The sequence below is a fragment of the Onychostruthus taczanowskii genome, unplaced genomic scaffold (genome assembly GCF_017590055.1).
Source record: "Onychostruthus taczanowskii isolate IOZ18803 unplaced genomic scaffold, ASM1759005v1 scaffold74, whole genome shotgun sequence".
In the NCBI taxonomy this organism is placed as follows: Eukaryota; Metazoa; Chordata; class Aves; order Passeriformes; family Passeridae; genus Onychostruthus; species Onychostruthus taczanowskii.
The window spans coordinates 3,523,044-3,662,167 of NW_024505229.1; the positions used below are offsets into that span (position 1 = coordinate 3,523,044).

The 139,124-nt window shown below is 52.6% G+C and overlaps 4 protein-coding genes across 13 annotated transcripts in view; 2 read left to right on the forward strand and 2 right to left on the reverse strand.

Annotated features, from left to right (window-relative positions):
• The first annotated feature begins 1,669 nt into the window (after positions 1–1,669).
• On the forward strand, positions 1,670–11,767 carry LAD1 (ladinin 1). The gene is made up of 10 exons (XM_041422728.1): positions 1,670–1,978; positions 5,031–5,171; positions 6,442–6,928; positions 7,326–7,460; positions 8,175–8,224; positions 8,985–9,057; positions 9,474–9,605; positions 9,959–10,048; positions 11,132–11,209; positions 11,528–11,767. The coding sequence occupies exons 1-10, from the start codon at positions 1,941–1,943 to the stop codon at positions 11,534–11,536; spliced, it is 1,233 nt and encodes a 410-aa protein (XP_041278662.1). The 5' UTR covers positions 1,670–1,940; the 3' UTR covers positions 11,537–11,767.
• Positions 11,768–13,018: 1,251 nt separating this feature from the next.
• Positions 13,019–24,425, forward strand: TNNT2 (troponin T2, cardiac type). 4 transcript variants are annotated; one of them, XM_041422710.1, is made up of 18 exons: positions 13,021–13,148; positions 15,399–15,446; positions 16,334–16,344; positions 16,461–16,478; positions 17,073–17,102; positions 17,805–17,861; positions 18,411–18,443; positions 18,924–18,959; positions 19,224–19,245; positions 20,173–20,233; positions 20,343–20,459; positions 21,055–21,132; positions 21,236–21,346; positions 21,735–21,844; positions 22,372–22,462; positions 22,918–22,958; positions 23,629–23,634; positions 24,216–24,425. In XM_041422710.1, the coding sequence occupies exons 2-18, from the start codon at positions 15,409–15,411 to the stop codon at positions 24,262–24,264; spliced, it is 909 nt and encodes a 302-aa protein (XP_041278644.1). In that variant the 5' UTR covers positions 13,021–13,148; positions 15,399–15,408; the 3' UTR covers positions 24,265–24,425. The 4 variants fall into 4 exon arrangements, with proteins under 4 accessions (XP_041278645.1, XP_041278644.1, XP_041278646.1 ...); XM_041422711.1 differs by lacking the exon at positions 23,629–23,634 and having other exon boundaries at positions 13,019–13,148; XM_041422712.1 differs by lacking the exon at positions 17,073–17,102 and having other exon boundaries at positions 13,022–13,148.
• Positions 24,426–47,456: 23,031 nt separating this feature from the next.
• Positions 47,457–92,036, reverse strand: PKP1 (plakophilin 1). The gene is made up of 14 exons (XM_041422708.1): positions 91,835–92,036; positions 84,139–84,239; positions 72,952–73,373; positions 64,655–64,799; positions 62,500–62,707; positions 61,636–61,813; positions 59,295–59,409; positions 58,009–58,164; positions 57,729–57,905; positions 55,577–55,730; positions 54,953–55,139; positions 49,884–49,968; positions 48,496–48,595; positions 47,457–47,495 (listed from the first exon to the last, which is right to left on the reverse strand). The coding sequence occupies exons 1-13, from the start codon at positions 92,034–92,036 to the stop codon at positions 48,524–48,526; spliced, it is 2,202 nt and encodes a 733-aa protein (XP_041278642.1). The 3' UTR covers positions 47,457–47,495; positions 48,496–48,523.
• Positions 92,037–110,018: 17,982 nt separating this feature from the next.
• IGFN1 (immunoglobulin like and fibronectin type III domain containing 1) overlaps positions 110,019–139,124 on the reverse strand; it is a 38,717-nt gene continuing 9,611 nt past the window's right edge. For 2 of the 7 annotated variants that reach the window (XM_041422739.1, XM_041422740.1), the window contains exons 3-25: positions 137,870–137,938; positions 137,306–137,428; positions 134,995–135,134; positions 134,347–134,446; positions 133,485–133,532; positions 132,896–132,941; positions 132,009–132,183; positions 131,344–131,457; positions 129,981–130,152; positions 129,091–129,363; positions 122,805–127,373; positions 121,458–121,582; positions 120,878–121,019; positions 120,112–120,408; positions 119,196–119,495; positions 118,146–118,319; positions 117,600–117,728; positions 116,864–117,166; positions 115,334–115,422; positions 114,065–114,260; positions 112,590–112,889; positions 111,810–112,136; positions 110,019–111,102 (exon numbers count right to left, since the gene is read on the reverse strand). In XM_041422739.1, the coding sequence (XP_041278673.1) occupies positions 111,089–111,102; positions 111,810–112,136; positions 112,590–112,889; positions 114,065–114,260; positions 115,334–115,422; positions 116,864–117,166; positions 117,600–117,728; positions 118,146–118,319; positions 119,196–119,495; positions 120,112–120,408; positions 120,878–121,019; positions 121,458–121,582; positions 122,805–127,373; positions 129,091–129,363; positions 129,981–130,152; positions 131,344–131,457; positions 132,009–132,183; positions 132,896–132,941; positions 133,485–133,532; positions 134,347–134,446; positions 134,995–135,134; positions 137,306–137,428; positions 137,870–137,888 (8,175 nt within the window). In that variant the 5' untranslated portion in view covers positions 137,889–137,938 and the 3' untranslated portion in view covers positions 110,019–111,088. The remainder of the gene's footprint in view (positions 111,103–111,809; positions 112,137–112,589; positions 112,890–114,064; positions 114,261–115,333; positions 115,423–116,863; positions 117,167–117,599; positions 117,729–118,145; positions 118,320–119,195; positions 119,496–120,111; positions 120,409–120,877; positions 121,020–121,457; positions 121,583–122,804; positions 127,374–129,090; positions 129,364–129,980; positions 130,153–131,343; positions 131,458–132,008; positions 132,184–132,895; positions 132,942–133,484; positions 133,533–134,346; positions 134,447–134,994; positions 135,135–137,305; positions 137,429–137,869; positions 137,939–139,124) is intronic. The other 5 variants (XM_041422744.1, XM_041422745.1, XM_041422742.1 and 2 more) reach the window with 5 other exon arrangements.

The window sequence follows — 139,124 nt, forward strand, 5'->3', positions numbered from 1 at the left end:
AAAGATCTCCAGACATGAGAGGTCAATGCTCTGTGCTGCTGTACAGCCCAGCAGGTCCCATCCAAGAGAAAGGAAGAGATTCCCAGCACTGGGGAATAGGCCTTGAAAACTTCTTGCTGAAGGATATTTTCTCCTCTGACCATTTTCCTGGGTTTGTGGGAAATGGGTCAAACCCACGGAAGAGAAACCCTCGGAGGTATCTTAAATAAAGAGGAAACTCTTGTTCAGCTCCAAAGGTTTCTGAGCTGCAAATAAAGCCCCAGGAAGGGGCAAGTGTCAGCGAGGGGGCGAGTGTCAGCCAGGCTCATCCTCTGACTAATCCCCAGGCACTAAATGCCCATCTAGAATTTCTTCAACTTAATAACCAGAGGAATTGCAGACTGGGAGGTTTTATATTCCTTTGCTCTGTAGATCCTAGCTGGGGGTGTTCTTTCACTGCCACGTTCAGTCTAATCCTTTGGAAAACCCCGCTAAGTCCTGTGCTCCAGTGCTATCCTTTGGCAACACGTTTTGCGAGCGCCGTGCTTGCTGTGCATTAATCACAGAGTTTTTATTGCTCTAGAGAAGCTGCTGATGCTGGACTGCTATATATAGTCTGTCAGCAATTAGCAGAACACTTGCAAGGTTATTTAAGTAATTTTTTTTCCCTTATGCCACAACTAACTGAATTCTCTGTATATATGAAAACACTTGAAAGACGAGTGATTACTGCAAGAAGAAAGAAGAGCAGAGAGCGAGGCCTGCTTGGAGTGGGCGGCTTGTTTGACAGGGCTATCTCCTAGAAATGGGATTTTAATCAGGAACCTTTGATTAAAATCATTGCTCAGGTCATGGCACACCCCTGTGGGCTGGAGGCATGCAGGGCCAGCCCAGCCTCACAACCAGTTCCTCGGGCTCATGCAGGAATGGATCTCACTGGGAGCAGAGGTTGTACTCAAGGGGTCCTAGATGATATTTCCTGCAGGGAATAGTGCCTGGCAGTCAAAGCAGTGGGGTCGTGGCCATGCTGTGGGAAATTCTGGGCTGGGACCCGGCTCTGCTGTGCCTGGGCCCCTCATCCTCCCCTAAGACAACCCCCATTCCCCCACTAAGGCAGTGACCCCGTGGCTTCACACCTGCCCTTGGCAGGAAGGGCTGCCCTGTGTGAGGGTGGGGGTCTCGGGGCACAGCCAGAGGGGGAATGGGTTTGATGGGCTGGGTCCGAGTGAGCAATGAACCTGGGCACACAGGTCCTGTCTGGCACAGGGCTCCAGAACAGAAAAATTGGATCCCCCCATGCCCCAGGCCCCTCCCAGGCTCTGTGAGTGCTCACTGCTGCAGCAAATCTCAAGAATGAGAAGACCTTGACAGCTCCATTTGAGACATCTAGAAAGGGTTGGAAAGAGCAGGGGACCCTCCCAAACTCTTTGGAAAGGGCTGGACTGCGCCCAGCCGGAGGTGTTTTAATGACTGTTTTGGATCCCCGGGAGTCAACCTCCTCCCACTCGGCCCGGGGTAATTCACCTCCTCCGCCGGGCTGCAGGAGTTGTTGACTGGTGGATTGCGGCTGGTAGAACAGGTTCTCTGCAGGGAGTTGTCTCCGAAACCCTGGAGACGTGGATGGCCCGAGCCGCGGGTCCCGGCTCGGAGCCTGGCAGCCAGGAGGGCTCTGGTTTTGCGTGGCACTGCTGGGCAGGGCGGCTCTCGCCCCGCGCCGCTGGCACACAAATCACAGCCCTGCCTGTGTCAGGTAGATAAGGAACCATGTGATGCAGCTGGTTGGAGCGGGAGGCAGGCAGGGTAAAGGTGCACAGGGAAATAACCTTGCAAGGAGTTCCTCCCTCCGTCCCTTCTCGGGGAGCAGAGTCTCCGGGCAGCGCTGATCCCCGCGGCTCCCACGGCACCTTGGCCTGGATGCCTGCTCAGGTTCTGGGGGCTCTCTGAACTCCCGGGTAGCAGAAATGTCCTTTAGCAGAAGGAACTGGTCCGATCTCTCCAGGTAAGTGCTGTGGATTAATGCTTAACCCTTTTCACCGCCGGCAGGGAGGGGTGAGGGTGGGCTGCTGGTGGCCGAAGGGGCTTGGGGAGGATGGGAGGAGGGGGCAGCTGCCCTGGGAGTATTTGTTGTTTGCAGAGGTGAATGCCAGCGCCACGGAGAGCTCAGCACTGCTGGAGTTTCTTGTGGCTGGGCAAGATCAGAGGCGTTTTTGTTTCTGCTGCCTGGGGAAGCTGAGCCAGGTGCAGGAGAATTACCTGGATAAGCATTCTCGCCCCATGCTGGATACATTTTGGGTCTGTTTTATCTTTCTTTGGGGAACAGACTATCTGGGCTGTGCCTCCAGACTTGCTCTGAGCTGGCTGGGGGCGTTTCCCCTCCCCCCATGCCCATGCAGCCCCTGGGTGCGTGTCCTGCTCTGCCTGCGGAGACTGCAGCCCCTCCTGTGCTGAGCAAGCCCTGATTCAGCGGCGCTGACTGAGCAATCCCTGAGCAATCCCCGCAGCTCCCTCGGCCTTCCCAAAGAGTGCTCCCGACTAGGGGAGGCTCCTGGGCACCCTGGGGTGGGTCAGGCGCTCGCACAAGGCTGGAGTGAGGTGGGATCAGACCCCAGGGCAGCCCCACCAGCCTGGGCTGTGCAGGAGTGGGGATGGAAACTCAAACACAGTCCCACAAATCAGGAATCCTGGCCCAAGTGGGTGTTATGGCTCTGAGACTTAATTGGAAAGCTCAGTACTAGGTGTAAGAAAGGGAAGTTCATAGAATCCCAGACTGGTTTGGGTGGGAAGGACCTTAAAGCTCATCCAGTTCCACCCCCTGCCATGGCAGGGCCACCTTCCAGCATCCCAGGCTGCTCCAAGCCCCATCCAGCCTGGCCCTGGACACTTCCAAGGCTGGGACAGTCACAGCTTCTCTGGGCACCCTGGACCATGGCATCCCCACTCTCACTGTGAAAAACTTATTTTAGTTGAGACCCCACTGCTTGGAGGCCACCAGCTCTCAGCTGCCTCTGGCATGGGTGGGACAGATCCAGAGGCCACTCCAGCCCCATCCAGATCCATCTCCCCTGAGCCACGGACCTGCCCCAACACCAGCCCAGCTGGGTCCTGCCCTTCGCAACCCCAGAAGGCATTTCCTGGGCTCTCCGGAGATGAGGCAGCACTGAAACAGCAGAAATGTCGGAAATCTCTGCACTAATCATTGACAGGGCAGGAGAGGACAAGGCAGGGATGCTTGCCAAAGTTTTTTATTCATCTCTTTCAGTTAAAAAAGATAAGACAGCAAAAAATAAATCCCTCTGCAAAAAGAGGTGGGAAAGTTTGGCAGAGCAAATCCATAGCCTGATGGGTGGATCACTTAATTACAAATAACGAGGAGCTGCCTGTGGATAGTGCCAGATTTTGTGCTGCCTCAGAAGGAGCCACGGTAATTCAAGGCAGGAAAATCCCATTTTCACTTTGAAGGAGACTGTGTAAAATCAAAGAAGTACCCGGTCGTCGTGAGGATTTAGCCCGGCATCAGTGCTCTATGCTGTCACTGCTTGAGGGACAGGAATGCAGAGGCCCCGGGATCTGTGTCCCCCCACCGGGAGCCTGCCGCTGGGATGTGCGTGCGGGGATCGCTGTCCAAACACGGCCGGGCTGTCCCAGCTGGGGACATGCTCCCTGGGCACATCCCAGCCTTGGCCAGTCCCGTCTGTCCCGGTGCCGAGCGTGGCATCGGAGCCCGCCCGGAGCTCCCCGGCCTGGCTCCGATTGCTGTTGGGGCTGTTCGGTTTGGAGCGGAGGGAAGGGGAGGGCAGCACAGCCCGGCCCTGGCCTGTCCCCAGCCCGGCCCTGGCCTGTCCCCAGCCCGGCCCTGGCCTGTCCCCAGCCCAGCCCGGCCCTGGCCTGTCCTCTCGGCCGGCTCCTCGCCCCGTCGCGCTCCGCTGGCCCCGCCGCGCTCCCGCCCGCCCGAGCAGGAAGAACAGAAGCCGCAAGCACTCGCGGGGGGTAAAGCGGTTTAATTTATGACCGGCTGTGATTACTCAGTAACTCGGAACCAGCCGCGAGTCCTCGCTCGCCGTAATGCGGCCCTGCCCCTCTGACTTTCGCTAAAAGTCAAATTCATGGCAAAGCCGGAGCCCGGCCGGAGCTGTGATGAGGTCCCGGCACGGGCCCTGAGCAGGGTGGCTCTGTGGGGGTGCCCTGCAGTGCTTGTCGCTCACTGAGGGCTCGTGTTGGGGGAGGAGAACCAGGCTCTGAAAAGCTCCATCAGCCAATAAAAATGTTTTCCAACACATTTCATGCACCAGCACAGAGGGTGGGCAGTTTTGGCACACAGAGAGGATGGCAGAGCTGGTGTTTTCTGGACAGCTTTTTATGCCGAGTGGCATTTTATTAAAACAAAACAAAAACCCAAACCAAAACAAAGAAACCCAGCCCACGTTTGGCTAGTGCAAAATAAAATGCTGAAAGATGATTCCAAACCTCATCTTTTTAGCTCAGTCTATGATTATAAACAATTCCCAGTTCAGGCACATGCAGGGGTGAAGAGGAGCCCTGTCAGCCCCATCCCCAGGCACAGCCTCTCCCTGCAGCCTCTGATACTTTTGCATCTGCGGCTTTTTGCTCTATAAAAATTAAATTGCCATCACCACATCTTGGTTTTGGCCTAAAATCTTGTGCCATAGTGGTTACCCTTCCAGTTTGTGTGGTTGAGGTCTGTGTGGTAGCTCAAGGGTCCTGGTCTGGCTGAGTTAAAGGTTCAATATCCTTCCCCTGCAAGGTTTGCTTAATATAGGAACTCCTTGGAAATGAGTGCTCCCTCCAGCAGGAGAAAATAGGAGTTGGGAAGTCAAGTGCTTGCTTTGGGAAGGGCCTGCATCAGCTGGGTGGAGTGAGAGCGCTTTGGGGTGCTTGGCTCATGCTGGCCTCGCTCTCCTCCAGCAAGGTGACTTCTGCCGGCCCTTGGCCTTGCCCAGGCTGTAGCAGTTCCTTTCTTGTCTGGCACCAGGGCTTCAGGATACCCATGCAGGACACAGCCTCCCCATGTCCTTGTGTTTCCTCCCAAACAGCCTGGCCAGGCAGAGGACCCTAGAGGATGAGGAAGAGCAGCAAAGAGAGCGCCGTCGAAGGCACCGGAGCCTGCTGTCATCCACATCCACGGATGAGGAACCTGCCAGCCCTGCCAAGGACACCAGCCCAGCTTCCAGCAGGTCTGTGGGGTCCTGCTGAATTGGCCTTGCTCCGACACCGGGCCCTGGCAGCTGCAGCTGTGGATGGCTCTTGGCTGAGGGAGGGCTGAGCTGTGGGCAGAGCTGTGCTCCAACCAGCAGCCCTCGGGAGGAGGGATGGGCTCCGAGGGGCAGCACAAGGGGGAACGCCTCGGGTGGGCTCCCCGTGGCACAGGAGCAGGAGTGGGGGAGGGCTGGTGCCAGGGCTGAGCTCAGGGTGGTGCTGCAGGTGGGATCTGCAGTAGGTAAGGGGTGCCCAGCTCTGCAGGGCAGGAGAGCAGAGCAGGCAGAGCCTGGCTGGTTGTGCTGCCCCTCTGAACCTCACAGTGACGCTGTGGCACCTTTGCTGAAGTGGGGATCTGACCCAAGGGCTTTCCAGTGGTGTTTCCAAAGTCCCTGGCTGCAGGGAGCTGGGGTTTGGAGGTACTCTGGGACCAGGCTGCCCTTACACAACCTGACCCGCTCTCTATATTGGTCCCGGACCTGTTCAGTATTTAGGTGGTTTGTGTCTGCAGTGAGGCTCCCAGGAGTGTTCCTGTTTCAGACAGGATGAAGTTAGGATGCTTGGGCTGGATATGGGGTGGATGGGGGCTAAAATGAACCAGGTGGGAAGGACAAGTTACTCTTCTCTGGTGCTGACACAGGCTGGCCATGTGGTGATTGCAATTCAGGAGGAGGGCAAATGTTATCCCATCTCCTCCCCAGTGCTGGGACTGTGCAGACACAGCCTGCCAGGTGTCCTTCTGCCCCTTCCCAGGCCTTGTGCCTGTTTGTCTGGGGGAAAGAGGGGAAACAGCTTTTCACAGGTGGTGTTGGGACTGTGGGTGGACCTGTCAGAGCAGATTGACTTCCAACCAACACTTCCCACTTAAAGTTGGTGGGATTTTTCCTAGTCCAGTGAAGAGTCACAGCCATACTTCTTATCCAGCAGCAGACCAGCACACTGCCCTGAGCCTGGATCTCCTTGGCACAGGACTTGGTGGGTGCTGGTGTCCTGGGATGAGGCTGCAGAAATGCTTCATCTCTATGACAGAAAGGAAAAAAAAATTTTAATCCAAACTTTTTCTCAGACAGCCGAGCTGGGGTGATGGGAATGAGAGTGGCTGCAAGCCCTGGTCTACAGGGAGGACTCCAGGATGTTTGTGGGATTTTTATATCCCTCTCCAGAGCCTTTTGCCTCACTTGCAGCATGAAATCCACCCCTCTAGCCCCAGGTGCTGAGGTTGTCATCCCATGTTGTCCCTGTCCCTAGACCTTCATCCCTGGTGAAGCCGCAGTCTCCGGAGGACGGGGAGGAGCGAAAGCTCTCAGAGGTGCTGAAGACACAAGAAGGGAGAAGGATGAGGTGCCTCCCACCCGTGTCTGAAAAGCTGAGGCAGGAGAAGGAGCAGAAGGAGCCAGGGGTGGGAGAAAGCTGCCCAGAGACAGAGCCACAGCCCCGCGGGAGGCAGGAGAGCAGCCGGGCTGCAGAGCGTGCTCAGGAGGCAGCCAAGGGCAGAGGGGACCCACCAGGAGACAAGAACCTGGAGCCAGCCTCTGAGAGGAAGGTGGTGGTGAGGGCACGGCTCCAGGACAAAGACCAAGGAGTGCAGACTCCTCGGGAGGAGCAGAGGAAGGAGGCAAAGGAGCCACCAGAGGTGGGGAGCTGCCGGCTCCGGGAGGTGAAGATCCTCACCAGGGTGGGAGGCCGCAGCACAGAAGAGAAAACCTCAACGGTGACCTCATCTCCAGAGCAGCAGGTAAGCAGGAATGGATGGGGCACCACGCCTCGGGGGGAGAGGTCCTGGGTGCTGGGAGAACCAGAGAAAAACACAGCCCAAAAGTAGCAGGAGGGAAATGGGACCTGAAGAATTTTGAGGAAGGTTTTTCAGAGAGCTGCAAAGCACAAGGTGGTGGACAGGGTCCCACCACCTCCTTCCCCTCCCTGGTCTGTGCTGTCCTGATCACCTTCTCCAGCAAGTCCTGCTGATTGCCATCATGGTGACAGTGAAGGGCTGCTTGGGGACTCTGTATGTCCAGTGGAGACAGGAAAGGTTTGGAGGATTTTGATCTCAAACTCCGGCCTCCAACCCAGTTCCCGCTCCTGCACCTCAGTCCTCTCTGCAGGGATGCATCTGAGGTCTCCTTTTTCCTCAGCAGCCATCCAGGAACCCCTCAAAGCAGGTAATCCAGCTATCCCCTCCCCAGGATGAACCTGCAGAAAAGCCAGACCCTTCTCCAACTCATGTCACCTCCATTCGACGAGCCAGCCCAAGAACCGTCTCCTTTCGGGTAAGAGCTAAAGCAGGTGGGAAAAGGATTCTGTTGAGGCAGTGGAGGATGGGGAAAGGAAGGATTGCTTTGGCCTCTGGATTATGTGGGCAGAACTTTTTCCCAGAAGTGTGCTCAAAACTTACCCTTGGTCTGGGCACTGCAGTCCTGCTTCCCTCTTCCCCGCATTTTCCTTCTCCATGTCTGACTGAAGGTGTGTGAGGATGAACATGTCCAGTTCATCCACCTTGTGCTGGCCAGAAAACTTACGGGAAGTGATGAGAAAACAGGGAACTCATTGTCCTCAGGATTTCCAGAGCCACAGGAATTCCCATCCACCTTCCAGCCTTTCCAGTCTTATGTGAAAGCACAGGATAAAAATAACATCCATCCTCCCTCTCATTCCATGTTACAGTCTGAGAATATATTTCATTTCAAAAGAGATCTCTGGAATAAAGTGATTGAAGAGGCTGGGGAAGCCAAGAACTGTCGAGATGATCCCTGCTGTGAGTCAGGGCTGACTGGCTACACTTGATTGACTTCCACAAGGCTTTACTGGGAATAAAACTGTTATCACCATAGCATGTCTATAGTCTGGGGAGCTTTGATATGAGATAAGCTCTGGTGTGGGTGCAAATGGAGCTTTCCTGGGGGAGATCAGTGAGATAGTGTCTCCCATGCTTATCTTGGGTAACCAAAGTTCACTGCAGAATCTCCTCCCCTTATCTCTTCCAGATCATCTCCAAGAAGCAGAAAGAAGAGAGCCAAAGCCCTCTCACGAGGAGGTCAGCACCTCTCATGTTGCTTTGGTCCTCCTGGGCAGGAATGGCCATCCTTTGTTGTCCAAGGGAGGAGGAGGTGCTGGGGCCTGGCAGGCCTGGCACACATCTGCTGGACATTGGTCCCCAGCGTTGTGGAGTGGGCGGGCAGCAATGCTCGGCAGGGGACAGGACAATGTCCAACGTGCAGCTGGCATCTGAATGAGATCCTGGAACCACAGAACGGTTTGGGTTCCAAGGGACCCTGCAGATCTCATTCCAACCCCTGCCATGGGCAGGAACATCCTCCACTGTCCCAGGTTGCTCCAATATCTTCCAGCAAGCCCCCTCTTCTCCGGGGTCATGTAGCTCCATGTTGGTGCTTGTCTGCACAGGTCCCATCCATGGGGACATCAAAACAGCTCCATGAGCAGCCTGACCTGGCTTTGGTGACGAGATCAGGGGATCCTCCACCCCTCCATGGGCACGTGTATGCTGTAGGCAGAGCCACACTGACATTGGGGGTGATGCAGTCCAGAGCTGGCAGAGCTGAACCCAGGGCAGGCTGAGGATCTCTGAGATATTTTGGTGTTCAGTGTGGCCCTGGAAAGGCAGTGATACCCAGAGAGCTCAGTCACCAGCAGGGAATGGTCTGCTACCTTGCAGATAGGTGCAGGAGTGCCTGGGTGGGACGGGGCCTTCTCCTGCCACGTGCAGCTCCCCAGGACCATGGGCTGAGTCCAGGACATCCTGGGGGGGCTGGTTTCAACTCTTCCTTCTTCCCCAGTGCGAGTCTGAGGATCCCAGGCAGCAACAGCACCATTGGAGAGAAGCTGGAAAAGTACAACTCGGCTGTGCAGGTACCAAGGGCCCTCAGCAGAGCCAGGCGGGGGTGGGAGAAATGTGCGGGGAGACAGAGAGGGGTGGCCTGGAGCCAACTGGGGAGGAGAGGGCCTGAGCTGCACCAAGTACCAGAGGTGATGGGGGTGAAGGAGATGGTCCCAGGCAGGAAAAGGGATTGGCCTCAAGATTTTAGGAGCAGGGAACATTGGAGGGGGTCTGGGGATGCTGCATGGCCCTGCATGTAGGAGATGTCCTGTGGAGAGGGTCTGGGGATGCTGTGATCCATTGGGGGAAGCAGTGCACAAGGCTGTGAGCTGGTGCTGGGCAGGAGGGGACCAGACCCCAAGGGGCTCAGGGTATGAGCCAGAAGCTGGACTTTTCTTTTCACTCCGGGATGCAGCACAGCCCTGCTGACGCCTGCTCTCTCCCGCAGCGCTCGGAGGGGGTGAAATCCTCCGTGCCTGCCCAGAAGAATCGCCTGCTCTCCTCGGAGGGGGTGGCGAGCAAGCGCAACTTCTTCGAGAGAAGCGCTCCCAGCAAGGCGGAGCCGGCGGCTCTCAGGAAGGTGAGGCAGGAGCGGCTCTGAGCGGGGCCTCCGAGCGGCTCTGTGCTGGGCAGGCACCGCCTTTGGGGAAAATCTTCCCCTCTTTGGATACCAGGCTCAGCCTGGCAGGCTGCTGCAGGGATCGCCGGGAGCTGGGTGCCAGGGCTGCGTTTGGGCACAGGAGCTGCCCCGGCACTGTGTGGGTTCCTGCCGAGCGCTGGAATTTGAGGAGCTGGGATGGAGCCAGTGTGTGGGCTGGGCTCTGCCTGCTGCAGCTCGGCTCAGTCTCCCCGTGCCCTGGGGACTGGGCCGGGTTACATTCGTGCAGAGGGAGAGCCACTGCTGTAACCCTGGTGTCCCTGTCTGTGCCACAGGACAACCTGAAGATCCCAGGGTCGGTGACATCTCGCATTAATCTGTGGATCAGCCGAGCTCAGGAGCCTGCCAAGGAGGAAAATGGCAAGGTACCAGTTTCTGTCACCCTCAAGTGAGAGCTCTGAGACCAGGCACTCTCACAGGACATGGTGCTGTACCTTGGGGCAGGGTTGAAGGGTGGATGAACTCTTGGCTGAACCTGTTAAAGGGTTTGGGAGCAGTTTAGCCAGGTTTGGAGATGTCAGAGCTGCAGGGCCACCATGATGAGATATCAGGGCTCTGCTTGTGGCTGTGTCCTCACTATGAGTCCAAAATTCCCAAGACAGCTGATTCCAGCCCTTGGTGGATTGAAGAGGGAGCAGAAGCTGGCTGGATGCATGTCCCAGGACACACAGGGGTACCTGACCTTGCCACCCCAGCATGATCCCATCTCTGCCATCCCATCTCCTCTGTCTGGATGAGCAGCTCTGCCTGGAGGCCAGTGGGAGAGGAGCTGTGTGCTCAGCCCTTCAGCTCTGAGGGGCTTGGAGAGGTCCTGGTGCATGAGGGGTCCGGGGTCATCTGCACCCCCACATGAAACCAACCCCCAAAAATAGGGGGTCTTGTGGCTGTGGGTACAAAGTGCCCAGCCAGGGGGACTCAGAAGTCATCACTTGGCCACCGTGGCTACTCCCTGGACATGTGCAGGAGAGGGACAAGAGAGCCTTTGGCCCCAGGGTTGTCTGGTGTTCTTGGAAAGGAGGGGCTCAGCAGGTCCTGGGCAGGTCTCACTGCTCACAGCAGGGAGGGATTTGGCAGCCAGCTGGCCCAGGAGGTGCAGCTCCAGCCCAGCCCTGCAGCCAGGGAAGGTGAATCCAGGCTGGGCTGGGAGATCAGCACTGCCCAGATGTGTCTGTGCCAGGCAGCTGTGCCAGCAAAGGGTTTGCTCCTGGAGTGACTCCTGGGGAAAGCCTGCAGCTCCTTGGTCAGTTCTCCTTTAATAGCACCTGCTCCACTTCTGTGGATGGAGCTGCACTTGGCTTTGAGGGTCTCCCCGGTGCAGGATCCCAAAGCTGGCTGGTTTTACCTGGACAATGTGTGCTTCAAGGTTTGGATACAGTCAGACCAAGGCAACGCTGCACACAATGCATGGGGAAACTTTCTCCTGTCACTTTTGATTCTCCTGTTTGCAGGAAATCCGGAGAATCAACAGCCTGGCAAAGCGAGATGTCTGGATAAAGCAGCCTGGAGACACCTCTGAAGACACCAAGGTAATTATGGAGCTGCTCTGGAACCTGGTGTATCATCTGAGGCAGAGGCAGAGCCAGGATGTAAGGGGAGAGGTGACATGGGGTTAATCAGGACCCTGTGACTTTGGGAAGTCAGCAGGAGGGGACAACTGGAGGGATGTGTAAGGGAGAGAAGGACTCTGGTCTGGGAGGAGAAGGGAAATGTCCTGTCATGGGATTTAGGGGATGCCTGCCTGCCCCATCCCCTGCTGGGGACAGCCACTGTCCTGGTTAAAGCAGCTGCATCTGGGGGGTTGCAGCCTCAGGCACAGCCTCAGTGGTTCCCACTTTCTTTTCCAGTTGCAGTAATACCAGCTGTGGTATCAGACCATCTGGGAAAAAACTGGTTTGCTCCAAAGATCAAAGCTCAGCCCTACCCAACCGTCCAGCAGCCACTGCCACGAGTCCCCTGTGCCATGTGTGGGTGCAGCCCAGGTCATGGGGTCCTCTGCTTGTGGGATGGGAAGGAAGAAGCCTGGAAGAGTCTCCCTGTGCCCCCAGTCCCCAGTCACTGCCTGTCTGTGGGTGTCCAGGCCTACAGACTCCCCACAGATGCTGAAGGCAAACTCCTGCCTTGTTTGCCACTGTTCTGTTCCTGATCTCTACCTGTGCCCTGGAACTGCCCTGGCAAAGGGGATCCCTCACACTGCTCCCTGGCAGCTGGAAGATGTCAGTGGGGCAAGAACCTGCCTGGCTGAGGGAGTTCCAGCTGCACATCCATGGACCATGTCCGTCCCTGCTGCCTGGGGCACGTGGGGCAGGCAGCTGTCACCCCCTGCCAGGCTGTCACTGCCAGAGGGGGCCAACCAGAGGCTGATGTTCATGAAGCTACACGAGTGCTCGGAGATGTCTCAGGGAAGAAGGGGGGGCTTGGCCCTGGTGTTTTCCTCACGCAGCTGAACCAGAGACTTGTCCTTGTCCCTGCCACCCCCTGCCTCTGCAAGCAGTGACCCTTCGTCCAGTGATCCAGGGGAGGGTGAGCTGGCCCTGGCCACAGCCCTGTTTGGGAGATTTCATGGAGCTGAGTGCCCTGTCCTGAGCCCCTTTCCCTCTTGCCTTTCCTCCTGGGCCCTTTGCTGTGCAGCCCCTGATCCTGCATTCCCATGGCTGCTGAGCCTACCCAGCAGGGATGGGGGATGCTCTCTCGACGCCTTTAGGGTGCTGTGGGCAAAGGGCTCAAATTCTCTTATTGGGGCCATTCTTTGGGTTTGGGTTGTGCCTTCAACAACCACTGTGGTGACAAATTCAGTGTGGGAATCTGCTGCTGCCCCTGGAGCTGATTCTGCTTGTCGGGCTTGGGAAAGGACTTGGGTTTCTCTGTGCTTTTTTTTTTTTTTTTTGTTTTCTAATAAAAGTTGCTCTTTCTAAGACACTCCTGGTCACCTGCTGCTGGTCTGGGACTGGAAACTGTTCCCTTCCCTTCCCCCGACAAGGGGAAAATAGGGAAAAGCCCGAATCAGGTGTGTCCTGGGGGGTTAAAAACAGGCTCTTCCCTTCTCATTGCAGCATCCCGAGGCCGGAGCAGCGGCTGCGGGAGCCGGGCAGGGTCTGCTCCTGCGATGGTGACAGCGCTGCCTTATCAGCGTCCCGGCCCCGGTGACAGCTGGGCTGGCTTGTGTCAGCCCCTCGGGCACTCACGTATCTCGGTCCGGAGGGTTTAAAATAGCAAATCTCTGAGGCCACACAATAGCTTGGGCTTATATGGGCTCCTGGGGGGGAAGGGGGAGCGGCGGAGGGGGCCAGGGCCGCGGCTGCCGAAATAGCAGCTCACAAGTGTTGCATTCCTCGCTGGGCGCCGGGCACATTCCTGCGGCGCTGCCCGCCCCGGGGTGGGCGCTGGAGCCCCCTTAAAGCCTCCTGCCCCAAAGAGCCTTTCCCAGACCCGGCGGCTCCCCGCGCTCCCGGCATCTCCGGCGCTCAGGTACGGCTGGGGCGGCGCCCGCCCCTCCCGGGGGGATGCGCCGGCTCCAGGCCCGGGCGGGGATCGGCTCCGGGCTCGGGGTGTCCCCGGCCGCTCTCTCGGGTGTTTTATGCCATGGAGGCATTCCCATGCATAAAGCATCTGGAGCCTCTCCAGCGGCTTGTATTTGCCGTTTCTCTTTCGGACCACCCTGATGGGTGCCCAGGTGGCTCAGATGGGTTTTGGCTGCCCTGGTCCCGGGGAAATCTCCTGGATCCCCGTTCCCTGTGTCTGCAGGGACAGCAGGGATGCGATGCCCACGGGCAGCCTGGCCCTGGCTCTCTGGCAGCCCAGGGGGTGGGTTAGGGATGGGATGCTCCTGTGCCTGGTCTGACCCTGCCGGGCAGGACTGGAGCAGGGACATGGCCCATTCCTGGAGCCAACGGTGGGAAAGGAGAACTCCATGTCTGGGCAGCCTGGAGGAAAGCAGAGACTCAGAACTGTGGAGGATTAACTGAGCCCCAGGGCTGTGAGCAGCCAGCCCTGAGCTAAAGGATAGGAGATTTTGAGGAGTGTGAGAAATATCTGGATTGTTTAATACACAGCAAATTCTGGGAGATTTTTTGTAGTCAGTGCAATGTTTCCTCTTTATCTCTGTAATGTCTGCTGGGTTCTCCTAATTCTACCGAATCAAGATTTCCAAGCTTTAATGAAAAGGTTTGTGTGTTTCTGTGCAGAGGATGCATAAATATTTCCTTGAGCCACTTTCTCTTTTGTGTACCCTCTTAACAGTGCTGGACTTGTTGCTGTTCCCTCAGCTCTGTAGGATCTAACAGTGTCCGAGGGAGGAGGGCAGTGAGAATGTAGGAAGAGGCTTTCACACTGTGGGGATCTTCTCCCGTGCCATGAAATTATTGTGTGGAGCCTTGGGTGCTCAGATTTGACCAAACTTGGGGCATCAGGACCATGCTGAGCATGGGAGAAAAGTGGGAATTGGTGTTGGTGGGGAAGCAGGAATCCCAGGGATGGTGCTGGAGGGGGTGCTTAGAGCCAAGCCCCGGACCCGTCACAGGAAGGGGAGCAGTGGTGGCAGGAGCAGGAGATGACCCCAAGGCAGAGGGGGCTGAATCCTGCCTTTATTTGTCTCCAAAAAGCACCTTGTGAGGAACAGTGAGATTAGAGACCCTCTGGAGCCGTGGTTATGCCAAGATTCCCCTCCTGGAATGCCCCTTTCCCATGCCTGAGCATTCCAACCCTGGAGCCAGCATCCTGAATAAGCACTCCTGAGGCCTGGCCTCCCCATCGCGGGTAATAAATGCCTGACAGATGTAGCCAGGAGCAGTTGTTCCCAGACTCCGGGTAGCAGGAGAAGGGAAGCCTTGCTGCTCTGGGAACAGGTGGTTCAGCACATGGAAGTTATTTCTGAGCTGCCTTGCATCGTCCTGTGGCATCTCAGCCCTGCTGAGGGCTGGCATGAGCAGGGGACAGGGCTGGGCTGGGGCTCTGGGCTGGGGCTCTGGGCTGCTCCAGGATGCCCAGGGATGGGGTTGGTGGGTGCAGATCTCACAGTGCAGTGCTAGGTGAAGGTCAGATGAGGTGAGATGATGAGCAAAGTCCTCCTGAGCACAGCTGGGAGACAGATGTGCTGGGAAGATGAAAGGCTGTTTCTGCAGAAGTTTTAGCCCTAAAATGAGGGCTAAGTTACTAAACCAGGCTGTAAATTATTCCTTTTAGCTACCAGGGGAAACATGCACCTGCTGAGCCCAGGCTGCCCCTTTCCCAGCAGTTCTGCACTTGGAGGGCTGGGCTGGGAGGGTTTGCTGAGGGCTTGTGCTGCGCCTGGTGCAGGGCTGTAAATCTGAGAGAAGGGTTCATCCCTGGGCTAAGAATAGTCAGGAAGCAAATCAAGCTGAACACTGCAGTGGGCTGGTTTTCCTGTCCCCTGAGCAAACACAGCCCCTGAGAGGGCTGGGCCAGGGGGCTGAGTGCCCTGGACATGGCTCCTGACAGAGTTATCAGTGTCACAGGAGGTTGTGTCCAATCTGCCTCCTGTTTGGCGCAAGCTGTGATTCTGGGACAGGAGGGGGGCAGGCACCTTATCTCTGCTCAGATAACGCTGTCACAGCCCGGCTGGGGACAGCTGGAAGCTCCAAGTGCTTTGGAGAGAGGCAGCATCTCTGTGCCCCTGTCCTGGTGCTGAGGGACAGGCTGTGCTAGCCCTTATCTCACTTCTAACCCTCACTTTTTCCAATCTACCTCAAACTCTGCCAGAGAACCAGGGATGTCAGACACAGAGGAGGTCACCGAGGAGTATGAGCAGTAAGTGGGATGGTTTTAACCCCCTTTCTTTCTCCCTATTCCCATTTTCCCACTGCAGCATTGCTTGGAGGTGCTCTCGTTGTTAGCCCAGCACCCAGCACAGACCCCCAGCCTGTGCCCCTCTGGCAGTGCCTGACCCCAGCAGTGGCAGTTTGTGTTGGGAGCTGTATCCACACCCGTGGGCAGGACAAGGATGATTCCTGTATTAAAAATGCTGCCATCTAAATCTGTGAGACAGAGATGGGAAATCCTGAGGTCAGTGGGGAAATGGGAAAACCAATCTGCTGCTGCTGGGGTCCTGCTGCCACATCCAGAGCATCACTCTCCAAGGCTTAGATTTGAGAGCACCTTCTGCTGATGGAGGCTGCTGGGCCAGGAGGCTCATCCTGGCAAGATGGGGTTGGGTTATAGGGGTGAGCTCCAACACAGCTCCCACTCCTCATCCACCAGCAGAGAAACAGGACCTGAATCCTCTGGTGTTTCAGTGCCACACAGACTCGTGTGTGTCACCAATCTGTCCCCCTGGGACGGGCTGTGCATGTCCCCCATGGCCAGGGAAGGACTTGGAGGCAAAGGTGGGATGTGAGATTCCCATTTCTGGGTTTACAGGCCAAGGTCACTCATCTTCTCATGCTGCAAAATGGTGATGTGCCTTGACCACTGTCAAAGTGCCAGTCCAGACCTTCAGCCCCTGCTGTCCACTGCCTGCAGGGTGACCTGGGCCTTGTCCCTGTCCCCACTGCCACCTGCCAGCCACCCAGCAGCCATGGCCTGTGCTATGAGGCAGGGGAGCCAGCCTTGAGGAATCCCAAACTCACCTCAGCCTCACTGATGGCCCCGTTCCAGCAGCTCAACGTGACTCTGTAAATTCCTGTTGTGCTTTGCAGGGAGCAGGAAGGTAAGAGGACATGGAGCACCTGCAGCTGCCCTGAGGCCAAAAACTGATCAGAGAAACTCCAATAACCTGAGGCTTCTTTTCCTTCTCTCTGTCCGTGCCCTGTGTGCTCTCTGAAGAGGAGTGCGTGGAGGAAGGTAGGAGCTGCACCTACAAGGACCAAGAGCCAAACACGAGGGATTCGGTGTTTGCTGGGGGGTTAGGGGGCAGCTCCTGGGCTGCAATGGGCAAATCATGTGCAGGAAAGGCCAATGTGACCATGTTTGAGATGTCTGCACCTGAAACATCAGTAGGATCAAAACCACTCTGAATTTTCTCAGGATCTCTTTTGTCAGTGATCCTTTGACTCAAGCCAGGGCTGGCAATGCTGGACATGGCTGTTGACTGAGGGGTGATCCCAATATCCCAACGGGAGCTGGAGCCTCTGCTGGACGTGTGACAGTCTTGCCAAACTCTTACTTTCGCCTGCCTCAGCCTGATGGAGACACAACCCTGGCACGGGATCTGGGCTGGGCTGGGCTGGGCTGGGCTGGGCTGAGCTGGGCTGAGCTGGGCTGGGCTGGGCTGAGCCTCTGGCTGCTCTAGGGCACTGCCAGGCAAAACATCCTGAGTGTAAAAGCAAAGAGAGGTGCAGGGGGAAGCCCCTGCTCCAGTCCTCATCTCACGCACACCCAAACTCCGTGGCACCCAACTAATCCCTGTGCTTATTCCTTCCCTCCTCCCTGGCTCAGAAGAGGAAGAATGGATAGAGGAAGACGACGGTAGTTATTGCACCTTTCATTATTTCCTCTCTCTGCTCTTGGGAAAAGTCCTGGGTTGATGTGTTCTGCCTCTCCCTGGTTGGGGAATGGTTTTCTTTCATTCTTCCACTTCTCTCTCTTCTTCCTGCACTCCTCCCATGCCCTGCTGTGCCGTGTGCCCATCTTCTGTCTGTGCCTCGTCTCTTATATCTGCCAGCCGTGGTTTGCTGTCTTTGCTGTCTTCTTTTTCTTCTCTTCTGCCTGGCTGTGGCACCGCGGGTGTTCCCAGGGCCTGCGGGCACAGCATCGCTCAGGCTGCGCCGGAGGAATCCTGCGGGGACGCTGCTCCCTCCAGCGGAAAAAGGCTCCAGCAGTGTCACAGCTGCGTCTCAGCCGCTCCTGGAGCTCCCTGCTAGGGCAGAGCAATAGAGATCCCTCCTTCCTTCCTGGGCTGTGAGGGAACGGCAGCAGGAGAGGGGATGAGGGACAAGCCAGGAGGTGGCGAGAAATCCTTCCATTTCATTAATTTGAGGGGGTTTTGCCCTGGCGAGCACAGGCAGCCCTGGGGTAAGGTTAGAGAGGAGCCCTGTGCTCCCGAGCCGCTGTGGCTGCCCGGGTCCCTCCGGGCTCTGTGCCGAGCTGTCCCAAAGCAGGGAGGGATGTGAGGAGCTGCAGGGATCCAGGCAGCTCTGCTGCTGTGCTCACTCTGCCCTCCCCGCACAGGTCAGGAGGAGCAGGTAGAGGAGGCGGAGGAGGAGACCACAGAAGCCAAGGCAGAAGGTGAGTGGGGCCGTGCCAGGGAGCTCCGTGGCTTGGCTGGGCCATGCTCTGCTCCAGGGGTGCCAGCTGGGGGCTGGGATGTCCCAGGGGACTGTGATAGGGGGACATCAGCACAGGGGCAGCTGTCCCCCAGATCTGGTGTCCAGTAAGGGGGTGTCAAACTGAGATGCCCTTCCCTGCTCTGTCTGGGCCCTACAAACATGAAATGGTTATGAAATACATGAAATACAAATGGTGTTTGCTGCTGGTGGCTGTGTCCAGCCCTTTGAAATAATGCCAAAAATGGGCCAAGCCTGGTTCACCAAGGGGTCCATTGCCTTAGAGGGGGTTTCCAGAGCTGGGATTGAGCTCTGATGTGTCTGATCATCAGGAGAGCACTGGGTTTCATGGTGGCTTTGCGACATGGTGTGTGACCCTGTGCTGTCCCTTCTGCTGGGGCAGGCTCAGATCCTGGCTGAGATGCCAAGTCAGGGTGCTGGGACCCCTCTGTGCTGGGGTGTGACTGCCCTCACCCAGGGGTGCTCACGTTCTCCCATTGCTTTTAAACAGAACAAGAAGATGAAACGAAAGCAGCAGGAGAAGGTAAAGCGGGGGCAGAGGAGAGATGGGTTTGGCCATTCCAGTCCTGATCCCAGTCCCTGGAGACACTGGGCCCTTGTAATGGGGTTTTGGTGCTGAATTTATTTACTGCCAAAGGGACAATCTGTGGTAAATGGGGCAGAGCTGCTCTGGCCACATCCCCTAGCAGGACAAGGGCAGCAGGAGGGATGGATTTGTGCTGCCTCTGGCAGAAATTCACACAAAATACAGAAGGAGAGGGATGCACTGCTGCTTTTCCAGCCTGAGCTTCTGCAAAACTTGTCTAGATTCCCCCTGGGGAGCACCTGGGGCTCTCCTGGCCACCCTGTGAGTGAGGGATGTCCCTCAGGGGCCTGCTCTTCCCCCATTCATCCTGCAGGGATGGAGCCGGGGTTTGCAGTGGGGACAAGCATTGGACAGCCACCCCACCGTGTCCCTGGGCAGGACTGGCCACGGGCACACAAAGCATCATGTCTTCCACAGGTGGAGAGGGAGACCGGGAGCAGGAGCCTGGGGAAGGTGAAGTATCACCCTCGTTCCTCCTGCCTGCCTGGGGGTGCCAGGGCCTGCTCAGCTCAGCCAGCAGCACCGGCTGTGCCCCGGGCACAACGTGTCCTGTGGCACGGGGCTGGCACCTCGCTGCTGGGAGGTGGTCCCTGGGGAGCCCTTGCTCTGCTGGGGAGAGGGAGGGCTCGGCTTAGGGTGGGGCTTGGGTCAAGGTGTGACAGGAAAGCCCTCGGTGATACTGACCTTGTCTTTCTGTGCTGCTCCTGGGACCTGCAGGTGAATCGAAGCCAAAACCCAAGTAAGTGTGGCAGGGTTTTCCCTGGGGCAAGGTCTGAGCCGTGCCAGGGCAGAGGCTCTGTGTGACAGAAGCCTGGTCCATAAAGGACAGGGCACAGGGAGCCTCCAGAGCAGGGTGGGACTGGGACATGGAGAGAAAAAGAGAGATAAACAGATAGCAAAACGCACACCGTGAAGGGCACCCTGAGAATGAGGTCTTTAGGCAGTTCTGAAGCATTTTGTATGTTCCTTGGGAGAAGCTCAGCTGCCCTGTGACCCTGCAGGTGGCAAAACTCTGTGTGTGTGTGTGTGTCTGTGTGTGTGTCTGTGTCTGTGTTTGTGTCTGTGTCTGTGTGTGAGGGAGAGAGAGAGAGAGCATCCCAGTCTGGGACACAGAGTCCAGGCTATGGCTGGCATGAGGCACACATTTCCAAGAGTGCCAGGGACTGAGCCTGAGGGAGCAGGACTGTGAATCATTGCCAGAAACCTGGGGGGTCCTCCTGGGCCCCATGGATTCTGCAGTGTGGGAGGCAGATCTGCCCTCAGCCATCATCATCCCTTCGTCCCTTTGTGCCCCTGCTGAGCATCTCCTGCCCTCCCTCAAGCCCCGCAGGATGGAGGATCCAGCTGCCTGTGCCAGGTCACACCGCAGCACACAGTGCATTTTGGGGGGAGTAGTGGGTGGCTGCCAGCTCAGGGGGCCTGGCAGAGGGCCCTGGCCACGCTATCTGCAGCTTGCAGGGTTATTCCAGCCATGCAGGGAATACCACAGGTCTTCCTCTGTGGCTGCCCATCTGGCACCTCCAGCAGGATGCATTGCACTCCCTCTCCTCCAGCTGTGCCCACTCTGCACCCCTGGGGGGCTCAGGGGGCATGGGAGGGGTGAAGGGCATGTGCTGTCCCAGACCTGCTGCAGCTGCATCCTGCTCCGGCTCCCCCTCCCCTGCAGGGTCTTCATGCCCAACCTGGTGCCTCCCAAGATCCCAGATGGCGAGAGACTGGATTTTGATGTAAGTTATGGCCCAGTTCCCAGCCCTGATGGGGGTGGGGGTGCTGCCCTCCCACTGCTCCCCCTCAGTGCGGCAGCTGCTGGAGGCCCGGCTGTCGTGTCTGCTGCAGGACATTCACCGCAAGCGCATGGAGAAGGACCTGAACGAGCTGCAGGCCCTCATTGAAGCCCACTTTGAGAGCAGGAAGAAGGAGGAAGAGGAGCTCCTGTCCCTCAAGGACAGGATTGTACGTGTTCAGCCTTCCCCTCTCTGGCTATTGCCACCCGGTTCCTGTGGGCACTCAGCCACTGTCTCCTCCCCACAATCCTGGGACACCCCTAACCCTGCAGGACAGAGCCTGAGGGTTGAGTCACATTTCTATGAGCCCCAGTGCCTGCACACCATAAAATTGCCTGAGCTGCAAGGGACCCACAGGGGTCATTCAGTCCAGCCCCTGGCCCTGCACAGACAACCATCCCACCCCACCCCTGCAAGTGCTGTCCAAACTCTCCTGGAGCTCTGGCAGCCTCGGGGCCGTGCCCATTCCCTGGGGAGCCTGGGCAGTGCCCAGCACCCTCTGGGAGAAGAACCTTTCCTGAAATCCAGCCTTAATCTTCCCTGGCCCAGCTCCAGCCCTTCCCTTCCTGTCCCTGCTCACTGGGCTGCCCCTGGTGTGGCTGCAGTGGTGCTGCAGTGCCTGATGTGGATGCACCTCTCCCCGGGGTCACTGTCCCCAGGCTCCCTTGGGGCTCTCAGGGCTCTCGGGGTCAGGGCTCTGTCCCTGGGAACAGAGAGGATTAAGATTCCCTGCGGTGTCCAAGCCAAGTCCCCTCCCTGTGCAGGAGCAGCGGCGAGCGGAGCGGGCGGAGCAGCAGCGGATCCGCAGCGAGCGGGAGAAGGAGCGCCAGGCCCGCATGGCCGTGAGTGTCCTCTGGAAATGCGGCTTGGGATGGGCTCGGGGAGCCTGGGGACACGAGCTGTGTGCCCATCCACCCACTGCTGACCGGCTTCTGACCCTGGCAGGAGGAGAGAGCTCGCAAGGAGGAAGAGGAGGCGCGGAAGAGGGCGGAGGAGGAGGCGCGGAAGAAGAAGGCGTTCTCCAACATGCTGCACTTTGGGGGATACATGCAGAAGGTGGGACCCTGCCCAAGGGGGCTGTGATGGAGCCACTGCGGCCCCTGGGGAGGGCTCGGCCATGGGCTGGCCTCATCCACGTGACACTGGGGGTTACAGGCAGGACAGGGCAGGGAACTGCTCCTGGGTCAGGGTTACCGGGCCAAAGTGGGCTCAGAGCTGCCCCGAGCTCAGCTCTGCTCTGCAGATGTGCAGCTCCAGCCTTGCCTCAGGGACAGGGATGGGGAGAAGGACAAGGTGTCTTGTCCACTGTTACCAAAATGTCCTTGAGGACTTCATGTGCTTCTGGAGTCCCAAAAGCTGAGGGTGTTGGGTGCAGAATTGGGGATGGGAGAGAGCAAAGGCTGGGCAGACTTCCTTCTCTCCAGTGGATTGTTGGTTTCCTTAGTCAGAGAAAAAGGGTGGGAAGAAGCAAACAGAGCGGGAAAAGAAGAAGAAGATCCTCAGTGAGCGACGGAAGCCCCTGAACATCGACCACCTCAGTGAGGACAAGCTGAGGTGAGCACAGGCTGCAGGAGGGATGGCCAGGGCACGAGCCCCGGTCTGGGTCCCAGCTCCTGGACAGGATCCCGGGCTGGAGACAGCTCCCTGGGGCTTCCAGCTGAGGGGAAGGGCACAGCTGGGAGTGGGCTGTGACACCCCATGGGGGACATGGGCTCCAAGGCTGTGCAGGGCCACCATGGCCGGGCTGCGGCTGATGGCAGCAGCCATGAGAGGGAGCCAGGATCACACGGGTGGGACAGGTGTGTCCTGATGTCCTGAGGAGCCAGAGTCACACCGGTGGGACAGGTGTGTCCTGGGAAGCCAGGGTCACACGGGGGGGACAGGTGTCCCCATATGTACTGACCTCCCCTGCGGCTCTTGTCCTGAACTCACTGTCTGGATAATACATCCCTGTCTGGGAGCCTACTGAGCCCCATCCCTGGGAGCAGATGAGGGATTGGCACCAGTGCCCCATCCCTGCACTGAGCTCCTTGGGAGCCACGACCCTTCCCTGCACTGTCCACAGCTGGCTCTTCCTGCAGGGACAAGGCTAAGGAGCTGTGGCAGAACATCCATGACCTGGAGGCTGAGAAATTTGATCTGCAGGAGAAGTTCAAGCGGCAGAAATACGAGGTGAGCCCCAGGGCCTCTGTGATTTGTCCACCCTCTGTGTTCCTGACTGCTCCTTCTGCTCCCCAGCCAGGAGACGAACTGGGGTGTGCAAGTGATCTCCCATCTCCGGAACATTTAGCTGGCACCACCACAGGGCAAATACATCACAGGCCAGGCAGGATGGAGCCCTGAGCAACCTGGGACAGAGGAAGGTTTCCCTGCCCATGGCAGGAGGTGGAATGAGATGGGCTTGAAGGTCCCTTCCAACCCCAACTATCTTGGGATTCTGGGATTCTAAACCCCACAGAAAAACTGCTGGGGAAAAGAGAGCAGTGATGCATCTTCAGCCAGCCTCTGTCCCCAGCCTGAGTCTTCTTGTCAGACCTCACCACCCATCTGCAGCTTTTCTTTTCAGACCTCACCACTCCCCTGCAGCTTTTACTGCCAGACCTCACCACCACCATTTTTTCTTGCAGATCAATGTCCTCCGAAACCGCATTAGTGACCACCAGAAAGTGTAAGTGGCTGCACATCCCTCCTCCATCTCCTGTCCTTCCAGCTCCCTGCTCCCAGTTCCCTCCCTATGGATCTCTCTTGCTAAACCACCTCCTCCCCTTCCCTCTCCCGCCTCTGGTCTTGGTGGTGCCCGGCATTCCTGGACCTGCAGGTCTGTCCCAGGGATCTCAGTCCCTGCCCTTCTGCTCCTGACAGACCTGCATGGCCCCACTGTCACCAGCTGCCCCCTCCCCTGAGATCTTGGCAGGGGATGGAGCCCAGGGAGAACCCACCTCTGCATGGGAGGCTTTGTGTCCTGTGGGGTCCTTCCAGTCTCCAGCCACCCCATCCCTGCAGGGGCTCTGCCCAGCGTCTCAGGAAGCTGCTGGAGATCCCAGCTTGTCTAGCAGGGGAAGTCCCATGGGCTGTGGGATTTGTGCAGGCCCAAAAGGCCAAGGGATCCTGTATCCGTGCCCATGGTCTCTGCACGTGGCTGGGGAACCCTTCATAGGAGGGTGGAAGAGGCTGTTTAACCCCTACCCCCAGGAGCACCCCGGTGCTCTCACATCCCCATCCCACTTCCCCCTCATGTGGGAGGTGCTCAGCCCACCCTGTGTGTCAGGGGCAGCAGCTCCCATCTGCTTACACCACGTCTCTCTTTTCTCCTGCCCCACCATGGCATGATCCTGCAGCAAAGGGTGAGTACAGGCATTTCTGAGGGCTGTGTGTGTCCCTGCACAGGTGCTGTGTGTCCCTGCACAGGAGCTCTGTGTGTGTCCCCCTGCACAGGTGCTGTGTGTGTCCCACTCCACGTGTGTTGCAGGGACACCAGGACCCTAGGGCAGAAGCAGGGCTCAGGGATGAGGCAATCCCAAGGATCAGTAGCCAGAAATGCCTTTCACTGCCCACCCAAACCTCCTCCTCTGTGCTCCCCTGTGCTGGTTAAGGCGAGCGATGGGCTGGGTCCTGCAGCTGCTTTTATCCCTCTGCAGCTGCAGATGCAACTTGTCAGTTCTTCCTGGAGCGATTCTTGGGGGGGAGAAACACGGGAAGGAAATGGTGGGTCCTTAGAATCGCCTGGCAACTGCCTGAGCTTGTTCCCAGGGAGTCCCAAGACTCTTTGACTCAGGTCCCAAGGTTTACCTGGGCCAGTGGAGACCGTCGGCCCCAGGGCAGTTTCCAACGGGAAAAGGCTGCAGGATCACTGACAGCACCCACCTCATCCTCCCTGTGTGGTCACTGATGCCTTTTTGCCTGTGCTGTTCCTCTTCCCTTGCAGATCCAAGGGTGCCCGTGGGAAGACCATGGTGGGCAGCCGATGGAAGTAGAGGCTCAGGGAGAGAGGAGGCCGAGCCTCAGGAGCTGCAGTGGCTGAACAGAGCCCTGGCTGCAGGAATGGGGGTTCTGGGGGGCAGAGGCCTCATGAGTGTCCCATCTCCACCCCCCAGTGTTGTTTTGTCTGTAAATAAAGAGGTGGTGAGGGGGTGCAGATGTGGTCTCCATCCTGGGGCTCTGATCCCAGAGGACACAGGCTCAGCACAGCTTGAGGAGTTGTCCACCTCCTCCCCAGGCTGTGAGAGGTCACAGCAACCACCCAGGACCCCCCAAGTAACTGTCCCTGTGCCTCCCAGCATCATCTCAGCTACAGTCCTTGGCAGGCTTGGTGACACACCTCTGTCACACCTGCTTTTCCTGCTGCCCTTTGGGGCAGTCCTGATCATGGCCACTTCTGTTCTGCTTTTGCTGTACCAGAGCCCCACTGGCTCCTCTCTGGTCACACCTGGCCCTGTGGGACACCATGGACAGGGGCACTGCTTCCAAGCCTCTTGGCCCATGGAACAGTTACTAACTCATCTTCCAGGCTGTTTCCATTCCTATTTCCAGCTCTTGCTAAAGGCTCTGATCAGCTGTGTTTGCCTCCTCTGCATGTTCCTGACAGCATGCAGTGAAGCCTTGAGATAAAGCTGTGTGGGGAGGCAGCTTCTCTGTGCTTCAGGGGGCAGATCTCTTCAGTCTGGCTGGGAATCTGCAGCACGTCACTTGTGTGCTGTCCCTGGGGACACGCCACCTGCAGACCCCCCAGTGTTCCTGGTGGACCTGGATCTGGTTTTGGATCTGGATCTAGGTCTGGATCTGGACCTGGACTGGCAGCCAGCCCAAGGCACCAGAGGTCCTGGAGGTGAATCTTGTCTCTTGGTGAGATATTTTGTGTCCCCCTTGCTGGGGCTGCCTGTCCTCCCCATCCCTTGCCTGGTGATGTTTCATCCCTTGCCCGCTGTCCTGCAGGTTTCTCCTGTGTGTTCCTGTTGCATGAGGATTTATTTTCCCTACTTCAACACACACCACCAGGTTTTGGGAAATAAGGTTCTGGGAAGCTCAGAATCAGTGAGGCAGAAGTGGAGGACAATCAGCTCCCCACCACCTCCCTCCTCAAAACCGAGGTGTGAAGGGCAAAGGGGAGCTGGGTAGGGTGGCAATGCTGGGACGTGAAACATCCAGAGGGTGCCTGAGTGATGGTCCTGCAAGAGACCTTTATTTCCAGCCTGCCTGATGCACGGCAACAGGAGACAGGAGCACCCGGGGCAGTCAGCTGTGTCTGCCTTGGAAAATACATCCCCTTCTGCAGGCTCGGAAATCCATTCTGCCGGCTTCTCCCGCGCCCGCTGCCGCAGCGCACCCCGCAGCCGCTCTGCCCGTCCCTGGGCTGGCAGCGCCCAGGGCGGGGGTACCCGGGCACTCCCTGCTTCCCACAGCGCTGCCTGTCCCGGCAGCTCCCGGCCCCGCTCCAGCCCGGATCCCTGCGCCGGGCCCGGACCCGCCCGGCTCCTCCCCCGTGCGGCACCGCCGGGGCCCCGCGGCTGAGTCAGCGCCCGGCCCGGCCCATCCCATCCCATCCCATCCCATCCCATCCCATCCCATCCCATCCCATCCCATCCCATCCCATCCCATCCCATCCCAGCCCGGCCATCCCGCTCCCAGTGCGCTGCTGCCGTGCTCGGGAAGGCAGAGGGGGAGCAGGCTGCTGCAATCCCCTGGACACGGCGGAGCAGCCTGAGGTGTTCGCTGGGGGCTCCCGGGGTGCTGGAAACGTCCCAGGCGTTGCACTGGCAGTGGGGCGGCTGCCGGGGTCGGGACGTTGTGCCGAGGTTGGCTGGAGCATGGCACGGGTTCTGTGCTGGTGCTGGGGAGCAGCACTGCCAGTGCCCCTCTGCAGGGGCTGCAGCTCCTCCCGAGGGCCATCTCCGATCTCTGCTCTGTGAGCGGCCACCGGAGCCGAGGGAAGGGTCAGGCTGGATATCAGGAGAGGTTCTTCCCTCAGAGGGTGCAGGGCACTGCTCAGGCTCCCCAGGGAATGGGCACGGCCCCGAGGCTGTCAGAGCTCCAGCAGTGTTTGGGCAGCACTGCCAGGGATGCCCAGGGTGGGATTGTTGGGGTGTCTGTGCAGAGCAGGGGTTGGACTGGATGGTCCCTGTGGGTCCCTTCCTGCTCAGGACATTCCAAGACTCTGTGGTGTGCTGCTGTCCCCACCTGCCCATGGAGCACGTAGTGCAAGTGGTGGGTCTGGGGTAGCACAACAGAGCAGGGCTGAGCCCAGAGTGAGGGACCCAGGAGCAGCCTGGGGAGGGTCGTGCAGAGCGGTCACAGCCTCCAAGTGCTTTATTGTGGCCATCTGAGTAACCTGGTCTGTGGAAGGTGTCCCGCCCACGGCAGGGGTAGATCGGGAGGAGCTCTAAGATCCCTTCCAGCCCAATGCATTCAGCGATTCCGTGTTTGCAGCGCTCTGCTGTCCTCCAGCTCTGCTGTGTGCTCTCACTGTCCCCGTGGGCAGCAGCACCTCTGGCTGCCAGATCAAGGCACTGTCTCTGCTGTGAGGCTTAGGGAGCTCTGCCCGTCCCCAGCAGGGCACCTTCCCGGGAGCTGTGAGCTGAAATATTCCCTGACAGGCTGCAAAGGAGCAGCATCTCTGCCACAGCACATGGACCTAGGGTCACACAATTCCCTGCCTTTGAAGGGACCCACAAGGATCATCGAGTCCAGCTCCAGCGCCATGCTGTGGTCTTTTGAGGAGCCCCTTGTGCAGCAGCTCTCTGGAGCACAGCTCATGGGAGCCATGTCAGCCTGGGCACTGGGGCCAGGCTGTGTCCCAAGAAGTCTGTGCAGTGCAGGCTCCATGCTGTGGTCTTTTGAGGAGTCCCTTGTGCAGCAGCTCTCTCTGGAGCACAGCTCATGGGAGCCATGTCAGCCTGGGCACTGGGGCCAGGCTGTGTCCCAAGAAGTCTGTGCAGTGCAGGCAGCCAGGAGCCCTGGGCTGCTCAGACTCTGCAGGAGCTGCAGCGTGTGTGTGCTGTGTGCTGTGTGCAGGGCTTGCCTGGCACAGGAGCGCTGTGCCCTCCCCGGGGTGGTGCCAATGTCCTGGCAGGAGCTCAAAGCTCCAGAGGCTGCTCCCAGCCCAGGGTCCAAATCCTTCTCCCACAGTGTCCAGCACAGGTGTCCCAGCACTGCTGAGAAGCCCAGCCTGCAGCAGACTTGTGCCAGGGCTCACAAACCTGCAGTTCATGGTCTGCCCATGCATTCCCATGCCAGGACACTCCCTGGGGTGCCATGGGGTGGCCTGGACGTGAGGGAGGATGCATTTGGTACTGAGAAGGTGCTGATAAATGCTGGGGCGATGTTTGGAGCTGTCCTTGTGCTAAAGCAGTGCTGGGAGTGAGGCAGCCTCATGCTCTTCTCTGCCTGCTCTAGACCCAGAGCAAAGCCACAGTGAAATATTGCAGAGTCTGGTGCTGCCACTGCAACCCACACAGGGAGTGCCTTTGGCCAGCTGCCGTTATCCAGGCATGCTCTGGAGATATGCTCAGATCTCTGGGGGATGTTGGGATTGCTGTCCTGGGGCCATCTGGCCAATGCATGTCCCAAGGAACCAGAGTCAGGCAGGTGCCCTCAGCATTATGGGCCAGGATGGGGCTGCAGTGGCTCACAGACCCTGCGGGACAATGGAGCAGAAGCTGTTGAAGCTGGAATTATGCCAGTGCCCCAGGGTCTCACCAGATGGGATGTGGGGCCTCTCACTGGGGCATTCAGTTGGGGCACAGATCCCCTCACCCCCAGCTCAGAGATGGCAGATTGTGGAATGGTGAAGGGTGGGAGGGGCCAAGGGAGCTTTGCTAGGATGGAGATGTGCCAGGGGAGATTAAGGCTGGATGTCAGGAAAGGTCCTTCCCCCAGAGGGTGCTGGGCACTGCCCAGGCTCCCCAGGGAAGGGGCACAGCCCTGAGGCTGTCAGAGCTCCAGGAGTGTTTGGACAGCACTGCCAGGGATGCCCAGGGTGGGATTGTTGGGGTGTCTGTGCAGGGCAGGGGTTGGACTGGATGATCCCTGTGGGTCCCTTGCAGCTCAGGACATTCCATGATTCTGTGATTCTGTGATCCAGCCCCCGCTTCCTGCTCAAGCAGGGAGATGTTGAGGAACTGTTTCCCCCTCAGGCCCATCCTGGGTGGGTGGGCTGCTCTGCCTCTCCTGCCTGTCTCCCTGAGGAGGCCATCAGCCCCATTCCTGGTGCAGAATGGGGAACCTGGGTCCTGTGGGGCTGGAGAGGGGGAGAGCACTGCAGGATAACACACCCTGACTCCTGTGCCCGTGGTGGACTGGGGCCAGCACAGCCCCCACTGCCCAGGTCGGGGGTTTTGGTGCCATCCAGGATGTGCAGGGCAGCACAGGGCAGGTGGCACTGGATGCCATCACTGTGGGCAGCCAGCAATGCCCGTGCTTTGGTGTGTCCTGTGGAACTCACAGCTTCCAGCACCCCTGAATTCATGTACAGGGTGACTGTCTTGCCACTGTTCCCACATAAGCAATGGGTGCCCAGCATCCAGCTCAAATCAAGGCCAAATGACAAGGAAAAACTGCAGAAAATTGAGAAGTACAACCTTGGAGGTCAGGTCCAACAAGCACCTCTAGATTAAAAGACAGGAGAAAGGACATAAATGCTGAACTTTGCAACACCTTCCAGATGTGGAGCCCTCACCCTCAGAGTCTCCAGTCCTGGTATTGCTGTGCCATGGCCTCCTGACACAGCCCCTGCAGGGCAACTCCATTTGTTCCTGCAAACATCTGAGGTTTGCAAGTTTCTCATGATTGTTTTTAAATGCCTTATAAAACTTGCAGTTTCATTGAGTGTTAGCCCTGTAAATCACTGCCCGTAGCAGCTCATTCACAGGTCTCAATTAATAGCCTTTAATTGGGTAAAGTCACCCTTGGTTTCTGCTGATTCCACAGATGTGTTAAGTCACCAACGAAGTCTTTAATGCACCCCAAGCCAGGTTTGGGTTTGGCACTGACACAATGCCCCGTGTCCACAGCCCAGCCCCGCTGACGCAGCAGGCAGTGATGCTCTGGGATGGAAGGAAGAGGCTTTGGCTGCTGTCTAGAAGCAGCATTTTATTGGCACTTGGTGGAAGGAAAATGAGCTTCCTGGTGATGTGTGAATCACTGCCTTTGCATGTGCTCTCATGCCCTGGTTTCAGTGCAGGGCCTGGGTGTAAACTCTGCTGCTGGGTGCAGGGCAGGAGCCCTGGCAGGAGCACTGAGGGGTTGAGCCCTGCCTGCAGCTGGGACCTGCCCTGTGCCCGGCACTGGATCCCTGCGCTCCCTGACAGCTGAAGGTGGTGCTGCCCTGTGGGCTGACCTGGTGCTGAGCCCCAGGTGATCCCTGCAGTGGTGGCTCTGGCAGGGACAGGCAAGGGATGGCACATTTGGAGCGCTGCAGGGAACCTGCTCAGCCCAGCCCCCGACCCACCCCCACCCAAAGGCACATGAAAATGGGACTCACCCGTGGATCTGGGACTCACCCCGACTGAGCCACTCTCACGGCTCTGCAGGAGCAGTGAGCGTGAGGCAGAGCCTTTAGCAGTGTCCCCCAGGTGCCACCTCTGCCAAACCCCTCAGTGACAGGTCTCAGAACCCACCTCTGCAGTTCTGAGGCCAAGGATCTTCAGGACATTCCTGCTGCTCTCTGCTGACACCTCCTGCTCTGGGCTGCCCTGCACAGACACACACAGACACAAACACACAGAGACACACATACAGACAGACACACACACAGAGACACAGACACAAACACACAGACAAACAGAGACACAGAGACACAGAGACACAAACACACAGAAACACACACACAGAGAAACACACACACACAGAGACACACACACAGACACACACACAGACACACACAGACGCACACAGACGCACACACAGACACACACACACACACAGACACACACACACAGACACATGCACACAGACACGCACAGACATACACACACACGCACACATGTGCAGTCCCAGGTGTGCACACACACACACAGGGGAACCTCCACACTCCCAGCAAAAGTCCCTGTTGAACCCCTCCAGAGAGAGGTGGAACAGCAGCACTGGGTAGAGGGGGTACCAGGGGTTAAGGGGGTGCAGAGGGCACAGGGATACAGGGGGCACAGGGGGCACAGGGATTCAGGGGGCACAGCGGGGCACAGGGGGTGCAGGGGGCACAGGAGGTGCAGGAGATACAGGGGGCTGTCCCCATGACATTCTTGAGGCACTCCTGGTGCATGGGCTGTCCCAGAGCCAGGGGACGAGGCTTTGGGTGTCACCCCCTCACAGACACCCGCTCAGAGCCTCTGGGGCTGGCTGGCAGCAGGGAGCAGCCCAGGGGCACTGCTGCACGGGCACGGCAGAGGGGCAGGTGGGCAGTGCTGGGGGGCATGGGTGCGATGCTCAGTTTTAGTTTGGATTTCTCTGGGGAAGCTCTCAGCTCCCAGGTCTGCTGGTGGCCAAAGACCCCTCCGTGAGCACATTTAGTGAAGGATGGGATTTCAGTAGCCAAGAGCAAGGTCCTGCACTTGGGGCTCTCACTGCAGGAGCTGTGTGCCCAGCTCCACAGCTGGGGTCTGTGGGAAGCTGGAGGAGATGGAAATGCCAAGTGTGAACTCACAGGCTTTCCCTTCAGGCCTGAAATGACCCAAGCCTGGGAAAATCCTCATTACACAGCAATTCGCTTTGGACGTCCTGCTGTGAGAAATGAATATGTGAGCAGCCGCTCTGGTGCAGGTGATTGAAGTGCCTGACCCCTGTCCTGAGCTGCCACCACACCTGCCTCACCCCTACCTGCTCTCTGGGGCTGCTGCAGCCTCAGCACCTGCACAGAGCAGAGGGGTTTTATCCCAGTTTGCTTCCCTCCAAGCTGAGCCTTAAACCACAAAGAGGAGGGAAGAGCAGCAGAGGAAAGGAAAGCATCCCTTATCTGACAGCTCAGAGGGTGCAGCACTTGCTGATGGGATGGAAAATGCAAGTTCATGTCTTTGTCTGATACAAACATGGCTTTGAGCTCTGGTTTTTAACCCAGCTGAGGTGGGGTTAAAAACTGCAGCACTCAGTCCTGTCTTTGTGAGGTGCTGGTTTACCATAGAATCCCAGAGTGATTTGGGTTGGAGGAGAACTCAAATCCCATCCTGTCCCGCCCCCTGCCATGGGCAGGGACACCTTCCACTGTCCCAGGCTGCTCCAAGCCCTGTCCAGCCTGGCCTTGGACACTTCCAGGGATGGGGCAGCCACAGCTGCTCTGGGCACCCTGTGCCAGGGCCTTAGACCCTCCCAGGGAAGGATTTCCATCATCCAATCGAGATCTCTTCTGGTTTGAAGCTGTTTCTCCCATCCTGTCACTGTCTGTCTGGGTAAGAAACTGCTCTTTGTGAGCCCCCTGTAGGTACCAAAAGGCCACCCTGAGGTGTCCCCAGTGGGTGGATGGAAAGGGCTCCATCCCGGGCTCTGCTGGCTGCTCCTGGTTTGGGAAGGGCTGGGAGCCACTCACACCTTTTATCTGCCTGTCAACAAACACGGCTGTGCCTCGGCAGAGCAATAGATCCGGCTCTGATATCATGACAAAGAGGGAACACTTTGATCCAGGGAAACGCTTTGATCTCTCCAGTGAGACAGATGCTGCTGATTAGCTGTAAAAATAGAGCAATTATGGGCACTCTTCACGTGGTGTGGCAGCAGCTATGCCACAGGGGCTGTCCCTGTCCCAGCTGAGCCTGCCACACCTCAGGGAAAAGTGACAGGACACGGAATTCAACAGAATATCGAGTTCAACTGAATATGAAATTTAACTGAATATTAAAATAAACTAAGTCCCGTCATTCTCAAATTCTCAAATTTTTGGACCAGCATATCCTGGAAAAGGCATGTTTGGCTTTGAGAGGTTTTCCACCTCAGGGTTTTTGTTTTGTTTCAGACCCGTTGATGTAATTACATCCTGGCAAAGACTCAGAAGCGTTTCTGGGCTGGAGAAGGACAGGTCTGGTCCCTCAGGCTGAGTATCTCCAGGATGTCCCTCCTCACTGCCCAGAGCACATCCCCAAGGTGCCACCAGGTGGGTGGGTGGCTGCACCAGGCTGGAGCAGGCTCGGTGTGGAGGAGCTCTGAGCACTCCTGGGCCCAGGTGTCCCCACTGGAACCGAGCCCTGGATACCATCAGTCCCCTGCAGGGCTCAGCCTGACACCTCTCCAGCCACTCCGAGTGGACCAGGCACAGAGGTTCAGGTTTATTCCAGCCCCCAGCTCTCTCAGTGGATCTACTCACGACCTGATTTCAGTTCCAGGTCTCTCCTAGCAGTGGGTAAAGATAAACATCTCCAGAGGGTGATTCAGTGCTGTGTGACTGGCAGGGCAGAGCCAGCACAGGGTCCTGGCTGGCAGGAGCACACTGGGGTAGGATGGGAACCAGCTCCTGAGTATTTGCAGGATGGGGCAATCGGTCCTGGATGTTCCTGAGCCCTGTGATTAACTACAGCTTCCAAACAGCATAATTGAGAAGAGCAACAAAGGATTCTGGAGATTGTTGGCATTTCTTGAGCCCCAGTAGCAACCTGAAGGCCCCTGGGACAAAACCCCACAAACAGCTTGGAAGGAAGGAAGAGCTTCTCTTTTGGGAAGAAGGAAAACCAATGCAAATGCCCCCAAGGCTTCTGCCCACGAACCAGGCAAGGAACCAGGGTGGCTCCAGGTAGGTGGGTACAGCATAAAACCCATCCCTGGATGGTTCCTGAAGAACCAGGTCATGGTTCCTGAAGAACTCCTCTGCAGGTTCCAGACCCCATTATCTGAGAGAGGTATTTTAGAAATCTGCCTCAGTGCTCCATGGAAAAGCACTGAGCCTCTAAGTGCTCCCTCAGGGTGTGAGGGTTACAGAAATGTTCCTCTGAGGCACCTGACTCCTCCAGGGGAAGCTGCAGCTCTGGCTGGGGCTTTCCAGTCCTCAGAGAGCAGAGAGGGACAGCAAGAGCATGGTGGTAGCATCCTCAGCATCGTGTTGTTAGAAACAGGACCACACTCCCGGTACTAAAGTGATTTCAGCATTTATTATAATAAAAAGAAAGCCCTAAGCAGGGGAGCCTGCGGGCCGGGCAGGAGCAATCCCGTCGAGGATGCTGCGGTGCCGGTGCTGGGGCTGCTTCAACAGCAATGTCCCCGATGTTCCAGGTGGAGCACCACGGGTGTAGGGGGTCCGAATACTCCTTTTTATCCTGCTTTTTGTCCCTCTGGATTGGGTTCTGTTTGGATCTTTCATTTGCATGAAGGGTTAAGGCGCTTGATTGGCCCATGACAGTTCTGTCCAGGCTGGCTCGTTTCGCCGGGGGTGGTGCCCTTAGGTGTAGTATGGTGCGTTGAGTACTGTATTTCTTACAACTACCCCTTTAAACCCCTTTTACCATAACCAAACTAACAGTACATGCTTAACAACTATCAACTATTTTACAGTAGTTTCTAACCTATTTTTGACACTGCAGCTGGCTGGGATGAGTGCCCATCCAGCACCCCTGGGACCGGGGGTTGTGAGATGGGGCCTGGCATCCCTGAAAGGTGTCCTGGAACTGGGCACCTCCCCTGGAAAGGCCCCTGCCCTTGAGCAAGCCCCACAGTTGTGTTTCCTCCCCAGCAATCCCCCACAATCTGTGGGTGGAATTTGCTGTGGATCTGGGGAAACTGGGTTTAATTTGGACTGATGTTTCAAGGTTCTGCCTCAGAGACGGAGCAGGGATGTTTGCTGGTGGAAATACACACAGCTAGGCAGGAATCTCCAAGACAAAATCCTTGGCCTGAAATCCCTAAATTCTTCTGTAGGGCTGAGGCTCTGACTTCATTTATCCATGTACAAAAACAATGTTCTCACCTTTATTTTGCCCAGGTAAATGTGACCCACATTCCCCCAAAGCCAAGGACCTGCAAGAGAAGTCACATTCTTGTGGCACTTAAGAATTTGCCCAAAGCAAGGAATAAAAGCTGGGACTTAACAGAGCTCCTGCAGCTGGAGGAGTATGGAGCTTGCAGCACCCAGAGTTATGTTAAGAAAAGCTAATTCTGCACTAACAGACAGTGGAATGGAGTTCACTTTTGTGATTAAAATTAATCCACAAACATCAGAAATTTATGTCCAAAAAGGAGACAGAGGAGTCCTTTTACTTTATTTGAATAAAGGGAGAGGCCATGGGGCATTCCCCTGGGGTCTCTCACATTTTTGGAGGATGCAGCCACCTTTTTATCCCAATTTCCCCACTGCATTTGCCTTCTCTCTTTCTCCATTGGCTGAGGTACTTGAGAGGTACAGACTTCCCGATAAGCCTGGTACCAAAGATTTCCCTTTTAATTTTTAATTCTTATGGAATTCAGGGTTTTTCCCCCATTGTTTCTTTCATCTTTCAATATCCAATTTAATTTGTCAGCCAACCTACAGTTTGTTTGTAAAGGCAAATATCTTTTTCCACTCATCAATCAGTGGAATCCTTCCCATTGTTTCTTTTATCTCTCAGTGCTAGTTTTATCTCCCAGCAGACCCACAGCTGTTTTGTAAAGACAAATCTGTCATTCCTCTCGTTTGGAATCGGGAGTCCTGGGAAGAGCTGTTTGCAGGCAGAGCCTCGCTGTGTGCAGCCCCCTCCCGAGCCCAGCGGAGCACAGGCTGTGTGTGAGCTCAGCACTTTCACCCCGCGCCTGCAGATTAAAAGGAGAAGCCACACGGTTGGGTTTGGGGCTTTCCTGCCAAGGTGTTGCTCTTTTGAAGTTGCTTCTCCCGGGTCTGTCCCTGGAATGTGGATTGGGGCGACCAGTTGGGCCAGTAAAGCCCTTCCTCCAAAATGAGTTTTTACTGAAAACTGCGAGGAGCTGTCGTAAGCACATTGACTCACTTGGTTTCTCAGCTCTTAGTTATGAGCTTGTGTTCTGGACAATTAATTATTTGTTCTTGTGGAGGCTTTGAAGATGCAAAGCAGGCCGGGAGGGTGAAGTGTTATTAGCTCATCTGCAATCCTTTTCATGTGACAGAGCAATGGAGTCCAGGCTCAGCCTGAGATGCTGAACAGCACTAAAATCTGAATTGTCCTCACACCCAGCTCTGTGATTTCTCTCTGTCTTATTCAAGGCTCAGTGACTCTTCAGTCTAAAGCTCTTTAACACCAGCCAGGCAGAACTGGAGGACTCAGCATCCCAGCCCAGACAATGAGCAACAGTAGCTCTAGGATTAACCTTACCGTGACAGAACACCTGGAAATTTGGAATTTGGGCCATTCATTTAAATATTTTTTCTACTTATTTCCATTCAGACACAAAAGGGGAGATTAAAGACAGTTTGGGTTTTTTACAATTTCTACTCTGATGTGGGTGTGATCAGGGTCAATTTCAGCACCTGAGAACCTGAGATTTTTATAGAGAGAAGTAAAACGAAGCAGCTCAGAAAGCCATGAAGGAGCAGCTGGGGATGACTGAGGAGTTCTGATTAGCTCTGTCCACAGGAAGCAGCTCCTGTGTGTCTGGCTCCAAGAGCAGAACAGTTTTATTGACAGTTTTGTTTGTGTTTCTGCCAAGGAGAACTGGCCAGGCTGCTGCCCTGGGCAGCAGCAGCTCCAAAAACTCTGTCATAGCTGGGCACTGGTGCTGCTCCTGGCAATTTGGGAACCCACCAGAGGCACTTCAAAAGCTGGACTGTGCAGGGATTTGGGCTGCTCCAAGGAATTGTGTATCAGAATTGGTGCTTCACCTCTGCTGGCCCAATTGCAGTGGTCTCACATGCAAAATGAGCCTCTTGTTTAATTCTAGACCGTCCCTGAGCAGAAATGTCCATCTGTTTCTCAGGGAGAGATGGCACGTGGGCTGTCCTGGTCACCCTGCAGAGCTCCAGCCCGAGGCTGCAGCTGGGCCTGGGTGTGCTCCAGGAGCACCACAAGCCCAGTCTGTGGGAAAACCCTGCTGAGTGTGAGCCTCAGCCTTGGGCACGTGCAAGGGCCTGAACAGAAATGTGAATTAAATAGGCAGCTGCTCCCAGGGCTCACTCCTCACTTCAGGTTTCACTGATACCACTCCCTAAGCGCTCCTGAGACCTTCCCAGAGTCTGCTGTGAGTTTTGTTTCTTGGTGTTGCTGGACAGAAATTATTAATTGCTCTTATCTCTTGATACTAGGATGAATTAATGGTATTCCTTGTTTCCTTTTCACTGCCTTTTGTGGCTACTGGCATCAGTTCCCAATTTCCTGCTCCCAGTTCAGGGCTGGCCCAAGAGAGGCAGGGCTGGACAATCAGGTGAAGCTTCCTTTGCTACCCAGCCTCTCTTTGCATTGCTGTGTCTGACCAGAGATAGGGAAAGCAGCCACAAATTGCCAAGGAGATGCAGGTAGAAGGGTTTCCACAGCGGCTGAGCACAGTCAACATGAGTCAGAGCACTCAGGATTTACAGAGAAATCTCTTAATCCTGGCCATAAAGATGCATTACCCTGAAGCACAAGGGTGGTGCTGAGTGTGCCAAGCTTTTCTCTGAAGACTTCTGCTTGCAAATAAAAGAAAGCAAATGTTCTGGGTAGGGTAATGACTGCAGGAGGAGGGAATTTCAGAGGAATGGGGATGGCAAGACCGGAGCTGGCAGCACTGCAGTGGTGGGAGCCCCTGAGGCGCAGCAGGAGCTGCAGGAGCGCTGCAGAGCTGCTGTGGTTTCACCTCCTTTGTTGGGCTGGCAGCAGTTTCAGCTCCTGTCAGAGACACAAGGAATGTGTTGTTTGCCATCCCAGCCTGCCAGAGCTGGTCTGGCTTCCTGGAAAGAAGATTGTTCCTTTGCAGGGAGCACAGGCTGCATGTGCCTGGGCTCTCCCAGAAGATAAAGGGTGAGGTTCGAGCCCCCCTGTGCCTGAGCACTGCTTGTCTTAATCTGCATTTCCTCATCCAGCAGTGGAAATAGAAAACCGTTCATTTGCCCCTCCATCCACCTCTGCCTGGCCATGAGGTGAACCACATGCTGGACAGTTTATTTCTCTCCACTGGCTGTGGAGGGAACCCAGAGCAACCATATCAGACTTCAATGTCTAATTTTAAGCTGTCCAAATGAGGGTGAATTGATCCTTGGAGATTCCTCCTAACAAGGAAGGAGCAATAAAGGCCAGGAAGGTGGGGAAACCTTCCTAGATGTGGTTGTTGAGCTCAGTTTATGGACAGGTGTTGGTGGCACCTTAAAAAAAACAAACAAGGAAGTTGCCAATACTGCAACTCCATCCACAGAGGTGGGAGGGCAGGTGCTGTGGGCACCCTCTGCTCCCACAACTGGCACGGCTTTCCTGCCCTGCACCAGCACTGCTGGCACTGCTGGCACACTTGTCCTGAATAAATTATGCTTGGAGATATCCCTAAGCCCAAAAATACAGAATCAAAGAATCATAGAAGAATTTGGGTCAGAAAGGACCTCAAGGATCATTGGTTCCAACACCCTGCCATGGGCAGGGACACCTTCCATGAGTTCAGTTTGCTCCACCCTGGTGTTTGAGGGTATCACAGAGCATCTGAGGTTTTGTGAGGAGTTTTCTGCCAGGATTTCCAGGAAGGAGGAGGCAGAGAGAGCTCCCTGGGATGCTTGAGCTGCCTCTCCTGCAGGGATTTGTGGAGGCAGCTCAGGACCAAAGCAGGTCCCCCATGTTAATGGCCTGGGACCTTCCCAAACCCAGCAGAATAGACACCCCAGGGCCCAAACAGGCACCTGGAGAGAAACCCATTCCTGGCTGGGCCTTGAAAATTGAAGGAAAGAGGCTGTCATGGTGCCAGCCCCTCTGCTTCCTGTGGTCCCACAGAACGGTGACAGGGAGGTGGCAACAGCCTGGGCTTGGGAACCTCATGTTCCTGGTGCTACTGGGAAGGAGGAGCAGCCCAGTGGCACATCCATAAACAAGTACAGAAACAGCCACAGTGCTCTCACATGGGGATTGTCCCTGCAGCATCTACCAAAACAAAGCTGGACACACCAATGGTTTTGGCCTGGTTCCTCCTCAGGGCTTGGCCTTGGATTGTGCCCCACTGGTGCTCCTGTGGTGAGAGCCCAGCTCTTCACTGGAAGATGTGGAGGGGCTGCCCTTGGACATCTTCTGGGCAGGCTGCATTCCCCTTTGGATAGTTCATTGTAGGTGCCTGTGGCTCTGCTGCTGCCAGATCATGGTCACCACACAATCCCTGGCACAGCCATGGGGCTGCAGGACACTGCACGTGTCCCCTGCCACAATCTGCTCCTGTTCCCCAGCTCAGGTGGAGGAGAAAAGGGTCCCTCCCTCTGCTAAACCCCAGGAGATGTGTGGGACAAACCCCAGCCCTGGATTGCACAGTCCCAGAAATGTGCTGGCACTTCCCCCTGCAGGAATGGTCCATGGCAGGAGGGTGGTGGCAGGGGACACTCATCAGGAAGATATTCCCACATACCATGCTCTTGGCTCTGTCAGCACTTGGCTCTGCTTGACCTGTCCCAGGGCAAAGCTGAGCAGTCCTGCCCATAAGTAAAAGAGTCTGCTCATCCCATCCCCTCCCATCCCATCCCATCCCATCCCATCCCATCCCATCCCATCCCATCCCATCCCCTTCCTGGAGACCTGAAAGTCACCATCAGCCTATCACTGCCTCAGTCACTGGAGGAAAAGTTCATCCATCCATCCATCCATCCATCCATCCATCCATCATCCATCCATCCCTCCCTCCCTCAGCACACTCCTCTGTCCCTGCTGTGGCCACATTTCCTGGCAGTGGTGTGGGATCGGGCTCCCGTGGGTCTGACCCTTTCGTGCTCTGCCTTTTTTGGAGCCTCCCCGGGCTCTGGCTCCCGCTGTTCCCCGCAGGCCGGGGCAGTGACTCAGCCCCAGCTGGGCTCGCAGTGGCTCTGCCTGGGGCGGTGCTGCCGCTGCTCTCGGGAGCCTGGGGCAGGCTCCAAGGGCAGAAGGGTGCTGGGTGTGGGATCTGCTCCATGTACCAGGCAGCCACCACTGCAAATTCCATAAACACTCCCTGAGACATCTCCTCCTGCTCCCTCTCTCCTGGCACCTCTTCTGCTTTGGCACGTCCTGCGGGAGATCATTTGTGTGACTTCTGGCTTACCCTTGGGAAAAAAAGAAAAATATTTGGGATAGGCACAGCCAGTTTCTCATTGCACAGCCAAGAATGACAGAAGCCACTTAAGAGATGTGCTGCTGCCTGGGAAATCCAGGGTGCCACTGAAATCCTGCCAATGACCCTGCTCCAATGATCCTTTCCAGTGTCTTTCTCCCTCCTGCTTGTATCTCCTCCCCTGGAGGGAAACAGGAATCAATTTTCTGCTCAAAGTCTCCCAGATAATCTCCAATTTTTCCCTTTACATTTTTTGAGCATTTCTTTCAGCCCTAGGAAAATCAGTGGGACTGATTTTCCTGTTCTGCTGGGAGAGATCCTCATTAATTGAAGCAGGAGTTACCTGTACTGAGAGAGAAGGAGGCTTCCTGGAGAAAGATTAAAAAACATTGGGAAGAAAACACTGAGATGCACAAAGCAAATCTCTGCTGCCCTTCACTGGACAGCAAAGGCTGCAGCATCTACCACACCGAAACTTGGCCTGGGGACCCAAAAGCAGTAACAGGGACTGCCTGAGCTCAGTTCTCTCAGTAAGATCCTTACCTTGTAAGGCTCTTTGTGGTGACAAGTGCCAGGGAAAGGCAGGAGGAACTCTCCTTCTCTGGAAAAGTATTTGGGTTTTGCAGTACCAGGAACATCCAATAGATTTATGACCTTTGAAAATTTCCACCTGCTTTTTTTCCCATGGCATTCCCTTGAGAAGCCAGACCCACCTTGGACATGAGGGGATTCTTCCCTGCTGCCCAGCCTGGGGGTTTTGGCTGCTTTGCTCCTCCTCTGCAGAAATGCAGCCAGTGCAGGGCCCTGCAGGCTCTGCACCCACACAGTGCTGAGCTCTGGGGCTGCTGCAGGAACTGTACTCAGCTCTGGCCACCTCCTGCCTTTGGGATACCTGAGGTCTCATCCAGGACGTGAAATATTGGCCAAAGTGTTGATCAAGATCAGACTTGCTTCCTAAAAATGCCTGTCAGCAGTTCCACCTTCCCAATGGCATTCGCTGGTATCCTGCAAGGATTCCTGCAGTGCTCTTTTTGTGCTGAAACACTTTCTTTGTCTCCATCGGCTGGGATGATGAGGCTGGGGGCACCAGGGATCTCATTTCTGCACCAGGGATCTCATCTCATTTCTGCCACCACATCCAGGAGGGGATAAGAGGGAGATAATTACATCAAAACCTCTCGCCAAAGCCTTTTCTGCACGAGAGGATCAAGCTGCAGAGCGTTGGGATGGGAGTTTGAGAAGCATTCCTGGGGCTTGGGAGTACATGCCACATCCTGACAAACTGCTCTCAGTTTTCTTTATCTGGAAAATATTGCTCTGGATGTCACTGCTGCCCCCACCCTGATGGAGACTCAGGCTCAGTTTTCCGCATCCCAGCAGTGCAGAGGAGAGATTTCCTGGTGGTGGATGAAAGGGACGTGGCCCTGTGCTTGGGGTCCTTCTTTGGGGTCCCTCAAAAGGATCTCCTGAGACAAAGACAAGCTTAGGAAGCACCAAAAAGGGGCCCAAGAACAATCTGGAATTTGTAACAACTTCTGTGCAAGATCCAGTCTGCAAGGCTGGGTAACTGTGGGAGAGGCACAACTGGGGTTGCACAGAGGAGCCCAAAGTCCTGCCTGTCCCAGGGCAGGCAGGCAGGGACTGAGTCTCCAGCCAGCCCCAGCTCCCAGAGGAGTTGCCCTGGGGCTGGGTGTTCTGGGTGCCAGAGCCAAACTCTGGTGCACAGGCACCCGTGTGGGGCAGGGCCTCCTGCCAGGGGCGCCCCATGGGGCTGTGGCACTGCCCCGGGTCTGGCCATGGGGCACAGCACAGCTGAGCTCGGGGTGGTCCCACCCAGCAGCTGGGAAACCCAGACAGAGGGGCTTTGCTGAGCCAGTGTGTCCCTGCAGGGGCTCTGTGTGTCCCTGCAGGGGCTGCTGCTGCTGTGGGGTCCTCAGGGCTGTTCACGTTTCTGCCCTGGGCTCGGTGCTTCCTGCAGATGCTCTGCACAGTTCAGGGTGGAATCTGGGCCGTGGAATTCTCTTGCACGAGAAGTGGTGTGGCCTGGGAAAGTCAGGAAGTTCTGGTGCCTGGGACTCATGGGATAGAATGCCATGGACCTGAAAATGAAGAGTGGGGTCTGCCCTGAAGCATCACAGGCAGAGAAAAAGGATTCAGACTTTGTGCTGTGGGAAGGGAAGGGGCTGTGCCAGGGGCTGCCTGGCTGGTGGGATTTAGGCTTTGCTGGTGGAGCCCTGTGGATTATTGGGGATCCTGGGGCTGTTGGACCTATATGGTTTCCAAGGATTTAGTGTCTGCTCTCTTTGGGACAATGAGTGTTCTGTGGGTACTCTGCTCCCGGTAGCATCCATCTTCTCCCCTGAATCCTGCTGCGAGTCCTGTTACATGTGAGCTAAATCAGTGCATCACCTCTGAAGGGACAGCACAGCACAGCTGAATCCCACCTTGCAACCTCCCTGTGCTCTTTGTGCGTGTCCACAGACTTCCCTATCCAAAAATGGGCTTTTGTCATGTGTCCACACACAGGATGCAGACCCCAAAAAGACCCAGTGGTTTCTTGGGATTCATTTCACCTGCTGCACATGGACAGAGATCCAAGCACGTGGTTGTATGTTGGCTCCACTGGTGAGCAAGAATTCATTTCCCAACTGGAGGTGTGTTTTGAGCTACATTGTCCTGTCCTGCCCTTCTCCAGTGTCCATGGAGCTACTCAGGAATGGTCAGTAGGACTCACCTGTATTCCTTTAGACACTCCAGATTGGGTAGAAGGCAAATCCCAGCCTGTCATTGATCTGACCTTTCTTAGATGTGACTTCAGGTGGGATTCATGCCTGAAGAAGCTGCAGACTGGACATCCCCAGCTGGTGATGTTTGTGATGTCCAATTTAATCCTCCAAGGACTGCTGGATGTGCTGCTCCCTAATGGGCTTTTATAAAACAATTATTTATGTACCACATTCAAAGGCAGTTACAAACACTGCTGCTGTGCCAGGGCCCAGGAGCAGTCTGAGTGATCACAGCTGAAACGCAATTAGGCTTTGAAGGGCTGTTGGGTCCACCCAAAGCTGGTTTAGACATTTGAGTTTGCGTGCTTTGCCTTTGTACTTAATCCTTTTGTGCTCACCCACCCTTCAGCAGCCTGAGCCGAGCAGCAGAGGATGCTCCTGGAAAGAAGCTCTGAGCCACGTGCAGGGAGTGGCACCTGTCCCTTGTCCCTTGCATGGGCTCACAGAGTGTGCCCAGCCTGTCTGATGGGCTGCAAACCCTCTGTTCATGAGATCCTGGCAGTGGTAGAGGATTATTCCTTAGCCTTGCCTTGAGTAAATACCAAACACAGCTCAGAGCTGAGCTCATTCCCTTTTGCCAGGTGTCTACTTCGAAAAGTCTCCTGAAGGACATCAAGAAGTGCTGCTTCCTTATCCCCTGTGTGAGGCTGCTCCAGTGCTTGCACACCCCAGTGCTCCCCAGCCCTGGGAGTACCAAGTCCTTTGTTCATCTTGCACTTCAGCTCTCCCCGAGTGCACTGGGCTCTTGTTCCTGCTGGGCCTGATGGAAAGACCAAATCCTTTGATGCTGTCACTAGCAATTCCATGGAGCAGGCTGGGAGTCCCCAAAGGGTGCAGATGCAGCTTCAGTTTGGTCCTGATTAGCAGGAAAAGTCTGGATTCAACAAAACCCATTTCATATCCACCAGCACAGGCTCATCCTCCAAAACAGGAACTTAGAGGGAGATGCTTTTAAAGGGAAAAGGAAAGGGAGAGTTAAAGTTTCCAGACAATGTGGGCTGCATTCATCATCCTGAAGCTCAGTCCACCACATCCCAGCAGTGAGGAATTCCCTGAGGAACAGAAGAAGGCAGCTGGCCTGGGTAAGCAGCAGGAGAAGGAACTACCAGCAGGTGTTTTTCAAACAGCTGAAGACAAAACTAGGAAAGGCTTCACAACCTCTTTCAAGTTCAACATAAACTACACTAAACCTGCCAAAAGCAGCTGAAAGAAGAACCAGCTGGAGGCATAAGAATGAGCCAAAAAGTCAGAGCATCTCCCAGCAGAGGGGAAGGACCTGCCAGGAGACCGGGGGATCAGTGGGTATCAGAAGACGGAACATTCAGGAAGGAGAGGAGCAGGTATTTACCTTTTCCAGTTTGGGATGCCTGTGAAAAATGGGGAGGTTCCTACAAGCTGCTATACCTGACACATCAATGACACTCCTGAGGATGGAGGAATGTCTCTGGAATTTTGGGAAGCTAGAGGCCAGCAGGAAAAGGGAGGTAAATGACAGACAAACATCAGCACAGTGAAATGTTGTGATATACTTGGGGTGAAATAATATTTTCTTTTGTGAGATGGGCGTGGAGGTGACTCCATGGACCATTCATGGCCAGCCCATCCCAATGACAGCTCAACAAATGCTCAACCTGAATATTCCAAGGGAGTATCAGGTATGGGTAGGGATGGAACAGAGATCAGGAAGGGCTGTGATGTCCCAACACAAGCCTGGGCTCACTCACCCTCTGCCCTGTTCTGGGCTCTTTGCCCTGTGCTGGGCCCCTCAGCTCAGGAAGGAAATCATTCCATGGGGAAGGGTCCAGAGGAGGTCACTGAGTGCCATGAGCTGCCCTGGGGAGCCTGGGCAGTGCCAGGCTGGAGGAAATGGGATTTACAGCTTCCTTGCTCCTGTTGGATAAGGCAGATCAGTCCAAGCTGATTCCTGCTGCAGGTTAACAGGGATTTTTCAGACCTTTCAGACCTTTCTTCTTTCCTAACACTAGCAAAACAACCAAAATAAAACCATCCAAACCAGAAAGCTTGAAGAAATTTCAGCAATTTTTATTGATTTCAGCTTTTCCAATGAAGCAAATACATACAGTACAGCCAAAACAAAACTCTGAGACATTTTTCTCACATACCTATATCTTACAGAATACACTGTAGAGCTATGGACTGGTAAGGCTGAGTTGGTCTTGCACTGGTGTGTGTTCAGAAAGGAATGAAACTGCCTTTGACTTGTCCATGAGGCTTCTGAAATGCTGGGGTGGGATTGTACACACACAAAATAAACAAAGCATTTATAAGAAAATAGACCAAAAAAGCCCTGCTGTGCCCAGGACAGTGAGGGTGGTGTTTATTTACATGGCTGGGTGTCCAGCTGCTCCTGCTGGCCACACTCCTTCTTCCTCCTCAGGAATTCTCCATCCCTGTGCCACAGACCTGCCCTGTCCCTGTCCTGGGGGTGTGCCCTACCCTGGCTCTTCAAGGAGCAAGGAAAAGGAAACCAGCTCATCAGAGAGGATGTCACAGTTGGAATCTTGCCTTAAAAAAAATACCTCCCCAGAATGAAAACAATTATACTGGAGAAATTACAATTAATGCTGTTTTCACAGCATATAGAATTATGCTGTGAAAACCACATTAATTTATGTTGGAGAGAACCTCACTGAGCTCCCAGAATTGCTGGTTATGAGCAACACCAGTTACTCCACTGTCTGAATTTCCCTTCACTTCTCAGAGTTGAGCATCAAAGTCACTTCACTGACTTGGGTGGAGTCTGGTGTCCAGATTTTAAAGAGAGACTGGGAGGAAAATAGAGGGTATCAGAGAATTTCCCAGGGAAGATCCAGCTGCAGAACAGCCCTGGAATGGCAGAATGGTTGTGATTTCTGCAGCCCATGGCTCTCCTGAGTGGGCTCTGCCCTGAGGTTTGCAAGAAGTGACAAACAGAATCCTAAAAACAGCTCAGTGGGAGGAACCTCTCTGGTGAGCCCAGCTCAGGGCAGGGACAACATCCCAGCTGGGTGAGGTTGCTCAGGGCTGTGCCCAGTCACGTTTGGAAGAGCTTTGAGCATGGAGAACAGATTTTATTTTTAGCATTTTGTTAGCTTTGAAAAAAACCTGTAATAAAAATAACTGTAACAATGTTTTTTCTAATAAAATTTATGTGAATGATGAAGCTGTCTCCTGGAGTCCAGTACTCACTAATGAAATCTCCAGCACCTGTAAATTTAATTGTGAGCTGATGATCATAACGCTACAGCTCTTTGTGCCTTGAACAGTGACTCAGTAACTGCATCACGGGGGATAGCAGTTGCACTGTTTTAAAATAAAGCCTAAATTACAGCTAATTGGAGTGAGTTTCCTCAATATTCCATAATTCCATTTTGTAGTTTTGTGTTCCCCAGTTAGTTTTCCAGAGGAAAACATTTGCTCCTAGGACTCATGTTGGACATGTCAGTACAGATCAAACCTGAATGCAAAATTGCACAGAACACTTTCCACCCAAACTGAACCAACCCTGTGGATGCTGCAGCCCTCGGGGACATCCACAGATGGGTCTTGCCCAAAGCTTTTCCAGCATTTTGCATCTGGGAATCCACATGCAGCAAGGGAAGTGCTGGAAGGGCTTTGCCTACAGACCGGGGCTCTTTGCTCTGTTTAAACCCTCCTGGAACACTTCTGTCTGACCAGATTCTCCTGCTTCTGCCTCTCCACTTCAAAGGGGCTTTTTTCCCCTTTCTCTTTTGGCTGCAGCTCGGCACAGAAAGCTCCTGCCTGAATGTGGGCAAAGAGTGGCTGCTCAGTAAAGTGCACAGGATGAAGCCACCCTTTGCAGCCCAAGAGGAAAACCAGCTGGAAATGACCTCTCCCTGTGGGCAGGAGCTCCCTGTGCTCCAAAGGGGGACCAGCAAGGGCCACCTGGACCTGCAGCAGAGCAAACCCAAACTTCACAGGGGGCTCTTTAGTAGGCACAGGTCACCCCATGGATGTGAACTGAATATCCTGAGTCCCACCAATTAATGAGCCTGACACTTAAAATGAGACTGCTTTTCTATTTCCAGGCTCATAATCCATCCTTCCCAAGCACATCCTGTGCCCCTGATGTTTCAAAAACAGGGCCCTGTGCCCCTGTGCCCTTTGAGGAATAATAACCAGCACAAGCAGCAAAGACAGCTTCAGCTGCTCCTTCCCTGTGAGTCTGAGCTGTGTCCCCTCCATGGGAAGGATATTTTTCTTCTGGAGAGAGGAAGGTTGTGAGAACTGAGTTGCTCTGAAATGAGCTCAGCAGTCCCTCATCACAGCCTCAGCATCACAGGCAGATTAATGCAATTCAAGACCCCAAAAAATAAAACATTTCCAAACCTGACATCACACAAGTTCTCACATTCCTTTGCACATTAGTACCAGTTCTTTACATGGATCAATAAAAACAAAATATGATTAAAGAGGTCACATCCCTCCTTCTTTCATTCCTGTGGCAGTCGATTCCAGGGGGAAAACACTTGGCCTGTCCTGCTCAGCTTCTCAAATGCCACCTTTGTCCAGGTACAGTCAGGAACTGGAATTGCTTTGGTGCTCAGAATGGATCAGGAGCTGAGACCGTTCAAGCTCTGCAGCTGTGTCCCAATTGTCCTCTCACAAACAGCTTCAGGGAAGAGTGACTGAAGCCTGGGAGAGAATCTGCAGGTGTCAATTTGCTTCTTGAGATAAAGAGTTCATGTGACAGGAAAGAAAATGTTAACAATTATCAGAGAAAAATCCTAAGCAGAGAAGAAGCCCTTGTTCATAACTGTTAGGAATAACCAGCCTTGGAAAGAAGAGCATCCTTGTGTGTATCTGTTAATAATGGACAGATGCAAAGGGGGAACTTGACCTAAAATTGACTTTTTATGTGTTTGTGGATAAAAACACGTTGTGACAAATTTTTAGCACAGCAGTATTTGGTGCATGGAGAGGGTGAAGTTGGAATAAAATCCTGCAAGGGGTTAAACTGCACAATCACCCTGACTTTGGGTGGAAAACAGGGGACTAAGCTGGAGGAAGATCCTGCTCCCCATGGTGTGCTCTGTGTGCTGCCTGCACACACCTCTACATCACACCCAGAGTTACACAGACACACTTTTGGCAAAAAAATAATTATTGACATCAAGAAAGTATATAAAAGTCCCTTCTCCCCCCTAAAAAGAAGAAAATGCTTAAAAATATCAGTGTCATCCACATGAAATCCACATGTTTGATTTGCTTTACAGTTGAGTTGAACTCAGAAACTCTCTACATCTTTAACATCCTCAGGAATCATGGAAGTATTGCTCTTCCTGGACATGAACCAACTCCAAATTCTGAAATGGAAAAAAAATAAAACAAAGAAAAAGCAAAACCCCAGATAACTAAAGCATTCAAAAGATCTTTTCATTACAGCAAACCCCAACTTTTAATCTTTTCTCTGAGCCTGGCTGCAGTTTCTCAGCTGCCCATAGCTTTTCACCCTGGACTTCCACCCTCCTCAGAGTCCCAGTGAAAGGGGAGCAGGAAGTGAAATCCATTCCTGGGCAGAGGGAAGGAAGGGGCTTTGGCACTGTTTTCTCTTGGTTTGATCACAAGGACCATGCTGGGGAAGGGAGCAAGTAATTCCCTCTGCATAATCTTGGACACTATCCAAGAGACCTCTGGTGTTTTCAAAGTGCTTAAAGCTTTTCCCTTCAGTGGGAATCATGAGCGAAAAGTGCCTGATGGATTAAATCCTCATTTCTCACTGAGTGGTTATAAACCCATAACAATGCCCTGGAAATTCTGCCCATGGTTTCTCTTCCCTGGAATCTCTATTGGGATTTTCAGCTGACAGAATGTGGTTCTCAACTCTGACCTGAGGTTGACAGGCAGATTAAGGGCTCAAACAATTGCTAAGGCTAATGGCTGAAGCCATGGATGTGCTGGAATTCACTGCACGTTACTGGCACTGTCTGGATAACACTGCTCAAAGCTCAGGAATGAGGGCAGTGCCAGGGAGAATCCAGGAAGAGCCCCACCTGTGAGGGTTTGGAAAAATGCACTGAATCAGTGATTGCTTGGCAAAGGGAGGGAGAGGCACAGTCGAGCCCAGCAGCTTTGTCTGTCCTGTGACATCTGTGCTGAGCATCTCCAAAATGCACAGCTGGGCAGTGAGGGCAACATCTGCCCTGGGTCCAGGAAAAACACAGCCTCTGACCTCTCACATTAACAGACCGGGCTGGGAAAATTTGGGATGAAAATCTCACAAACACACTTTTGGGGTGATCAAAAGTAGCAATAATCTCAAAGGATTCCTGTGCCCCAAATCCACCACAAGGGCCATGTTCTTACCTGCAGCCTGAATGTGCATGGAGAGGCTCTAAAATCTGGAGGAGAGGGTCCTGAAGGTTGTTCCAGCTAAAGATCCCATCATGTTCTTATCAAACCCTTGCTAAAAAAGCAGAAACATGAAGTGCAGTGAGTGCATATCAGTTTCTACACTGAGAGCAGTAACTGAGCAAAATGTGCCTCATCCTCAGCCAACCTCCTCTGCCAGCCCTCTGGGTACCTTTGTCACCCTTACTGATGAACTCCATAGAATCACAGAACCATGGGATGGTTTGGGTTAAAGGGACCTTAAAGCTCATCTCATTCCACCCTATGCCATGGGGAGGGACACCTTCCTCTAGACCAGGTTGCTTTTCCTTGCATTGCCTTCCATCAACCCAGAGCTGGACCCCTCCTGGTTTTTGGAGGAAACTCTTATTGAATCATTCACTGAGTATTGTTTCATTTAGTTCCTCATCCTGAAAAAAGAGCAGAAGTCTTTGCATGGTGCATGTACCCCTGCAGACTCCCATCCTCCTCCCCTGACAGGTACCTATGCAACAAACCTGTGTGTGAACACCAGAGTGACTCAGTCACACCAAAATGAGCTGGCACAGGCTGTGAGCAGAGCCTGGCACAAAACTACCCGAACTCCTGTGCAGAAAGCCCTCACTGGGGGGAGTATGGGAACAGACTTTGGATGGTGTGCTTTTACCTCCAGGTGCTCCCCTTTGTAGGGATCCTCCTCTTTAATTTGGCCCTGTACTCTCTGCAGGTGCTGCTGCTTTTGAGTTGGAAAAACCCAGCTTGTTTAAAGAAAGCCACTGGGAGCAGGAGCTGGGAATTGGGAGCAGGAGCTGGGAATTGGGAGCAGCTGGAGCCAGGAGCTGGAGCTGGCTCTGCACTTTCCCAGCTTCTCTTGCAAGGATTAAAACAAATTCCAAATATTCCCCTCCTCTTGGTTTGAAAGCTTACTCTGACTGCAGGGGGATGTAACCACAGGGCAGGGCTATGGACACAGAAGAAAATGGGGGGAAACAGAGGAGGGACCTTGTCAGGCACCTGCTGGGACCTGATGGACTGCAGTGAAGGGAATCCCCTAAATGAGGGTGAAACACCCAGCGTGTCCCAGCCTAGAGTGAGGGGGCTGTGCTGGGGAGCATTCCAGCACCATCCCCAGGGAGGAACATGTCTGACACAGGCATGACACCATCTGCTTTGTCCCCAAAGCGAGTCCCAGCAGTGACCCCCTGCCAGCTGCTCAGATCCTGGGCGTGTGCCCAAGTGCCCCAGGCTCCTCCTGGGCCCTGCCCTACTCGCTGCTGGATCAGGGCCTTTACCAGCTCCCCACTTCAGCAGGTGAACAACCCAGGGCTGTTCCTGACTCCCAGAAGCAGGAGTGTTGCCCTTACCTGCTTGAGCACACTCTGGAGCTCCCTGTTGGACCAAAGGTCTGTCAGGAGAAGTCGAGCAGCTTCAGCCGCTTTTGGACAGGAGCTGGGAAGGTGAAAGCAACAGGAGAATTATGGCAATGACCACTGGGATAAACCCAGGCACTGCTGACCACTGGGACAAACCCAGGCACTGCTGACCACTGGGATAAACCCAGCTCTAGCTGGGAGCCTGGCTAGCCATGAACAGACTGTCAGTAACACCCTCCTGCTCTCTCAGCAATGTTGTGTGACAACAACTGTCACCACAGCAGGGCAAATGAAAGAGAGGGGAGGATCTGAGTGGGAAAATGAGCACAAAACTGAGCTGAGTCTGAAATTTGAGAGAGGAAAAGAGAAGGGAAGTAGTGCCAGCCCTTTCCTGGAGTCTGCAGGGACAGCGTGGGTGGATCTCCTGGGAGGGGGCAGAGGAGCGGGCCTGGAGAGGACAAGAGATGGAAGCCTTTGCAATAACAACATCTGCAAGCAGCCCAGAGCCCTTACTCAGCACAAGGGAACAGATACCTGCTCACGTAACAGCTCGAAACCGTGAGTCATCGCAGGACCTTTTATAATTTTGGAACATTTCATACCCAGATATCCCCTCCCTGCTGGCTCCCATGGCTGCTCCTGATCTCCTGGGCCTCCTTCTGGCTGTGGGAGACTCCTGCTCTGGGTTCAGGGCAGCAGCCCCAGCCTGTCCCACCCAGGATGATGGAGAGGAACAGGACCAAGCTCAGGGCCCTCCCTGTCTGATACAGCTCCACAAAACCTCATGCCCTCAAAAACATCCTCAAAACATTCCTCAAAATAGTCCCCAAAAGCCTACAAGAAATGGGACCAATAGATCATGAGGAACCTGGGACATCAACTCCACACTTGGAGTGTGGGAGGACAGGGATGGAACCACATCCAGTAAATTTTGAGGCATTTCTCTGACATACACAGCAGCTGTTACCAAAGAAATGATTGAGTTTAACTTGGTCATAAACTTCAAAGGTGTTGTGCAGCTCCTAGTGTTGTGTGGAGGGCTGGAGGACAGCCAGAAATTCCTGAGCAATGCTTTGGGACAGAAAAAACAGGTTTTATTGCCAAATCCTTTCAGTAGTTATAAACACACTATGCTCTATCACGAGAATGACAATGTTTTAAAACACTTTTTGCCTGAAATGTTGTCCGTAGCTGAAAGGCCATTAAATCCCTACAAACCCAAGGGTAGCTATGATCAGACACGCAGAGCACGAACTGAACTCTCTTCTTCAAAGATTTGTAGACTCAAGTTGTTTCTCTCTTCCTAAACCAGAGTAATTTTCTCTTATCTTTGAAAAAACTTACTTCTAATGATGCCAAATATGTACTTTTTGCCACTATGTCTCCAGAGAACACCTCAGAAGATTTGTATTTTCAAGCCAAAATTACCAGCATCACTACCTGAATCATTTATGAATTCAGGCAGAAGTTGTTCTGTACTCTTCATTTGAAGAACTGGCACTGACTGTTTCTTACAGCATTGACTGCTATAATTTAGGTATAAAAAGCTCAGTATGAGCTGGTGAAGCTGTGATGCCAACTTCAGTAGCTAAAGCAGCATATCTCAAACAAAATAGTGTGAATATAGCAGTGGGTAACATGGAGCAGAATATCAAGGACAGCTGATTTGGGGGGGAAATTCCTTAATACCAAATTGCCTGAAAATCAAAGTTGATTTTAAGTACTGCCTATCTTTTAGAAATATAATTATTAATGAAAAATTGTGGAAAGGTAATGAGGGAGATGTCCCCTGGTGGCAGTGGCAGGAGTCATCCAAAAAGCTACAGACTCAACAAAACAAACAACACAATAAAAAGGTGATGGTGGGGAATGGGGAGAAACAGATTGGGCAAAAAAGACAATAATGGGGAGAAATAATCCTTCCTCAAAGGACAAATCTACAAAGAACTTAAGGTGCGTCACTGAGAATGCCAAGGAACTCCCAGAACAAGGATTTCTTCAGGATGTAAGAGATTATGAAATTGATATCAAGGTGCAATCTTTGGCAGAAATGGGAACTTGGATGTGTGGATGAGAAGAACTCTCAGGCACAGGGAATAATCAAGGGAAGATCTGAGTTTCTCAAAAGATTAATTTTGGGGAAATGCTGTGGTGCAACTGAACTGCAAAAATAAAACTGCAATAGCAAAAGTGTGAAAAGTGAAGGAACAAAGAGAAACATAAATAAATCCATGGTAAAGGGATAAACTGCAAATGTGACACTCTAAAGCACAAGGAGAGATTTTGGGAAAAGCTTTGAGTGCAGCCAGTAGAATTAATGAGGAGAATTTAAATTCAATTAGTGAAATAATGTTGCTTGAAAATGAGCAGAGAAATGTTTTTCAGACAGCTGGAGAAGAAAAATGAAAAGGAAACCAAACACCCCATCATGTCCAGTGGCTTGATTTTCAGAAACACCACCAGAAACTAAAGGAAATATTCAATATTTTGGCAACTTGAATTAAAAATAATGAAGAGTGAAGGAACCCCATTTGACCATGAACTCCATGTCATAGAGGAGAGCATCTGCAGGAAACACAGACAATTACTTAATTGGGACGTTCCAGGAAGAAGAAGAAACCACATCCATCAGATAAACTGCTGAACCCTTTCTGCCTTTCTGTCAGAACCCAGCTATGAGAAACATGAGGAGAAAGAAACATGGGAAGGGAGGAGAACATGGGAAAGGGCAAGATGCCTAACTCACTGGTCTGGAACCTGGAGTGTCTTTCTAAGCTATGACTCTGAAGCTGTTTGAGCAGGTGGAGCTCCTGGTTTACAGCTGGTAATGCAGTGAGAGTCCAGCTCAGAAACACAGGGCAGGATCTGTGGGTGGCAGAGGAGACAGAGGGAGGGAGCACCCAGACACCAACCCCAGCCTGGGGGTCAGGGAATGTCCACAGGCACCTGAGGCAGATTAACAGAGAAAATGGCAAAATCCTGACAGGGTGCAAGGTGTCCCTGGGTTCTCCCTGGTGACTGGGGCACCCCTGAGTCCCTGTCCCCCCTCTCTCTACTGCCTGCAGTGCTGGGAAGGAGGAGGTTGATGATGTGGGACTCACCACATTCAGAACTTCAGTGGGGACCTGGGAGCTTCAGCCAGCCCCCAGGAGAGGTGGAGATTTATTGATTTCCATTGGGGAGGGAGAGGCTCTTCCTGATGTAGGACTGGACAAATCCCACCCTAATTTTTGTTGTTTATCTTCACAGGCAACATGTGACACTGGGAAAATTACACCTTGGGACCCAGCAAGAGTTAAAAGTCCCTCCAACATCTGCTCTACTGGAACAGCCTGAAATAATACAGCTTGGGCAAGTAAGATTAGTCCTGGGTGGAAATTTTTCTCTTTTTCTTTTTCCCTAAGAAGTCAACAGCATAAAAATCTTTGGGGACAAAAATGAATAATGGAGGCAAAGGAACAACTCAAGTTTTGGACATTGTAAGAACTGGGGAGTTTCTCAGGAGGACTTTGTGATCCAGGCAGGCCTGGAGACATCTCCAGAGTTTGGTAACTCCTCACAGTTCAGTGAGTCACCTCCAAGAAAGCTCATCCCCAACAGCCAAGGCAATTAAAGTGTTCCCAGCCCAGGTTGTGCAAGGCTGTGCTGGAGCAGCAAATTACTGAGCACTGGTCTGAGGGAGCCACAGCAGGACTTCAGCACGAGTAAATACCATTCAAAACAATGAGGGCTTAGGAGAGGGCTGGGTTTCATGGTAATTGGGCTCGTTGGAGAGTGGAAGCAAGTAAAAGCAGCAAATAGAGCAATGCTCCTTGGCCCAGGCCCAAACTAAACAAGGAGGCCCCGTGTAATGACAGAGAGCGTCTCTGCCATGGAACGAGAGGTGGATTGGAATAACTTTATCAAAGGATGATGAAGGCATGCAAATGGATTTTCACAACAGAAAACAATGGGTTACTTGTCTAAAGCATTTTAAAACAAAGACAGATGGCAGGAGAGATGAAAGCCTAGGAAGGAGAGAACATGGTCAAAGACAATGGCAGTTTAGCACCAGTTTGGCCAGAAATGAACACAGAACTTGGCAAGGCTTGACAGGCTTGTGCTGCAGGGAATATGGATAACAAATAGGGCAGAATCCCTACCATCAAAACCCAAACCAAGTCCTAAAATAGAAAGAGGTAAAATATAATGAGATTGCTCAGCTGGTGTAAAATACAGGAGTACACCAGGGAGGTACTTAAAATAATTCCTGCCTATGTTGCCCCAGAGCTGCATCTTGAGGAAGATGATTCAACTAAAAGATGAACAGATTTGTACATAAAACTTAAGCACAATCCTTGTATACCTGCAGTGTTGAAGCTCAGACTGACCTTCATGACAAGGTTTGAGGGAAGCCCAGGAGCCAGGAAGTCACTGACATCCCCTGTTGTGAGGGCTGGAATTTTTCATAGATCAGAGAACCCCAGAATGGTTTGAATTGGAAGGGACCTTAAAGATCATCCAGTCCCACCCCCAGACATGGCAGGGACACCTTCCACTAGCCCAGGTTGGTCCAAGCCCCATCCAACCTGGCCTTGGACACCTCCAGGGATGGAGGAGCCACAGTTTGCCTGGACAACCAACTCCCAACAGTGGGGAGTTCCAGGGCCTCCCCACTGTCATGGGGAAGAATTTATTCCTAATATCCAGTATAAATGTCTTCTCTTTTAGTTTGAAACCATCCCTGCTTTTCCTGTCACTATCTGCTTGTGTAAAAAGTCACTTTTTTTCGTAAGCTCTGTAACTACTATTTTTAAAAGACTTTAAGATGTTGGTGCTTCAGTTCTTTTTAGAATTTCCTAAAATTCAGCCAGAAAGTTTTCAGAGGCCCCTTTGCAAATCCCACCCTGGATGGCTCCTGCCTGTTTCCAAGAAACCAGTGCTGAGGATTTCTGCCCACCAACACACCCAGTTCCTTTATTAGGAAGGAATAATGCTCTAGTCTGGCTCCAAAGGGTGCTGGGAAGGCTCTTTGGTCAGTCTGGCTCTGTCCCTGCCCCTGCCTTGTGCCCCACACTCACCCATTCCGGCACAGGCTCACTACATTATTTAGCAAGTTGCTGGACAGGTAAGATTTTCCCAGGTGGGGGTTGGACATGATGAGGTTCCTCAGAGTGTAACAAGCTGATGTCATGATCTCCCCATAGCTGCTGGTGTTTCCAGACTGGAACGACAGGAGACGGGACACATCTGGGAGCACCTGGTGAGCTAAAGAGGTGGAGGAATGTTCCAATAAACAATTAAACACAATCTGACACAAGTGAATGATGCTATTTGTATTAACAGCAAGCACAGTTATCTCCGTAGGGAGACACTGGAAGTGTGGACAGCAATGGCATCATCATCATCAGTGGATTTTCCCAAGACAAAACAAGGGCTCCAGGCCTTTGGAAGGGCAGTGTTGTTGGCCACAGACACTGGGGTCCAACTCAGTTCCCAAAACACTATCACCCTCATGGTCCTGCAGGTTTGTCACTGTCCATAAAGCACAGCACTGTCACACAGCACTGGTGACTGTCCTTGGGGCCAGAGGAAATGACACTGCTCTGCCCAGTTCTGGAGCATGGCTAAGTCTCTCTTACAAAGCAAGCTGGGCAGACCCCACAGAGCTGAAAGCTGGGATCCAGCATGGGGGAGGGACTTACCCATGGTTTTGTGGAGCACAGGATGCCTGGACATGTTGCTCAGCAGAGAGGCCCCGGAGCGGACGACATCGGAGCTGTTGGACTGGAGCAGCCGAGCGATGCGGGGCAGCCCCTTCTCCTTCAGCCCAATCAACTGGCTCATGGCATTGGACATCTGAGGGACAACAGAGGTGTCCATGACTTATAGTGCTGGGAGAAACAGCTGGGATGATGGTCAGGCCTGGAGGAATGTGACTGTACCATAAAATGAGCACTGTACAATCCTTGCTCCTGCTGCCATAATCCCACTTTGTCAGTTTTACCTCTCTTCCCCACAGTTATGGGAGCCTAGAGAAAAGGAGGCTCTGGGAGGACCTTCTGGCTCTCCTCAACTCCCTGACAGGAGGCTGCAGCCAGCAGGGGACTGGGTTCTGCTCCCACAGAACAAGGGACAGGACAAGGGGAAATTATCTCAAGCTACCCCAGGGGAGGTTGGGATTGGATACTGGGGAAAATTCTTCACCAAAGCAGTTGCCAAACAGTGGCACAGCTGTCCAGGGCAGTGGTGGAGTCACCACCCCTGGGAATGTTCAAAAAGTACTTCGATGGGGCACTAGGGGACATGGGTTAGTGGTGAACATGGGTGCTGGACTTAGTGATATTAGAGGGCTTTTCCAAGCTTAATGGTTCCATTATTCTGTGACATTTGAAAAGTCAGCCTCCCACGTGCTGTGATGCAGCTGGAGCTGTTCTCTGGAGCCCCAGTGGAGCAGTTGATCACTCAACAGACATTCCAAAAGCTGGAGAAGCTTTGCTTTCATGTCCACGTTGCCCTCACCCTCCACAACCCCCTGGCAGCTCTCTGCCCTGGCCCTTCACAGCTCCCTGCCATGCCACAATATCCTCTATGAGCTAAAGGATCACAGCAAGCTCCATAAGCTCATCCCCAGATTCACTTTCCATCAAATGACAGCAAACTCAGCAACTCCAGCTCCAGCTCTGAGCTGGAATGAGACCCTAGCGGGGAGGAGCCACTTCTGCACATCCAGACAAATTTCAGCCATTCCATGCCAGGAGGCTGAATTAAGTTGCTCCAGCACTGTCAGAGCTGGGTTTGGTTGTTTGTCCCTTGTGCAATGTTGTTGATTGCTGAAATTTTCTTCTCCCTGGAGCACAGAAATCCAGCCCCATTTCCCTGACCAGCTCTACCCATACGTGACAGCCTCTCTCCACCTTCTGGTTCATGGCACTGCTTAGTTAAATTGCCAAAAGTCAAGGTTCCCAATTATTTAGCATGGATATCATTGTGACAAAAGGAGATCAGAGCTGGCAGGTTAATGCCATCCCAGCAGGGAAGGCTCCAAAGTGAGTCACCTGTGTCTCTGGGTGGGACACTCCCCACATGTGACACGCCTCTTCTACCTATGGAATCATTATCTCTTTATCTCCCCATCCATCTTATTTAAATTGGGATTGATGGAATTGGGCACAAACAGACAAGTCAAGGGCTGTCCCAGGGGAGGCAGCCTGCGAGGACGTGCCCAGGGCAGTGACGTGGGCCCGCGGAGCCGCGGTTGTGACGCGTCCCTCACGGTGCCACAGCATCACCCAGCCCCTGGCACCGCCACGCTGCCGTGCCCACAGGTCAGGACATCTGTCACAGCTATTTACAGGTAGCTCTGAGGTGTGGACAAGCCACAATCCACAGCACAACCCACCCTGTCATTAGAGCCACCTCCCCTTGGAGCACACGCACGGGCGGTGGCTCAGCCCTTCTCCCATCTCTCATCACATCTGGCTACAGGTGCACATCTGGGCTCACCCTCACTGCTGCCCTGGGGGAGGGTGCCAATACCAGCAGCTGCTGGCAGTGTGACCAACAGACTGGGGAAACTTGGAAACCCAGGGTATGGGTCTGGGATAGATCCTTGGGATGCTGGCTGTAGCTCCCCTTGAGACCCTGAGTTTGGAGTTAGTGTCCCACTGGATCAAACACTATGGAGAGAATGGCTGTGGTGCCCTGAGGTTTAAGGAGGACATTTTCCTTTTTTATGGCTGAGAAGTGATGATGACCAGTGACCTTAGAGGTCTTCCCAACCTTACTAACTCTCTGATTCCATGGGAGTGCTGACACATTTGGGTGCACACATGTTGAGGGGAGGGAAGCTCTTACCAGCCCTCGGCTCGCAGTGAGGTTCTGCAGAGCTCCAGCACAAGCTTCCAGGGTGGCATCCTTCTTGCTCTGATCCATCAGGGACAGGTAAGTACGGATGGCATCTGAGTGGTAGAGCCAGCTGGGGCCTTTGGGTTTGAAATCCTCCTCGGGAAGAGGAACCCCGTATTCATCATTCTGCAAAGACATGAGAAACAGAGAGTTGACATCCTGCTCTTCCTTTGCAGCCCCTGCCCGGGGCTGAACATCACATTCCCAATCCCTCTGCAGCACATCCTACCTCCATTTTCCCACTCCTGCTGTTGAAGCAGCCTGTGAGAGTTTTGTCCATGTAAACACTCCGGGCCATGTGGTTGAGCTGGGTGTATTTGTTGGGAACTTCAGCATCCAGGCGGTAGGAGAGGTTGTGCAGGATGCAGATGCAATTCTCCACAGACTGCATCACCCCCAGAAGACAAATGCAAACATCATATTAGGCAGAAAACTATGGAGCAGCACCAGAGAGGACATAGACTGGGCCATAATCAGCTTTTTAGCACCACAGATGCTCTTTAGCCTTGTTCAGGGACCAAGGGATGGGAGGGAAGGAGCTGGAATAGATGTGAAGGAAGGATCTCAGTGAGCTGCTAACCCAGAAAACCTTGAGAGGTCTCACCTGCCACAAACAAGTTGGCAAACAGGAAAAGAGAGTGTGAGAATGGTTGGATCAAACAATGAAATTCCGAATCTTGAAGTGCCCTTCTCACCAGGGGTAACTTCCAAGGACTCTCTCTGAGTCACAGCTACAGGTCAGGTGACACTTTTTACCAAGAACAGGCTTTAAGCCTCCTTTCCCTGGATGCCGCAGTACCCAATGGGAAGAGCAAGGGAGAATTTTGGCTGGGTACCCATAACCAACACCAGAACCTGTGGTTACATTTCCAAAGAGCTGTGTTTTATGTGTGCTGCTGGAAAGGGGCTTCCTGCAAAAGCCATCCCCAAAAGAGGGCTTGCTCAATCTAGAGAGAATTCAAAATAACTTTGGTAACTTTGAGGGTTACATCCGAAAGCTGTCTACAAACACTTTTTTGTCCAAGGCAAGTGCTGTTCACACACAGCCATCAGGCACAGTCAGGGGACTGGAAGAAACATGCCAACTCCTGGCTTCCTGCTGAACATGGTGCCCTGCTGGGGATTATACCCTTGAGTCCTGCTGGATGGCAAGATGTGGGAGGTAAAGAGCAACAGATGGAGATTAGGATGTGGGAAGGGGAAGGGGAAGGGGAAGGGGAAGGCAAGGGAAGGGAAGGGAAGGGAAGGGAAGGGAAGTATTCTGGGGACTCAGGAGCCAAAGTATTTTACTGTTCCTCTGTGTTTGTTAAAAGAGAATTTTAAAGCCCAGCTCTACTTCAGGCCCAGAGGCCCAAGGACTTACAACCCTCCAACAGATCCCACTGGGGCTTGGAAGGACAAGAGCGGCCAGAGGGTCCAGCCACCGCTTGTGTTTGTTGGAAAGGGATTTTGAGGCATTCCCAGGGTTGCACTTGTTAACTGTGGGGCTGGACAGCCCAGGGCAGCAGCTGGTACCTTGTCATCGGGGCGGCTGGAGGCCACGCAGTTCTGGGTGTAAGTCATGACAGAGTCGATCAGGCCAGGGTAGTTCCTCATGGTCTGGCGCCCCATGTCTGCAGAGCTCAGGTTCCTGAGGAAGCCATCGAGGAGCACAGCAGGGGACAAAGAGGAGAGAGGGTGAGTTGGGCTCTGTTCTGGCTATGGTTGTCACTGAATTTGGGATTTTTTGGCAGGTTCAGCAAGGCTGAAGAGCTGCTCCTGTTCTGGAGGCCTTTGGTAGGACTGCACCAGTGCACAGCTCTCTTGTTGCTCTTTAGGACTCGTTTCACCTGGAACATGTCCTGCAAGGAGCTCTGCATAGAAGACATCCTCCTAGGGACAGTCACCAGCAGGAGGTTGCCTCAGAGGCTCTGCATGTGCCACTACACAGACACTGTTTCCTGAGTGGAGTTTCCAAAGGGAAGACTGGCTAAAGACTATCTGGGCTTGTTGTGATCTTACAGGGTTGTAAGCACAGACCTACCCAGGGTCAGCAGCAACGTCTGTGTGGGAAATGGGCTGGAAATGCTGGACAGCAGCAATGGTCAAAACGGGTTCCTGGACACTGGCAACTGTCAGGAGAGGGGAGTTTTTATATGGGTTTTGTTGTTTTGCTCTGGTTTTTTGTGGTTTTGTTTTTTTTTTTTTTTTTTTTTTTTATTTTGCTCTGGTTTTTTTTTTTTTGTTTTTTTTTGGTTTTTTTTGGTTTTTTTTGGTTTTTTTTGGTTTTTTTTGGTTTTTTTTGGTTTTTTTTGGTTTTTTTTGGTTTTTTTTGGTTTTTTTTGGTTTTTTTTGGTTTTTTTTGGTTTTTTTTGGTTTTTTTTGGTTTTTTTTTTTTTTGTTTTGTTTTTTTTTCCTATTTTAGCCTTATAGCTTGCAAATGAAAAACAAAGAGAGGCTGGCAGTGGTTGTGAGATATTCACTGCAGGCATTCCAGAACTCCATCTGATGTTCACTATGATTTGCAGCCTCCTCATTAACATGGATTCATCTGCAATCCAGAAATGCTTGAGCAGCAATGGCTCGGGCCCAGGGCAAACCCAGGGCTGTTCTCATCCCTGTGTTCTGATGTGCCAGGGCAGTGACTCAGAGTAGTCCTGGCTCAGCCCTTGGAGCAGGGGCTCTGGATCCAACTCCCAACTTCCCTCACTCTCCCTGCTCCCCAGTCCTGCTCCCTCAGGCCTCTGGAGCTCCCTTGCTGACCTGCGGCTGCCAGTCTTCCTTGAGATGTTGGGCACTGCTGCCACAGGCTGGGATCAGTTTCAGGAGGTAGAGCCTACCTCCAGTTAAACTCCACAGGGATTTTACAAGCTGTTGCCATTGTCTTTCCCTCATTTTAATGGGATATTTTATGGAGTTGGTAGGCTGGGATGGCCTTAAAGCAGAGCAGCTCATACCCACCGTACCCCACACATCCCAAGCTGCAGCTGCTTGTGGAGCTGCCTTCCAGGACAGGCAAGGAGGGAGCAGCACTCCCTATCTCCCAGACATGGTTCCCAGCCACAGAAGCTGATGGTATCAGGTCTCCAAAGGCCCTGCCATGATCAGCCTCTCGTTTCATAAGCAGCTCCAGCTCCTGTGAGCTGCATGTCTGGGAAGGGCGCGGCCGGCGCTGCCTCCCTCGGGGAGAGCTTCCCTTGATGAAAGCACCTCATTATGCAGGGCAGGTTTTTTGCCCCACTTGTTCCCATTGAGACAAGGAGCTCATACCCAAGTGGAGGAGGAAGGTAGGAGAAACAGCAAGTCAGGGCGAAGATCCTCTACAAAAGGACTCTGGCTTCCCGTGAACAAAATAAACTACTCTGGGCTCAGTCTGCACCTCCTGTTCTGTAGCTGAGTCTCCAGAAGAAATGAGCCAGGAAAAGCCCTGGACAATGGGACTGTTCTGTACTAAAACAGTTACCAAAAGAAGTGGGAAAATGCTTGTTTTCCCCACATAGAGAATTCTGTCCTTTTGTCACCTAAACCCTAAATCAGTTTGTTTTCTCTGGAAGCCTCAAATCTCTAAATGCAAAATCTCTCCAGTTTCCTGGTCTGAGTTATCACAGAGGGGTTTCATTAGTGCACAAAACAACTTCCAATTTTTTTGAGAAGAGACTTAGTAAGAACAAAATTATTAAAATAAAAAGCTACTAGAAAAGCATTTTATATGTAATTTTTTTCTGCACTTTCTCTTAGTCAAAAAAACTTTCTCAAGGAGAATTTTTCATTAACGCAATGTAATGAGCATGAATTCAGCTCATTGTAAGAGGATTTAGACGGCTTCAGCTTTTGCCCACAGACACAAGCTACAGTCAGTCCCTGCCTGGTGACTCACCTCAAACACCCTGTGGCATTGAAGAACACTTCTGGGTCGATAATTTCTCGTGTCCTGTTGCAGCTGCCATCAGACCAGCCCGAGAATGGGATGATAACACAGTCTGTCAGCACAGGCAGAGCCTCCTGTATCAACTCTTCTTTTAGTTCATCAGTGGAGGAGAGGTTCCAGAGCAGTCCTAGGAAGGACATGGGACACAAGCTCAAGCACAAAGTCATGTGCATTAGGAACTTTGTTTAGCTCGGGGTGATTCCAGCACCAAAATCCTTCTTCCCTTCACCACTCTGAGCTGAGGGTGTAGAGGCTGCCTGAAGTCTTGGTCCCTGTCCACCCCTATGGGAGACAGGCAGGATAGGTCCACATGGAGGTGGGCATTTAAGCATCCTTCCTCCTCCCAAAATTGCTGTTTATTGCTATTAAGTTGCAGGGGACTGCATCTCTCCAGGGATCTTTGAAAGGCTTGCACATAAAACCTGGGACACAGCTGAGGGTGACCTGCACCATAAAATTCCCATCAACTCCTCAGGCAAAGGTGAGGCATCAAGGAGAGAACCCAGTCAACCCTACTGGGGTTGGCAGCTCCCTTGGCCATCCCTGGGAACAGCACAGGGGCCAGGGTGCAGGGAGGAGTGGGAATGGCAGGGTGACCATAACTGGGAGGGGACCTGGGGCAGGTGCTTCCCCAACAGGCACTGAGGAAGTGTGGAATCCTTATGGAACATGGAAGGGTCAGGACCTCCTCTGCTTTCTGATTTAGGTCAGCCTTTGGTGCAAGAGAAGCAGAAGACCCCCTCTCTGTGATAGGGCAGCACCAGGGCTGCAGACCCCAGACAAGGGAACCTCATGGCTGAGCAGACGGGGTACCTGTGAGCTGTTTCTGAATTTCAGTGTTCCCTGTCCTGCGGAGGAGGCTCACACACTCTCTGATCCCGTTCTGCCGCCGGGTTTCGATCTTGTTGGTGGGGTTCTTGAACACCAGGTTCCGGAGGGCTCCGGCTGCCGCCCGCTGCACGTTCTGGTTCTGGCTGCGGAGCAGCTCCACGAGCTTGGCAATGCCTCCCAGCCGATAGACCTGGACAGGAGGGACATGGGACAGACACGGGACATGAGCATGGAGCACCAAGAGAGACACGGGACAGACATGGGACATGAGCATGGAGCACCAGGAGAGACATGGGACAGACAGGGGACGTGAGCACGGCACCAGAACAGACACAGGCCATCAGCACACAGCACAGGACACCCAGAACTGCCCCAGCAGTGCCAGGGGTCAGACAGCCCATCCTGGGGGAGCTGAAGAAGCAGAGCTGCCAGGGAACGAGGGCCAGAGATGCCAAGTCTGGTTCAGGCTGCGGGTCATGAGCACAGAGCTCCTGGACTGGAGGCTGGAGTCAAAAGCTTAAACTGTAGGAGTGGCTGTCTGTGAGTAATGGCCATGGACAGAGTCCTTTGCTGATGGAATGTGCTCCTGCAAACTTTCACCCACCTCCACAGTCTGCACCTGTGGAAATGCTGCCTTACCTATGTGCAGAAGCCATTTATAGCCATCTAATAACATCCTGTGGTCATTTATCTGCATCCTGAGATCACAGGCTGAGCTCAGAGGGATGGTCATGGCCAGTGTCACCACCCTCGCGGTCAGTCGCAGGCAGCGGAGGGAGCCCAGCTCTGCAGGACACCACCCACAGCACACGGAGCTTTGAAGGCAGCTGAGCTCTCCAAACGCTGAGCGTTCCCACTGCGGGATGTGCTCTGCAGCGGCCGTGATCCCGCCCGGAGCCCGTCCCGCCACAAACACCCCTCGGCTGAGGGCTGCTGACAATGGACAATGAACGAGCACCTTTTGGGAGGGAAGGAAAACAAGCGTGTGCTGGGATGAGTCACCGACCTGCTCTGGCACATCTTCCTGGGAAGGATGGCACGGCCCAGTGCTCAGAGAGGGTTTGCAACGGTAACAAAGGGTGTGGCCACCCCACAATCGGCCACCTGAACGTGGGCTGGGCACCTGCACTCATCCAGGCACAGCCAGGGCACAGGGGCACAGCCCCACACCGGGCCAGCGCTTCCAGCTCCACTGTTGTGCCAGGACAGGGAAAGCCACTTCTAAAGAGTTGATATGTCAGTAAATCCAGGGTGGGGATAAACTTTGGTGACATCCTTGCCACAGCAAATCCGTCCTTCAGTCTGCCTCCTTTGCTGCATGTTGGCAAAGGAATTGAGGAGTAAGAGCATCAGAAAAATAACCTGTGCTATAAGAAGGGCTTCTCTGTCATCAGGTACCACAGAATCATGGAGGGGTTTGGGTGAAAAGGACCTTAAACCTCATCCTGTCCCACTCCCTGCCATAGGGACACCTTCCACTATCCCAGGGTGCTCTAAGCACTGCCCAACCTGCCTTGGACACTTCCAGGATGGGGCAGCCAGCATTATGGATGTGCAAAATTATCTTTGTACATGACCACTAACAAGCCCATTGGCTCAGGTGGCTGAAATATCTGGAAAAGGACTGTGAAAAAGGCTGGCAAAGGGCTGCAGGGTCACTGACCAATGCCCAGCAAAGTTCACAGTGGGATTTAAAGCAGCTTTGTCTGGCTCTGACTCTGCAGCTCCGAGGTAGTGAAAGACTGATGTAGAACTGGGTTCAAGATTGATGTGGAACTGGAGTCAAGATTGATGTGGAACTGGGTGCAGTTGCCCCCAGGAGAGGACATTGGATGGCAGCTTCCACACTGTCAAACCCCATCACCCTGTGCCACAGCAGCTTGTGGTGGCAACAGGAACAGTCTCCCTGCAACCCAGAAACTATTCCAGGTGTTAAATCCTGACCAACTGCTGCTGTGAGAAAATGGTCATCAATAGCTGAAATATGTACTTAATTAATACCTGAGCCTGACTAAAGAGGTATAAAGCACCCTCATGAAAACCAAGGGAACCTATGGATCCTTGGCACTAAGGAGAACCAGCCCCATGCCTCTCTTGTGCCATCAGCCCTGGTGTGGCACTGGAGGAGTCTGCTCACCTCTTGCTTGGCAGACTCATCCTGGAAGCAGGTGTGCTGCAGGTAGTAAGCCCCCATGGCCTGGTACTTGTCATCAGAGGAGCACAGGAGCTGGATGGCCTTCTGGATGGTCATGGTGCCAGCATCAATCTCGTCACCACAGATCCTGTGTCAAAGAGAAATACGGAACTGGGTGAGTGCTCTGCCAAGACAGCTATGACAGCACTGGGTGTTATTGGGAAGGAATCAATGATAAAATATTATCACATTGCGACCACACAGTGCACCTCTAGTGGATTTCTCTGTCTCAAAAAAAGAGATGGTAAAAGATGGAAAAGACAGAGTGAAGAGCACTAAGGGTAATAAATTCTACATCCAGTCTATCCACAAGCAAAGGAGACAGAAAATGAAAGCTGGGTTGAGGTGGTGGATGTCTGATCATGCCCAAAGTGGAAGTTTAATGAACAGAGATCCAGTTCACTGTTCCCCAAATAAAGGAGTGAGTGGACAGGAGTGAAACCATCAACCAGGTCATGAAGACAAGGTAACACAGGCAGGTGATTCTCCCACAGCATGGAATTCTTTGACGTGAGAGGTGGTGGAAGCAGAAATGTGAGCGCAGTTGATGGTCTTGGGAAGCTGAAGCAGATCCCTCAGGAAAAGGCCTGTGTGGAGTGATGAGATGGACAAATAGGCAGTTTATGAAATGCTAATAATAGCTCTGAGACATCCTGCTCCCAGGGGATGTTCACACTGGCTGTCTCCAAGCTCTTATAAAAGCTGACCACTGTCATTGTCCCTGTTAGAGGTAAAGAATGTGCCTGCAACTCAAAAGGAAGGATATGAATTCCTCTGGCTTGTGGCAGGACTGGAACCTCGAGAGAAATACAAACATCTGGAGGCTCTCCCACTTGTTTAGAACCATGAAGGTCCTGCTCTTTTTGGCCTGTTCTTATTCAGTACCATCTGTGATGTTTTAACCACATAAAATTAGAAAAGGGTCCAAACTTTCAGGGGGGTCTGAACTGCAAAGCTTGTTTGTGCTTCCAGTTATAGAAATTAATGTAACTGAAGGTTCCTGTCTCCTCTCAGCACCCTTTCAGCTGAATCCTGCAGACGCTGCACAGGGATCTCAGCTCATGGCAGTGGTGGCTGCATTAATTTGCAAAATCCAGGACTGAGGAGAGTCAAAACCAAACTCCTGTTTGGTTTTACTGTCAGCAATGACAGGATACAAATGACAAAGGCTTCATTAGCAGTGGATGGAATCCAAAAGTGTGAGGGCTTTCCCAGGCCACTGAGGTCGTGGCTGTGCCTGGCTCATGATGCTCCCTGGGACTGATGGGGAGTTTCACCTGGAGGTCAGGAAATCAGCCCCTCATTGAACCACATTTATTTATATACATTTTTGCTACATGTCATACCAGGAGTGACTCTGTAGAGGGGCTGCTCATCTTCAGACAATGCCATAGACCAACAGAACAGTGATTTTTAGTAATTTCTTTAAATGAACCCGTTACATTTGACACGTTAAATTTCACCACAAGACAGTAGCACTTCCAGGCATGGGATGGAGAGAGTTGCTTTGACTGTGCCAAAGACATGTACAGAATGTACAGGTCTGGAAAGGACATGTGGTCACCACCCACAGCACTTACAGTGAGATAAAACATTTATCCTTATGAATCGAAGGGCTCCCCTCCACACAGCACAGAGCAGGGAATAATATACACAATTCCACTGGGAATTTCACACAAAAGGCAGCATGAAGGACTCTGGTCTCCACTGCCCTCACTGGCATAAAATTACAGTCAGCCTGCATCACTCATTCAAGCACCTGTGGAGTCAGTGGAAAGAAATCAGTGCTTCTCAAAACCACCTTGCCTTTGTGTCTTGGACATTTTTCCTAGGAAAGGAAGCCCTGCCCTCTGGAGACACCTCTGCCTCTCTTGGTATGCAGGAATGAAAGACAACAGTCTGGGGTTGGACCTTAAGCATTCTGTGTCTAAGGCTGGGTAAACTTCATTCCACTTTTATTTCTACACTGCAATAAAACATCACTTCCTCATAAGACTTTTCAGCAGTTTGAGCCTCTATCAAAACCTGGCACCAATGAACTGCTATTAAACTTGCAACAAGGAGACACAAAACTGGAAAGACTAAGTAAACTAGAAATTATGGAGCCCCAGAAACCCTTGGGTTGGATCCAGGATGTGATTTTTTCTCAGTTTTTTTTTCATGCTCCTGAGATGATTGAGCTGAGAACTGATGGATCCTGCACCAGGGAGGGGCTTCTCCTTTGGGAACTGGGACCTGGACTGGAGGTATGGGAAGAGAGGCAGGTTGGTAAAAATACCAGGTCAGTGTCCATGTAATCATAATGATCTATTTTGCTTTATAATTATTAAATCAAAGACACTTTTTCTGAGACAGAAGGATGTTCACTTGGTCCAGCTGCTCAAGGAAGGCAATTTTCTTCACATCCACTCCACAGAGGGACAAACCCTCCTCCAGCTGGGAAAAACTGGGGATGCAGGTGCAGTTCTGTGGGAGAAGATGGGGAAGGTTCCCTTTTCCCTGCTGTCTCCTCAGCAGAAATTTACAGCAGGTCAGCAGTCAGGCTCAGTCACACTGCCCAGGAAGCAGCAGGGATTTCTCCTACCTGAGAATAAAATCACCCTGGCAAAGTCCAGCAAAGGGGAGATTGTTCCTCAGCCAATCAGAGATATTCCCAACCAGATTCACACTGTGGGAACAACAATCTACTTCAAGACAAACTCTTGGACTCAGCCATCTCCAGCCTGGGCAAGGTGGTTTGCCCAAAGAGACTGGTAGGAAGAGCTCCAAACGCTGCTCTTCCACGAGAAAGAAGCAGACTAGGAAGAGACATCAGCTGGAAATTATCCAATGGAGACAAAAAAGATCAGATTCTGGAATGGAAGGCAAACAAATACTGAAGAGGATCAGGATCAGAGAAAGGCAACTTCTCTCATGTTTCATGAGCAGATTTTGTGTAAATTCCCATCTAAGTTTCCCTCCTGCTTGTTAGGGCTACAGGTCCCAAGAGAGGAGGAATTAACAAATTCCGTTGTTCATGAATAAAATCAGAGTAGAGACTCTCAAAACAGTGTTCAGCACATCCCAGGATTCTATCCCAAATAAAACCAAACCAAAATGAAGGTGCCTTTCATCGTACTCGGTTCTGCTTTCACTGCATGGCTTAGCCCTGAAGAATTAATGTTTTGATATTGATCAGCTTTAATTATCCCAAAAGACAAGAGATAGATCAGAAAACACCCTCAGCAACTTTCCTGACTATTTCAACAACTCCTGTCCTTCTCTCTGTTTGCAATACTGCCAGAGAAGCTGAGCTCAGGAGGGAATGGTTGTTGGGGTCACACTGTCCCTGAGCTTCAGGCCCAGCACAGAGACTGCAGCAGCTCAGCTGGGGCCAGGTCGGTGTCACCAGAGCCAAATGTGGCACTAAGAAATCCCAAAGGGTTGCCCCAGTCCATACTGCCACCTGCACAGCTTCCAGCTGAGGCACCCAAGACCTCTGGCAGAGCAACTTTGAGATGTTACGGATTCCCAGGTGCCTGGAGAGACACTCACATGGTCTCTAATGAGGTGTTTCAGTCTCCTCCACACTCAGAGAACTCCAAAGGGAAGAGCATCCACATCTCTCAATGGGGCCAAAGGTAAGTGTGGGTTTGCAGGTGGCCATTAAAGGCTCCTGATCCAGATCAGCAAACCCTCAGCCAGGGACTGTCTGCAGACACCCAGCTCCCTGTTCCATGCTCCCAAAGGAGAAAACCCTCTTCTCCAGAGGTGGGATGAGTCTGGGCTCTCAGCCATGTCTCCAGCTCAGACATCTGGGGTTCCCTGAGAACAACAAGAGGTGTTGGCTTTATTAGGAGGTAACTCAGGGACCTGTCTCCGAATTCAGCTCCACTAGCACTGGGCAGCTCAGCTCAGAGAGAGGCATCTCCTGAAGTGGTGTGACCAGCTCAGACCACTGCAGGGCCACAGACACCACGGACACCACCTTGCCCTGTCTGTGCCATGAGGCCCCTGAAGCACAGAGTACAACAGCTCTAAGCAGATTTAATACAATGTCAGTCCTTGGTGGACACAGATTTCTTGTACCAGTTGGAGGGGCATAAAGACTCCAAATTTCCCAGGAGAATTCAACATCCCATTGTTTGTTACTGCTTCTTAGCATTGCTCCCTGATGACCAAGCAGGTTTTTTTCCTGAGTGGGCATAAATAGTATCAATAACATCAGTAACATTACAACATGTAATTTAGCCAAAAGCTGCCTGCTTAGAGTACTACCCTGTCACCTGGAGCATGCTGCAAGTGCCACCCAGCAGAGGAAATGGTTAAAAGTGGGCAGATGTGGGTGGTCTCCACCAGCTGCTGAAATCACCGGTGCTGCAGCTTCTAGAGTGAAATACTGCAGCTCTGGGGGATGTCTCAAGAGATCAGGAAGGAGAAGGGTTCTGTGGAGAACAGGGAGTCCTGGACACCAAGAAAATTCCTCCAGTTCTACCAGACTTCAGAGAGATGCATTTTGGCAAAACGTGAGTGCTGCTCATTGAGAGCAGCCTTTGGGCAGGAGCCACTGGAACACCCTGAATGTCTGAGCCCAGGCAAGAGATGCTGAGCTTGGAAATGTTGATCCAGATATGACATAATGATTACCAAGGCTCAAGTCTCTGAGTGAAGAGAAGTATGTCTGGAATCCCAGAATCACTGAGGTTGGAAAAGACCTCTGAGACCATTGGGTCCACCTGTGGCCAATTCTCACCTTGTAACCCAGCCCAGAGCACTCACTGCCACATCCCGGTGCTCCTTGGGCACCTCTAGTGATGGGGATTACACCACCTCCCTGGGCAGCCCCTTCCAATGTTTTACAACCCTTTCTGTGAAGAAATTTTTAATGGAAGAAATGGAACAGACATGAGAAGGTCCCTCTCTGCTCACTGAGGAAAGATCATGACAACAGGGCTGGTGGAGGAGAATAAACTGCATGAGGAGTTTTAAACAGTGTTCAACCTCCTGATCTGGCAAACAGTGCAGAACTCAGATTTCATGACCAGGACCAACAGCATGGGGTGAGTAAACCTCTGTGTCATGATTTAGCTTATAAGGGAATTACAGAATGGCTTTTCCTGACAAACAGTTCAGTGTTACACTGCTCAGCAGGCAGTTGGAAGGAAGGGCTTTGATCAGAGTTACTGCTGTAAGAGAAAAGACTCTGAGGGATATCAGTTATCAGAGACAGCTCTTCCCTGTCTCATACAGCCAAAGCCAGTTCAATAAATGGCAGCAATTACATAATCAAGAAGAGTTGTGGAAGTAACTTTGTCACCAAATGCAGAGGGACTGCTCAGCACAGATAGTTCAACAGTTTTTGAACACTCATAATTTTGGTACCTGCACACCATTGTTGCCACCTCAGAACACTCAGTGACCCATTTTTCCTCTCACACCATCCAGGGAGACCAGATCCACAGCAGAGGCTGACTCAGAAGCACCACTCTGGAGCCAGTCCATGGGCATTACAGAGTTCTGCTTCATAGACAGAGCCAGTGGAGCGCAGATCCCACTGCAATCCCTCTCACAGCAATGGAAGTCACTCCATGGATCACCTCAGAAAGCATGGAAAGCATCCAGCCCTCCAGCCCTCCCCTAGCTCTTGCAGGCTGTTGGCAAACCTGCAGACAAGACATCCAACAGATCCCAAAAGAGGAGATCCGCAGCACAAAAACTGAACACAGAATTCTCCATGTCACAAAGGCACAAACTGCACCTTGTGAATGACCAGAATGGAAGGACAGAGCCCCAAAATTGGAATTGGCAGCAGCTGTGACCCAGCTGAGCCCTGTCCCTGCATGTGGAGGTTAATAATGGGGTACTTACAAGCAAAGCTCTCCTTACTCAACACTGGGGGAGCCAAGGGAAGATTGAAATCTCTGGGTGGAGAATCCTCCAGACACAAAGCCCTACATAGCAAGGAGAGCCCAGACATGTTCCTGACCCACCTCAGAAGCCCCTCCCCAAAAAGAGCACACTGACAGCAAGGCCAACAGTGCCCTGCAAGACACTTTTGAGGGCTGAGTCATCCAAAAGAGTAATTTTTCCAAAAAGGACAACTTTGTATGTCTCCATAGCTTTAAGGACAGCTGCTCTCAACCTCCTCCCCTCTGAGCATAACTCCTGTACCAGGTGCCCCCTGCACCAGCCCAGCTCAGCAGAGCTTCAGGCAGAGCAGGGGCTGTGCCACAGCCACATCAGATTCACCCAGGGGACACAGCCTCAGCCGAGCCCACAACTTGAAGCCCAATTTGGAGCCCAGCTTGGAGCCCAAGGTTTCCACAGCAGAACCAGTTCTGCCAGATGAGCCGTGCCCCAAGCCAGGAGTGTGTAAATGGAGCCACTCCCTAACCAAGGGCAACCAGAGCTGGAGAGGATCCCTCTCAAAACAGCAGCTCTCCTCTCAGAAAAAGCCATCATTCTCCAAGTGACTTCTCCAAAGCCATGACCAAGTCCCTGACTGTGGCTTTGGCCAGCGCCTTCCAGGACTAATTGCTCCAAAGTTGTGTCCTCCCTAGAAGAAGGCAGCTGCAGCCCTCAGTTCCGGCATTCTGCCACCACCCCCCCCCACACACACTTTTTGCTCTTCAATGAGAAATTCCCTAGAACAGATCACTTCCAGTTTGTGTAACATCTCTGGATCCTGTTCCAGAAGATTTACAGAGCTGCTGACAGCAGCAAGCCAAGGCCGCCAGTGCTCTGGGCTGGCCAGGGCTCATCTGGCATGTGTCAAACATGGAGTAACTGGGCACAGGGGCAGCCAAGGGCCCATGATAACATTCTGTCCTTCTAACATTCTGGGGCAGTGATGTTTCTTGGCATCCTTGCTCTGGGACATACCCTCCTACTCAATCCCAAAGGAGGGAGGCTTAGCCAGAGTAACCTGGGACATTCAGATGTAGAAAAGGGCACGGTTTGGCTTACGCTGCTGAAAGGGAAGGGGATTTTCTTAGTATCTCCACCATTCCTTGGGGCAACAACTCAACAGTTTCAGACCTTTGCTGGGAGTTCTGACAAAGTCTATGAGCCCTGATAAACAGTCTCATACACATCCTGCAGTGGGAAATTTCTCCTTGGGACCAGGGACCACCAGGAATGAGTTTGGGAGCTTTTACAGTTAGTGTGATAAAATTCTCCCTCTGTCAGGGAGTTGTGAGAGCTTCTGGGCTGGTGCAGAGCCAGTCCTGCGTGATGGTGATGCAGCACAGGAAGTGCAGTAGCCCTGGGAACTCTTGTGGAAGCTGCAGCCCCTCCTTCTCCAGCTTTCACTGCAATGTTTTGCAGTTCAAAATATGCAAACCATGGTCTTCCAAGGCTTCCAAGACTATGGCTTGTACAGACCAAGTCTCTCCCAAGACTGCAACAGAACATGGTTGGTGCTCCAGAGCTGGAGGTAGCACAGGGCATTGGGGCAGCATTCAACACCCAAACCAGGTGATTGTCAGTGGGAACACTGCTGCATTCACAGGTACATCCTTGGGAGGGTCTGAGCTCACCGCTGTGTTTTACATGCCCTGTGCTTGTAGGCAACATCTACAAGAAGGGATGTGACGATCAAACATGATGGACTATCCTCCACCCTTATATATTTCCTATCCCAAATAGGACTGGATGCTCTGGACAGGAAAGAATTGAACAGCTTCCACTGGCTCCTCTTTGCTGGGTAGTCAGATTATTTCAATTAGGATATTTATTTCAATTTATGATTCAGTTTTTTTCTGGAACCCAAATCAGACCTTTTGGGCAACTTAAGTAGGGGCTGGGTGGAGAGAAGAGATTGAAACACCACTGCTTAGCAGGCTCTCAGCTCTGCTCTGAGTAAGACCCTCAGGAACTGACTTTTTCCAAGACAGGGGTTTTTTGGGTAAGTTTTCTGCCAGGCTGAATCAGAAGGACAGCCAGGAAAGACACCCTGACTGCACATCAGGCCTTCTGTCCTTCACCTCCCCATCCTCATACCATTGTGGGTTAATGCCACCAGAGACTGAGGGATTGTGTTGCCCAATGTCACAGAGCTACAGCAGAGATATCTGCACTGAGCCAGTCCTATCAGTTCCCCTCCACAGCCCAGGAAATGAAATAAAGCCCTTAAGAGTGACTCATCTGACCCACTTTGCTGCAGGACATGCTGGTCAGGGCTCTCCAGCAGCGCAGGTGCCTGGCTCCGGGGGACAGAGCTCCGAGCACCGTCCACCCTCCCTCAGGGTCACAGCACTTACTTGGAGCTGGACTGGGCCTGTCCATAGACCCCGTCCTGCTTGCAGCTCATCACGGGCTGGGCATAGACCACGTCGGGCTTGTTGCTCGAGGGGCAGGACAGGGCCCGCGCTGGCACTTTTTTACTGGTCCTGCTGGTTCCCTGCTGGGTGCTGCAGCTGCTGTAGATGCTCTGGCGGTTGAGGGTGGCCTTGTGCTCGGCCCGGCCGCCGCCGTGGGCCTTGCGCAGGGTGCCGCGGGGCGGCTCGCAGTAGAGGTCGGGCTCGCTGCGGCTGCTCTTGATGTTCTGCACGAAGCAGTAGTCGCTGCCGGCCCGGGGGCTGCACAGCGCCTTGCCGTGGGCCCGGCTGGCCCAGCCCTCCATCTGGCTGTAGGAGCTGTAGCGCCGGCTCTCCACGTCCCGCTTCAGCGTCCCGTTGTAGAGCTGCCGAACACCAAACACAGCGTTAGGGCTGAGCTGAGCTGGGCACTGCCAGGCCCGCCTGGCTGCCCGTTTACTGCTTTCCTGGGCCTCTCAAGCATTTTTGTGCCCAAAATTTATGGGAGGTTATCCAACCTGCAGCCCTTACAAAGGAGCCAAACCCCACCTGGGTATCAGGGACACCGGGGGATCAGGATGTGGGATCCAGGAGCTTTAAAGCAGAATTGAAAGCTGAAACGTGACCCTTGCAATAGAGAAAGTGATTTATTCCCAACACACAGGGCCTAACCCACCCTGTAATTACAGGATCTCACTGCAAATCTCCCACCATCATGGAGCTTGATGCCCCATTCTGACCTTCCAGCAGTCCCTGCAGTTATTTTTAATTTCCTTATGCTCTTTTCTTCCCCTCTCATCTATGAGTTCCTTAGAAAGGGAGTAAAGGGAGTGAAAAATGAGTAAGAAGAGATTCTTGGATCTTGTTTCTTGTGCCAAGAAACAAGTGGAGACAGTGAATATCTGCTTATGAGTTACAAGGCGTGTAGTATCTGCTCAGATAATGGGATGCTCTGGGAACAATGGGGAATACGCAATAAAAACTGAGATGACTAAGACAGGAAGTAAAAAAGAAAGGCTAAAAGATGATAAAATAAACCATCTACAATTAGCAAAACAAAAAGATGGCTTTAGCTGCCCTGCTGTCAGTTCAAAATACCTTCACCACTTCATCAGAAGTCCTCCAGATTTGCATCAAGTTTGCCACACCACGGCTGAATTCAATCTTCTGCTGCAATGTTAAACCTTTGGGATGTCAGTGCTGGCTTGTGGGAGCCTGCAGGATTATGTCCAAATGCGAGACAACTCATTCAGGTGTGTACTCCAGAAAGGAAAAGAAAATAAACTGTTTTAGGGCTGTTTGCCCCATAATGCTGAGTTTGTGCTCTGCATCCCCTCAGCAGTCTGGCAAGGAGATCTCCAAGACATATAGCAAACAGGCATAAAAAGAACTAAGGAATAAAACTGCCTTCTCCATCTCCCTTTAATTATCCTGGGAAAGCTCATCCCTGGTCTCATGTAGGATCAAAGTGGTCTTTTCTCATCCAACTCTAAGCAGTGGCATTTTGGGTGCTGCTTTCTGCAAAGGCCACCCAAGGGTCCCTTTGGCTGGCAGAGAAAAGTCAACACTGGCTCCTCATGATTTCCTTGGAATTGTGAAAAGCATGTGCCTGGTGCAATGGTTCATGTCACTGAAAAAAAAATTCCGCATTTCCAAGCCTAGAAACACTCTATGATGGAGAAATGGGAATCCTCTGCTGGCTCACCCCGAGTCCCTCAGCTCTGCCCTAACTCCATCCCAGCCCCAGCACACTCAGCATCATTCCTGCCTCCAACACTCTGCAGAATTGTCATTATGTTAATTAATTAAGCAAAATATTTCCATTAACAAACTGATCTTCAGGAATGCAGGGAATCCTCTCAGCTGTGTCCCAGAGAGCTGCAGAGGTAACGGCTGAAACCCTTCCCAAGGGGCTCCCTGCACCACCCGGGTGGGACTAAATCCTTTAGTCCAGCTCTGCTGATGCCCAGATCACTGCTATTTGAGCAGTTTTCAGAATTTCAGATGTGCATCTAAAAGGTGAATTGCTGCAAGGGGACAAAAGGGAAGCAGCTTCTCTCTGTGCCTTCTCCAGAGGACACAGAACAAACCTGGTGCTGAGTGGCACAGGGGCAGGTTCAGAGCCTCCTGCAGAGCTCCCTGCAGAGCTCCCAGGGTTTGGAAGGACAGGTTGCAGGTGAAAAGAAGAACCAGGGTGAGGCACATCACAGTAGAATGTGATGAGTCTTGGGGGCTCTCTGGCAGTGGGACAAGCCCTCTGCTGCCCAGGATAAAATCCAGGATGGCCACATAAACAGGGTCTGTCCGTCCAGTTTTGCCTGGGAGCACACACACAGCAACAGCGAAGTGACCTTCCATGAAGTCATGATCTACCATATATGTCCTTCTGAGGTGATATAATCTACATTTCAATTAATTTTCCTGGGTTCAGAAACCCTGGGGTCAGTGAGGGATGGACAGGGCTGCAGTGGGAAGGTGCAGGGTGGACTTTGTGCTCAGTGGAGCCGCTGGCAGCAGCCGCAGGACAGAGAGCAGCTTGTCAGATGTGAGCCCTGCTGGTTTTCTTTGTGAGTCAGTTTAAGCTGGGATTATTCTGTAGGGCTGTCAGAAGCTTGGCAGAGCTGCGGAGCCCCTGGGCATCTGCTGAAACTGACTCAGGAAGCCTGAGAGAGGAACTTTGTTTATCTAAAGCCGGGATTTGCTCTGCAGCACACTCACTGAGGGGAGGGGGGCGTCTCTGTTTGCTGAACAGAATCATGGGTTCTCAGTTTCCTGCTGGGTTTTAGAGTGGCCATAGCGTTGTCCTCCTTCTTGGCAGCCCTGAGACGGGTGAAGCTTTGCAAAGACACCTTTCTGCAACACAGGAGCCCTGGGCTGCAAGTCCGAGCAGGTCCTGGCAGGGCGGGGGAGCCTTTTGCAAACTCATGGGAAAATCGTTCCCGTGTGATGTGAAGCTCATTACCAAAGGCAGTCCAGGACTTTTATTGCTGATTCTACCAGATGCTTGGCTGAGCCCATTTTAATCTCTTTCAAGTGGCACGGACCTAATTGGTATCTCAGAATTCCTTTTTGCAGCAGGAGCCTGATCCAACGGCTCCAGATCGATGAGGATTCTCCTTCCAGCTCCAATGGATCTCAGACCTTGAGCCTATGAATCCCTGCATGACCGGGGCTGATCTGATCCCTTCCTGTTCCTGGCACAGCTTCCCCACACTAAAACCTAAATTCCTGTGTTACACGCTGACCCAGCTAAGTCAGGGACCATCACTTCTAGCACTGGAGTAAATGTGGCCAAGGGAAGGGAATTCCCTGCAGCCATCAGTGAGACAGGATGCCCAGCAAGGAAGAAGTGAAGCACTCTGTGTCTGGAAAGATGCCATCTCTGAGGGGGAAGGTGTCACACAGACTGTGGTTTAAAGAGCCACCTGACAACAGCTCCCAACTTCTGCTGATGCCACTCTGTGTGCGGGGAGCTCTCCCTGCGCAGAAGAGCAGCAGTGAAAGGAAAGAATCAATCTCTGGCCTTCGGACCTCATCAGTGCCCAGATTTCCTAATGCTGTGAATTGCACCTGCCCACTGCCCATGGGTGTGTGCATGGTGTGCCATCCACACCTCTGGCCTTCAGGAGTGTGGGGAAATGCTGGGAAAGACCAGGAAGTCCCTCACAGTGGGGTGGAGACAGAAGGCAGTGATTCCCTCCACACTGCAGGATCTGGGAAGCATTTTGAAGGGCTCAGGCTATCACTGAGGCTTCTCTGCACAGGAACCGAGAAATTGGGACAGCTTGGAAGGTGTCTCCTTCCATCACACAACTCCTTGGATTGCCAAGGAGCAGCCCAGAAAATCATTCTTGTCCTGGGCTCATCCCCCAGTGTGGGCTGCAGGGAGGGAGAGGATTCTGTCATCTACTCTGCTCTGGTGACACCCCACCTCTGCACAGTTCTGGTGCTCTAAACATGAGGACATGGAACTGTTGGAGCAAGTCCAGAGGAAACCACCGAGCTGATAAGGGGACTGGAGCAATTCCCCAGTGGAGACAGTCTGGGACAGCTGGGAATATTCAGCCTAGAGAAAAGAAGGTTGTGTGGAGACCTCACAGCACCTTCCAGGATCTGAAGGGGCTACAGGGAAGATAGAGAGGGATCTTTCATCTTGGAGTCACAAGACAAGGGGAATGGCTTCAAACTGCCAGAGGGCAGCCTTAGATGGGATTTTGAGGAGAAATTCTTCCCTGTGAAGGTGGGGAAGTCCTGGCACAGGCTGCCCAGAGAAGCTGTGGCTGCTCCATCCCTGGAAGTGCCCAAGGCCAGGCTGGATAGGGCTTGGAGCAACCTGGGATAGTGGAAGGTGTCTCTGTCTATGACAGGGGGTGGAATGAGATGATCTTTAGGGTCCCTTCCAACCCAAACCCTTCTGTGACCCTATGATCCTATGATTCTGCTTCCAGCCATTCCATCAGGCCCTGGCAGTCCCCTGCAGCTTTAGGATGCAGGAGGATGCTCAGGTGCAGCCAGGCCACCTGACATTCTGAATTTTAGTGTGAACTTCTCCTCCCCACTGTGAAAGGAGTGTGTCTGTGTGAGGCCAGGCCTTGGCAGCTATTCATTCATAGTCAGGGAAGGCAGGGAGGAAGGAGAGGCACTGGAGATGAGCACTGGTGGCACTACTGCTCCTCTCAGGCCCAGGGAGGAAGAGCTTCCCTCCCTGGCAGCAGCAGCACAGACCTGCCTTTAAATTAATGAGCATTTGTGGATCTTCAGTTCTCAGCCTGCAGTATGTTCTTAGAACAACAACTGGAATATCCAACATGTGAGACAGGTAAATAAACATCTTTAAACTCTTATGTCAGCTGGAATAAAAGTGGTTCTAGAGAGAAAGTCAAAATGGCATTTCCCCAGCCATCAGCCATGAGTCCTTTTCTGGTTTTTTCTTCCATAAACCCTTTTTCTTGGCAGGAAAAGTGTCTGTCCTCCCCCTAGTTTCCAGAGAATGAGAAGCATGGAGCAAGGTGCATCAGCCCAGGAATGGTGCCCGGATCCAGGTCTGCCTTCCCATGTCAGAGCCCTCCCAGAGAACTGGGTGTTTCTGATTCCGCATCTGAGGACGCCATCAGTTCATTACCTGCCTGGATTTTTTTCCCTTGCAATTTGTTTGTTTCTAGAGCAGCAGACAGAGAAGTGAGGGCTCCGTATAAACACGTCAGGAGCAGGTTTCTCCCAGGCTGGAGGGCAAAGCACAGGAGATGCAACCTGAGCAGGTCCCACCCTGAGTGCTGGGTGGGGAGAGCTCCTCACGCTCCTTGCGAAACCCTCAGAGCGCTGCTCCCTCCACGGCAGGGAGAAAAATTGCAAAACCAGCAAATACATTGTTTATCTATTTCTGAAATGCTCCTTCCCACCTCTCCCAGGAGCTGCCTTTCCCCTATGACTTTTCATCTCTTTTTTCCTCATTCAGCTGAGATTTAGGTCTTGCTGGTTCCATTTTTTCTGGCTAAGGAAGGCACCGTCCAACTTGCTGTTCCAAAGCCTAAAGCCTTGTGCAAATCTCCCAGGGACACCAGGTTCTGACCAAGCAATGATGTGCAGTGACTTTAAACCTTTGTTTTCTCTGGCAAGATTATTCAAACCACTCTCTTTTGGGGTTCTTTTAAGCTTGGATGCATTGTCACAACAAACAACAAATTTTGACCTGAAATCCTTATGGAACAAATCTCCCGCTGACAATGAGAGGTTTTGTCCAAAGAGGCAAAGGCAGGCAGGGACAACAGTGACCACCTCTTGTTCAGGAAATGCTCTTCCAAGAGAAAGCTCTGACACTTTGTCCCACAGAGGAGTTTTAGCTAAAAATATTCCTACAGTCTCTGGTGCAGAGGGATCACCGGTGTGTGTTTCTCATTAGTTCCATAACGGATGTAATTACTACAGGTAACTGCTTTAATCCAGCACCACCAGACCAGCCATATATTCCTTGGTCTGGAAGCATGGCTGCTCCTAGAGCTGTTGTTAAAGTAACACCTGGGCCCCCCATGGAAGAGAGACACTGAGGGGCTGGAGCTTGTCCAGGTAAGGGAACGGAGCTGTGGAAGGGTCTGGAGCACCAGGAGTGGCTGAGGGAGCTGGGAAAGGGGCTCAGCCTGGAGAAAAGGAAGCTCAGGGAGGACCTTCTGGGTCTGCAGAACTCCTGACAGGAGGGGGCAGCCTGGGGGGGTTGGGTCCTGATCCCAGGGAACAGGGACAGGACAAGAGGAAATGGCATCAAGTCGTGCCAGGGGAGTTTCAGATTGGACATCAGGAGGAATTTTTTCATGGAAATGGTTGTTAAACATTGGAATGGTCAGCCCAGGGCAGTGGTGTGGTCACTGTCCCTGGACATCTTCAAGAAATGACTGGACCCTGCACTCAGTGGTGATGGGTCAAAGGGTGGATTCCATGATCTTAGAGGTCTTGTCCAGCCTCAGTGATCCTGTGATTCTGTGAAAACCCCAGCTCAGCTCTGTGGGGATAAGGATCTGCTGCAGACAGGACACATCTGAGATTCCCTCCCCAGCACATCCAGGGTTTGCCCTCGCTGGGGGCAGTGCTGGGGGGACACACTGGACACATCCACATCATGTGGGGGATTTCCTTCTTGTGGAAGCAGCAGTATGGAGAGCCAGATGGGCTCTGTAGCTTGTCCTGCTCCTGCCTCATCTTGGTCATGCTGTGGGACCTGGGAATGCCCCAACTCCCTGCCAGCAATGGACCTGCCAACCCAGCAGACCCAGGCAAGAGCTGGGTGGGAGCTGAGCCTCAGAGGTCTTTGCTGGTGGAACTCCACGTGCTGCCCTCCGTGTGTTTAGGATTTGGTTGTGCCTCTCCAAAGCTGTGCCTGCAGTTGGGGTGAGCACCAAGGTCCCTGCAACCCATGGACCACCTGACTGTGGCTGTGGCTTTGCAACACTGCGGCAGAGATTCCATTTTTGGGGTGACCTGAGCTGTCAGAGACAAGGGTGTGGCACATGCTCAGGTTTCTGTCATGGCTGCACTGCTCTAGGTGCCCAGTCCAGCTCCCGTAACCCTCCCCTGGGTTTGTCTGTGTAAATCGTGGTCACCACTGGCCCTCCTGTGGCACCTGAGGTGTTGCTCACACCAGGACACAGTTCCTGAGGCTGCAGGGCTTTGGGAACTGCTGGCCACTCACAGCTCACAGTGGCAGTAGGGAGACAAATACCTCTAAGGCTCCACAGCACCTGGGTTGAGGTATCACCCTGACACAGATCCTCCCATTACTGCATCCCCGTGTGGTGTCTGAGCAAAGCAATTCCCAAAGGCTGAACATCCTTGAGAGCTGCGCCAGCCCCTGACATATGAGCCAAGGAAATGCTGCCACCAGGAGCAAACCCACTGCCCTCCAAGTGCCTCCTGGAGAGGCCCCACTGGCTCAGTGTTCCTTGCACTGGCAGTGAGAAGGTGCTCGCTGGGGACAGCGATGCTGCAAACGAGGCAGCCCACAAGGGCAAGAGAAAATAATGTCGTTTGTAATAATGGGTGAATCTGAGAGTTTAAGCCAAAGTCTTAGAAACAAAGAATATGGGAATAATTAAATTAGAAAAGCCCTCTAAGATCAGAGTTCAATCATTAACCTTACACTGCCACATTCACCTTAAACCATATCCTCAAGAGCCACATCCAAAAGATGTTGAACACTGCTAGGGCTGGGGACTCCACAACTGCCCTGGGCAGCCTGTTCCAAACTGACTGATCCAGAAAGAGCTCTTCCTCCAGATCCACCATTTCTCATTACTCTAATATCTGAACATCAGTCTCACAAGATTGAACAACAGAAGAAAACACAGAAGTGTTTGACATTTCCAGGAAGACACAAAACAAGACAAAAGGAGGAAGCCAGGAATAGCAGCTTTTAAGAGCTGTGGGTGGGACAGGACACCTTTAGTGTCACCATCTGAGGCAGTGCCTTAGATTAGGGCACTCCAAGAGCAGTGTCTCAGGTGCGGGTGCTGTGGAGCAACGCCCTGGAAATGGATTTCCCACTGCACCTTTTTAACTACAGGGGACTGGGAGCTAGTCATTCCCCTCAATATTACACTGGGACACTTCCCTGGAGTATCTGAGTTTGCCTGTGCCTGTCTCAAAGGACTTTGCCACTTTTCAGAAACATTCACAGCACCAGCTCCAGCTGGAAATAAGTCCAGCAATTTTGCCTTCAGAAATAGATTTGCTTTATCTTTGGTTTCACGTTTTACAACCCAGGAATTACAAACAGGAAACATTTCTTAGGAAGCCCAGAACCTGCACAGACCCCAAACAGGTCTGTAGACAAAAGCTGAAGTTATCCCAGGCTGAAGGCTGGTGGCAGATTTGTGGAACCTTTAATGCTGTCTGGAAAAAGCAGAATGGAGGAGGCTGCTCAGTGTGGTTGGGGAGTCTGGGGTCTGTTGAGCTTCTTAAGCACATTTAGGCTTGAGGTTATGTGTTCCAAAACGCCAGTGGCACCTGGGACTGCTTGCCTCTTAGTGCAGTCATCTCCCTGTGCACTCATCTCCCTGCTCCATCCAGCTCCAGTGGCAGGAGATAGGGATCCAGGGGGGCTGATTCATCCTGACCCGACAGATCTCCCAGGTAGAGGAGATGAATCATTGCCCCTACCTCTGCCTTTGCTGGCCAGGGGAGGAGTCAGACAACTTGTCAGGACTAAATGGCTGATTCTCAGATAGACTCAGGTAAGACAAAGTTTACTGTGAATTGTTCACAGGTCCCAGTCCTTTTTGCTAAAGTAACCCATATCCTGAAGACCTTTATCAGAAATATTTAGAATTAAAGACTTGCATGACACTTAAATTTGGAGAAAGACCTTCCCTCAGTAAGTGCAGGGCAGTGTCTCAGGGAACAGACAGAGGTGCCTAAATCCCCGGTGAGCCTGAAGGACTGAACTGTTGCGTCCATGGGACTCTGGTGTCTAATGGAGGTCCTGAACTTCATCACGTTCATCACCACCTTCCAGCTGTTCCCCAGAATACCAACACTGCTGACTAAAAGCCCCAGCAGCCAGGGGCATTCCCACCATTCCCACCTACCCAGCATTTGTCCAGCTGCCATAATGATTTGGAACAAGATCAGGAACTAACATGAGGAAACAATAACCCTCACACCAGCAGCAGGAACTGCAGCAGCACCTTACCAGCATGAGCAGAGCCAGGCCTTGACTTCCTCCCTCTATAACAAAAAACCCCATCTACAAACCCTTAGAATGGTTGAAACAGAGCAATTTTGCTTGGACAAAGCACAGCAAACTCCATTCAGGAATCACAATAAGCAAAGAGCAACATATCATGAAAATAAAACATCCCAATTGTTTGAGTTGTGAAGCTCAGATACTCCACCTCTGCCTCGGGAGCTGCCTCAGTTGCGCTTTTCTAGTGGCCACAGAAACCCTGCCTGGTTACCATGGCTGGACCCTCTGCAGGGCTCCACCACTGACTTAGGGATAGAGACCGGACACCTGGATGGATGGACATGTGTTCTGACCCATTACAGAATCCCAGAATCCCAGAATGGTTTGGGTTGGAAGGGACCTCAAAGCCCATCTCATTCCACCCTGCCACAGGCAGGGACACCTTCCACTAGCCCAGGGTGCTCCAAGCCCTGTCCAGACTGGCTTTGGACACTTCCAGAGATCCAGGGGCAGCCACAGCTTCTCTGGGCAACCTAGGCCAGGGCCTCATCACCCTCAGAATGAAGAATTTCTTCTACCCCTCCCAGGGAAGAAAATCCCATCTAACTCTGCCCTCTGTCAGTGGAAAGCCATTCCCCCTTGTCCTGTCCCTCACCCCTTGAAATAATCTCTCTTCATCTTTCCTGTAGCTCCTTCAGATACTTCAAGGCCACAGTACAGTCACCCCAAAGCTTCTCATCTCCAAGCTGAACAATCCCAACCCTCCCAGTGTTTCCTAACAGCAGAATTCTCCATCTCCCCAATCAATTTGGTGACTCCTCTGAAAACACTTTTCTCATCTGGGGACAGGAGCCACCCTGGCTGGAATTTAACCAGCACAGGAAAGGACACTGAAATGGGCCAACAGACAGGCTGGAAATAAACATTTCAAAGACACTCCAGTGCTCCCAGATTTCCTACTGAACACCCAGTAATGCAAACTCAGCAAGTGACAACAGTGCCTTGAAGCCATCATACTACAACAAGGCCATTAGGAAAGACCCAGGTAAATCCTTCTGAAGCTGAGGAATGCTGGTGCTCTGAACAAGCAGAGGATCTGGCAACCACCAGGAAAAGCTGCAGTGCTGTCTGTGTGCTTGGAGCCACCAAAACCTTTCCTGGTTCAAGCCTTTGATGGCTGAAACGGAGCTGCTTTATAGTCCCAGGGTTGTTGAAAGGAGTCCTTTGCTTTTCTCATATTCAAATCCCAGATCTGTGAATTGCTCCTTTCTACTTTAGAGCTGATGAAAAGCAGGGAACAGCAGAACACAGAAATGTGTCCTAGTGGACTGTGGAGTGGTTTGGAGCGATTCCCTGTGTACCAGGGCTCTGTCACCAAGGACCAGGAGCTCTGTGGGATGTCCAGCCTCACACTGCACAAAGACAGGTACCATCTCACCTGTGCTTTTTCTGGAAATATGCAAATTTTTTTTTTGGAAATCAGTGTGGAAGAACTGGACCCACTTTTTTGCAAGCACAGAGAATAACTGAAGGGTCTGCAGTTGCACTGAGGCTGGGAACAGCAGCACAGTTCTAATTCAAATCCCCTGAACCACATTCCCCAGCCATATTCATGTAATTCACAGCCATGTTTTGGTGCACAGGAACAAAGATGGGAACTCCTGGATGTGCTCCAGACTTTAACTGAGCTGAGACAGTCTGAACTCAACCTTGATCCCTCAGGCAGCTTCCAAACTCTTGTGCCATTGGATATCAACCTACAAATCCAAACTAAATCTTGTCCACTATAAAACCCCCACATAAAACAGCTGCGAGGCCCTCGATCCTCCTCCTCCACTGCACTGAATCCCTTTCTAGGAGAGTCAGGATCCCTCTCAGGTGAGTTTCTGAAGTACTGTGACCTCCCTATGTGACTGTGAGATGTTCCTGTGCAGGTGACCTCAGACCATGCCACAATGCCAGATCAAGGAGTGTCTTACCGGGTATCCCCAGTTGCTGTTCCCTGTCTGGGTTTTGGTGTAGTAGCTGCCCCGGGATGTCCCGTAGCCATAACCATCAGCTAAACCATCATACATGGAACCTGCAAATGGAAAAGGCATGGTCAGCATGAGAAAGCATTCCTAGGAGAGAGCATTGCCAGGAGAAAGCATTCCCAGCAGGTGCCTTTCAGAGCACAAACCTTTTTTTTAACAGCAAGTTTAGTTATGGGAAAGTGACAATTATAAATCTCAACAGGAACATAGGGAATGCAGGCAGCAAAGGGAGCACTTGTCACTGCTGGGAACTCTAGCCCTCACACCACAGACTCCCTAGACCTCCCCAAGGTTTGCAGCACAAAAGACCAAGTGCCATAAAACCCAAAGCAGAGGAGCAGAAAGGGTCAGAGATGGGGACAGTGTCTGACATGATGGAATCACAGAATCCCAGAATGGTTTGGGTTGGACCTTAAATCTCATCCAGTTCCACTCTACCATGGCAGAGACACCTTCCACTAGCCCAGGATGCTGCAAGCTCCATCCAACCCGGCCTTGGGCACTTCCAAAGATGGGACAGCCACAGCTGCTCTGGGCACCCTGGGCCAGGGCCTCACCACCCTCACAGGGAGGAATTATTTTCCAATATCCCATCTAGCTCTGCCCTCTGACAGTGGGAAGCCATTCCCCCTTGTCCTGTCCCTCCAGGCTCTTGTAAATAATCTCTCTCCATGATTTCTGTCAGTTCCTTCAGGTACTGGAAGGTCACAATTAGGTCACCCCAAAGCTTCTCTTCTCTAGGGCTGAACAATCCCAGTTCTCTCAGCCTTTCCTCACAGGCAAGGAGTTTCTTTCCTCTGATCAACTTGGTGGCCTCCTAGTTGTAATATGAGAGGAACCTGATGATATTTTATGCAACATGTGCCGGAATGTCTGGCCATAGAAGACTTGTAGTAAATACAATTTCTCTCTCTGAAGGCAAAACCCACCCCTGACCCTTTCATCAGTCCACTCCATGTCTGAATCCTACCAACCCCATCAGCGTGAGCAGCCTGAGCAAGGCTTGCTAAAACCAATCAATGGTCACTAACAAACACCATGGGTTTTGTTAAAATAAAGGATGATCCAGTCTATTTAACACCTGGGGATCTAAAACAGCCAAACGCTACAAAACCTCACTGCACTCTTTGAATTCCAGTCTTGTCTCTAAAAGATCACTTTGTGTGTCTATACTTTTTTTTCCTGAAAATGTATAGAGCTCCATCATTATTTTTGGGATGCTAGAGGAATAAATGAGACTGGATCTCAGATATGGTTTTTAAAGATGCAAATATCTTGGATCAGGAGGAACCCATCAGCCATTTTCCCTATTTCTCAGTGCTTTAACCAGAGTTTGGATTTACCTACCCCAGCCCTTCCAAGAGCTCTCCCAGCACTGCAACCTTTGGATCCCTCCTAAAAGTATTTTACTCAATGCCACGTTCATCACTACAAGACAAATGAAGTGAATCATTCTCTTTCCACAATGGAATTCCCTTAAGCCCCTCTGAATGGTCCGAAAGAGTTTAGGGTGATTGAGTACTTCATTTTCAGAAGTACTCAACAATTGTGGCATCCCAGGTCCCGTTATGAGGAAGTGTAAACCCTGCACTCCAATTAACTTCCAGGGGAAGCTCTGAATGTCTAACAAAGTACAAAATCAGGACTTACCTGTCCTAACTTATGCACCTAAACTGGTGGGTAATGTCAGAAATATCCTAATCTCTGTGATTGTTTGATAAGACTCATCTCTGAGATAAACTGGATAAGCTCGACCACAAAGGCCCCGGAGCCACTCAGGTCTCCTCCAGCCACTGATCCTTGGAATAAACCTTATTTATTGCCCTGCCTGAGGCACCCAGAACCTGTTATGGTGATTTGGTTTGTGGCTAAAAATTCTTGCATTTTCTCAGGAAGATGATTCCTGTGGATGTGGTGTAAATAATGAGATTTGCTTTCTATTGTCAGCAGGATTGCACCTGGAAAACATCCCTGGATGGAGAACAGGCAACAGCCAGGTCGGCTCCCAGCTCTGCCCCTGTGCAGGAAACCACAGGAGCTCCTTTTCCATAGTCTGGAGACTCGGTGGGCACTGCTCCTCACCCAGATCTCCCCAGCCCCAAGTGCCTCATGCACATGAAGCTGCACAGCACTTGCTGATAAGACAAGGAAGTGGTCATGGAAATGCAATGGGAGATTCAGTCATGTCCTTCACCTTGTGCTCCCTCTCCACCCTGGGATTTCCTTTCAACTCCACAGCAGGACATCAGTGTTGGGCCTCAGCAGCAGCAAGGCAGTGCTGGAAGTGGTGAGTTTGGGCAAGGTGATTGACACCAGGACACAGAGTTATCTGATAATCTTAATTCTGAGCATGAAGGTAAAGCCATTCCATGATAATTTCCTTGGAATTCCTTCTTCAAATCTGCCTCTTGTTCTCTGTAAACACTCTGTAACTGCAGGTGTGAGCACCTGGAGCATTTTCCTGAGTGAGCAGCTGTAAAAAGGGGTTCTGCTCCTGACTTACAGCTCCCTCTGCCTGACAAGTCCTGCCTGGGGACCATACTTTTCCTTTCAGGATCTGTTCCTGTCATGCATTCCAGACTTTGGGCTTAGAGCAAGGAGATACCCAAAATAAGTCAGTTTAGGCACATCTGTGACCGTCTTCAATAAATTCACTGCTACGTGGCCAAGTTCAGGAGATCAAGCAGTTGGTTCAAGTTTATGTTCTCCATCAGGGAAGGGTTGCCTTCACCTCCCACAACTTGTACATAAGAGCTTATAAACACAGAATTACACAGAATTTCAAACATTCAAGGCATTTTGAAGTCACCCTGCTGGTTGGAGATGTTTGTCCTGCCACCACTCAACTGGGATTTATTTCTTGGAGAGCTCAGTCTTAAGGCCAAGAAGAACCTGGGGATTATCTGGTGAAGGTGGCTGAAGAAAACCTGATCTTTGTGCAGTTTTGGACACTTCTCTGCTTGGTTCATCTTGACAGCCAGCTTGACAGCCAGTATCCCCAGCCCTCAGGGACAGGAAGGAGATCCCTCTTTTCAAACACCTCAAGAGTGAAGACCACACAACCTAGTCACAGGTCCTCGGAATTTGGGATAAACCCAGGCAATCACAAAAGGGTGGAAATGCTCTTAGTAGAAGATGCCCCCCTTGTGCTTTTTTCTGGCAATATCCACAGGTCTGTGTCCCAGTTGCTGTTACCCAAGCAGCTCTTTAGGTCCCTGAAGGGCCCATGTGCACTTGGGCCAACACACAGAGCCAGTAACAGAGAACCACGGAATCACAGAGTCACTGAGGTTGGAAAAGCCCTCTAAGATCAGAGTCCAACCATTTCCCCAGCACTGCCACGTTCACCACTAACCATGTCCCAAGTGCCACATCCACACATCTTTTGAACATTCCCAGGGATGGTGACCCCACCACTGCCCTGGGCAGCTGTGCCAGGGCCTGACCACCCTTTCCATGAAGAAATTTTCCCAATATCCAACCTGAACCTCCCCTGGCACAGCCTGAGGCCATTCCCTCTCCTCCTGTCCATTCCCAGGGAGCAGAACCCAACTCCCCCCCAGCTCCCCCCTCCTGTCAGGGAGTTGGGCAGAGCTAGAAGGTCGCCCCTGAGCCTCCTTTTCTCCAGGCTGAGCCCCTTTCCAGCTCCCTCAGCTTTTCCTCATGACAGAGGACCCTCAACAGCTGGGACAGAGCTAGAAAGATGTGGCAGAACCACACAGATGAGGTGCAGCCTCTTAGTGACCATGTGGATAGAAATCAACTCTGAAGGCTGCTGAGATTTCCCCCTCCCCAAATTATCATTCCCCCATGACATCTCCTTTAAAACTTAGACACTTTAAAATCTCTTTTATCTTCAGTGGGACAATTCATGAGGGTAAAATTCAATTACAGCAGATAAGAAGTGCAAGACCTTGCAGTGCATCTCTGTGAGCCCCCCTACCCTGCTCCCACTGCTTTCATCCCCTTCTCCATCCCTGTTATCTGTAAACTGAGGCTGCCATCGAACCCAGTGTAGCTGCTCTTGATGAGTTATTTCCCTTCCTCAAAGGCAACTCTCCTCTCTTGCAGCTGGCACTGCTGGCAGGAGAGAGCTGTGTTCCAAGTGCCCTTTTCCCAAAGCCAGCTGGACACACAGAGTCAACGTGGAGATTGTGGAAAAGGATGTCTGTTAATAAATATTAATCTGTGGCAGGGAAAGGCAAGACAAGAACCAGTCACTGGCAGTGCAGGCTAGGCAAGTTAAATCATAAACTATGCACGGCTTTAAACAATAAGGATGATTAAACATAGGAAAAACACAGGGAGAGCAGAGGCCTGTGGGAGGCACAAAGCAAAGCCTCGGTACCTTCTAGGAGAGAAGTGTCAGTGCAATCCCAGACATGGAGATTCCTGCAGGAATGACAAAACTCCAGTTCTGCCTTCTGGCCTATGAGCTAATGGGGATTTTTTTTGTATTCCAACAATCTAAGGTTTGTGGAAGAGTGGAACCTTTCACTGAATCATCTCACGCTGGGGGAAGTTACAGAAGTCTTTAAAAGACTTTTTATCCCCCAAATCTCATCTTCCTTTCACATCAGAGTCCTGATCCCCACCAAAGCCAGATGGGGTCCCATCAGACCTTGGTGGAATTACTCTCCTCTTAGCCACAGCCAGCACAGAAACTTCTAGAAGTCAGCTCAGCCATAGGACAGTTGGATCTGACACTCCTTGGACCTATCTCCTCAGTGACAAATCACTGGCAGAACTTTCCTTTAGCCAGAGGACTTTGTAGAGCAGAGCTGATGGCTACAAGGAGCTGGTTCAGCTTGGCCTGGCCTTTGCCATGCTACTGAAATTAATTTTCCCTGGAAATGTGCATTACTCACAAATTCAGGGGGAGGCATCTAGTTTGGTATTGCCATGGGGAGAAGGACAGATAAGCCCTACAGCAGAGCCCACAGACCCAACCCCTAAGGAGGACAGACCCACACAGACCCCACATATCCCAGACTCTACAGATGTTCCCACCCTTGGGAACAGCTGTAGCTGCTGTGTGGAGCCAATCCCCACTTGGTTCAGGAGTATTCTGCTGGCAGCAGTTTTCTGCTCACTGTCCCACATTGGCCACCAGATCTCCAAAGTGGCCACAACACCTTGACCTGCTGGACTCCAAATCACCAACTCATTTATGGTTCCATCAATCACTGGGATAGTGAGGGAGTGTGTGCTCCCCACTAAAGGAACTCCAGTGGTGGGATACAACACCCCCACCCTGCTGCATGCATGAGGGCTCCATGTCCATGTTCCCCATCCTACACACACTGGGACACGGCTCCTGTAGGTGGGGGAAGCTCTGGGCCCTGCTCCAGCTCCAGCTCAAACCACAGCTCCAAACACAGCAACAAACCTGGACCTGGCCCAAGAGCTGCCCAGCCCCACTCTGGGGCTGTCTGGGAGCAGAGGGAACAAAATGCTCAGGCACTTGTCAGGGGGCCTTGGGAATTCCCCAGCTTGAGCTGCCTCTAAGGAGCATCTCTGAGAAATCCCAGGGGATGAAGGGAGCTAAAGTTGGACGAGAGTTTGGACAGGCAGAATCCATGCTTAACAGATCCACATAGCCTCTTTGTACAAAAAACTAATTTGTCTCATCAGGGCTGCCCACCTGATCTTTGGGCAAGAGCAGTAAAACCCAGCACCTGAAAGCTGAGCCTGACCCACTCCGACATCAACCAGGAGACAGCCCTGGGAACAAACAGCAACTTCTCACCCTTCTGGGATTCCATCCAGGAATGCACTGGGATGAATCAGCCCCCAGGATCTTTGCTGGCCAACCACCCCTGGTGGGAACGAGGGGAGGGGGGGCCTGGGCCTGTACTTGGAGGCAGCTCCTGGGAGTGGGATGTGACTCAGCTTCCCTTGGACACAGAAACCAAAGCTGCACATCTCCACGCAATTCCCATTCCCAGACATTCCCCAAAGTGTCTGGAGGAGGGGTTTAGCTTGTTGAGCAGAAACTGGCAATTTGGGAATGTGCTATTCTTTTTTCTTTTCCCAGAGGTTTCACCTGGGCTCCTCTCCAAGCTGGATAATCCCCCTCTGCCTCCCTTTCTTCCTGCCTATGGATCCCTCTGCCTGCTTCCCTCTCCATCCAGAGCCCCTCAGCTCATCCTGCTGTGTACTTTATTTTGTTAGGTCTGTCACTGTAACACCTTAAGCAATAAACCCTCCAGAGGTGGGAGGAGATTCCCGTCTTCCACTTTGGTGGCAGAGGAAAGCTCTCCTTGCCCGGGCCCCCCCTCACCTATCGGAGTCTGTGTTGACAAAAACAGAGGAAGCAGGGATTTGTTCCTGGCAGAGCCCACCTGCCCTTGCTCTGGAGGTGCTCCATTCCCTCTCTTTCAGCAACTGCAATTCCCAGAGCAGGGATGGCTCCCGAGGAAGCACCACCTCCACACACCCCCCAGCAGCCTACAGCCACCCAGCTTCTCTTGCTAATCCAGCCCTAAACATGTCTCTGGACCATGGCAGCTCACCAGCACAGGATTCAGCCTCACAATGCAGCTTGGAAGAGCTGCTGGACAAGGCACAGCTCCCAAAGGAGGTATCGGAACTTGGCACAGCTCACCCAGGACCCCCCTCCATGCTGCTCACTCCAGACTCAGCTGAATGCTCAGTCCCAGTTCCAGCACCCCAATGGCCCCCAAAGCCTCAGGATTTCCTCTCCTTCATGGACTCAGCCAGGCCAGAGCTCTGTGGCTGCTGGAAAAAGCACCTCCAAGAGCCAGGAGGTTTTGCACAGAGGTTGTGACAACCCTCTCAGTGTTCAGCCTCCAGCTGGGGAATGCTGGGCTTTACCTCCAGACACAAGGATGGCAGAGAGAACCATTTGCCAAGCCTTGATCCAAAGAGGAGGGGGTTCCAGTGGGACACCCGGCTGCAGGACTCAACTGATTGTTTCTGTGCACAGTGCACAGAGGTGGAACAGCCGCTTGGACCCCAACACAGGCAAAGTGGAGGGGGCTGTGAAACACCCCCACCAGCCAACACCAGGGACACTTCTCCCAACTCATCTCCTTCCCACCACTCCCATCGGGGTCCCAGAGAGTCCACACTTCTCAGTCTGCAAACGGGAAATTTGTTGGGAGTTCCAGAGGTGAATCCTGAGCTGAGGTTTGTGTCCCGTGTGTGGGCACAGCCTCCTGCTCTGCCCCTGCCCAGTGCTCAAGAGCAGCAAAGCCCCAGCCCCAGCCCACAGCAGGGTGGAGGAGGAGCACTGTCAGCTTTGCCATCCACAGGAGGGGGTGGTGGGGAATTCCAGCCATAGGGCCACTTGCAGAGGAAGGATTTGCAAAACCAGATAGCTACTCCAGCTTTAGAGCCAGGGAAAAATTGGTTATAGCACACACTGAAATGTCCAAGTGCCTCAGGGATGTGGAGCAGAGCAGCACTCCCAGGAATCAGCTCCAGCCAGGAAGGAGTTGATGCTTCCAGCTCTGTGTCTTGTCCTAAACCCTTCCATCCAGTGCAGCAGATCTTGGCACCACCTGCCTGAGGTGAGCCAGGAGAGAAGCAAAGCAATCTGTGCCCCCTCCATAAACCCCACTAAAGCACCCCGAGCACCAGCCCTGCCCCGGAGGGCTCCCTCGCTGCGGGACCTTACCTCGGTTTGAGTGGCCCACGCTTGACGACACCGACGACTTTTGCTTCTGCCTCTTGACCGTCATCATCACCTGCTCCTGGACGCGCTGCTTGCCCGTGCCCTTGGTTTTCAGCTTGTGGTCCGAGGGCAGGGCCAGCGTGGAGCTGGCCTGGTCCTGGAAGCACTCGTAGGCCAGCGCCGTTTTCAGCGGGGAGTGGAGCATGGCTGGAGGCCGCGGGCGCGGGGCTGCACTTGGCTCGCACGGACAACACGGGGCCACCGAACACGGCGTGTGCTGGGCTTAGTCCCCCGAACCCCTCCTTGCCATACGTCCCCTGGCCCAGGGTGTCTCAGGGCTGCTGCTCGCAGCTCGGCTCCCCGGCGTGTGAGCAGTCACACCCTCTGCCAGACTGGATATACAGCCCTGCCCGCACACACCCACGCCTCCCCGCCAGCCCCGGCACCCCCGAGCCGCTGCGGGGCCTGCCCGGCCCGAGCCTGCCCCCAGCCCCTGCCCAGCCCCGCGGGCCGGGGCTCGGCCGTGCCGGTGGGCAGGGTGGGGGGCTCGAGGGCTGGCCATGGACATGGGCACTGCGAGGGGTCTGTGGCTCTGGGTAGGAAACGGTGCTGCCAGGGGGCTGCAGCATCTCCCACACGGCTCCTCTTGCGTTCCAGCAATTCCCTCTGTCCAAACTGCATCAACCCCAGGTCTCAGTGCCAAGAGATGCCCCAGCCTGCAGGAGCAACACTGCCCACAGCGCCTGTTCAGATCCCAACTCTACAAGCACAGGTTGCAAACCCACCCCTCCAAGCCCAGGAATGCAGGATTCCTGCAGAACACCGGCTCCAGGGGTCAGGGAGGGTCCTGATGAGGGGCCCTGCAGAGTCAGGGACATCCCCCCAGAGGGTGTCCCACTCGTCTGGGACAGGCCTATGGAGAAATTGGGGCACAGTTGAGGCAATCTTTGCACACAGCTTGGGGTACTAGGGAGGAAAAGAGGAAATTTAGCAAGAAGAGGAGATAAAATGGCTGTGCAAGAAATGACACGCCAGGCGATGAATGGGAGCAGAGAGTTCTCCCTCTGCCAAGCCACACTGCAGCAACTTGTTTGCAGAGAACCGAGCACCTCGCTGCTGGTGTGACCAGTTTCAGGTCACAGCAAGTGCTGACAAAGCTCCTGCCAAGCCACAGGAGGCTGATACAGAAGAGAAACAGTCCCCATCAGGAGGGAGGCTGAGGAGGGGATGCCCAGGGTAGAGGCTTCTGGGTCCTCCAGGACCAGGACCTGGATGCTTGTGCCAACACTCAGAGGAGCAGAGCCCTTTGTGCTGCCAGATGAATCAGCTGTGGGAGAAAAGATGTGTGGAGTTTCTCTCCAGTAAGAATCAGCCCAGGGTCTGACCTGGTGCTTTCACTCCCATCCATCAGGTTTTGTATTTCCCTGGTGGTTTGTGTCCACCTTTCATGTTTTGTAGGAACAAGAGCAGCATCAGAAAGCACAGAGCAGGCTCCTGGGAAAGATGAGCTTTGTGCATTGTCCTTTTCCATGCTCCAGGATGCTCCTCCCATGAAAGCCAGGAGTAGAAAGCCAGGTTTTGTCAATATGACACAGGAGCAGAGCAACTGGAGGGTATTTATTTGCTTTTGGTCCCCTCTCCTCACCTTTCCTGACCCCTCACCAAGGGATGCAGCGGCTTTACTCTGCTCCATCATCCAACCAGCAGGACTTTTAGACCATGCCCAGGCAAGGCCAGCCTGGAGCAGGGTGGGTGCTGCCCAGTGCCGGGTGGGTGATGCCCAGTGGGATGAGCGGATGGAGTCAATGGGGTGAGTGGGTGCCCTCCTTTCCTGCTGCACCTGAGCATATCCCCGGTGGGGACCAGGCCGTGCTGTCCCGGCACAGGCAGGAGCAGCGCAGCAGTGCCCGCCTGTTGTTTTCCCCTGCCTCACTTGTTTCTCCTGAAAGCTCGATATCGATGCCAAGCGGTGTTTTCGCAAATCAATGACAGGCTGTCAGCGTCAGGTGGCTCCTGCACAACAAAGTGCCAGCTCTCGCAAACCTGTAATGTCACTCGGCCCGGGGCGAGGAACAGCCCTGTCCCTGTCCCCGCGGGAGAGCCGCGTGTTTATCGCATCCCGTCACTGCGCTCTGGCATCTCCCGGTTTCATAACTCGCCCAAATTGCTGAGCTGGGCTGCGGAGCTGCGGACAGGGAGCTTAGGGAAGTTTTCAGGAAACAATGGTTTCTTGGGGCGAGTTCGCACGGTTTAGCCCAAGGGAGGGAATCTCCGGGATTCTGCAACAGATTCCAAACCCGTATCTGGAAGAAAGATGCTTAAACGAAGGTTTTTATTGCAGTTCTGTGCAAACTGCGTTCTGGTATCGGGCTGGGGGTGTCCCTGAGCGGAGCAAGGGAGCATCATCCCAGCCCGCCCAGCGCAGCCCCGGCGCAGCAGCAGCAGCGGAGCTTTCATCCAGCAGCGCCCCGAGCAAATTCCCTGTCTGCCTTTGTGTCTGGAGCTCACGGGCGCAGCGGGCAGGGCTGAAAGAGACGCAAACCCGTGCCGGATTCGGGGTGCGATGGACAGGGGTCGGAGCGCGAATGGAATCGGTGTCGCTGAGGACGCGGGCGGTGCTCTGGGGGCTCGGGGGTCCCGGCGCTGCCCGAGCGCGGCGAGCAGCGCACGGCGAGGCTGTGACTCACGCTCCGCACCCACTCCGGGACACGCCCTGTGCATCTGGGCTCTTCAAAGCATTTTTGTGAGAGTTCCTGGGATTCCTGCCAGCTGCCTGATCGCAATCAAAGCGCTCGCTGGTGCTCCCAGAGAGGCGCAGGTTGCCTGTTCAAACTTGTCGGGCGCTCCTGAGCTGGAAGTGTCTGAGGCGCGCTCGAATTCTGCTGGGGGGAATCATTGTCCCCAGCCCTGGTGTCAGGAAGTCCAGCTGTTGGGGGTTACTTCAGCACCGGGGGTTGACCCTTCCTTCGGACAGGTGGTCGCCAGGAGGGGCAGAGGTGCAGATGCTGGGAATTCTTGTATTTCCCAGGATAATGCCGTTTTCTGAGCAGTGACTCATCCTCACCCCAGCACAGCTGAGATTTTCCAGAGCCTGGCAAGGTTCTGCAGGAAGGAACCTGCTCTTCAGACTTGCACACCTTGGTTTCACTCTGACTGCCTTGAAAATGTCTCTTTCGTGGGACCAGAAAGCACTATAGAAAGTGGGCAGATGGAGAGCTTAGACCCAACAGAGTAACAGGATACAGCTGGAAGGGAACATGCAGCTGCCACGGTGAGGAAAGCCAGGCAGAAGCCTGCTAAGACTTGTGGCAAGGCTGTTCTTGAGCAAAACCTCCCCTCCACTCCTTGCACACATGTGGCACTGAGAGGATTTTGGGGTGGTGCTCTGGGAGGACAAGAAGGCAACAGTGCCTGGCAGGTCATGGGCTGGCCCTTGGCAAAGCAGGGACACTTCTCCAGCCCCAGAGATCTCCCAGTGTGCATGGAAGCTTGGAAAGAAAGGAAATCCCTGATTTCTCCCCAAAACAAAAGGATGCATCAAGTAGAGCAGCTGCATCTGGCCAGCTGAAAGCCTGGGCTGTATAAGGGAGATAAAAGACCTGGGAACATCACTGAGGTGTTCCCTGACAGAAACACAGTGGAATGCATGAGTTAGGTAGGGGCTGCCCCCTGCCCAAAGCAGGGCTAAACCAAGGCAGGACCCAGTTGCTCCAGATGTTGTCCAGTGGAGGTTTGATGGAGATTCCACAGCCTCTCAGGCCTTTCTCCCAGTATTTGACTGTCCTCATGGTGAATTTTTTTTTCAGGTATCTAAAAGGAATTTCCCATGTCCCAGCTTGTTCCTGTTGCCTTTCCTCTCCCCATGCACCTCAGAAAGTGTGACTCCACCTTCACAGAATCCCAGAATAGATTGATTGACTTGGAACTGACCTCAAAGTTCATCCTGTTCCACCTCCTGCCACAGGCAGGGACACCTTCCACTATCTCAGGTTGCTCCAGGCCCCATCCAACCTGGCCTTGGCTAGGGATGGGGAAGCAGAGCAGTCCCTATTGATTTTTATGGAATTACCTGTGTATTCCAACATCAGCAGCTGCAGTGTCGGTAAAGCTCCTTGATGCCACAGAAGGGGTGAGCCTCCTCTGCAGCCTTGGCAGCTTCCACTGCCCAGCAGGAGCCTTGAGTTTGTAGAAATGGCAAAAAAACACAGTAAGTCCCCAAATCAGCTATGTTTTGCTGTCAGACCCCTAAATCCTCCCCTCTCAAATTGGGGTTTGCAGTCCCCTGGATGTTGTGAGTTTGGAATTTAAAATGGTTCTGCTTGGCCGGTTTTGGTTGCATAATGTTCACTCCTGGTCCGTGCATGGAAGCTCTAAGTCTGTGGAGTTGTTGGTTAATTTGCTTAAACCCCCGTTTTTCCTTTCTCAGGGAAGACCTTTGGTGCCAGAGGAAACCAAACCCAGGGCTAAGTGAGGAGGTGACTCCAGCCTGGAGAAGCAGAGGTTCCTCAAAAGTGCCTCAGAGATTCCTCAGAGGTTTCCTTGTCCCTCTGGGGAAGGCCCAGAGCCCCACAGGATGCTCTGGAAAAGGACAAGTGACACCGTGCAGCAGCTGCAACAAGGACAATTCCAACTGTCCATAAGGAAAAAGCTTTTCCCATGAGAGCTGTGCAGCTTTGGGATGGGATCTTCTCTGAGAATTCACTGGGGCAAGGACTGGAGTCACTTGAGCTGGCCTTGCACTGAGTCCTGCTTTGAACATGACCTGGGGCTCAGGTCCTCCCGGAGTCCTTCCAAACCCTCCTGATTTCCCTGACCTGAAGGGCACTGACAGTTCCCATACGTGGAACTTGTTGCGTCCTGCAGGAGACACAAGAGAGGGAGATGTTCCCCAACAGTGACAATTCTTCCTTGGCTTTGGCAGCCTGGAGCTGAGCGTGGCCCAAGCACCACCTGCTTTCCCTGCCCCAGGACAAGGCTGTGTGGGACATTTCTGCACAGATGACTTGATCAGTCTCCTCCATTCCAACCAGAGATGTGTGGCAGGAGGGCAGGGATGCACTCTGGAGCATCAGTCTCCTCCTCTTCTCCTTGGCTTTTGTGCCATGGTCAAACACCAGACCCTGCCTGAGGATCAAATGCCTTCTCTGCTTCTGGCTCCCCTTTGGATTTGCCAGCGAGTGTCACCAGCTCCCTCTGCAGTGCCTGGGGCTGCTGGGATGTGGAGCAGGAGCTCAGCCAAGTGCCTGGGAGGTGGAATAAATCCCTAAAGAAGGCTCAGGGGAGGTCACACCTGCCCTGCCCCGCGCTCCTCCGGCCAGGGGTCGGAGCCCGGGCAGGCTGTCCCAGCCTGGGGTATCTGTGCTCACTCCCTGGAATGTGGAGCCACAGGGAGAGGGGCTGCACTGGCAGTGCTCAGCTTCCCCGAGCAGCCCAACCTCCCCTCACACACAGAAACTGCAGAAGTTCAGCCTGGTACTTCAGCACATTTCCAATCCAGAGGGAATTTTGCAAGGACAGACCTGGCAAAAGGGACTTGCAAAATCAGCACCAATTGTGCAGGAATCACTTGGATGCTTGGACACCCCCTTGGATGTAAGGGAAGCTCCTTGATTGTCTCTAGCACTGTTCCCTGATGATGTTTTGGTGCCAGGTCATAAATTCTCTTGGAAAATCTGTGTTCTCCTGAAGTCTGAAAGTGAACACGTGGATATTTGTGCACCTTGCAAAGCCAATCCAGGATGGACTGTTCCTGGAAAGCAGGAATGAAACAGAGAACCTCTGCAGGCCATGCTGGTTGGCCTCAAATGTGATCTCTAATCTCTGGTGCTCGGTTTCAGTGTTAAAATAAAAGGTAGCTTCAGTAATCATGTCAGTAACATGATTTGCATAAACTACAGAGCGGTTCAGAGTAGTTTTTATTTAATAGGATTTCAATGGTTATTTAAAAAACAGAATGTGCTTCCAGGTTATCCTGTTCATCCTTTCCTGCTGGAATTGTCATCACCAAAGTCCTTCCCTGCAGCCCTCAGTGGGTGCCAAGGGAGTGAATAAAACCTGGGAGAAGCAGCTCTGCCCCACACTTGGCATCCAGTGCTGTCTTCATGCCCTCCTCCTTGGGTTTGCCCCCAGCACCAAAGGACCCCTGGGCCTCAGGAGTGGGTGGGATGGAGGATGAAACCCATGGGTCAGCCCTGCTCTGTGTCCCACCTTGTGAGTGACCCCAGAGTGGTGCTATCACAGCCCTTGGCATCCACAGCCTTCTTTGCTGGAAGTCTGGTGCTGCTCAGTTGGCCCTGGGAGTAACTTGGGAATGTCTGTGCTCTCTTCTCAACCATCTCTTCTCCTCATTTTCCCAGGGCTCTTCATAGCAGCAGAGGCTCCTCACGGATCGCAGTGGGATGCCACAGGATGCACGTAGGGGGAGGATGGTTCCCATCAGCATAGCCTGCTGCATCCCACCCCAGGGAGGAATCAGGTGCTGCACAGGAATTGGAGCCTTGCCAGTGCAGACAGCAAGGAGGGTGGAGAACCTGGAGCAGCTGCTTTTCCAGAGGAGGGGATGATCATGGTCATGGACTCAGTGATACTCATCTGCCATGGCACGTCCTGGTGGGCAGCAGTGCCAGGCAATGCTGGGGCCAGGGCACTGCAGGCATGGGGTCAGCCCAATGTCTTCATCTGGCAAGGACTGACCTGCGCTGGCAGTGTCAGAAAAATCTTCCTGGAATTCAGGAGGGCAGGAGGCCAGGCCTGGAGATGGCATCACAGCAAAGCTGTGATCCCAATGCTCTGCTCTCCCTGTGACAGGATAAACAAGGCAGTGCCACTTGGCAGCCTGTCATGGGGACACGGCCCTGCTGAGGGGCTGGCATGTCCCCATGGGCAGCCACAAGACCCCAGAACTGAGGGGGGACCAGCACAGGGCACGTGTCTGACCCAGATACTCAGAGCAGCCTCCCACACTGACCTCCCAGCAGGGCCCACTTTCAAGGGAAGGCTCTTGCAGCCACCCCGGGAAATTGGGCCCCAAGAACAGACTGCACCCCCTGACTGTGCCACGAGCACGAGGAGTTCCTCCTTGCACCATGTCCTCCCACATGTCCTCTCTGAGGATGTCACACCCTGCCACGGAGGTGTCACCAGCACCAAGGAAGTCCCTGGGACAGGGCCAGCTCCAGGGATCCTGAGCTGGGCTCTCTCTGCAGTGTCCTGAGGCTCAGTCTGGGTCTTGGCTCCCAGACTCAAGCTCCACCTCAGGCTTTGCCCACGGGCTGCTGGGCTGGGTCCATAGCAAGGAGGGGCTTTGCCAGCAGCATCCCCAGGTGAGTCTGGGTGTGCAACATCTCCCCCCAGTGCAGCTCCTTCCCAGAACTGGAGACAGAGCAGGGGAAGCTCCCCCTGACCAGGACACAGCCCAGGCAGAGAGGACTGGGAAGAGATGGGAGAGAGCAGCAGCTCCTTGGCCTGTTCTGGAGAGGCTTCCCAAGTGAGATGGGGACACAAGGAAATGAAAACTGAGTGGGTTGGCCTTGTCCTGGAGGGGAAGCAGAGATCCTTCCTGCTCCATCACCATCCTCCCCTCCCAGGGCACCTCCCTGGGGCCTGCCCTTCCCTGGCAGCTGCATGACCAGTCCTGGTGCCTGTTTCCAGAGTGACCTGCTGACCATGTCCCTTTTTCCCTGCTCACCATGTCCCTTTTTCCCTGCTGACCAAGTCCCTTTTCCTGCTGTCAGGCCTGCACAGCACTTGGAGCTCTGAGCAGTTCAGAGTTGCGATGCTGTTGCTCATCAGAGGTGGGACCTGTTTGTCAGGGGATGTCCAAGGATGTCCAGAGGGGACAATCTGTGTCCTCAGCCGTCATGGTGCTGAGTCTGGAGCTGCTGCCAGGCCCCTGCACTGAACTCTAATGGTGCTCTCCAACCCAGAGCCACCCTGTCCTGCCTGGTGTCCCCCTGTCCCCCCTGTGCCATTTGCCACCAACAGCGGCAGCGAAGGCAGAGAGCCAGGAACGTCGGCCCATGGAGGTCCAGTGACAAAGACAAGGTCGTGGCCTGCCCTTCAGCCCCAAGGTGGTCAGGACTGGAGAATAGCAGACAAAGGAAAGGCTGGGTTTGCTCTGATTGGAAAAGGGAAAATTTGGAGAGATCTTTCAGTTCTCCGCAGCCAATTAACGGGAGTTGACAGAGGGACCATGGAGAGGCCATGGAGAAACCCCAAGGGCTGGAGCCAGGTTGGGAGAGATGATGATGTAGACCTGGAGAAGAGGAAGCTCCACCTTAGAGCTCCTTCACCAGTGCCTAAAGGGTCTCCAGAGAGGTGGAGAGGGATGTGGGACAGGGGCCTGGAGGAAGAGGACCATTCCCAAGGGGAAGGGCTTCCCAATGCCAGAGAACAGGGTTAGAGGGTATAGTGGGAAAGAATTGCTCCCTGTGAGGGTGGGGGAGGCCCTGACACAGGTGTGGCTTAGGGGTGGCTGAAAAGGAAATCTTATATTGCTTCTGTAGATCAAAGTGCCTTGTACTCCTCCTGTAATCACACCAGGCTGACATTTGTCCAATGACTGCTCTGGAGAGCCAGGGAGATAGTTTTAGGAGTGATTGAGTAGCAGCTGTCCTAAATGGGTTTTAATCTCTGATTTAACTTGATTTGACAAAATACAATAAAATGTAGAGCCTTCTGGGCAGAAATGGGATTTAACATAAGTTTTCCAGACATTTCTACTTCATATTCCACTTGAGGCCTCATGTCCTGGGGATTTCCTACCCTTGGGACCTGAACAAGAGAGGAAAGAGCCCCTTGCTGCAGCCCAGCAGCAGCTTTGGGAGGAGGGAACCTCCTTGGGAAGAGAAACTTCTTGTCCTTGGCATAGCACGTGGCATCCAAAGCATTTGCCCTGGCTGTGGGAAAGCAAAGAGGACAAATGTGCAACTAGGACACTTTTTCAACATTGGCCAGGATGAGAATTCCTGTCCCAGTGGCTGGGACAAGGAAACACTGGCCAAGGGGACCCCCACCCACCCATGGTTGTCCTGAGGTTCTGCCCTGCTCAGCAACATTGGAAAAGTCATCACAGGAGTCACAGAGACTGGTCTGGGGTCTTTGGGTCATCCATCATCCAGCCATGGATGGGCTCTCAGCTATCCTGCTTTGGGACATCCCTCCTCAGAGCAGATCCTGCTCTCAGGCCCTCGTGGTGGCCTGTAACACAATTATTGTTCTCAGAGGGGTTTTTCCTGTGTCAGAAATAGCTGGAGGGAAGGTGAGGTGGGTTTTTTTATAGCACAAGCTCCAGGCTTTATCCTGGAGAGAGCTAGGTGGAACAGCTCAGAAAAAGCTGGAGAGGGAGCTGGTGGTGGAGGAGCCTGGGCTGGGCTGGAGCTGCTCCCTGAACCCTTCCTGCAGCACAGGGACACCAGGACAGGAACGTCACACAGTTGAGGCACCCACAGAGGATCCAGCTGGGGACAGTTTTCTCCAAAGCCCACAGAAACCCAAAAGCCCAAGAGAGCTGCTGAAACAGCCTGGGCAGCACCACAGCACCTTCCCTGAGTGCCTGGCTATTCCCACAGGGAACAGGAGTGTCCCAAAGGCTCCATGTGCTCCCAGAGCTTCACAGCCAATGTTACTCTCTGGGCAGGAGGCTGCATCTGAACTCTCCCTGTCCTGGATGCTGGGGAGGCTTCATGGGGAGAACAGTTCCTGGACTCTTCCTATCCCTGAAAAGCAGGGTCTGAGGGGGAAAAAAGGAGCTGTTGATGATTTGAGGTACCTTTTACCTCATGGAGCTGCTGCTCTGGAGCCTTTCAGGAGGGATCACAGTATTCTGCACTGGAGCAGGAAAAGGACCCAGAGACTTTTTGTGCTTCCCTCCCACCCTGGACCATTCAAATCCTGCCCTTCCTCAAGCACCATGAGTTTCCCTCTGGCAGCCAGGACAGCAGTGCCTCACAGCAGAGACAGGGCTGCCAGGGAAGCTCTGGACACTGTCCTGTGACCAGTTTGGCTGTGAGCAGCCATGCCTGTGGTGCCTGCTGGCTCCTCACATGTGCCCAGGGCTCAGCTCTCAGGGCAGGGAGGAATGGTCAGGTTTGCCAGGCTGCCCTGGCAGCAGCAGATCAGTGCCCGGGACCATCGGTGTGGGACTGACTCATGTTTGGGATTGTGCTAAAGGCAATGAGCTGTTCTCTGGGCACTTTTCCAGAAGGTGGCACAGGGAGGTGGTGCAGCCCTGCTGAGCCAGGTGTGCTCTCCTCAGCCTGGCTCCCTTTGGACAAGGCTCCAGGAGCTGTGAGTTCCTGGCTGGACAAGTTCTAAAATCCAGCTCTCAGCTCCTTCTCCCAAACACGTGTCCCTGTAATAGAGGAGTTTATCCCCTGCTGGAATGAAGCAACTCAACCCTCCCCTTGCATTGCTGAGCCTTTCAAGCCTCCTTTGATAAGCAGTGTGAGCGCAGCTCCCTGGGCATTGCCACATCCTCCTGGCGTGCTCTGCCCTGCCAAAACTGAGTTCCAAGCTGGTTATAAATTAGGCACCACGCTCGGCTTTCATCTGCTCCCCGAGCAGAGGGCGGGGGCAGAGGCCATGCCAGGGCAGAGGAGCAGGGCGTGGGCAGGGGAGAGGCCGGACCAGGCTGGGGGAGAAGAACCCCTCACCCCTGGCAGCCCTGCAGCAAACAGGGAGAAGTGGCTGCTGCAGCCAGCCAAGGGGCTGAGCTCTGGGGGACAACAGCAGCAGAAAAACCTGGGGTTCCCTGAGCAGTGACAGCAGCAGGAGCAGCACCAGCAGCAGGCAAAGAGGGAGGAGAAGATGGTGAAGGGTCTGGAGGGGAAATCACGTGAGAAGTGACCGAGGGCACTTGGTTTGTCCAGCGGGAGGAAAAGAGCTGAGGTCAAAGCTCAGCAGGGACTGCAGCTCTGATCTCTGCTCCCTGTGAGCTGGGACAGGACCCCAGTGATGGGCTGAGCTGTGCCAGAGGAGATTTAGGCTGGATATCAGGGAAAGGTTCTTCCCCCAGAGGGTGCTGGGCACTGCCCAGGCTCCCCAGGGAAGGGGCACGGCCCCGAGGCTGCCAGAGCTCCAGGAGAGTTTGGACAGCGCTGCCAGGGATGCCCCGGGTGGGATTGTTGGGGTGTCTGTGCAGGGCAGGGGTTGGACTGGATGGTCCCTGTGGATCAATTCCAGCTCAGGAGATTCTGTGGTTCTCTGAGGCAGCACCATCCCATCAAAAGGACCACACAGAGGGGAGCTGGCTGTGCACAGATAAAGAGGGAAGAAAGGCAGAGCTGTGGGCACAGGAAAAAAAGATGCTGCACAAGCCATCATGTCTGGAACCTCCAACTACTCCAAGGCCATCCTGGAGGGAATGGAATTGCTCAGACTGGAGCTTTGGGCCAGGTCAGAGCAAGGCTTCCCTGCAAAGGAGCGAGGAAATGAGAGGAAATGTCATGTGCAGGGTAACAGAACTTCCCAGGTCAGAGCCTCTGGGTCTGTCATGCAAATCTGCATCTGCTGCAGAGGCTGAGCCTGCCCAGGGCGAGGAGGAGCCCAAGCCACTGGAAGGATGAGGGAAACCAGTGTGAGCCACTGCAAGGAATGGCAGTTTGCTGCTCATAGTGGTTCTGTACACATACTCCCGGAATGGTTTGGGTTGGAAGGGACTTAAACTCATCCCATTCCACCCCCTGCCATGGGCCTGGACACCTTCCACTAGCCCAGGCTGCTCCAAGCCCCATCCAACCTGGCCTTGGACACTTCCAGGCATGGGGCAGCCACAGCTTCTCTGGGTACCCTGTGCCAGGGCCTGCCCACCCTCACAGCCAAGAATTCCTTCCAAACATCCCATCTAACCCTGCCCTCTGGCAGTGGGAAGCCATTCTCCCTTGTCCTGTCCCTCCAGACCCTTGTCACAAGTCCCTCTCCAGCTCTCCTGGAGCTGTTTTAGGCACTGGAAGAGGTTCTAAGTTTCTCCCCAAAGCCTTCCTTTCTCCAGGCTGGATAGCTCCAATTTCAGCATTTTCCTTTCTCTCTGAGTTTTCAGATACCTCTGGCCCTTTGGGCAGACCCCCAGTCCTCTGTCAGTGGCAGTGTTGGGCACAGACCGAGAAACCTCCAAAGTCCCTTTATACAGCAAAAACAGCAGCTGAGTTGCCCAGATGTGGAGATGGTTTCCTTATCAAACAGCTCCTTGTGGTGTAACAGGATCTTCTCCATGGATCAAGATGCCTCCCAAGGCTGCTGTCAGAGCAGCACACACAGCATCCATCAACTTTCACTGAGCTGGTGCTGCCCTGCTGCATCCTTGGGCACCAGGAGCCCCACCAGGCACGGCAGGGCTTGGTTTAATCCCACACTGTGGCCCCCAGGCTGTGTTCTGTGAGGATCCCCACAGGGGGGATCCAGCCCCCACTGCATTCCCCAGACATGCCCTCAGAAGGGCAGGGCAGGGCAGGACAGGGCTGACACCATCCTACTGCATGGCCTTGGTTTCCCTTCCATGTCATCAGCCCCAGAATTAAGATTGGGCAGGAAATCCTGGTCTAGTGGACACCTCCATGCAGCTCTGCTCGTGGCTGACAGATCCACTTCAGGGCTGGACAAGGTCCTGTATCCAGACACGCTCCCTGCAGGAAAAGTGCCTGGGGGGGAAGTGCCCTGCGAGCTGCAGCTCTGCACCCACTGCCCAGATCTTGAGAGGTTCAGCTGAGCTGGGCCCTGCTGTGCTCCCACCACAGTTGAGCCACTGCAGGGACACTGCAGAGGGTTTGGGAACACCACACACTTGTCCAGGTCTTGTTGCCTGCAGTGTCAATGGCAGCACTTCCAGCTGGAGCCTTTGGGGTCACTCAGCCAGGTAATGTGAGCTGTCAGTGTCCCCCTCCAGCCTCCACAGAACCCCTTTCCTGTGCAGGAAAGAGAGCCCAGCTCTGAGGGTTCTCACCAGGACCCCCAGCCAAGGGGGCACAGGGAAGGCACCCACACCCCCATGGCATCCAAAGCCACAGGAACAGAGAACAAGGACGTGGAATCTGGTAACAGTAGAGCTTCCCCCCTTGGGAGCTTCATCCCTGCACATGGAGGGCTCCAGGGAGGGAATGGCAGCCAGTGCAGATCCAGGGCAGAGGGTCAGAAAGAGGCTCCACCGTGTCCCCATCTTGTCCGGATGTGCTGGAGAAGGAAACCCATTTCCTGTCACTCCCCATGAACAAACTGAGCAGGCCTGACCCTGCAGAGGGGGTGCTCCAAACCCTGCCCCCAACAAGCCATGGAGCAACCCAAGACCCCACTGGGCTCCCATTCTTCCTCCCCAGGATGGCCACATCCCAAATCAGCCTCCTCCCTGGCTAGACATTTCCAGTGTGGGTGTTACAGGGCACTGGGGCTGGGATCACCCCCTAAGGAATAGACAGTGCTGTACAATCAGTGCTGAATTCATCCCTCTCATGTGGCCTAAGCAGCTGCCCCAGGACTGCTCAGGGGCCCTGCTGGGATCAGTGGTATTTAATGTCTTCACCAATGCCACAGGAAGGATCCCTCAGCAGGTTTGCAGCTGCCAGGGCACCCTCAAGTTTACAGCTTTTCCTGCCCAAATCTCCTCAGCCAGGAAAGAAGAGCCCCAGGTTGCCCAGATGTGGATATGGTTTCCTTATCAAACAGCTCCTTGTGGTGTAACAGGATCTTCTCCATGGATCAAGATGCCTCCCAAGGCTGCTGTCAGAGCAGCACACACAGCATCCATCAACTTTCACTGAGCTGGTGCTGCCCTGCTGCATCCTTGGGCACCAGGAGCCCCACCAGGCACGGCAGGGCTTGGTTTAATCCCACACTGTGGCCCCCAGGCTGTGTTCTGTGAGGATGTTCTGTGAGGATCCCCACACGGGGATGTGGAATCTGGTAACAGCAGATGCCAATGGCAGCTCTTAAACAAGGCTCACGGGGGCTCAAGTGTCTCCAGGCTCTGAAGGAGCTGAATTGCAGAGCCTCCCGCACGGAAAAACCCTCTCAGGAAGACCCAGGGAGCTCCACAGTCCTCCAGCACCACTCCCTGGAGAAGGAGGGACAGGACGGGCTGTGCAGTCAGGGAGGAGCTGCTCCAAAGGCTGCGCTCCCTGCTGAGCCCTGCGAGATCCAGAGGCACCCGGATCCCCTCCTGCAGCACCTGCATCCAGGAGATGGGAGCAAAACACGGCTGCCTTTGCTCCAAACGCTGCCCAACGGCAATCCAGACCCATCTCGCTCTGCCAGGAGTTTGGGCCGCTGAGCCACAGAGGAGTTACCCTTCCCAAAGGGAAAAGGACCCAAATTCACCCTCAGGGGCTGCTTGGGGACTGACACCAACATAGCCAGGCCCTGCCAGGGGAGGACTCCACACTTCGGGATGCACCGAAGCTCTCTGGGACAAAAAGGCTCCCCGAAGACATGAGCACAACTCCTGCCTCCACTCCTGCTCCCAGCAGGACCAGAGCAGCATCCAAACTCCTCCTGAAGGCAGCAGCAGCTCCTTCCTGAGGGGCTCCACCAAGAGCTGAGTCCCACAGCCCTGAGCAGCTCTGTCCTGAAGGGAAGGCACTGGGACACACAACTGGACAGGGCAACCAGAGGGACATGGACATTCCCAGCACACAGAGACCAGGAACCTGCAGCAGGTGAGGAAGCACAGCCTTGGTCACTGTGCTGGATGGAGAAAAACATTTTCTAAGCAGGGCCTATGAAGGGAAAATCGACAAGGAAAGATCCAGTGCATTCCTGAGTGAGATTTTAGCACTCAGAAAACAGCCTGGAAAAGCCGCCTGCTGATTCATGGGCAGACTTGTTCTTGCTCTCCAAGTCACCAAAGGTGAGATGGAGTCCAAACAAAAGAATTCAGGGGTGTGGGGGGAGAGGATGGTGGAGGAGGATTGGTGCAAATCAGCCAAATACCCCAAGCAACCTCCTGCCCAGGAGGCTCCTGTGTGAGGAGCTACTTCCTGCCCCAGCAGGATCTACCCTCCCTACTCAGGGGCTGAGAGGGGATTTTGCTGTAACGCTGCTGGAACCTGTTCCCCAGCTTGTCCACGCCAGGCTGGCACAGCCACTGCCCTCAGCAGTGACACCAAACCCAGCCCAGGAACACGGGGGAAATCCCAGTGCTGGCAGAGGGACAGCTCAGCCCATCAGAGCACAGCCCTGCACAGCAGGGAGCCCCAAGCTCAGCTCATCCCTCCCTCCCAGCTCGGGAGCATTTCTCTTCTTGGTGCTCACAAACTCCACTAATGAGGCACTGCTGCTCTCGTGGGATGGAAATTTTGGGGAGTGGCTCCCAAGGACTCCCAAGTGCCAGCAGAGGCTGCAGCAGTGCCACCCCCCAGCAGCACCACTGGGACCCTGGTGACAGGGAGCCACAGGTCAGGGTCCCTCTAGAACATCCTTTGGCCATTACAAATAGTTCCTGGAAGGAGGAGCAGACCCCAGAGTCACAGAATCTTAAAATGATTTGGACTGGAAATGATCTTAAAGACCAACCAGTTCTACTCCCCTGCCATGAAGAAATACTTTCCATTAGACCAGGTGGAAAAGGATGAAAGAAACATTCAAGTTACCGAAAAAAATATTTATTTATGTGTTATTATTAATAACTGCTAAACTGAATTAAGAGCTGGAGCTGCTGGATTGAACCCAACACATTGGGAAGGTTTTCCAGTTTTTTTTGACAGCAAATAAAACAGGTGGACAAAGAGCAGCTAAGGAGATGTTGGCACTCAGGGAGAGACACCAGAACTTGGCAGCCAGTGGGAAAGGGGTCCTGTCCACCCTGTCCCACCATCGCAGTGCCCAGGCCATGCTGGGTGTGCTCTGAGCTGTGCCTACACCTCCCAATCCCTTCTCTGGGAGAGCAGGATGGCAGGACAGTGCCACCTTCTGCAGCAAGGTGTGGCAGATGGAGCCCCTCAGCAGCTGCCAGGGCAGGGCGTTCCCATGCCACCCCAAACCCATTATCCCACCCCTGCCATGAGGCCGGGCACCCCTGCCCAGGATGTGCTGCTGAAGAGGAGCTGCTCTCAGCCACGTCTAAGTGCTGCTCAAAGAGGGGATCCCCACTGTGTGCAGGGGACACACAGACTGTCCCTGCCTGCCTGAGGCAGCGCTGGAACTGGATCCTCTCTGATGGGACACACGCCCCCGTCCCTGTGGGATCCACGTGGATGCTCCCATGCCCTCACCCCATCACCCTGGGATGTGGGAGCTGCCCTGCTGTGACTTCCCTGCCTTCTCCCCTCACCTGACTGATTTACAAACTCCAGGCTGGAAAACAAAGCTGCCGGTGTTGGAGGAGGACAGCGGGACCCTGGGAAAGGCCGGACCTCTCTGGGTGAGGAATGAACCCACCCGCGAGTAGGTAAAATCCCACCTCTGCTCCCCTCAGCACGACCAAAAACTTCATCCTTTTAACCCAGCAAAGGGGGAGTCTCCGCTGCCCCCCAGACTGGACCCAGTGTCCAGGACCGGGAGCATCCCCAAGATTTATCCACAGACTGGGTGTGCAGCAGGTGCTGAACAACTGTGCTGAACGGAAGCCAAGAGCTGCGCTGGTGTCCCGGCCCGGGGGATGCCGCCGCCCGCCCCGTCTCGGTGTAGCGCCCGCGGAACAGCCCTCGCTGTTCTCCCCGGAATGAATCCCCGCTCCACGATGAATTCCAGGAGATCCCGAGGGTGCTCCTGCCGCTCCAGCGGCAGCGCGGAGCTCTGGCGGAGCTCGGACCGCTCCCGGAGCCGGGAGAGGCCGCAGGAGCCCCTGAGAACGCCCCGAGGAGCGGCACCAGCCCCGCGGGCACTCGGGGCCGGTGGGGGAATCGCGAGGGCGGTACCCGCGCATCCCCGGTGCCCCGTGCCCGGCCCCGGCCGTGCTGGGCATTCCCGGCCGTGCTGGGCATTCCCGGCCGTGCTGAGCATTCCCGGCCCGGGACGCTCCGGTACCCGGTGATCCCGCGCCCGCTCCCCGCGGCCACAGAGCTCCTCTCGCTGCCGCCTCACCTCTGTCTGTTTCTCCTTCTCTTTACTGTTATTTTCCCGCCCTCTCACCCCTCCCCGGCGGTGCTCGGCTCTCCCGGGCCCGTCTCGTCCCGCGCTGCTGCCGCTCCCTCAGAGACCGCTCGGTGCCCGCGCCTTTCCCGAGGACAGAGCAGCGCTCGCCGTCCGAGCAGCCTCGGGCAGAGCCGCGGGACGCTCCGGAGGCACAGACCCAGAGCCGCGGGACGCTCCGGAGGCACAGAGGCACGGACCCAGCGCTCGGGGCCCGCCGCTCCCCGGGTGCCTGAGAAACAGAGCAGCGCTCGCCGTCCGGAGGCACAGACCCAGAGCCGCGGGACGCTCCGGAGGCACAGAGGCACGGACCCAGCGCTCGGGGCCCGCCGCTCCCCGGGTGCCTGAGAGACAGAGGAGCCAAGGTGACCACCCGGTCTGCTCCTGGGCGCCGCCATCATGGCTCAGGGCAGGGAGGGCCGCCATTGGCTGAGTCGGGGAGGGCCCCGAGGATCGACCAATCACCGACGGCAGTGGCGTGATGGACGCGAGGGGGCGGGACCTGCTAGCAGGGCGGGAGAGACCATCTATGGGCAGTGCCGGGGGCGCTGGGCGGGCCTCGGGAGAGACCATTGCTGCGCGCGGGGGCGCGGGGCCTATGCCCGGGCGGCTCCGGGCCGGGCCCGGCCTGCGGCCAACGCCGGAGTCCCGGCCCGGTGCGGCCCTGCCATGGGCGGTGACACCGTCCGTACTCCAGGGTGCTCCCTGCCCCTCCAGCCCGGCAAAGGGGAGCACGAACATCGGCCCTTGCACCCTGGAGGTGGTTCCCGGCAGGGGATCCGCCTTGGGCTGGGGCCGGAGCTCGCGGGGTAAAGCGGCAGCAGAGGAGTTGCTGGAGTTGGCGCGGACATCTCAGCAGGACTCGCAGGAATCTCCTGCTCCTGCTGTGCCGGGGCTTCCCGAGGTCCCCCAGCTCCAATTCCAGTTTCCATCAGTCTTGGCTCTTGTGTTTTCTCAGTGGAGAAGCGAATGTGCCCTGCAGGTGATGTCCCCCTGCCTCCAGCCCCGCAGGAGGAGCTGCGGGAGCAGTTCCATGAGGGATGACCGAGTGCGGCCCTCAGGTGTGAAACTGCAGCAAACCGACGCAGGAACCGACTGGGATTCCTTCTCCAGAATAAACACAGACTCGGGGTAGATTTCACTGAATTGTGGTTTAATTTCGTTTTCTCCTGCTGCTACATCTGTACAACATTGTACAAAATGTAATCCCAAGAACATTCCAGCCCCACAGCTGTGTTTGGCTCTGCTCTCTCCTGTCACAAAGTACCCTTGGTGCTCTGGCTGTGACACCCTCCCACAGCCCCCAGAACATTTTGCTGTCCAGGCCCAGTGATGGGAACCCCTGGCTGTGGCAGGAGGTCCCGGGAGTCCCTCGTATTTCTGGTCAGACAGAAAGGATTTTTACCTCTTTCTGCTCAAGGCAAAGGCTCCCAGCAGTGCCTGTTGGGATGCACAGGTGATGCTGGGGGTGATTCAGGACTGGCACAGCCTTTGTACAGCACACTTTGTGGGTCCTGGGAGTTGCTCTGCCCACACAGGGGTTGTAGACTGCCAGTCCTTCCTACCAGTGCATTTGCACTGGGAGCTTCACCTATCCCATGCCAGGCTGGTCTGAGATTTCATCTCCTGCCCAGACAAAATGAGCAGGCAGATCTTTTAAACTTAGGGGTTAGGGAAGATAATCTACTTAGCAGCTACTGATAGTACAACATATGCAGAACTGCTTTTGCCATATTTGGGAAGCCTGAAAAGAATCACAAGGAATCCAAAATGATTGTTCTGGTTTGAAAAAGCAGATGTGAAAGGACCAGAGATCCCTGATGTCCAGAAAGGTCCTTATTGTGGGTGAGTGGTGTGGCAGGATGATCTCTCCCACACACCTGTGTTCTCCACAGAAAGTTTCATTTTGGCCAATTATTCTTCCTCTCATCTTCTGTGTTCCTGAAACTTCTAAGCTGTGTTTTAAAGGTCTCATAGAAAGCCTGATTATTGAAAAAAAAATACAGTGCTCTTAAAGCTTTTTCCCCCAGTATTGATGGCAATGCAGCATCATGTTCAACATACAATTACTGGACCTGAAAAATAACACCCTCAGACTGTAAAGAACATCTGACAATAAATGCACAGCCTTCATATGGACAAGTCCTCACCAGAACCTTCTCATCCTCAGAGCCAGGCAGGGATGTTCTCAGCAGAGCCATGCTACAGGGAGGAGTCTGAAAGTGAGAGTAAGAGAGAAGCAGCTCAGGGTTGTAGTGAGGAAGATCAGAAATAGTCTGAAAAGCTCCCTGAGAGAGGGAGCTGAAATATTACAGGGCCTAAAAGTCTGCAAGAGGGTGACAAGGGTTTAACTGACCCATTTTGCCACTCCTGTAATCCCAGCAAGGTATTTTGCATTTAAAGAAAAATATTTGACTCTCAGTAAAGGATATTTCACTGGGTACAGTCACTATCCCCAGCCAATCCCACTGCCCTTCCATCCACATGAGGATCCCAATGCCTCTGACCATGTCCCTCTCTCTTCTCCCTTTGTGTTGGCTTTGGCCAAATATCAGCTGCTCTCTCAATGCTCCCCTCACGTGGCACATTTGCCAGGGTCTTTATTCTGCAGCTCCTGCACTCAAGAAAGATCTAACCTTGATATTATCCTACCTAATGAAGATGGGATTGTTCCTTCTAAAAAATTTGCTCAAGCTCAGCCAAAACCTCTGGGTCATGTAGAAATCAAGTGATCTTTCCCATCTGCCTTTTTATTTCTGGTTCTGTTTGGTACTTGATCACAAGTACCACAATTAGGAATTCATTTAACCACCCAAATGTACCATTGCTTTGTCAGCAGGTGGAGCTGGCTGGGGACCATTTTGAGGCTCTGGGCAGCAGTGACAGCCCTGGATCCACCAGGGAAGCAGCACTGCACAGTTACCTTTGATGGCGAGGAAGGCTTTGCTGAAGGCACGGCCCACTTCATTGCTGGCTTCCACCATGTACTCCCCCTCATCCTGCTTGGTGACCCCCAGCACCACCAGGGAGCACACCCCGAAGTCGTTGGTGCAGAAGTAGTTGGGATCTCTGGAGAGGTCTCTGCTGTCCTTGTACCATGTGATTTTTGGTGGGGGATGGCCTCCAACAGCACAGCTCATGTGACACTCGCTGCCCGTCACCACCACGTGAGACTTAAGGGGCACCAGGAACCTCGGGGGCTGGTTCTGGTTAACTCCCCTGTATTTCTGTGCTTTCACTCGAAATTCAGCTGTCAAAAATAAAGCACCAAACACACACTCAGGTACTGCTCCCAGCACTGTAGAGTTTGCAGGGGTTTGTTTGTGCAGTCTAGAACTCTGCAAATTATCAGAGATCCCATGCACCTATGGATTGTAACCTCTGCTGCTCCTCAGAATTACCCAATATTTAACTTCAAAGACAGAAACTTTGGTTTCTACAATACTAAAGACTTAAGATTTTGCTGGGAATTCATTTTGGGGAAAATTGCGTGTCATAATGGCTGGCAATGAAGGGTCTGTCTGCACAAAGTCTCTGCAGAAAGAACAAACCTTCCCTGCCCTGGAATTCCTCAGGGCATCTCTGTGCATTCCTGTTCTGGGCCACTGAATATTCCCAGCAGGAGAGATCCATTTGAGGGTGGGGTGTTAGAAGCAATGAAAGAAACAAAACACACACAGAGAAATACTTAAAAATGTTTTACCCTTTTTCTTCCAGATCCTCCAGGGCTGCACAGTATCTGATGGATCACTGACTCCCAGGTCATTTTTTGCCACAACCCTGAAGTAATAATCCCTGCCTGGGACCACCCTGGTGAAGGTGAACTTGTTGTTGTAGATCAGGTCCCCCAGCACATGCCACAGGCCCTTCTGGGATTCCCGTTTCAGGACAGTGTAATACAGGTTCTTCTCCCACTGCTCAGATGCTGAGGGGTCCCAGGTCACTGTCACTGTGTTGGGCACATTCTCCTCCAGCCGGATGGCTCCAGGGGGCTGAGGGATATCTACAAGGGGAGGGCACACAATGACACAGCTGTAGGGACAGTGGCACAGAACCCTAAAATCCTGCAGTCTGTTGCATGTCTGGGGCTCAGTGACCATCCTGATCACTGGAAGGGACAAAATGCCATTCCTTCTCCAGGCACACAAATGCATTTGCTATGAACTGAGCTGCTGCTGCACAATATCTGCACTGGCTGAGCAGCGAGAGGAGGGTGGAACAGCTGAGCTGCTTCTCCTCCTGGGGTCACAGCTGGGAGAGCTGTGCTCAATGTCCTACAGCCTGTGCTGACCTCCCTCATTCACTGTGGAAGGATAGTTTTAGTAGGTGGATTGCTCTGTCCTGCAAACAAGTGAGATCATAAAGTGCCCAGACAATCTCACAGAAAACTGTACCCTGGTTCTCCCTGTGCCTGCACAAACTGCATCAGAGCTCACCCTGCCAATCTCAGTTTGTGGCCTTCTGCCTACTCACAGTAAATCATGGAAGCCCAGACTGGTTTGGGTGGCAAGGGACCTAAAAGCCCATCCAGTCCCACCTTCTGCCATAGGCAGGGACACCTTCCACTATCCTGGACTGCTCCAAGCCCTGTTCTGCCTGGCCTTGAACACTTCCAGGGATCCAGGGGCAGCCACAGCTTCTCCAGGCAGCCTGTACCACCCTCACAGGGAGGAGTTCCTTCCCAATATCCCATCCAACCCTGCCCTCTGGCAGTGAAAAGCCATTCCTCCTTGTCCTGTCCCTCCAGGCTCTTGTCCCAGGTCTCTCTCCAGTTCCCTTGGAGCTCCTTTAGGCACTGGAAGGGGCTCTCAGTTATCTTCAGAGCCTTCTCTTCTCCAGATGAACACCCCCAGTTCTCCCAGCCTGGCTCCAGAGTAAAGGGGCTCCAGCCCTCTGAGTATCTCCGTGGCCTTCCCTGGAATGGCTCCAGCAGCTCAACATCTTTCTGTTGCTGGGGGGCTGGAGGCAGCTCTGCAGGTGGGGTGCCACCTGAGGGGGCAGAGGGGCAGAATCCTCTCCTCCCCTGCTGCCCATGCTGGGGGATCAGCCCAGGGCATGTCCAGCTCTCACCCACCAGCACCCCCAAGTCCTTCTCTCAGGGCTGCTCTCAGTCCCTTCATGCCCCAGCCTGGTTGGCTGGGAGTTGCTGGTAGATTTGTACGGATGGCAGTGAGTTACCTGTAATTTGAACCTGGAAGCTGAAGGTCTCCCTTTTGCCCAGCCCATCCCCAAGCTCCACAGTGTAGGTGCCGCTGTCACTGAGCTCGGCTGCCCTGAGCAGCAGCTGGCTGCTTCCATCCTCGGTGCTCACGGCAGCCCGGCTGGGAAGGGGGAGCCCATCCTTTAACCAGGTCACCACCGGCTCGGGAGACCCCTGCAAACAGCAACAACTCACAGCCACTTGTTTCACCTCCAGACTGTGTCTTGTATCTTAGTTTCATTATCTTACCCCAAATATGCACCTCCACAATGTAGTAATGTTTAGAAATACAGATCCACGATGGATCTGAGAGCCCTGATCTGTTCTATTGTTTATTTACAATTTTTTTTTCCTTTTTGTCCTTTAAGGATGTAATTGCAGTAAAGTGTTCAGAACTGTGTCAAACAAGCTATGCCAGATCAAGGACAGATAACTTCAGGAGACAGTATTTTCTGCTTTTAAAAAAAAAGATCTGTTGGTTTTGGAAAGAAAAAACCATCCTCTAAGTCTTTATTTCCATTGTGCCATCTTAGGAGAAAGGCCAGCAAATACACACCCTTCATCACCCTCCTCTGTATCCCAGACTTCACAGGATTATGGAATCATTTATGTCTGGAAAAGATCTACAAGAGCATCGAGTCCAACCCATGCCCCATCCCCATCTTAAAAGCACTTTTACACTTTTTACACGAAAGGTACTCCTTGGACATCTCCAAGGATGGGGACTCCAAACCTCCCTAGGCAGCCCCTTCCAAAGCCTGACCACATTTCCCATGAGGAAAAGCCTGTGTTGTTCCAAGCTTACTCCAAAGCACTGAGATTTCTGCCAAGTTCTCAAGTCACAGAGCTCAAGTGCTGCTGTTTGGTGAGCAAGCCCAGTGAAGGTGTTGCTGGGAATGTGGTACCCCAAGGCCTTCTGAGGGACTCACAGGGAAATCCCTGATTTGGGAAGTCTGACAGAGCAGTACCAGATGAGGATAACATTGATAAGGCTACGTGGACAGCACTGAGCCTTGTCTGCAGAGGTTAAGGAATGACCACAATGTCATAAAACACCAATGCCAAGACTGACGACTCAGTTCTGGCTTAGTGTTTTCTTCACCCTGAAAGTCTACACAGCACAGGCAGGCCAAATTATTTGCCCAGTGACTTGCAAACACAATTGCATGACATAAAAACAGTGGCTCACGTTTTCCTGTCTGCTATAAAACCAGGCAGGGAATTCCTCCAAAGCCCTGAATACCCACCTCAAAGGGAATCTTCACCCGGATGGGATTCCCTGCTTTTATAACCAGGAAGCTTTTCACCGTGTCATCTATCAGTAACCTGGGAGAGACTGGAAGAGACAAAGATTACTCGCAAAAGGCAGATGTTGGTGCAGTCACTGGTGACAATTACAGTGTTCCACCCCCTGGTGCCTCTCCCAGCTGAATGAGGCTGGTGAGGGACTCACAGTGGGAAAAAATCTCCCTGGTTCAGTCCCGGACTTTACACCTCTCAAATTTCATTACTATTTATTTATCACCATGACTAAACAAGGGAAAATGATGTAAAAATACATTCACAACAATCTCTCTATTCATGTGATGTCTCAGTCACAGAGAAATTTGCTCTTTGCCACACTTTATCCCATCACAGGGATCATATTTTGTGTTTAAATGGGTTCTGGAAAAAGGAAATTCCAATGAACACTTACATATGCAGTACAGAGCACAGAACATCCACAGGAAAGCTGCCAGAGTTTATCTAAAATAGTATTTTTTAGTATTTAAAAGATATTCTTTTCTCTTTTCATGAATATACTACAGCAGTTAGTATTTATCTAAGAATACTAAATACAGTAATGCTAAATTATATTTAGTGCTTCCAGTATAGAACTGAACACCTGCTTTAGAGATTTATTTTATGTTTTTTTATTGATAAATGCGGTCTCTGGGCATATGCCAAAGTAGAAATTTTCACTTAGGATCCAAGTTAAGGAAGATGAACTCATCACAGAATTATCTCTTACATCTGTAATTCTGCTCTGTTCCCAAAGAGCAGGGAAAAAACAGAGCTGCAGATTGTAAATAAAGATGGAAATGTGAAAATGGTAAAAACACTAAACCGTTAAAAAGTAAAATAAAGTATCCAAAACCAGCATTAAACATGTGATTTAAGAGAATAAAATAAAATGTTTCATTTCAGAACTGCCTAAATTGAGTGGAAACTATTTTTCCCTTGGAAGAGCGCAAGCAGGGTTCTGTTTGGTGACTGTGGTGTGGCCCTGCACAGGGGGCAGAATGTAAATCCAAGGAGAAAATGGAGTTCTGAGGGTTGTTTTGTCCAGAGGAGTCTCTAAAATGAGCTGAGCACTGTGCACTGCATATGCAACACCAGTTAATATTGAGAGTGCCCTGCTGAGGTGAGCAGATAACCCCGAGGTGAGCAGGAGCAGCGCTGCCCTGTGCTCGGCTGAGCCTGGCGACAGCAGCTCCCGGAGCGCCACAGCCCGGCCGCTCCTCTGCCGGAGAGGGCCCCGTTCTGGGGACAGAGCCCCGGGGACAGAGCCCCGTTCCCGGGGACAGAGCCCCGTTCCGGGGACAGAGCCCCGTTCCCGGGGACAGAGCCCCGTTCCGGGGACAGAGCCCCGGGGACAGAGCCCCGGGGACAGAGCCCCGTTCCGGGGAGAGTGCCCCGTTCCGGGGACAGAGCCCCGGGGACAGAGCCCCGTTCCGGGGACAGAGCCCCGGGCAGAGTGCCCCGTTCCCGGGGACAGAGCCCCGGGCCCGACTCACCCACAGCAGCAGCAGCTCCAGCACACGCCTCGAGCTCCGAGGCCTCCCCGGGGCCGCCGTCGCCGAGGGCCCTGACGCGCAGGAACAGCTTCTCCCCGGCCCGCAGGCCCTGGACCCTGCACGAGGTGCTCTCCGCAGGGAGGGTGAAGCACTTGGTCCAGCTGAGGCTGTTACAGGGCCTCATCTCCACCTCGTAGCCTTTCACATCATTCCCATCTTCTACTTCAGGTTTGTTCCATGTCAAGGTGACACTGGTGCTGTCACTGCTGCTCACTTTAAGGCCCTGCACTTGGCTTGGAGATTCTGGATGGAGAAATTTTATTTAAACTATTTTTTTTAGGATTTCTCTTCCCTCTTCAGTCACTGCCTGAGATTCCCCAACATTCTTGCAGTGCACTGGATTTCCACCGTGATGTCTTGCCCCACCTCGTCCCAGTTCTTCAGAGCTGGATCTGGGTCCTTGCTCCTACCAGCCCTGCAGTAAATCCCCAACACTCCAAAACACTCTGTGGCCCCTCCTGAGTGTTCCTCCACACTGCACATCACCCCGCACTGGGATCTGCCAAATCTTGACTTGCACATCCTACAGGAAATCCTTCCATTCCTTCCTCCAGATGATTCTCAGCCATGAAACATTCCCCAATTACTGATCTTTATCTCCACACACTTTTACAGAGGATTTAAGAACATGTCTCCACGAATACCCTGAAAGCAGAGCACAGGGCAGGGCACTTACTGGTGGGGTCCCGGGCAAAGGCAGGCTCTGAGGGGTCACTGGGCTGTCCTGTGCCAGCAGCATTGACAGCTGCCACGCGGAACTCATACTGCACACCCTTCTTGAGGCTGCTCACCTTCAGTTTCTTGTCTGCGGAGAGGAGAGAGGAGAGGGGAGAGGAGAGAGGGGAGGAGGGAGAAGAGGGGAGGTGTGTTGCCTCAGGGGGGCTGTTCCCCATCAGGAAAGGTGACACAACAAAGCCGTGCCTTACTTCAGGCAGAATTATGGACTGAAAAACTCTCAGGAGCCATAAAAGCTGTCACTGATTCTCCTGCCATTCCCTAGCCAAGTGCATGTGATCTTCTGGGATGTGTTAATTGTATTCCTTTCAAAATCAAACAGCCCTTCAATCACAGAATCCCAGAATAATTTAGTTGGTAAAGACCTCCAAAGTCACCCATCACCACCTTGATGTGAAGGGTGTAAGATCCTAAGCAGCTCCTAAACCCAGCTGACATTTTTGCCTTTTCAAATCCACCAGGCTGTTCCAGGAGTCAGAATACCCACCTTTGACAGGCACGTTGTTGACTGGCAGCCAGGTCACAGTGCCCTTCTTGCGTTTCTGAACAATGTATCCCATAATTTGGGAAGTGCCGGTTTTACAAGGAGCTTTCCAGGATATGGTGATGGAGTCCCTGCTGGCACTGATGATCTCGGGGGGACCTGGGGCACCAGGGGAAGCTACAAAGAGATGAGGGCTTCATTATTAGCAGATATGTTTTTATGGAAAGATAAAATAGTGCTGTGTGTAATTTCTTCTTCCAGATTCCCCCAGGTACTCCTATGGATGTGCTTTGAAAACCTGGCTGAGACCTGAAGCTGTGGATTCTGTTCCCCACACAAACTGGATCCAGCATGGACTCTGTTCCTGAGTGTGGATTTCACAAAAGACCTGCTGTCATCAGGACTGACAATTCCTCTGCCAGTGGGGTGTGTCGTTCCTACATATGAACAATCAGCAGCATTCTTGCTTTCAACAACAGGAACTGGTAACAAAATGGATTTTCTTTGCCCTCTGCTAAAGTGTTCAAGATACAGAATCATGGGAATGAGAATGGAGAAAGAAGATAATTAGAACTGAACATTGCTCTCTCTAGTACTGCATTTGTGCTCATGACAAACCTGTTCTAGTATTTAAACTCCTTGAAGGACAAAACCAATATTCGTTTGTTTGGAGATCAGGGGAATGGAGTGGCCCTGCTGAGAAGGGCTGTACATCTAAGTTCTTTTGCCTGTGGAGTTAAGAAAAGGTCTCACATATTCCCTTTGCAGCCACACTGAGAAAAATTTCCTTTGATCTTGATGCGTTTTTCATTTCCCCCATGAAACTTCCTTTCCAATCCGAAATACAGCATGACCAAGGAATAATTACATCTCACTCAGCATCAGCAGAGCCTACAATGAACTGCTGCTCTTGCTGGGCAACCTCCACAGCTTTGTGTGAAGACTGAAGTTGAGATCTGTAGCAACATCCACAATGCAGTGAGTTTCCTCTGATGTCAGCTTTGATAATGAATTTCCCAAATTGAATTACAAATTATGAGAAGTTCTCCTCACCTTTACCAGCAGCCTTCACTTCCCCTGACTCCAGCGCATCGCTCGCTCCCTCGGCATTCACGGCCCTCACCCTGAAGTAGTAGCTCATCTCTTCCTCCACTTTGCTCGTGGTGAAGCTGGTGCAGCTCCTGGGGGTTTCTCCCAAAGTCTCCCAGTCGTTCCTGCCCACCTGCTGCCTCTCCACGAGGTACCTTTGCACTGGTTTGCCCCCGTCGTCCTTTGGGGGCTTCCACTGGATTGTGATGTTGTTGGCAGAGCTTTCTACAATTTTGATGGGTCCTGCTGGAGGCTGTGGCTTGTCTGGAAAGATGAACAGAGACACAGCTGGCTCCAGACCCAGACCTGCTCCTGCGTTTGGAGCAGACACTGTCCCTTGCTCACCAGCTAGGAGACTGCTCCTGGTGAAATGCAGGCACAGTTGTAGGATGAGGGCTGGGCATGTGAATTGCCTCTTCAAAACTCACACTCTTCTAACTTTTGATGGAGAAGAAGGAAAGCCAGGCCCTTGCTCTCCCTAGGTCAATAGTTCTCATAAGCATTGTTCAGCTTGCTAATACAGGCAAAATGTCATTTCTGGTCTCCCAAAGGAGCCCAGACATTTATGGGAGGGCTGAATTGGACCTTGATGTCCTATTTCAGATTTGCATGTTGTGTATAGTCACATCTCCCCCAGTGTCTGAACATTCAAAACTCAGCTGCTTAGGCCATAAAAAACCAAACTGGGTTTGTGTTCCCTTGTACTAAAGGGCATGAAGCATGTTCAGCAATCTTTCCTTGTACCCTGCTTTTGGAGCAATATACAGAGTCTTGTTCCTCTCAAAATACCCAGTCACTCCAATAAGGTTGTCATCAGTGTCAATGGATTCCCTGCCTAAGCTTTGCAGTGAAAGCCACAGTGAATGTTGTAGGATCTTACCTATCACCACGAGCTTTAGGTCGATCTCCAGGACACCACTGTCGTTCTTGAGCCTGACTTTGTAATCCCCACAGTCCCTCCTGTCACAGCTGGAGATGGACAGTGTGGTGCAGGTGTCTGTCTTGTCCACACGGATCCTGGTGTCATCCCCCAGCTCCATCCTGTCCTTCAGCCACGCTGCCCTGATGGGCCCCCGGCCCTCGAACGGGATCCGCAGCTTCACCCCCTCCCCGGCCTTGGCCACTGTGGGGACACTGGTCAAGTTCTTGAGGAGAACTTTGTCCACCTGGGGAGGATCTAAGCAGGTGATACAAGGTCATTAAAAACCACAATTCAAGGAAGATAAGGCTCACCTTGGAGGGAAGGGATCCCCTCATGGTGCTGCCTGTAATGCTTAGAAGCTCACAACACTTGGATCTGAACCTTTAGTTGTACTTTGCTACAGGATAATTATCACAAAATTTTGTGGTATCACACTGTCCTTTCACTACAGAAAATTTCTCCTAGGCAACACACTAAACACAAGAATGAAGAGTCTGCCCTGGTAAAGTGTTTTGTGTACCCCAAAAATATTTGAGTTGCTGGCAGAATCATCCCTAGTTAAATTTGCAAATGCAAAATGAACCAACCAGTACAAAAAACATTTCCCATTTATCTTGTAATTCTTTACAATAAATTTATCTCAATAACCAATAATATGTCTCTGAGTAAATATATTACATTTAAAGCCCATCTCATGCTGCCTTGATGGTTTGACTAGACTCACCTTCAACAAAAATTGAAGCTTCAGTTTTTACATCTCCACCTTCAAATCTGTATTTCCCAGCATGAATATCTTCAGCCTTGTTGATGATCAGTTTGTGGACAAGACCTTTCTTTTCAAAGACAACTCCATCCATACTTGTTAACTGCAAAATAAAGGACAGAGACCTATCCTTTTTTAAAAAAAAAAGGAAAAAGTGCAATCCAAACTAAAACTGGACAGACTACAATTTGAAATGCAGTTGAAAAGACTTATGAATGTCATCCATATTTAACAACAATATTCTGGTATTCTGTTGCCTAGAGAAGCTGTGGCTGCCCCATCCCTGAAGTGTCCGAGGCCAGGCTGGACGAGGCTTGGGTCTAGTGGAAGGTACCTCTGCCCAGGGCAGGGGGTGGGACTGGATGATCCGTAAGGTCCCTTCCAACCCAAACCACTCTGGGATTCTGGGGACCCTTCCAGGGCCCCACTCAAGCTGCAGGTGACTGTCAGCGGAAAGGACACCTTGACACCACCCTTAGGAAGTAGAGCCAGAAAGCAGAGCTTTGCTACCCAAAGGCAACAGCAAGCTCAAGGCACCCACCTTGAGGCCATCCTTAAACCAGGTTCCTGTCACGTTGTCCTTGCTGACAGTGCAGGACAGCTCAGCTGGGTCCCCCTTCAGCACTCGCACGGTTGCCAGCTGCTTGTTGAGGTAACAGCGCGGGACTGAACAGGCACAAAGGAAGGGAAAGAAGCTAAGTCTGTGCTACAGAGAGACACCTAGAGCTGAAAATGCATGGGCACATGAGGTAAAAAGAGCTTTTAAAAAAAACATCCTCTGGTCAGGAAAGGCTTTTGTGCCACCTCAGTGTGGGCCAGCTAGGTACACTCAGTGCCTTGAGGGCCAACATCAGCTATCAACTATCCCGATATCCACCTCATGGGCAATGGATTCACCACAAATCACATTATCCAGCTGTGGATTTGCTAGTTTATGTCTGTGCCAATTGTCTTGCCTCCCTCTACAGCCAGTGGAAAAAACCAGGCTGCTCCAGGTTGTGGATATAGTGCTTCATCCTCCTCTTCCTCTGCACTGACTACACATGGGGCTGGCCAACATATCCCCTAAACAGCCCCAGGCATACTGCTCTCCACCCATGTATTCCTCTTTCTCTTCCCAAGTTCTTCTCCATTACCATCATAATCTTGTCTCTAATATATACCTCACACCTTCCTCCTGAACCCAAATTTTGATGATTTTATTTCCTTGTTTATATTTATGGTTTAGCAATGATAATTCCTAACTTGTGAACCATCCCATTAGGCCAATATTCCCCTCTGATTATACACCTGAAATTTCTAATTCCTGCAATTTTCACATCATCATCTTGTTGGTGGAGCCACAGGTCTTACTCAAATGACTGCAAACACATTACTCCCCTCTTACTCTATGCAACACCTTATTATTCCTGATGTTACAAGAGAAAATAACTCTATACATTATATAATCCCATATAAGCAGGCACAGAATTGCTTCCAGAACTTGGAAAACACAGTTCTTTACAGTAGGTTTTCGAAAAATTAAGTGAAACCATCAGTTTTGAATTGGAACAGTATCAAAGAAACATGACGATACTCCTTGAAACTTTATGGGAAGTGGTATGTTTGTGAACTGGTCTGTTCCATGATATGTGAAACACAAATGAAGAGATGAGACCTGGTTTAGATAATTTAGACCAAGAAAATAATTTAGACCTTTAAGGCGGTTTGATCAGAGCACACTGTGTAAGATCAAACAGCCAACCAGTGGGAGAATTAGGAACAGATCACGGGACAACCAAATTTCTACAGAATTGTGTTTATCTAAACCATAACATCAATTTCTTTGCAGGATTAGGAATGTCAGTATCAAAATGCAAAGACCAGGAGTCAGCAGTTAACCACGTACCTTTGATATCATCCAGGACACTCCGTCTCTTTTGTGCTGTGTTTTCCGTGTTGTTCAGGGAATCATTTGCTTTAAGATCCAGGTCAGGTTCCTGGTTTCTCTGGTTTGCTGAAGGAGGTCCACCAAAAGGACCTGACATCTGGCCATAACTCAGTGGACCTTGACCAAACCCACCTGAACTACTTCCGTCAACAGATCTGTCATGGGATTTACTCCCTGCCTCTCCAAAGGCATAATTTGTGTCATAAAGGGAGTCCAACTGTCTGAAATCTCTGCCCTCTCCCCTGGCTCCTCCTGGACCTGACAGGGACCCTCTGTCACCAGCTGAACCTTTGTTCCCTGGCCCTCTGACATCACTGGCAGTGCCCTTTCCAGTTTCACCTCTCAAAGATCTGCCAAGATGTGCATCCAGCCCATATTCACCACCTGGTCCACCAGCAGTTTCCACACCTCCTTTACCACGGACTGAATCCCATTCGTCCCCTCCCAACCTCCCAACTCCACCTGCACCAGCTGTGGCTACAGCTGACCCTCTGTTCTCACCACAGGGAGACCCTGCACCCCACAGTGCAGAGCCTTCCCTGGAAAAACCCTCTCCTCCTGCTCTGCCTGCATATCCCGGAGTTCTGCTCAGTGTGGCATCTGTGCCACAGCCAGATCCCATTGCTTTCTCACCTCCAAGAGGAAAATGAGCAGCTCCTGCCACAGCCCCAGCTAGGAGACCATCCTTTCCATAGGGACCCCCAACTCCCCCTGCACCACTAACACCAGCACCTGCTCCAGCTGGGAGACCATCCTTCCCATAGGGAGCTCCAGGTCCCCCTGTATTAATACCACCAAAACCAGTTCCAACTGGCAGACCATCCTTTCCATAGGGACCCCCAATACCCCCTGCACCACTAACACCAGCTCCAGCTAGGAGACCATCCTTTCCATAGGGACTCTCAGCTCCCCCTGAACCACCACCACCACCACTCCCAATTGGCAGACCGTCCTTTCCATAGGGACCCCCAATACCCCCTGCACCACCAGCCCCACCAGCACCTGCTCCAAGTGGCAGACCGTCCTTTCCATAAGGATCCCCAAAACCTCCTGCACTACTAACACCTGCTCCAAGTGGCAGACCATCCTTTCCATAGGGCCCCCCAACACCCCCTGAGCCACTAAAGCCATCACCTGTTCCAACTGGCAGACCATCCTTTCCGTAAGGACCCCCAACACCCCCTGCACCACCAGCCCCACCAGCACCTGCTCCAACTGGCAGACCATCCTTTCCATAGGGAGCTCCAATTCCCCTGGCACTTGCAGAACCTGCACCACCAACACCTGCTCCAAGTGGCCGACCATCTGGACTATACAAAGCTTCTCCAAGTCCTACACCACCTTCACCAGCCCCAGCTATGAGACCATCCTTTCCATAGGGAGACCCAAATCCCCCTGCACCAGGCCCACCAGCACCTGCTCCAACTGGGAGACCATCCTTTCCATAGGAACCTCCAACTCCCCCTGCACCACTAACACCAGCACCTGCTCCAGATGGGAGACCATCCTTCCCATAGTAAGCTCCAGGTCCCCCTGCATTAACCCCACCAAAACCAGTTCCAACTGGCAGACCATCCTTTCCATAGGGAGACCCAACACTGCCAGCACCTGCTCCAACTGGGAGACCATCCTTTCCATAGGGAGACCCAACACCCCCTGCACCACTAATGCCAGCATCTGCTCCAACTGGGAGACCATCCTTTCCATAGGGAGACCCAACACCCCCTGCACCACTAATGCCAGCACCTGCTCCAGCTGGGAGACCATCCTTTCCATAGGGAGACCCAACACTGCCTACACCACTAATGCCAGCACCTGCTCCAACTGGGAGACCATCCTTTCCATAAGGAGATCCAACACCCCCTGCCCCACTAATGCCAGCACCTGCTCCAGCTGGGAGACCATCCTTTCCATAGGGAGACCCAACACCGCCTACACCACTACTGCCAGCACCTGCTCCAACTGGGAGACCATCCTTTCCATAAGGAGATCCAACACCCCCTGCCCCACTAATGCCAGCACCTGCTCCAGCTGGGAGACCATCCTTTCCATAGGGAGACCCAACACTGCCTACACCACTAATGCCAGCACCTGCTCCAACTGGGAGACCATCCTTTCCATAAGGAGACCCAACACCCCCTGCCCCACTAATGCCAGCACCTGCTCCAGCTGGGAGACCATCCTTTCCATAGGGAGACCCAATACTCCCTGCAGCACTAATGCCAGCACCTGCTCCAACTGGGAGACCATCCTTCCCATAGGGAGACCCAACACTCCCTGCAGCACTAATGCCAGCACCTGCTCCAACTGGGAGACCATCCTTTCCATAAGGAGACCCAACACCCCCTGCCCCACTAATGCCAGCACCTGCTCCAGCTGGGAGACCATCCTTCCCATAGGGAGCTCCAGTTCCCCTGGCACTTGCAAAACCAGCACCAGCAACACCTGCTCCAAGTGGCCGACCATCTGGACCATATAAAGCCTCTCCTGCACCCGCTCCACCAGCTCCAGCTGGGAGACCATCCTTCCCATAGGGAACTCCAAATCCCCCTGCATTAACACCACCAAAACTAGCCCCAGCTGGGAGACCATCCTTTCCGTAGGGAGATCCAAGTCCCCCTGTACCACCAGACCCACCAACACCAGCTCCAGCTGGGAGACCATCCTTTCCATAGGGAATTCCAAATCCCCCTGCACCAGCACCAGCACCAACACCTGCTCCAAATGGCCGACCATCTGGACCATACAAAGCCTCTCCAAGTCCTCCTACACCAGCTCCACCAGCTGCAGCTGGGAGACCATCCTTCCCATAGGGAAATCCAAATCCCCCTGCACCAGCACCAGCACCAGCACCAACACCTGCTCCAAATGGCCGACCATCTGGACCATACAAAGCCTCTCCAAGTCCTCCTACACCAGCTCCACCAGCTGCAGCTGGGAGACCATCCTTCCCATAGGGAAATCCAAATCCCCCTGCACCAGCACCAGCACGAGCACCAACACCCGCTCCAAGTGGCCGACCATCATACAAAGCCTCCCCAAATCCTCCTGCACCACCAGCACCTGTTCCAGCTGGGAGACCATCCTTCCCATAGGGAGATCCAAATCCCCCTACACCAGCTACACCAACCCCACCAACACCTGCTCCAACTGGGAGACCATCCTTTCCATAGGGAATTCCAAATCCCCCTGTACCAGCACCACCACCAGCACCAACACCTGCTCCAAGTGGCCGACCATCTGGACCATACAAAGCCTCTCCAAATCCTCCTACACCAGCATCACCAGCCCTAGCTGGGAGACCATCCTTTCCATAGAGAGATCCAAGTCCCCCTGCACCACCAGCTCCACGAGCACCTGCTCCAATTGGAAGACCATCTTTCCCATAGGGAGCTCCAAGTCCCTCTGCACCAACACCACCAAAACCAGCACCTGCTGGGAGACCATCCTTTCCATAGGGAGACCCAAATCCCCCTGCACCAGCTCCACCAGCACCTGCTGCCAGTGCCTGACCATCTGGACCATACAAAGCCTCCATTTCTCCTGCAGAATTGCCACCTGTACCAGGTGTAGCCCCATCTCCACCTGGAAGGCGTCCTGGCCCATACAATGAACCAGATCTTCCTGTCTGCCCTAACTGACCACTGGCATGAGGTGTCAGGCCATCCTTGCCATAGGGAGTCCCTGTTTGTCCCTCTCTGTTTACACCTGCTCCATTCATATCACCCACAGTGGCATGCCCATCCTTGCCATGGTGGGATCTCATTCCTCCTGCCATTCCAGCACCTGCAGCATTCCCCCCACCTCCAGCTCCTGGACCAGTCCTTCTGAACAGATCACCCACACTGGCTCCCACTCCAGTTGAATCAGGATCAAGGCCATCTGGCACAGAACTTTCACCACCCAACCTCCCAGCACCCCCAAAACCAGCTCTGTAACTGGCATCACCTAAATTCCCATCCTTGTCATGCTGAGAGCCCAAACCTTCTCCATCATCCATGTCAACATTAACAGCACCCAGCAAACCTTCACCTCTGCCATCCACAGAATTCCATTCACCTGCCCCTCCTACTGCACCACCTGGACCTGCTCTGCCTGACACAGAGTCCATGCCATGGACAGCCCTTAACCCACTTCTGCCCCCTAAGCCTTTTAGCCCAAAGATGCTGCCGTCACTGGCTGCTGAGTCTCCATCTAGACCTGCTCCAGAAAACTGCCCAGACCCCATCTCTCCATTCATGTGGGTTTTGCGTAGCCCTTCTTTTCCCAAAAATCTTTGGCTTCCATCATCAGAATCAACAGAGTGTCCTTGGCCCCTGCCTTGACTGCTGCCTTGGCCTGTTCTGGACCAGCCACTTTTCTCCACACCAGAAGATGTGGAAAAGGAAGGACGACCTTCAGCAGCAGCTTGTTCTTGGCGCCGAAGCTTCCTTGCCCTTTCGTTGTCTGCCATTGTTTCTTTCAGCCACTCAGATGTCTCCCTTTCAATCTTTTCTCCTTCATCCTGTGTCCTCTTTCCTTTGGCATCTGAAGTTGCATTGTTTCATGACAGCAGATTTACAATTTACAGAAAAAGAGGGGAACAAAATAACAGAAAATCAATAGGACATGCACTGCATCAACAACCAAAGAAAATGTGTTAACACTTTTTGAATTTCATTTTAGGACATACACACACAGTACATTTAAATAAATTTAAAATAATTTCAAATCCTGAATTTTTCAATGCCACATTCAGACAATGAGATGTTAGTTAAAGACAATTATTTTTAGTTAAAATGCATTGTTTTTAAATGGAAACATGCTCATTATAACAAACAAACAAACAAACAAACCAAAAATAACAGAAAAAGAAACTTCCAGCATGGCAGGTTGGATTTAGAGGGGCTGAGACTGTATGTGGGATTCATTAATTCCGTCTGCCTTCACCCTCCAGCTATGGAGGAGTTACAGAATATTCCAGGCACAGAGGAGCCATCAGTTCCCACCCTGGAATTGGGATTTCACTGCTCTGGAGGCAGCTTGCACATCTGGATAATGGCTGGTTTAGGGATGCCCAACCTAAGGACTAAAGCTTTCAGATCTGTGAATAGCTTTGGATTAATCTGAAATTCAGGCTGTTCTGAGAGCAGGTCACTCACTGCTTTGGGTTTCCAGGTCAGATATAATTTATCAGAGCTCACAGCTCAGTGAAATCCAAGGGCAATTTCTTTGTTTCAGAAACCTGCATTGCTTTGGAGGGACCTTTGTGAGAGAGACCCCTCCTGCTGCTGCAAGAGGATCCCAAAGGAAACCACAGTCAAAGGGAACCAAAGGAACCACCTCTCATAAGTAAACAAATGTAAGCCAAGTGACTGTGAATGTGCCTGCACTGTGCTCCCATCTTTCCAGCTTCCTCTGAGCTCTTTCCAGCATGTTTAACTCTAATTTGGAATGAAAAATGTTATCTAGCAAGAAGAATGGCATTGATAGTGTAGAACTGAGAGTATTAAAAGCTCCCTGAGCCCCTGCCTGCTGCACTGTGATCACTGGGACAGCTTTCTCAAACATGTGGGGAGATAGGGAGCGTTTTTCCAATAAGTGATGGAGAATGTGCTACTTCACCATAGCTGTAGAGCAAACAAGCCAACAGGATTTGTCAGGACTAATTAAAAGGGGAAAAGTTGGTCTCATTTGAAGAGGAAAGAGGGTCTAACCAGACATTCATTTTTCCAAACAGGATTTAAAATAATGGAATCACAAAACAGTTTGGATGGGAAGGGACCTTAAGACTCATCTCATTCTGCCCCCTGACATGGGCAGGGACACCTTCCATATCTCAGGGTGCTCCAAGCCCTATCCAGCCTGGCCTCAGACACTTTCACGGATGGAAGACTTCCACAGTCTCTCTGGTGAGGCCAGGGCCTCACCACCCTCACAGCCAATAATTCCTTCTCACTATCCCATCTAACTCTGCCCTCTGGCACTGGGAAGCCATTCCCCCTTGCCCTGTCCCTCCATCTCTTTTCCAAAGTCCCTCTGCAGTTCTCTTGGATCCCCTTTAAGCCCTGGAAGGGGCTCCAAGGTCTCCCTGGACTCTCATCTTCTCCACACTGAACACCTCCAGTTTTCTCAGCCATAATTTTGGACTTAGAGGCTCAGCAATTAATTTCCCCGCAGAGCAACATCTCCCTGAGCCATCAGGCAGTGAGAAGCATGTTTTGTGCCAACACACCATGGGAACAACCCTCTGCCAAGCACTCACACTCCACAAGGAGCCAGGCGCTGGAGGAGCCCTGTCCCGCGTCGAGCGTGTACAGGCCGCTGTCCGAGGGCCCCACGTTCCTGACAATCAGCTTGTGGGTCAGGCCATCAGGTGTCACAGAGATCTGGTGCTTGTCACTGGCCTGGAGGGGGTGGCTTTTGTGCAGCCACAGGGGCTGGTGGCAGGGCGTGCACAGCACACACTGGAACTCGGCGTCCCCGGCCTCGGCACAGCGCACGTCGGAGAGCGGCTGCCGGAACCGCGCCGGGATGGCTGCAGGGGAAACCGAGAGCTATGGGAAGGAAACAGCCACTTCTGTGCTCCAAGAAAATTTGTTACAGCTGAAGGAGGAAAGAACAGGAAGTTGTGGTGCCTCTGAGCATTGGGTTACTGAGAAAAAGGAAAAACTCAGATGTACTTCTGTGCCCAAGTTTGCAGAAAAGCAGAAAAGGAGATTTTTGTCTTTATTATCTTCTGAGACATTTGTATCTCACAGCACTGATGTGCTTCCAGTCTGTAGTCATTGATGTGTTCCTGCAGTGTGATACTCAGATTAAGTTTGTTGGTATTATTCTGAGTTCACAGAAGCAAACTGTAATATGGGGTAGGTTAAGGAGTGTGCTCACTGTCACTCACAGCCAGACTGGTACTTGAGGTTAAGCCTGCTCCCTTGGACAGCAAATGCAGAACCTAAAGCACTTAATCACCCTCCTGCTCCTTTTCACCTGTGCCAGACGAGGAGCCTTTACTGGGCAGCACAAAACCAATCCTCCGTGGTGGTCAGGAGTTAGTGAGCCTTGCACTTGCTCCTAGACATAATATTTTTTCCAGCAAAAAAACCCAACTTTTGTCACAGTTGCACACCATATCCATCAAACTGAATTCCTTACCTTGAGCATCCAGTTCAGTTGAGAAGACAGGGACGTCCTCCACCCTGACCTGGTACACCCCTGCATCCTCTGGCTGCACATCGTTGACAGTGAAGTAGTACCTCCTCCCAACTCTGCGCAGGCAGTGCTTCCTGTACTCATCCCCTGTCCCGTACCGGAGCCGCTCGCCGTCCTGGCCAGGGGAGGGCAGGGGAGGAGTGTCCTCACAAAGGCTCAGCCAGTGCCAGGCATTTCAAACACATAGGACAGGTTGGTGCTACAATCCCCTTGCTGATAAAAATGAGTAACCTCACAGTGCCCAGGGCTCTTTGCAGTACACAGGCACTGTCTGGGCAGTGAATCCTGCACAGAGCAGGGCACCAGGCTCTGAAACTCAGCAAAACAGCAGTTCTTGGCTACTCACATAAGGGTCTGAAGCTTAATTAATGCATAGTTCTTGCAGCTACAAAGACAAAGCACTTTTCTAGATTTCAGCATCCTCATAGCTGGATGTGCAGGAGAGTTCACCGCTTTCTGTAGCACACTTGGGTTACATTGTCCAAATTGTGGCTCATTGACTTCATGTCATATATTTGATCCAGAAGATTCATGGTTAGTCTGTTCTTCCCTTCAGGGCATTCTGATTTCCCCTGGATTAAAGCCTCTAACTACAATTTGACTAAAAATTATCTTTCAGAAAAACACACCCATCAATGAGCACCTGCAGATTCCATCTGGGGGACTATGGATTTAGAGGGAATGTTTTACATCTCTGAGATCTTCTTTCACAGAGGGAGTTATAGTGCAATAAAACACTTGAGAAAGTGAATAAAATTTATATGAAACTGCAGAATTTCTGCAGCCTGAAAGACACTGTTGGGGTGATGGTCTTAAACTGAAGGAGGGCCAGATTAGATATAAGAAAGTAGCTTTCCCCATGAGGGTGGGGAGCCCCTGGCACAGGGTCCCCAGAGAAGCTGTGGCTGCTCCATCCCTGGCAGTGTCCAAGGCAAGGCTGGACAGGGCTTGGAGCAACCTGGGATAGTGGAAGGTGTCCCTGCCCATGGCAGAAGGTGGAATGTTTTAAGGTCCCTTGATCTTTCAAAGGTCCCTTCCAACTCAACTGTTCTATGAAATTGCTGAAGACACAAGGACGTCAGTAACTGACTGCATGCTCTGTACTTGGATCTACAAATCCACAGGGATATCCACCACCAAAGATCACCCCACACCACGCTGCTCCCTAACCAAGCAGGGATCTGCAAAAGACAGACAACCTTAAGGCATTTATTTGCTCTCAGCCACTGCCTAGCAGATGAAACCTTGCCTTGTAGAACACTTGAGGGGCTGCTCTGAGCTGCTGCTGCCAACTTATCCCCCTCACCTTGAGCAGGTAAACGTTGCTGTTGCTGTTTTTCAGCTCCATCTCCAGGCTGAACGTAGCATTTCCCTCCTTGTTGACTTTGATGTGTTCAAAGTTTTTGAGAGTGTGAATTAACTGCAAAGAAATGTTGAAGAACCTAGTAAATGATAAAGCTGCCACCACAAAAGTTCTTGAGCTGTTGAATTAATGTGAAATCTACTTTAAAGAGCTACCTCTAACATTATGTAGTAGAAGTATCTGTAAGTCACAGTTCTGGTACAGTGAGTTGCAGTGTCTGTAAGTTGCCACAGTTTCCTCCTGTATATAAATGACTTTTTATGTGTTGCCTCCTGGCCACTCCCACACTGCCCATCCAGGTCTCTACATGCCCCTGTATGTGAAGGCCAATTTTTACTCTTGGACATATAATTTTCAATTTGGGGTCCAAATTCTTATCAGAGACAACTGAATACCCCTGTGGTTAGTATCTCTAAAATCTGTGAACTGAGCTTCAAGAAATCCATTAGCATTTTCACTTGCATGAGTAAAAAAGTGGAACTTCTTTAAAATATTGTCATAAATCACTGTCATACAACAAAATTTTCATCTCCAAAGCAATTTAGGAAGATATAGCCTGTTTTCAGAAGCTGCATTTTGTTAAAAAATAGTGGTTTCAGTTTATTTACCTTGTCCTGTTCACTCTCTGTTTCTTTCCTCATCTCCTGCAGCTTCCTCAGCATCCCACGGAAGTCAGCAATTCCATATTTCATACAGATTTTCTCATAATCTCTCCTATCTGCATGCAGCAGCAGCTGCCACACAGCTTCTTTGTCCAGGGGCTTTGGTTTTGGTGCTGCAGCCCTAAGAACCAGGGGGGAACCATTCAGACATTTTCATGGACAACAAAATGTCCTGCTTTTCTATCCCTAATTCTCTTTCATCTCTCTCCATCATTCCTGTAGTTCACTTGGCCCTGTAGGTGCAGGCAGGAAAGACTGGGACTCTTCCAGAGCAGGTTTTCTGCATCTGTACTACAAATTAAATGGTGCCAGGGAACAGCTTCCACCCTGCTGAATTATCACCAGAGGGTCTGGTGCAGTTTGGCCCAGGCCAGGTAACTGCCTAGCACAGTTCAGGATTCTGCACAGAGATCATTATCAGCAGACAATCCTTAGAGCTTCCCATCTGGGAAGGGAAGGATTCTGCCCTATGCACCTGGCAGTGCAGCTGGGCTGGGAGCCAGAGCTCACCCCTGGGCAGCCAGAGCCATCAGTGCATGAAGAGTTGTTCTTTGGACAGGAAGATACTTGTGAGCTAAACATGGGAAGCAGAGAAACACAGGCTCCCTGTCAGACCCTCGTGGTGCAGAGGAAATACCCCTCACAATGAGGCTGGAATCTTGTGTTTATCTCAGTCCAGCTGGCAGTGCCAAGCTGTTCTGGCCTGTCTCTCCACAGGGAGTCTCACCACAACTTTGGACACAAGAAGTGTTGCCCTGAAGGTCTCTGGAGCTGTCCCCTAGCACTGAGAAACATCCAGAAGTGGGAACATGGCCCTCACTCCAGAGCCTTACCTCTTCCTCAGCATCTTCCTGGAGTCCAGGAGTGTCTTCTTGAGCTCTGTTACAAGAGAGGGGGAAGCAACTAACAGTCACATACCCAGCACTGTGAAATGCATCCCCCCAAAGTAGATAATGCAGAATAGCCAATGACAACAGGGCATTCTGCTGAGGTCTCTTCCTCGGTTGTTTTTTTCAGGCTTTAACAAAAAACTGTCAGGAAACTTAGTCAGTTCTCACTGCCATGCTCATCCTTTGAGTGCCAGTGAAGTTTATCTCTCCCTAAAGGGCTTCCCTCTAGACACCCACTATTGTCAGCCATGCTAACAAGTTTGATCCAGATGTGTTTCACATCCCCAAATCCCTTTTTCCTTTCCTAATGATTCCACAATCACTAATTAGAACAGCCCAAAACTGTGTCTAAAATCATCACTTTAGCAAAAGGTAAAGAGCAAGCAGACAGGGATGACAGAACATTAGAGGCTCATTAATCCTTGTCTTACTCCAATCTTTACAAGTTTGGGGTAGCAATAGTGTGACAGACAAAGTATTTTTCTCTCTGCCCTCCCCAATAATATAATATACATATAGATCTTTAACTCACCATCAGCAGCATGAACAGGAACATATTTTGCCTTCCTCTTAAAGCCAACTGATCATTTATAAGAGAAAACAGAAGAAAAACAAGCTATAGGATGAACAAGATTAGATTAACAGCAGTGAACCAATGAGCCATGAAACCACTGCATCTGTTACCAGTGCAAGAGGGAATCCCAGTTTGGATTTCCTTGTCAATCTGACATTTGCTCTCAGTAAACTCCATCTATAAAGGTGATATTTATATTGCCATTGATTCTATGCTTCCTGGAGACTCCATGCAGAGGAGGAGAGCATTGTTGCCCTACCAATTTTATGGTCTAAGCAATAGGAGGAAATATCAACATCTTGTTTTAGAGATGGGAAGCCAAGATGGAAATGACAACAGTAGATAGGTGCCTTCTAAACTTACTTGAAAGGCACAGAGGTGACACGGACATTTAGATATAATCCATCTTCTGCTCAAGTGGATTCCAAGAAGATCAGTTATGTCTGATCCACCAAGTGCCCATTTCTCTGCACTGACTATGACAGAAGCAGGAATGAGGTGCAGAGACAGCTGCAGAGGGATGGATCCCTCCCAGAGGGCTGATTAATTCAACACCATAAAGAAAGGATTGGGGCAGTTCAGCAATAAATCCAGGGTATCTGCCTATGGACCAGTGCAGTGAGCACAATTCCACTTTCTTCCCCCTTGCCTTAAAGCTCACAATGTTAGGGAGCCACCAAAAGATCTCCAGTCTCCAATGAGGGGAATACCAAACCTTCACACCAAAATACCCAGACAAAGTCCTGGACACCCAGCCCAGGGAACAGCATAGCCACTGGCTGGGACCAGGGGCCTGTGGAGCCCAGAGCTCCAGTCCTACCTTGGATGATCCTGAGGCCAGCAGAGCACGAGGCCTCTCCATAGGCATTGACAGCACAGCAACGATACAAATCACTGTCATCCTGAACCAGGCTCTTGATCTTCAAAGGAAGAGCACAGAAACTGCTCACAGAAAGGGCTGGGGTTCAGTTCACCTTCAGCTGCTCATAAAGCAGCTACTCAATGGCACCTCAGAGGCTTCTCCTGTTCCCGGAAGGGCTCTAAAAAGCTTTGTTTGCTTATCTTTGTGTTATCTCAGAGCTGGGGATGTGTAGAATCATGGAATACTCTGAGTTTGAAGGGACCCACAGGATCATCTAGTCCAGCTCCTGGATAGGACACTCCCAACAATCCCTCCCTGTGCATCCCTGGCAGTGCTGTCCAAACACTCCTGGAGCTCTGGCAGCCTCGGGGCCGTGCCCATTCCCTGGGGAGCCTGGGCAGTGCCCAGCACCCTCTGGGGGAAGAACCTTTCCTGATATCCAGCCTGACCTGCCCTGACACAGCTCCAGCCCTTCCTTGGGTCCTGTCCCAGCTGACAGAGAGCAGAGATTGGGGCTGCCCCTCTGCTTCCCCTCATCCCACTGAAGGTTTTTCCTGTCCATTTCTCTCAGTTCCACAACTCCTTTCTGAAGCATTTGATCTTTACCTGCAGAATGAATTCATTTGTAGCACTATTGAAGGACATTTCATATTTGGCAGGATCATCCATTCCTTTCCGTGTACGTGACCATTTCACCTCAGGAGCTGGGACACCTTTGACCACAGCTCTGAAAATGGCATTTTTACCTTTGAAAAGAGACAAGAATTTAGTTATTTAAGATAGGCTTGGACATGAGGATGCTCAGGCCTGGCTCCTTTTCTTATCAAGAATGATCCCCAGAGTGAGTAATTTCTGTTATTTTATGCAGAAACATTCTTCAAAAATAACATCTTCTTTTGCACATCAATAATTCAGGTTTTGTGTGTATTCAGTCATAAAAGGCCTTTAAAATCTAGCATTATCCTGCCAGACGTGGCTGCTGACATCTCTGGCCATCACTGAAATCAGAAGCCTGATAGCAAGTTCAACCCAGACTTCCTTTTTACTCATGAACTGTCCAAATCCCTTCTCATCACACATATTCTCTATCAAATCCCACTGTTTCTCCAATCTTTAACTGGCACCACCTTGCACTCCAAACCACCAGGCTCTGCTGTTTGAAGAGACAAGGGAGGGAGAAGAGAAGGGGGTTCCTCTCCTTCATCCCTGCTCCCCAGGAGCCTGAGTACCCAGCAGCCCACCACAGAAACCTCCAACAGCTCTCCCATGGCCCAGTAAAAACCTCCTCCAACAGGCTCCAAAACCACAGGGAACACTGGGAAACAATCAGAGAAGTGACTTGTGTGGGTGAGTGGGAATAGAAATGGAGGTGAGTTATCCACAGAAACACCTTAGGGTGGAAATGATCACTCTCTATTATTTTTTAATACTCTTGGTCTTCAGGTGACCAACACTGTAAAGATTCTCCCTGGAAAGTCTGGCAATATTTCTCACACCTTTCTGCAGTCACCACCACCAAACTTATTTGATGGAACAAGTTCCTGCCAACAGATGCTTATCAAAAGATCTCCAGCCTTTGAGACTGCAGTACTGTCTCTCATTGAAGTCTGATTGCAGTTTGTTATCCCTGTATTACATTTTAGTCACTTTGGCTGCACTTTCCCTTGCTTGCCATCTGTCACAGACCACCCAGGCAGCAGAATCAGCTCAGCCACACACTGGACACAGTGGGGTGATGATAGAATTAAAGGCCCTCGTGGTGCCTCTACACAGACACAGAATTGCAGTGACCAACCTGAATGCACAAAGAACCTGCTGAAAATGAAGTAACTTGGAAAATTTACATAGGTGAAAATACAGACAGGTGAAAACTTAGCCAGGGGCCTTGGGTAGTGCGTGAAACGTGCAGGTGGAGGAGGAGAAGAGGGACAGGTTCCACTAGAGGCCACTGTGCTCCTTCATAAAACCTCAGTGGCTCCTGGAAATCCACAGGTGAGTGTGGAACGCCGAAATCCAAGCTGCTGGTTCAGTCCTGGCAGGCAAGAGGAGCTACACGATGTTCTCAGGCCACTCCACAACAACAAAAAAGAAAAAACAAAAGGAATCTCTGCAGGCGCAGAGAGACCTCTGGGAGGCTCTTCATTGATTCATGTTCTTGGCTCATCAGCTGCCTGCTCTGTGCTCTGTGCAAGAACCATGGAATGGCCTGGGTAGGAGGGACCTCAAAGCCCAGTCATTCCACCCCCTGCCATGGGCAGGATCGCCTTCCACTATCCCAGGCTGCTCCAAGCCCCGTCCAGCCTGGCCTTGGACACTTCCAGGGATCCAGGGGCAGCCACAGCTGCTCTGGGCACCCTGTGCCAGGGCCTGCCCATCCTCCCAGCCAAGAATTTCTTCCCAATATCCCACCTAACCCTGCCCTCTGGCAGTGGGAAGCCATTCCCCTTGTCCTGGCACTCCAGGCCCTTTTTCATCTCTCCTGGAGCCCTTTTAGGCACTGGAAGGCTGCTATAGCCTAAACAGCACCTCCAGTCAGCATATCCACTTTAAAAACAGCTGATTTTCGTGCTGAGCACAAGTTCTTTCAACAGGAGAACAAAAAAACCCAACAGCTGTTCATTGTGCTTAATCTTTTGCTGCAAAATCCTTACTGTGAGAGCTTCCTGCAGAATTCACCAGATTTGCTGTACACATAAGAGCTGGATGTTGGTCTTGCATACACATAGTGACAACTCAGGAGACCTTTGTGAGTACTGATGGAATTGTCATCAGTGTAACAAAAACACAACGCTTTTTTTGTGGTCATGTCAAATCACTTTAGAAACTCACTAGATGTAACCATGATAATTTTTTCATGTAGGTAGGACATGGAGTCAAACGCCCAAATCTGTGGCTTTGCCTGTTTATCAAGTCTCACCTTCCTGCAGTGTCAGAGTGAGTGGTTTCTTCTCAAAATCAGGTGTACTGCATCCTGATGGAACATCATTCACAAACTGAGTGACAACAACTCCTGGGATAGAGGATTTCTTGAAGATTTTTACTAGAAAATCAAGAAAAAAATTAAATTTACATGTCTGTCCTTCAGAAAGAATCTCTCTCTCTGCATGGCCTCAGGAGAGCAATAACTGCTCCTGCTCAGCTCCTCTTGGACCACAAAGGTCCCATCTATTCCAGTGCCACAGGCTGTAATGTGTCCCAAGGCTTGGGGATTAAGGTCTGGGATTTTGTGGTGGCTTTGGCAAAGTTGTGCCAAGTAGGAAATTCTGCAATCAAAGTCCTAATCCAGGACCACCTTGGCTCACAGTGACGGTTTGGACAGGGAGAGCTTTGCATCAGTTCTTGTCCCAAATACAAAATCTGGCATGAGAAAAGCTCCAGTGCCAAGTCAGAGCCTGGTGGGTCAGTCCCTGCCATCTCCAAGCTAGAGAAGCAGGGGTTATTCCCAGGGGAATATTCCCCAGAACCGTGTCTGTTCTCTCACCTGTCTGATGGCTGCTCATGATGCTTTGCTCAGCTTTCCGAGGTCAGCACAAACAGATTACAAGTTCTCCTTTGAAAAAGACAAATACTTTCATTATTTACAGTTTGCAAGAGGAAGGACAGACCTTAACACTGCTCCCTTTAGTGACACAGTTTGTCCTTCCTCACTTGCCCCATCCTTGCAGCCAAGCAGAGGCAGACCTGCCAATCAGCCTGTCATGCCCAACACAACCTGGGCATGAGGATGATTAGCAGGGCTGGATGGAAAATGTACACATCCAGTGGCATCCCTCTGTGTCACCTGGCTTTCCTCTAAAGACCTCCTCTCGTGTTTCAGGCAAACATTCACCACATGGCACTCACGTGGTGGGTTCTGATGGATGGCAAGAGCAGTTGCTGAGAAGAAAACCACAGAGATGGATGTCTAAACTGGGACATGGAGCAGAGGTACATCCTGATCTCATTTAGCTTGGTTAAATTAGCAACAGACCTGAGAGCAGACAAGAAGCCTTTAGAAGGGAATGGTGAAGTGTGAGCTTGGCATTAAGGAGTTATTGTTATGGATCATTCAGGGGACCTTCTGCCAAAGGAGTCTCTTTCCCTGTATTTTAAATTGGACAGCGTGTAATGTAACACATCCCTGCCCTGCAGCAAGCTGGGAAAGCAGATTCTCTGTCATGTGAAAGATGCTCAGGAACTATAGAGTTACTGCAGCTCTGAAAGAGCAATTAGATTGGATTGCCTGTGGCATTAGTGCTGCGTCTCTGCTTACGCTCTGCACTCCTTCAGTCAACAGAGGGACACAGGAATATGCACCTTCCATCAGTTTTGAAAGGCACAGGGACTTTGGGAGCACACCAGACATTCATCCAGCTGAGCTCTGTCACCTGGCACCTGATGAAAACATACGGGTGACATCTCCTTGTCACACATTTAACTCCAAGCTGCATTGTCTGGGTGAGAATTGGTTTCAGCTAAAGGTAAGAGACAACCTAGTGAGCAAAAATAATTTGTGCTGGATAAACCATGCCCAGGCCAAAGAGAGTGTCACTCACAGTACCTCTGGGTCAGCTTCTGAACCAAAATGTGTTTTGCCATTACTCAGCAGCTGCAAAGAGCCACAGGTACCTCCCTACAAAAAATCACCTCTCCATTTTGTCCTTACCACAAATCTTGTTTTGGGGCTCTGCACACACTACAAATCTCAGCAATAGTTGACATCCCTGTGAGCCTCTCTGGCCTCAGTGGAAATGCAC

Excerpts from the sequence above, each read along its gene's own strand:
- LAD1 (XM_041422728.1), top strand. The coding sequence starts at position 1,941 with ATGTCCTTTAGCAGAAGGAACTGGTCCGATCTCTCCAG. Across the intron at positions 5,172-6,441 it reads ACCAGCCCAGCTTCCAGCAG|ACCTTCATCCCTGGTGAAGC; the intron begins GTCTGTGGGGTC and ends CCCTGTCCCTAG. Across the intron at positions 8,225-8,984 it reads CAAAGCCCTCTCACGAGGAG|TGCGAGTCTGAGGATCCCAG; the intron begins GTCAGCACCTCT and ends CTTCTTCCCCAG.
- TNNT2 (XM_041422710.1), top strand. The coding sequence starts at position 15,409 with ATGTCAGACACAGAGGAGGTCACCGAGGAGTATGAGCA. Across the intron at positions 19,246-20,172 it reads GAATCGAAGCCAAAACCCAA|GGTCTTCATGCCCAACCTGG; the intron begins GTAAGTGTGGCA and ends CCTCCCCTGCAG. Across the intron at positions 20,234-20,342 it reads GCGAGAGACTGGATTTTGAT|GACATTCACCGCAAGCGCAT; the intron begins GTAAGTTATGGC and ends TGTCTGCTGCAG.
- PKP1 (XM_041422708.1), bottom strand. The coding sequence starts at position 92,036 with ATGCTCCACTCCCCGCTGAAAACGGCGCTGGCCTACGAGTGCTTCCAG. Across the intron at positions 55,731-57,728 it reads TCACTGCGAGCCGAGGGCTG|ATGTCCAATGCCATGAGCCA; the intron begins GTAAGAGCTTCC and ends GTTGTCCCTCAG. Across the intron at positions 55,140-55,576 it reads TGTGCTCCACAAAACCATGG|CTCACCAGGTGCTCCCAGAT; the intron begins GTAAGTCCCTCC and ends CCACCTCTTTAG.